This window comes from Grampus griseus, assembly GCF_964374135.1.
Source record: "Grampus griseus genome assembly, chromosome: 5".
Taxonomy (NCBI): domain Eukaryota; kingdom Metazoa; phylum Chordata; class Mammalia; order Artiodactyla; family Delphinidae; genus Grampus; species Grampus griseus.
In genome coordinates, this window is record NC_138998.1 from 102,920,269 (window position 1) to 103,064,447 (window position 144,179).

Consider the following 144,179-nt stretch of genomic DNA (forward strand, 5'->3'; position numbering starts at 1 on the left):
AGTGAATGAATCAAGAAATGACTCTAGTTCCAACTTCATGTTTTTGTTTTTTGAAGCACCTCGCATTTTTGATGATTCTAAATAATGCAAAAATAAACAGTGGTTTACATGGCTCTTATTAAAAGTATGCAGGATCAGTTAATATGATGTTAGTAACTATATAATTATGACAAGTGTTTAGAATACTTTGGAACAAAAGCATGAAGAAAGGAAGTCACATACCATGTGATTAAGTGGGGATGATCAGATTTACCTCTAATTTGTGATTTAAGGACATTATATGTCAAAATATACAAGAATTCTAGGAAACATACACTTTAACTCTTTTGCTTCAAAGATGTATAAACTAAGATTATTAGAGGCTAACTTTCTTGCCAAGGATCTTATAGTTTGTTAGTGTGAAAACAAGTCCAGTGTCTTGTTTAGGAAATTTACCAATTCACTGGTTCTTTTTGTGTGTGTTGGGGGGACAGGGAGGGGACGAGGCCGTGGTTGCTGAGGAAGGACTGGAAAAGTAAATGATATTTGACATTGAATTATAACAGAAGACAGATTGATGAGTTTCCTAGAGAAAGTAAGAAGCCAATGAAAGAAGTTTAAAGCTGAGGGTTTTATTTTCCCTCAAGTTTCTATTTGACAAATAATTTATATAGATTGTTCCAGATTAGGAGAAAAAGAAAAAAGAGGAAGATGAGGAAGAAGAGATATAGGAGGAGAGAGAAAAGAAGAAAAAGGGGGAAATAACACTTTATTGCAATAAAATTCAGTAACCTGAAAATTGATTTTGAAGAAAAATCCAGCTGGCACAAAAGCAAAACTTAATCGAGAACGCTAATAAGGGAGAGCGACACAGAGAATCTTGTCCACCAGCCTCTCTCAATTTCCACTCTCATGAAATGCTCCCCTGGTTTCTTTCCTGAACCTCCGTACGCCCAACTTCCCATCTTTACCTTTAGTGATTCATTTCCTTCATCTATAGTAGCTAAAATAAGGCAAAATATTATGTTAAAAGTTAATGAAACAGGGCTTCCCTGGTGGCGCAGTGGTTGGGAGTCTGCCTGCCAATGCAGGAGACACAGGTTCGTGCCCCAGTCTGGGAAGATCCCACATGCTGCAGAGCGGCTGGGCCCATGAGCCATGGCCGCTGAGCCTGTGCGTCTGGAGCCTGTGCTCCACAACGGGAGAGGCCACAACAGTGAGAGGCCCGTGTACCGTAAAAAAAAAAAAAGTTAACGAAACAAATTTTAAAACCATTTATAAGTTTAAATGTAGCACAATTAAGAAAAAATGTTTAACCTCCACTGGTTCATCCTTTCAAGTTTTCTTTAAACTATAAGGTAAAACTGAATACTTGAAGATAAGGTTGAACAACTATTACTACTGCTCATATTGTAAACGGAGGGAGGAATCTATATCAAGTATTTTCTTTATGATGTAGCCTGTCTTTACTTCAGAGACAAATGGAGTCTTAATAATGTCATTAGTGCTAGTGTGTTTGACCAAACCAGAGGATTCACAGGGGTAAGCACAGTGAAAGTGCTGTAAAACCAGCCAACGGCACAGACTTGTCAAAGTATCTGACAAATAAAATGGGTTCCTCAATTATTATGAAGTTTGAGTGGAGTTCCTCAGGTAGAGATAATCTTTTCCAAAAAGGACTTTAACCACAGAAGAGGCAGTAGCCTGTCTGCAAGGGAAGGCTTCAGTCCAATGTGAAAACATGCATACCATGACTGAAGCACATTTATATCCTCCATGAGATAGAGAAAGTTGTATGAAATCTATTTGACAGAATTTGAATGGTCCATTAGGCATTTTAAAATGTCTGGGAGCAATACTAACAGACTTTCCTGGTTTGTATTTCAGACAGTGGGACAGTGAGATAGGCACTTTTTGTGGCCTTATTAATGTTTCCCACCAATATTGATTTATGAAGGCCATCATTTTGTCAGTAAACCAATGGTTTAATGCATGTACAGTGGTGAGAAGTGGGAATTTTAGAGTCTCCAGTAGGACTGGATCATTATTTCGTCCAAACCAGAACTTTCTTTTTTATCAAACCAACAATTGTTGAATTTCCAATCTTGTTTTTCCTTTTCTGAGGCCAATTGTTGGGCTTCTCTAGCCCATTTTTATTAAATTATCATTTGGGGAAATATCCCTTTGTACTATGACAGAGTTTTGGCTGTTGTTGGTTCCTTTAGGGACAACATTCCTTATGGAAATGTCAGCAAGGTGATTTTCCTTAGCTTCCAGAGTCAAGTTTAGAATGCCCCAGAATCTTAATAATAGCTAACACAGCAAGTAAAAGTATTGCATCCAGTAACTCCTGGACATAGGAGCATTTTTAGTTTTATTTCCACTGGAAGTAAGGAAGCTACGTTGCTTCCACAATATTCTGAGGTCATCAGTTTCTCTGAAAGCATGTCTACTATCAGCATAAATATTGGCATCTTTGCCCTTGGCTAAAGTGCAAGCCTGTGTAAAAGTGTATAATTCAGAGTTTTGGGCAGAAGTAGCCATATGTAAAGATGCTGCCTCAATGACATCAAAAGGAGTTGCAATAGCATATGCAGCACAATATTTGCCATTGTCACCTTTTAAATTAAAGCCATCAGTGAACGATGAGAAGTCAGCGTTGCCCAAAGAAATTTCCTGCAGGTCATCATGAGGAATCAGGAAGTAATCCATCAGCAGTAAGCAGTTGTGAAGGACTTCATTGGTGACAGAGGGGAGAAGATTAGCAGGGTTAAGGTTATTAGAGAGGAAAAGAGTTATGTGAGGAGCAGTTAACAAAAGGACTTCATAGGAGGTAAGGTGGCTGACTGAGAAATGTTGCATGTGGTGAGAATTCAGGAGGGTTTCTACTGCCTGAGGTACAAAAATGGCTAAAGGGGCTCTCACAACCATTCCCAGTGACCTTAACCAAAAAGGCAGTGGCCATAATGGCTCTAAGGCAAGGATGGCATGCTTGTGCCACAAGGCCCAGTTGCTGGTTAGAATACCCCCTGGGTTACTGATGGTCTCATGTTTTTGAGTGAGTCTCCCAAAGGTATTCCCTTCCTTTCCATATATGGAAAGGAAAATGGGAATCTGATCATTGGGATGACCAATGGCGGGTGGGTTAATCAAACTCTCCTTAAGGCCTTGGAAGCTATGTCGTCCAGGTCTTCACATAAAAATTGGGTCAGGGTTGTTATCGTTTAGTGAAATGTACCAAGGTTTGCCCCAAAGAGAGAAATTTGGAATCTAATTTCAGCAATAACCAACTAGTCGAGAAAACCTTGCAGTTGGTACTTAATTTTGGGTTTTGGAAAACTTACGACAGCATGAATTCAATCTGGATCTAGATGTAGTCCTTGTTCTGATATCAGATGCCCTAAATATCAAAACTGGGTTTGATCAGAGTGTAATTTTTCCTTGGTGACTTTATGTCCCTTTAAGGATAAAAGCTTTAGCAAATGGATGCTGTCTTTCTGTGAGGAGACTTGAGAAGAAGAGAGCAAAGAAATAAATCATCCACATATTGCAACCAAGTAGAACCGCTAGGGAAAATTTTAACATCCAGATAAGGCTTCAGGATTTGTGAAAAATAAGAGGACGCTCAGTAAAATACTGAGGCATTACTGTTCAGGTGAATTGTAGATACTGACTAGCTTCACCAACTGAAATACAGTAGTAAAGAGTGTGCTGCATAAATCAATTACAGTATTTACTGCCTGTCAGAATGGATGTTAGTGACATATGAGGCTTAGGAAAAAGACAGTATCAAGGGATAACAATGTTTATTGCTTGAAGGTCCTGGACAAACCTTCACCCTCAGCCCTTGGGTTTTTTTTCCCACCAGCAAAACAGGAGTATTACAGAGACCAGTACAAGGGATAATAAGTCCTTGAACTTGTACTCTACTATGGGCTTTATACTTTGCAGGGATTTTTTTGTGTGTATAGGGTGTTGATTAATTCTGGGGAGAGATTTTGAGGGAGCTATTTGAATCTTGACAGGAGGTGCACTGTGAATTTTGTTAACCTCAGTTGGAGATTTTGCCTATAAGAAAAGTGGTAGCTGATTCAAATAAAGACAAAGCAAATCTGTGAGGTTGAATATAAAAACAGACAATGGCCAGACCACATATAAGACAGAACTCTGGCTTACAACCTGAAAGAAGTAGCTCAGGAAACCAGCCCTTTATCTGCAGTAACTGGCCCAGGAAGCGAGTCTGCTGTCTATGATCACTCTCTCTATTAACAATCCAGGAAACCAAACAATAACCCCTGTGACAGTTGGCCCCAAATGGCCAGGACATGATTAATAACTGATAGTTTCCCTAATTTTTGTCCCCATTTCCAACTTAGGACCAATCAGAGAGAGAAAAATATGTTCTCCTAACCAATCACATATGATGTCCTTCCTCTAGTTAGCTTGCCTACAGCTCCCCCATGCCAACAGCTTCCAATCAAGGCATACCTGAAGCCTTCCCTTTTTTCCTACTATAAAGCTTTTCCACTCCTCTGCCTGCCTGTGAGTTTTTGCCAAATGCAAGTAATGGTGGCTGACTCCTTTGCAATAGCAAGCTCTTAATAGATAGACTTTGCTTGTTTTCATTTGGTTAGTCTTTGTTTATTTCTACGATACTTTTGAACACAGATGTATAATTATAAATCAGATTTAGAAAACTGAATTCAGCAGGGTATGATAATAACACATGATGACCAAGTAACATATATGGAGAGAGCATAAGGATGGGTTAATATCAAGCCAGGCCAAAGAGTGTATGTTTGGAATACACATATAAAAATTTCTACAAATTAATAAAAAATAAAGCACTCAATAGAATGGTGAGCAAAGCTTTTGAAGGCAAGACACAAAAGACGAAAGCTAGGAGGTCAATAAACATGGAAAGATGTTTAAGGTAACTAGCAATAAGAGAGGTAAAAATTTAAAGCATAGTAAAAGGAGATCATTTTATTTGTATGAACCATATTATTAGTGTAAGCCAGAAATCAAAAAGTCTGAAAATTATTTAATGCTGATGGGGCTACAATGCAGTAGGAGCTTCACACATTATTTGTGTGCATGTATATTGGTATAAATACTTTGAGTAGTAATTTGGCAATATCCAACAAATTTTAAAATACTTTCATGATATAATCCTATACTCCTCATTGGGGCTACTGAGTTGTTGAAATGTGGCTAGTCTGAATTGTAATGTGCTCTAAGTGTTAAAGTCAACAGATTTTGAAGAGCAAATATATATATATATATATATATATATATATATATATATATATAACATATATACATATATATAAATATATATATATCACTAATATTTGGTATATTAATTTAAAGTTTCTCAAACTTAACACTATTAGCATTTTAGACTGGATAATTCTTCGTTGGAGGCTATTCTTTGCATTGTATATTTAGCAGCTTCCCTGGCTTCTACCTAATCATGATCTAGAACATCTAAAACATCTTTCCAGTGATGACAATCAAAAATGTCTGCAGGACTTCCCTGAATGTGCAGTGGTTAAGAATCCATCTGTCAGTGTAGGGGACACGGATTTGAACCCTGGTCTGGGAAAATCCCACATGCCGCAGAGCAACTAAGCCCATGCACCGCATGGGCTGAGCCTGCGCTCTAGAGTCTGCAAGCCACAACTACTGAGCCCACGTGCCACAACTACTGAAGGCTGTGTGCCTAGACCCTGTGCTCTGCAACAAGGGAAGTCACCACAATGAGAAGCCCGCGCACTGCAATGAAGAGTAGCCCCCGCTTGCTGCAACCAGAGAAAGCCTGCAAGTAGCAACGAAGACCCAATGCAGCCAAAAAAAAAAAAAAAAATGTCTGCAGACATTGCCACATATCCCCTAGGAGCAAACTCAACCCTGGTTGAGAACAAGTCTTAATTACATTATGAAATGGGAAACTTTTAGATATATGGTATTAAAATATATTATTAAAATAATTTTACCTGTTTCTTTTTGCTTTCTAATATGGCTACAAGAAATTTTTAAATTATTTATGACATGTTATATTCTTATTGGACAGCACTGTTGCAATCATCAATTCTACTCTAGGTTATGTACTCTAACACAAAGTTTCTCAAATGCTTAAAGTGCATAAAACTTACCTAAGGATCTTATAAAGTTCAAATTATGATTCAGTATATTTGAGATGAGGTGATCTTTCTAACAAGATCCTAGGTGATACGGATGCTGCTAACCCATGGATAAAATGTTACACAGCATGACTCTAGAGAACTTCCCACACAGACGCAAAATAGGACATGAAAAAGAATGTGTATGGTGACTATAGTTAACAATACTGTATTTCATATTTGAAAGTTGCTAAGAGACTAGGTCTTAAAAGTTCTCATCACACACTCACACCAAAAATTTGTAACTATGTATGAGGATGGAGTTAACTAGACTTACTGTGGTTATCATTTTGCAGTATAGCTAAATATCAAATCGTTATGTTCTACACCTGAAACTGATATAATGTTGTAGGTCAATTATACCTCAATAAAAAAAAAAGTTTTTAAAGAACGTCAGTGCAACACTGTATGCAATGATAAAAATGTAAATTAACCAAAAACTGTAATAACTCCACACTATGCAGTTATATAATATATATGTATGTATATGTGTGTATGTGTATATAGACAATATACACATATATACATGTGTGTATATATATGTATATAAATGGAAATGAAAATCTGTATCTTATAACAAGGATAAATTTCAGAAACATACTCCAGATCAAAAAACACACATTTTAGGGCTTCCCTGGTGGCGTAGTGGTTGAGAGTCCGCCTGCCAATGAAGGGGACACGGGTTCGTGCCCCGGTCCGGGAAGATCCCACATGCTGCAGAGCGGCTGGGCCCGTGAGCCATGGCCGCTGAGCCTGCACGTCCAGAGCCTGTGCTCCACAGCGGGAGAGGCCACAGCAGTGAGAGGCCCGTGTACCGCAAACAAACAAACAAACAAAACACACATTTTAAAATGTTAAAATACATTATAATAAAATATGTACAAAACTTTAAAACATCCAAAAAGGATTGATTTCTATGGCTCCGTAAATATTTAGTAAATTTCTTAAAAAAAATAGATAAATATGACCTACAGCAAATCCTTGACAGTGTTTACTTCTAGAGAATGCAGGATAGGATCGGGATCCTGGATGATTATATACACAAGTGTTAGCACTTGTATCAATAATGTTTTATTTCTTTAACACATGAAGTAAATGTAACCAAAGAATAAGATTAGATAAAGCTGGGTAGTAGTGAAAAGACTTTCATAAATATATTGACTTTTTTTTTTTTTTTTTTTTTTTTGCGGTACGCGGGCCTCTCACTGTTGTGGCCTCTCCCGTTGCTGAGCACAGGCTCTGGACGCGCAGGCTCAGCGGCCATGGCTCACGGGCCCAGCCGCTCTGCGGCATGTGGGATCTTCCCGGACCGGGGCATGAACCCGTGTCCCCTGCATCGGCAGGCGGACTCAACCACTGCGCCACCAGGGAAGCCCGACTATTGTTCCCTATGGGTTAAAATAATTCATAATAAAAATAAACAAAAGCATGAATAAATAAAAGAATGGTATAAGTCTGGCAATGAATACTGAAGTAGAGAATATGAAATTTTTAAAAAATATTTTAAGACTTTAAAACAATAGAAATGCATTTCTTTTGAAGATATCTCATAGAAATATGTATTTTCTATATGTATTATTAGCAAAGCCACAAATGATACCAATAAGTAGAAAGGATTAGAACAGCAAAATTGTATGCTACATATTTTATCTAAAATAGACGAGATGACATGTTTCAGTTTTTCATTTTCATAACATTTGTTTTAAGTTGATTATAAAAGGAATTCATATTCATTGAAGATTTGGAAAATATAGAAAAGAAAATGAAAAAAATCTACCCATTTCCTAAACACTCCATTATAATTATTGTCCCATAATAACCACATTTATTCAACATTTTGGTGTTTACTTCCAGTCATTCCATCTTTCTCATACATATGAAAGAGATTTTACACAAGTACACACAGATACATATATGCAAAATTTCAATGTTTTTCAAGGTGGAATCATATATAAACTGCATGTGATGTCTTATAATCTGAGTATGTTTTCACTTAAATCATAAATGATAAATTCTCTCTCTTCACTGTCTCTGATCGAACAGTTCCTTTTTGAAACTTAAATGCATTAGTTTATCTATCTCCTCTTTGTTTCACTTTCTTCTTTCAACATGCTCAGGATCACTAGCCATGCTCAAGGGTTCTCAAGATATTTTCCTAAAGAAAGTATTTCTATTCCTAACATAAATGTAGGTGAAATGTTAGAAATAACATTTTTTTTTCACTAGGAAAAGCATCACATGTATGGATCATGGTGTATTTAAACATTTTTCTGTTAATGAACAAGATTTTTTCCAACCCCTCACTATTATAAAGAAACACAATGCCTACTTGTTTATATGATTCTACATAGTCATGACAATTTCTTTAAAATAAATTCCAATGAAGATGATCCTAAGGAAAATGATTATGTATATTATTAAGGTTTTGATATTATTATCAAATTATCATCCAGAGATGTCATACCATTTTATATCAATTGGTTTGATAAAAATGTGACAATTTAGAGAATCTACTTTCTACTTCCCAATTCCTATGTAGCCTGTTTTCATGTCCAGGCCTTTCCATTTAAGGGAAAAGGCACTAATGAGACACAATTAAATCTTTTTTTATTACTTTTCAGTTGATCTCTTTATTTAAATACAGTAAATTTTGAGTCCTTCTGCCCTTCTGAAATCTGCTCTCATCTGTATAAGATCTGACAGAAATTTCTTGACCTTTCTGGCACAACACATATTGTTCCCTATTTTGAAATCTCTTGGTATATCAATAGAAGCTGGAAGAGTGAGTCGGATATTTGCCATTGCTGTGTATTTTTCCCATTAAGTTTCATGGGATTTTATTTCCAAATTTAAAAACTAGGAAATAATGGTTAACGAATTCTTAAAAATTTTTTTCTGAAAGTAGACCTGTTCTAATTAAGAACAAAATAAATAACTGCCAATACAATGGAGAAGTTAAAAATAATTAAATCGTAGTCCAATAAATAAAGAAAAATTTTAAAATGAGGCATAAAGTTTAGAAAATAAGCTAAACAATGGAAAATTAAACATGTAAATTACATCAACAAATAAAAATCAGTTGAACTCCTTGGTTTAATTTTATTCAATAAATATTTATTGAATACTTAGTATGTGCCAGGTATCACTAGGTCCTGAGAAGTTAGTGGTAAACAAGTCAGACACAAGACCTCCCCTTATGAAGTTTAGTCTAGTAGAAAACATATTAAAGAAGTAATTATACAGATGATGTGTGTCATCAACAGAGATATTCAGGGTGAATTAAGCACACGTCAAGGGTTTTCTAAAGAGGTTAGAGAAAGCCTTGAACACATTATGACACACCTAAGTTCTTCTTCATCATCACTGATCAGCTATGCATAAGCCTACATCACATTAAATACTGAAATACTAGAAAGGAACACTTTTAACATAAGATATAAGACAAGGATGACTACTGTCATCAGTAACATTTTTATGCATGTTCTCACCAAGACAAAAAGTACAAAAAGCAATTCAATACTAATATGGGAAAGAAGCAAACAGATGAAGCATTACTTATTTCAGAGAATTTTAAACAGATGAAGAGCTTCAGTAGCATTAATTCAATATCAATACATATTTCAGGAAACATACTCTATTTCAAGGACTAGATAAAAACTAGAAATAAAATGGTGAATAAGAAGTTTTCAGTCTAGTGAGTGAAGACAGACAAGAAATAGTTGCTTTATAATATGGTTAAAAGCAGTATAAAGAGTAAAAACAGAGTTTCATGGTAATAAGAAGGCCAGCTAAACTCTTTCTTTGTAAGTGGATCAGGAAAAGGCTTCCCAGAAGATGTTAAGACAAAATAGAGCCCTGTAGAGCAAAAATGTATAGAAGGATGGATCTTTCTGGACAGCAGAATTGTTGTTTTAGAAGTGTAGGATGATTGCGTCACACTGTAAAGAAATTAATGTGGCTGAAACTGGAGAAGAATAAGAAATCTTTTTTGAAAAGATTTCTGAAAAATTTTTGGAAAATAATTTTGAAAAATTATCATGTTTCAATCATAAAAGGAATTTAGACTTTTCCCAGAAAACAGTGGGCAATGATAAAAGTGTTATAAACAGTGAAATGGCCTTATTAAATTTTGTCTCAGAAATGCATTCAAAAGTTAAAATACATGTTTAGGAGTAATCTAGCTGACAAATGCTGTGACCACAACTAGAATAGTGGCAGTGGGGTTGAAGGAAAAAGCTGGATTCTGAAGACAATAAGGCCATGGAACACATGGGCCTGGAGAGGGGCAGGCAATGAGAAAAACAGTCAAACTCCATGACAGATGGTGGTACATCCACTGAAATAGGGAACACAGAGGGCAAAGGACTATAATGTAAAGATGCAAGTTGTAAATGTAAAGATGATAAATTCTGTTTTGACCATATTGAGTTTGAGGTGCCTGTGCAATGTTCCACTGGAAAAGCCCCATATGCAAGCTGGTGTTCAGAAAGATGTGGAGCGGAGAGGCAGAAGTGTGAGCCATCAGTGCATGCAAGAGAAGCTAATTCTAGCCCTTGGGGTTAGAGATAATCACTTAAGGTAATAGGTAAGACAATTCCCTCCTTTTCCCACTACTAGTGGACCCAGTGAAACAAAAACATTTTTAAACATTTTTATTAACCCGTTTATGTTGTATAGGTAGAAGTGATGAACAAGTGACTTTAGAGCCCATAATTTAAATGTTGGCACAGTCAGCATAAGGTAGGATTGTCTGCATCAGTTAGTTATTCTTTCCTGAGATTTGCTAACTAAGGTTGAGTAAATCATTGCATTTTGGAGTGTGGGATCTTAGCATAGAAGAATTTTCCCTAGGAACACATAACTGAAAAGATTCCTTTCTATATATATTCTTACCTGTTGAACATGATGTGAATTTTCTTTAGAGGTAGGGAAACGGATTAGCATACACTGGTTTAAGGATTCTGTCATTATTATATCTTATGAGGAAGGAGAATAACAATGAGTTAGATACTGTTCAGGGCAAGACAAATGAGGTGTTTCTGGTCTATGGCCAATTATTATTAATTCACTTAACAATTATTTTATAGTGGTTACTGTAAGCCAGGCATTTGGTTAAAAACATAGGATTCAATTTGGCTTCTAGGAGATCATAGTCTATTATTTAAGTAGAAAATAGACTTAAGAGTAATAGTTCCCCTCAACTAGCTGCTTCATCAGCTGAATTATAGAGGCACGCTTAGTTAATACTAAGAATTTTAATAAGCACGATAGGAAATCAATCTCTAATGTCAAAGAACTAAGAGGTCAATTGCCTTCAAAGAAACAAAAAAGTTAATTTAATCAAGATTTCTCTCATTTTGAACCTTTGTCTGGAACATTTTGAACAGTATCTTTGGCCCCTTTCTCCCTTTTACTGTGGTGCTATTCCTCATAGGCCTTGTTTGGGGAGATGGTGATTGGCTTGGACATGGTTTTCCAGGAAGTGGCTGGTGATTTTTACTACATATAAACTCAAGCCAGGAGACCCCTGGAGGCAGCCAGTGGTAACTAAGTACCTTAGTGGACACACAGCCTGAGACGGTAGATGTGGTAGACTCTTTCAGAGGATGAGGAGGTAAAGGGGGTGTAGTGGAAGAGGAAGAGGAAGAAGAGGACGATGAGGAAGAAGATGAGGGGAGTAGGAACTGCGACTGAGGGTTACTACTTTCCTTAACATAGAGCAGCCAGTCTATAGCCTGGGGCTGTTGGCTTATAGCTTGGTTTTCAGGGCCTACTGTCGGCCATGTTTTCTTCACATTAGCCTCCTTGGTGATATCAGGTTCAGATGTAGGGAAAAATTTTGATATCTTCCCAATTCCTCCAAAGTGTTCTTCAGGGACTTCATCAGGCTGATTTTCTTTCACAGGGAATGAAAAAGAAGTCTCTGGTAGGGAGAGGATAAAAACTAGTTTCACCTCTATTTCTCCCTCAGGAGTGGCCTCAGGTGCTGGGCTGACAAATAGTGTTGCAGCACGAGGGTCTTTCCTTCCTGTAAGATGGTTACACTGAGATTTTATGCAGGAGGCACAAGCTAAACAAACCATATAACTTGATGAAAGGCGGGGTCCAGGATGAGGATTTGCCCTTCCCCTCATCCTTCGAAAGAGAATCTGCCTACAGAGATCCCTCTGGATTCTGGTCTTGGAGAGAGAATTGACAATTTTATTTACAACATCATCAGGGACCGTTCCACCTTTGATAATGCAGGGATGAATATAACCTAAAGTCCATTGAATTTCCTTATTTGGTTCTGTCTTTTCATAAAGACCAAAACTGCTTTTACTCTGGAGCCTGGAGCCCAATGTTAAAGCAGCTATGTTCCTGATGCAGTGTTTGGAGCTTAATAATGATGGACCTGAGATATTTGGTTTGGGATGGGGTGAGGGAAGATCTGTGGCCTTGTGTTTGTCACTTAGTGAAGTGGTGTTCTGAAATTTTGAGTGACACACTGGTGAACCCAGGGTCCTGAAGTTACGATCAAGTGTTTTGGGCTGGAACAATGGCAAACTCTTTGACTGATGCATAGAATGTGGTAAAGGTGATTTCCTTTCTTTTGAGTTGGACAACGTTAATCTCAGAACACTGGAGTTAGAGCTCAATACAGGTGTTGTCTGAGGTCTGGAATCAGGTAACGATGAGCTCAGAGTCATCTGACTGGGCTCCAAAGAAGGTGATGTCTGAACCAAGTCGTGTTTGAGGTGTAGAGTTGAATGATGGTGAGGTCAAACATCTTTGATTGCGCTCTAACAAAGAGTGTCAAAGGCTATCCAATGAAGACGCTTTCTGAGGCTTGGACTCGGGTAACGCTGAGCTAAAGGCTCTTTGATTAGGTCCCAAAGATGACAATGTCCATAGGTAGTCTGGGGAAGGAGTTTCTTGATGTTAGAGGGCATATAATGATGAACTTGACACCCTTCGATTAGACTTCGGTGAAGGTGATATCCAGCAAAGGTCTAGGGAAGATGTATTCTGAGGATTGGGAAAGGGTAATTGTGAGCTCCAGGCTGTCTGATTGGGCTCTGGCAATGATGTCTTGGTGAGGTCAAGTGAAGATGTGATCTGAGGTTTGGCGTGGGACAACGGTGAGCTCAAGCCTCTCTTATTAGGCCACAGGGAGTTCTCTGGTGGAGGTGTAGTGAAGGTGTGGCCTGATATTTGGAGTGAGATAATGGTGATTTCAGAACCCTGTTATAGAGGTCCCGTGAAATTGTGTCCTGACACTTGGCAGAGGGCAATATTGAGCATCTCTGTACCTTCTGGTTAGAGTTTAGGGGATGCACTGCAGGGTTATTACTATGGGATTCTACTCTGACCACAGATTGGTTATTGGGTTGCTTTTGTTTTTCATCTGTGTGTTGAGGTGTTAATGAGCTGCTTGTGGCCAGTTGGTAAGAGCGTTCTAATGGCACAAACTGTTGATCATAGTATGCTAGTGGCACCAACTTGTGCTAGTCTAGAGGTCTTTCTGAAAGCAGTTGTCTTGCAGGGATGTTTTAGTAACTGATAGAGTCTTTTAGCTGGATTCCATGGACAACAAATACTTTTAAATAAAAAACTTAGGTAGTTTCTATCATCTATCATGTAATCTTTTTGTTAATTCCTAAATATTATAGAGCGTTTCAAAATTGAGGTGTAAATGAGGTTGAAAAAAGTGTCACCAGTTGAGATTCTTCTCTGTCTTCTCTTTAGAGTTTTTTCCTCTTGAGGAAATAATGCCTGTTAACAAAAGAGTGAAGAAGGTTCAGAAGAGATCCTGATAGGGATATTAATTTTCTCAAACAATTTGTAGTGACTAGAGAACTACCGTGTGTGTAACTTTTGAATTAAACTTTCTAAATTCTCAATTGCCCATCTGTAAAATAGGTAAACATAATGTTTAATTTATTGGGCTAAAGACTAAATAATATATCTAAAATGTGTAACAGTGCCCAAGATATAAGAGATGCTCAATAAAAGGTAATAGCTAGTTTCGGTACTCTTTCAATGATTGCTTTAGTGTAAAAAAAAAAAAAAAGTCTGTGATAAGTTTATTGCATGAAATAAGAGAATCTTAAAGAAAGTGAAATGGAAGTTCTGATATGTTAGTTTTCAATTTAGATTCAATTACCCATCATTACCACCTTTTAGCTTACTTCCAAAAGACCATAATTCTAGTTGAATGTCTATTGCATACTTTCAGTCTTAGTCTTATTTGTCACTATTGCAGCTTTTGAAACTGTTGATCACTACCTTTTCAAACAATGTTCTTCATTCATGTCCATTATTTCTCTCTACTCTGATTCTCTCATTCATTCTCTTATTTCTCTATAGATCTTCACTGAATTCTTTTCTTTTGTTCTCACCTCAGAGTAGTTCTCAGACTTACATCACCAGTTCTGTCCTATTTTCACTTTATTCCTAAGGAATCACATTAGTTACATTTAGGATTTAAAAATGAACTATAGAAAGTTTATAAAAAACAGAACCTTCTATCTGGTCAAAAGCAATACAAGCATTTACTACTCAGGAAACACAGCTATGGTGCTTCTTAAAAAGCAGCACATGGGTTTCCCTGGTGACGCAGTGGTTGAGAGTCCACCTGCCGATGCAGGGGACACGGGTTCGTGCCCCAGTCCGGGAAGATCCCATATGCCGCAGAGCAGCTGGGCCTGTGAGCCATGGCCGCTGAGCCTGTGCGTCCAGAGCCTGTGCTCCGCAACGGGAAAAGCCACAACAGTGAGAGGCCCGCGTACCACAAAAAAAAAAAAAAAAGCAACACATGGTTTAACATGACACTATTTCAGTGCATTTTTCATGGTCAAGGGTCTGTTCTTCAGGTTTTAAGGCTAAAACACACTATATGACAAAAAACCCAAGAGTAATTCCAACTGATGCAGGGATTAGCCAATTAGAACACTGACTTTAAGGCCCTTGAAGAATGAGAGCTATCAGAATTTGGTTTCATGGTTATTTCTATGCTTCAGTAACTTACTAATCCAATTTCTGATGGACAACTTTATTCCTCATATATGCCAACTTATCCACTTATTTACTATCAATTCTACTACTGCTAGAATTTTTTCCCTTATGTTAAGGTGTCTTTCCACATATTTAATCTTATTTACATTTATTTAAAAATATATCTTATTAGTATCTTAATTCACTTGTTTTCAAGTGTTGAGTCATTCTTAGTGGAATTCTCCAAGTATCAACAATATTATTTACACACCAATGACTTCCTAATTTTTTTGTATCTAGTCCTGGTTTTCTCTTTAGCTTTGAAATTCTATTTCCAATTAATCATCAGACTTCTCTATCCAAAATTCCCCAAAACAATTCAGGCACAAAACATAAAAATCAGTAAGTTATTTCTCCTTATAAAGAAATCATCTTTTTGTATATCTTCTCTCTCGGTTCTTAAAACCTAGTCATCTAATTCAAAATCTTTGAAAACACCCTGGACAGCTTCACTTTCTAAAATGATTTAGAAACCAGGACCTGTTGGTTTTATCTCTTTCATACTTTAATTCATCTTTTTTCTATCCAATTCCACTATTTCAGTTTATACCATAGGCATATCTCAGGTAAACTAATGTATTATTATATTAACCTCTACATATCTTTCCCCCATAACCTCACTCACTCTCTTCCCTCTCCTCTGTCACACATCCAAAGCAAACTCTTGCTGGTGAGACATAGTTACTCCTCACCCAAAAATTTTCTTCATTTTGCTTCTGCCGGCATGAATAATAACGACTGAAGTTACTTGCTGGCTTTGTGTGGTGTGTTTTGACATCCAATACTTTAAAAGGAGGGGGAATGGCACATCCTACTATATATGTGTGGCACTCTAACAAACTTCTAGATACTAATAATAGAGTAACTCCATGATCTTGATGTAAGGAAAGATTTCTTAAAAGAACATAAAAAGGCTTCAAGATGGCAGAAGAGTAAGACGTGAAGATCACCTTCCTCCCCAAAAATACATCAGAAATACATCTACATGTGGAACAACTCCTACAGAACACCTACTGAACACTGGCAGAAGACCTCAGACCTCCCAAAAGGCAAGAAAATCCCCACGTACCTGCACAGGGCTAAAGAAAAAGAAAAAACAGAGACAAAAGAATAGGGACGGGACCTGCACCAGTGGGAGGGAGCTGTGAAGGAGGAAAGGTTTCCACACACTAGGAAGCCCTTTCACTGGCGAAGATGGGCGTGGCGGAAGGGGGAAGCTTCGGAGTCGCGGAGGAGAGCACAGCAACAGGGGTGCGGAGGGCAAAGCGGAGAGATTCCCGCACAGAGGATCAGTGCCAACCAGCACTCACCAGCCCGAGAGGCTTGTCTGCTCCCCCACCAGGGCGGGCGGGGGCTGGGAGCTGAGGCTCGGGCTTCAGTTGGAGCGCAGGGAGAGGACTGGCGGCGTGAACACAGCCTGAAGGGGTTAGTGCGCCACGGCTAGCCGGGAGGGAATCCGGGGAAAAGGTCTGCAGCTGCCGAACAGGCAAGAGACTTTTTCTTCCCTCTTTGTTTCCTGGTGCGCGAGGAGAAGGGTTTAAGAGCGCTGCTTAAAGGAGCTCCAGAGACGGGCGCGAGCCGCGGCTATCAGTGCAGACCCCAGAGACGGGCATAAGATGCTAAGTCTGCTGCTGCTGCCACCAAGAAGCCTGTGTGTGAACACAAGTCACTCTCCACACCTCCCCTCCCAGGAGCCTGTGCAGCCCGCCACTGCCAGGGACCCGTGATCCAGGGACAACTTCCCCGGGAGAACGCATGGCACGCCTCAGGCTGGTGCAACGTCAAGCTGGCCTCTGCTGCCGCAGGCGCAGGCTCGCCCCACATCCGTACCCCTCCCTCCCCCGGCCTGAGTGAGCCAGAGCCCCCGAATCAGCTGCTCTTTTAACCCCCTCCTGTCTGAGCGAAGAAGAACCGCCCTCAGGTAACCTACACGCAGAAGCGGGGCCAAATCCAAAGCTGAACCCCGGGAGCTGTGTAAACAAAGAAGAGAAAGGGAAATCCCTCCCAGCAGCCTCAGGAGCAGCAGATTAAATCTCCACAATCAACTTGATGTACCCTGCATCTGTGGAATATCTGAATAGACAACGAATCATCCCAAATTGAGGAGGTGGACTTTGGGAGCAACAATACATATATTTTTTTCCCTTTTTCTTTTTTTGTGAGTGTGTATGTGTATGCTTCTGTGTGTAATTTTGTCTGTACAGCTTTGCTTTTACCATTTGTCCTAGGGTTCTGTCTGTCCGGTTTTTTGTTTTGTTTTGTTTTTTTAGTATAGTTTTTAGCGTTTGTTATCATTGGTGGATTTGTTCTTTGGTTTGGTTGTTCTCTTCTTTCTTTCTTTTTATTACTTAAAAAAAAATTTTAATATTTATTTTAATTATTTTATTTTATTTTATCAATTTCTTTCTTTCTTTCTTTCTTTCTTTCTTTCTTTCTTTCTTTCTTTCTTTCTTTCGTTCTTTCGTTCTTTCTTTCGTTCTTTCTCCCTTTTATTCTGAGCCATGTGGAGGACAGGCTCTTGGTGCTCCAGCCAGGCGTCAGGGCTGTGCCTCTGAGGTGGGAGAGCCAAGTTCAGGGCATTGTTCCACTAGAGACCTCCCAGCTCCATGTAATATCAAATGGAGAAAATCTCCCAGAGATCTCCATCTCAACACCAGCACCCAGCTCCACTCAACGACCAGCAAGCTCCAGTGCTGGACACCCTATGACAAACAACTAGCAAGACAGGAACACAACCCCACCCATTAGTAGAGAGGCTGCCTAAAATCATAATAAGGCCACAGACACCCCAAAACACACCATCAGACGTGACACCAGAAAGAAGATCCAGCCTCATCCACCAGAACACAGGCACTAGTCCCCTCCACCAGGAAGCCGACAAAACCCACTGAACCAACCTTAGCCACTGAGGGCAGACACCAAAAACGATGGGAATTACGAACCTGCAGCCTGCAAAAACGAGACCCCAAACACAGTAAGTTAAGCAAAATGAGAAGACAGAGAAACACACAGCAGATGAAGGAGCAAGGTAAAAACCCACCAGAATTAATGAAAGAAGAGGAAATAGGCAGTCTACCTGAAAAAGAATTCAGAATAATGATAGTAAAGATGATCCAAAATCTTGGAAATAGAATGGAGAAAATATAAGAAATGTTTAACAAGGACCTACAAGAACTTTTCTTGCCTCTTTGTTTCCTGGTGCATGAGGAGAGGGGATTAAGAGTGCCACTTAAAGGAGCTCCAGAGATGGGCGTGAGCTGCGGCTATCAGTGCAAACCCCAGAGACGGGCATGAGATGCTAAGGCTGCTGCTGAAGCCACCAAGAAGCCTGTGTGCATGAACAGGAATTATCTATCTTGGAAATAGAATGGAGAAAATACAAGAAACGTTTAACAAGGACCTAGAAGAACTAAAGAGCAAACAAACAGTGATGAATAACACAATAAATGAAATCAAAAATTCTCTAGAAGGGGTCAATAGCAGAACAACTGAGGCAGAAGAACGGATAAGTGACCTGGAAGATAAAATAGTGGAAATAACTACCTCAGAGCAGAATAAAGAAAAAAGAATGAAAAGAATTGAGGACAGTCTCAGAGACCTCTGGGACAACATTAAACATACCAACATTCAAATGATAGGGGTCCCAGAAGAAGAAGAGAAAAAGAAAGGGAGTGAGAAAATATTTGAAGAGATTATAGTTGAAAACTTCCCAAATATGGGAAAGGAAATAGTCAAGTCCAGGAAGCACAGAGAGTCCCATACAGGATAAATCCAAGGAGAAACACACCAAGACACATATTAATCAAACTGTCAAAAATTAAATACAGGGCTTCTCTGGTGGTGCAGTTGTTGAGAGACCGCCTGCCGATGCAGGAGACATGGGTTCGTGCCCCAGTCTGGGAAGATCCCACATGCCGCAGAGCAGCTGGGCCTGTGAGCCATGGCCGCTGAGCCTGTGCGTCCAGAGCCTGTGCTCTGCAACGGGGGAGGCCACAACAGTGAGAGGCCCGTGTACAGAAAAAAAAAAAAATTAAATACAAAGAAAAAATATTAAAAGCAACAAGGGAAAAACAACAAATAACATACATGGGAATCCCCATAAGGTTAACAGCTGATCTTTCAGTAGAAACTCTCCAAGCCAGAAGGGAGTGGCAGGACATATTTAAACTGATGAAGGGGAAAAACCTACAACCAAGATTACTTTACCTAGCAAGGATCTCATTCAGATTTGACAGAGAAATTAAAAGCTTTACAGACAAGCAAAAGCTAAGAGAATTCAGCACCACCAAACCAGCTTTACAACAAATGCTAAAGGAACTTCTCTAGGCAGGAAACACAAGAGAAGGAAAAGACCTACAATAACAAACCCAAAACAATTAAGAAAATGGGAATAGGAACATACATATCGATAATTACCTTAAATGTAAATGGATTAAATGCTCCAACCAAAATACATAGACTGGCTGAATGGATACAAAAACAAGACCCGTATATATGCTGTCTACAAGAGACCCACTTCAGACCTAGGGACATATACAGACTGAAAATGAGTGGATGGAAAAAGATATTCCATGCAAATGGAAATCAAAAGAAAACTGGAGTAGCAATTCTCATATCTGACAAAATAGACTTTAAAACAAAGACTATTACAAGAGACAAAGAAGGACACTACATAATGATCAAGGGATCAATCCAAGAAGAAGATATAACAATTTTAACTATTTATGCACCACAAATAGGAGGACCTCAATACATAAGGCAAATGCTAGCATCCATAAAAGGGGAAAATGACAGTAACACGATCATAGTAGGGGATTTTAACACCCCACTTTCACCAATGGACAGATCATCCAAAATAAAAATAAATAAGGAAACACAAGCTTTGAATGATACATTAAAAAAGAAGGACCTTCAATATAATTCTTTTTTTTTTTTTTTTTTTTTTTGCGGTACGCGGGCCTCTCACTGTCGTGGCCTCTCCCGTTGCGTGGCACGGGCTCCGGACGCACAGGCTCAGCAGCCATGGCTCACGGACCCAGCTGCTCCGCGGCATGTGGATCTTCCTGGACCAGGGCACGAACCCATGTCCCCTGCATCGGCAGGCAGAATCTCAACCACTGTGCCACGAGGGAAGCCCAATATAAGTCTCTTTTAAATGTCTGGATTCACCTTGGGGCAAGCGCTGATGTGCAGGTTCGATGTTCAGCAACTCTCCTTAGCACTTTCCCTGGCAACAATGTTCAGAACCGCAGTAAACAGAACTGTCAGTAATGAATCAATTAACTCTAAAGAACTGTGATGTCAGATATCAGGCTGTGTCTTTGTTTCCCAATGTTGGCAGCTTTCCTATCCTGAGAGTAGCATCATCTGACACTCACCTATAAACTCAGGTATAGCCCAGGTCCAGGAACACTCCAGAACTTGGATCTCATGGATTTCTTGAGTTCTAGCTCACTAGCGTCCAACTAGGAATCAATAAAGTTACCTAGAAGCATTAATGAACTATTTTCAATATTTCAAAATACCTAATGCAAAATTATCATTGGTCTATAAAGAATCATTTACATATAGGCTAAGTAGTGTCAAATGTCTTTGCGTTTAATTGGAATTATATCGATTATGTGTACTTCCATATTATCTCAGAGATTACTCTAAAGTAATACTTATTTTGGTTTTGGATGTTTACTTGACTACTTTGTCTCTCTCAAGATCATATAGTGTTGAACCTGGCTCATTCATTTGACAGACAGTTGATAAACAGTATATTCCAGATCTTGTGCTAGGCACTGAGGATAAAGAAATAAGAGACTTCATGTTGCTTTCAGTCTACTCCTAATGTGACTAGAGAGGGAGGTAAGCCAATAATACAATGTGAAGTGATAAGTATATCAACATAGCATTATTAGAACACAGAGAACAGACACGACTCAGAATGAGCAGAGAGAGAGGAATTACCATGTGGCTGTATGCCTCTTTGCTTCCATTGTCATTGCAAGAAAAAGTTTCGTAGCTACTTCTGATCTTAACTTGGTCTTTAACTGCTTGTCTCTTCAACGTTTTTCCCACTCCTTCTACTAGTTTCTTTTGCTATTCATATCCTCCCTCCAGAGGAGCTGACAAGAGTTTCTTCTCTTCTTACGTGACCTTATTTTTGCACCTATTAAAGGGAGTCCTGTTGATGTGATCTCAGCCATTTTCTTTGTCTACTAAGGTGGAATTCTTTCAGGGATTATCTCCAGATCCATATTTATCCTTGAACTTTTGAACTGCTGTGACTTAGGTGTTAATAATCCAAGTACATTTTCAGAGCTTTGGTCTTCTCAAAAGAGGAAAAAATCTTATGCTATGTTCTAATATTTCCATCAAAGAAAGATGCTAACTGCCTTTATAAAGTTAAAGATTGTAGGGCTTCCCCAGTGGCGCAGTGGTTAAGAGTCCACCTGCTAATGCAGGGGACACGGGTTCGTGCCCCGGTCTGGAAAGATACCACATGCTGTGGAGCAGCTGGGCCTGTGAGCCATGGCCGCTGAGCCTGCGTGTCCAGAGCCTGTGCTCCACAACAGGAGAGACCACAACAGTGAGAGGCCTGCGTACAACAACAACAACAACAACAAAAAAATTAAAGATTGTAGCCCTAGAATTCTCACTCCTTTCTGGCTATTCTGGAGGTGAGAAAAATATAAGGAAGACTAGCCACCTCATTTGCATATCCACTGAATCATCCTCTTCTGATAAGTACAGATTTTCCTCTAATGAAATACTGTTTCATCAAACTACCTACGAAATAACTGTACAAACATTCTAATGTACTCTACCCAAGGGTAGAGGCTATTATGTTAAATTTCTTATAAAATAGTTCTTTTGTTATCACAGTTTTTGAATACAGAGAATATATATGTTTGAACAAAACACAATCATTGAAAAGCAAGTATAGCCATTCTCTGACAGGAGAAAAAAATCACTGTGATATTATTTTACCAGAACCAAGATTTTAAAAAATGGGTACAGCAGAAAGTTTAATGATTATATTTGCTTGTTGGATGTTAGTTTCATCACCTAATTGATATTTTATTTAGTATCAGCTCATACTGCAGATAGTTATATGAAAGCTTTAAATAGTTACAAATAAAGAAAAAGAAAGGGGGAAAAAAAAAAAGAAGGACTTAATTGATATTTATAGGACAGTCCATCCAAAAAACTAGAATACACTTTCTTCTTAAGTGCTCATGGAAGATTCTCCAGGATAGGTCATGTCTTGGGTCACAAATCAAGCCTTGGTAAATTTAAGAAAATTGAAATCGTATCAAGTATCTTTTCTGAAAACAACTCTATGAGACTAGATATCAATTACAGGAAAAAATCTGTAAAAATACAAGCACATGGAGGCTAAACAATACACTACTAAATAACCAAGAGATCACTGAAGAAATCAAAGAGGAAATCAAAAAATACCTAGAAACAAATGACAATGAAAACACGATGACCCAAAACCTATGGGATGCAGCAAAAGTAGTCCCAAGAGGGAAGTTTATAAAAATACAATCCTACCTCAAGAAACAAAGAACACCTCAAATAAAAAATCTAACCTTACACCTAAAGCAATAAGAAAAAGAAGAACAAAAAACTACAATGTTTGTAGAAGGAAAGAAATCATAAAATCAGATCAGAAACAAATGAAAAAGAAATGAAGGAAATGATAGCAAAGATCAATAAAACTAAAAGCTGGTTCTTTGAGAAGATAAACAAAATGGATAAACCACTAGCCTGACTCATCAAGAAAAAAAGAGAGAAGACTCAGATCAATAGAATTAGAAATGGAAAAGGAGAAGTAACAACTGACACTGCAGAAATACAAAGAATCATGAGAAATTACTACAAGCAACTATATGCCAATAAAATGGACAACCTGGAAGAAATGGACGAACTGTTAGAAATGCACAACCTTCTAAGACTGAAACAGAAGAAATAGAAAATATGAACAGACCAATAACAAGCACTGAAATTGAAAATGTGATTAAAAATGTTCCAAAAAACAAAAGCCCAGGACCACAGGGCTTCACAGGCTAATTCTATCAAACATTTAGAGAAGAGCTAACACCTATCCTTCTCAAACTCTTCCAAAATATAGCAGAGGGAGGAACACTCCCAAACTCATTCTACGAGGCCACCATCACCTTGATACCAAAACCAGACAAAGATGTCACAAAGAAAGAAAACTACAGGCCAATATCACTGATGAACATAGATGCAAAAATCCTCAGCAAAATACTGGCAAACAAAATCCAACAGCACATTAAAAGGATCATACACCATGGTCAAGTGGGGTTGATCCCAGGAATGCAAGGATTCTTCAATATACACAAATCAATCAATGTGATATACCATATTAACAAACTGAAGGAGAAAAACCATATGATCATCTCAATAGATGCAGAAAAAGCTTTTGACAAAATTCAACCATTTATGATAAAAACCCTCCAAAAAGTAGGCATAGAGGGAACTTACCTCAACATAATAAAGCCCATATATGACAAACCCACAGCCAACATTGTCCTCAATGGTGAAAACCTGAAACCATTTCCACGAAGATCAGGAACAAGACAAGGTTGCCCACTCTCACCACTATTATTCATCATAGTTTTGGAAATTTTAGCCACAGCAATCAGAGAAGAAAAAGAAATAAAAGGAATCCAAAATGGAAAAGCAGAAATAAAGCTGTCACTGTTTGCAGATGACATGATACTATACATAGAGAACCCTAAAGATGCCACCAGAAGACTACTAGAGCTAATCAATGAATTTGGTAAAGTAGCAGGATACAAAATTAATGCACAGAAATCTCTTGCATTCCTATACACTAATGATGAAAAATCTGAAAGTGAAATTAAGAAAACACTCCCATTTACCACTGCAACAAAAAGAATAAAATATCTAGGAATAAACCTACCTAAGGAGACAAAAGACCTGTATGCAGAAAATTATAAGATACTGATGAAAGAAATTAAAGATGATACAAATAGATGGAGACATATACCATGTCCTCGGATTGGAAGAATCAACATTGTGGAAATAACTGTACTACCCAAAGCAATCTACAGGTTCAATGCAATCCCCATTAAACTATGACTGGCATTTTTCACAGAAGTAGAACAAAAAATCTCACAATCTTATGGCAACACAACAGATCCCGAATTGCCAACACAATCTTGAGAAAGACAAATGGAGCTGGAGGAATCTGGCTCACTGACTTCAGACTATACTACAAAGCTACGGTCATCAAGACAGTATGGTACTGGAACAAAAACAGAAATATAGCTCAATGGAACAGGATAGAAAGCCCAGAGATAAACTCCCGCACATATGGTCACCTTTTCTTTGATAAAGGAGGCAAGAATATACAGTGGAGAAAAGACAGCTTCTTCAATAAGTGGTGCTGGAAAAACTGGACAGCTACATGTCAAAGAATGAAATAAGAACACTCTGTAACACCATACACAAAAATAAACTCAAAATGGATTAAAGATCTAAATGTAAGGCCAGACACTTTTAAACTCTTGGAGGAAAACATAGGCAGAACGCTCCATGACATATATCACAGCAAGATCCTTTTTGACCTACCTCCTAGAGAAATGGTAATAAAACAAAAATAAACACATGGGACCTAATGAAACTTAAAAGCTTTTGCACAGCAAAGGAAACCATAAACAACACGAAAACACAACCCTCAGAATGGGAGAAAATATTTACAAATGAAGCAACTGACAAAGGATTAATCTCCAAAATTTACAAGCAGCTCATGCAGTTCAATGTCAAAAAAACAAACAACCCAATCCAAAAATGGGCAGAATACCTAAATAGACAGCTCTCCAAAGAAGATATACAGATTGCCAACAAACACATGAAAGAATACTCAATATCATTAATCATTAGAGAAATGCAAATCAAAACTGCAATGAGATATCATCTCACACCAGTCAGAATGGCCATCATCAAAAAATCTAGAAACAATAAATGCTGGAGAGGGTGTGGAGAAAAGGGAACACTCTTGCACTGTTGGTGGGAATGTAAATTGACACAGCCACTATGGAGAACAGTTTGGAGGTTCCTTAAAAAACTAAAAATAGAACTACCATACGACCCAGCAATCCCCGTATTGGGCATATACCCTGAAAAACCGTAATTCAAAAAGAATCATGTACCAAAATGTTAATCGCAGCTCTATTTACAGTAGCCAGGACATGGAAGCAACCTAAGTGTCCATCAGCAGATGAATGGATAAAGAAGATGTGGTACATATATACTACTCAGCCATAAAAAAACGAAATTGAGTTATTTGTAGTGAGGTGGATGGACCTAGAGTCTGTCATACAGAGTGAAGTATGTCAGAAAGAGAAAAACAAATACCGTATGCTAACACATATATATGGAATCTAAGGGAAAAAGAAATGTCATGAAGAACCTAGGGGCAAGATGGGAATAAAGACGCAGACCTACTAGAGAATGGACTTGAGGATATGGGGAGGGGGAAGGGTAAGCTGGGACAAAGTGAGAGAGTGGCATGGACATATATACACTACCAAATGTAAAATAGCTAGCTAGTGGGAAGCAGCCGCATAGCACAGGGAGATCAGCTCAGTGCTTTGTGACCACCTAGAGGGCTGGGACAGGGCGAGTAGGAGGGAGTGAGACAGATGAGGGAAGAAATATGGGGATATATGTATATGTATAACTGATTCACTCTGTTATAAAGCAGAAACTAACACACCATTGTAAAGCAGTTATACTCCAATAAAGATGTTTTAAAAAAGAACATAGAAAGCTATAACCATTAAAAATTGATAAGTTAAAATCAAGAATTCCCAATCATCAAAAAATACCATATTTAGAAAGAGTTAAAGGCAAATCAAAGAATGGAAATAAATATTTACAATACTTAAAAAAAGACTCATATCCATTACAACTTTTGCAAGTTGCTAAGAAAAGACAGGCAATGCAATTAGAATGATAAGCAATACATGTGAGTAAGCACTTCACAAGGAAGATATCCAAATGCTAATGCACATTTGAAAAAAACACTCAGCCTCCATAGAAATCAGTGAAGTGCATATTTAAACTACAGAGAGATCCTACTGCACATTATTAGAATGTGACTAAAATAATATGAAAACTGACAAAGCCAATAATTTGTGATTATGTAGCTTAATAGTATATTTTATATATACACACACGTGTATATTATATTCCACTCTTAGGTACATTCCAAGAGGCATGCAATGCATAAATATTGTACCAAAATACATATACTAGGATATTCATTGGAACATTATTCCTAATAGCTTCAAACTAGAATTAACTGTCCATCATTAATAGAATATATAAATAAATTGTGATATATTCATTCAATAAAATACCAAACAACAATGAAAATTAACAGAAAATCTAGCTTCATGCAACTACATGGATGAATATCACATACAAAATGTTGAATGAAAAGTATTATATGCACAAAAAATAATTCATAATTTTATGTGTGAAAGTACAAAATGAGTTCATACTAACTATGGTGTTAGTAGTCAAGATAATAATACATTTACGGAAGTGGAGATTCGGAGGGAACACAAAGCTTCTGGGGTGTTGATAATGGTCTGTTTCTTGACCTGGATGCTGATTGTGTGGGTGAATTCACTTTGTGATAATTGAGCTCTAACACAGTTACGCTATGTGTATTTTTCTGTGTTTCTTAATTTCAATAAAAATTTTAAAATTGCATAACTTGATGCTAATTTGAAAAGACACATCTGCCACAAATTTTCACTGAAAATTGAAACATTAAAGGATGAACCAAGTTCTGGCACACAGATGCAATGAAAACTTAGAAAAAAGGGGGACGAGGAGAAGAATGCAGTGTAGAAATCCTGCTATCATATGGAGGGGAATAAACAAATTCAAAACAAATGGAACTAATAAGAATATAAGATAAAGAAAAAAGCAGAGAAAAATAACATTCTTGAATTTTTTTCCACTTTCAGACAAATAACATTCCCATTTCAAAGAATGTTTTGCTACAGCATATAAATGTTAAATACAATGCAAGAAGTGGTGGAGATTTGATTGAAGCTATAACTATTGGAAGAAAATGAGTATGACTTATGAAAGACTTAATTCACAAATAATCTCTGTGCCCGAATTCTTTTTGCAGTTGAGTCCTTTCAAACTTTCAATGAAGATATATTTATAAATGTTATACAAACTTTTTCAGAATATTATGAACATAAAAATATTCTAAATTTGTTCTGTGAAACTGTTGTATATAATTCTGATATTAAAACATAACAAAAGTAGTAGTTCAAAACTAAAATGAAAATAATAAAGTGATAACACATACCACAAGCAAAATTCCTAAATAAAATAAAACAGTTAATTTAACATTACAATAAAATAATAATTGACTGTCACCAACTTGATCTCATTCAAACAATGTAATGATGATTTATTATTAGGAAACATTTAAATTGTCATGTTCATAATTCACAAATAAATCTTAATAGGTATTCAAAAAAGTAATTTTATATAATCCAAACTCCATTTCTCATAAAACTCAGTCAGTAAACTACTAAGAAAAAACGGATTATTTAATGAAAGCAAACATCAATTTGAAAACAAAATCAAATCATTCAGTTGGCATTGAAATATGAGCTAGTCCCATTAGGGATTGGTAATAGACAAGCATATCCACTATCACTACTACAATTTAATGTTGTTTAAGATCTGGCCAATGCAGTAAAGAAGGAAACAGAAAGATACATAACTATTGAAAAGGAAGAAATTAAATAATCTTTCTGCATAGCATATGGTTGAAAACCCAATTTAGAATATAGAAAACCTAACAGAATCAATATATATTAAAATTCAGAAAGTTCAAGGAAGTCACTCTTTACTAAGTCAATATACATGGATCAAGAAATTTCTTAAATATCAACATTTGAAATCAACTTTTGATATTTGTAGCATTAAATGACTCTATAAGAAAAGAAGTTTTCAAATAATGATATTAACTTTCTCCTTAAACAACTAGGAAAAGAAGAGCACATTAAATTAAAATTAAGTAGAAGAAAGAAAATAATAGAGATTGGAAGCTAAATAAGTTAGAAGTAAGAAAAGCAGGATACAAAAAGCTGGTTCTTTGAGATCAATGAAATCGAAAATATTTATCCAGATATATCAAGGGAAATGAAGACATAAATTACAAATATCAGGAATGAGAGAGTTGGCATTACTATGGACTCTACAGATATTTAAGAAGATAATAAGGTAATTCTGTGAATAATATTATGCCAATATATTAGACAACTCAGAGGAAAAGGGCAGATTTCTTGAAAGATAAAAATTGCCAAAACTCATTCAAGAATAAATAGAAAATCTGAAGGTCCCAAATTTACTAAATAAATTGAAGTTTAAAACTTTCCCATAGGGCTTCCCTAGTGGCGCAGTGGTTGAGAGTCCGCCTGCCGATGCAGGGGACGCGGGTTCGTGCCCCGGTCTGGGAAGATCCCACATGCCGCGGAGCTGCTGGGGCCGTAAGCCATGACCGCTAAGCCTGCGTGTCCGGAGCCTGTGCTCCACAACGGGAGAGGCCACAACAGTGAGAGGCCCGCGTACCGCAAGAAAACTTTCCCACAAAGAAAACACAAGACCCTGATTGCTTCCCTGGTGCATTCCACAAAACATTTAAGAAAGAAAGAATACCAGTTCTGCAAATGTTCTTCCAGAAAATTAAAATGGAACAATTTCTTCCTAACTCATTCTATGAATCAATCATTACCCTGATACCAAATTCAAACAAAAACATTATTAGATTATAAAAAAACTATAGACCAATATTCTTCATATAGATGCAAAAATTCCAAACAAAATTTTAGCAAGTCAAATCTCAAAATATATAAAAAAGATAATACACTTCTTCAAAATCCATGAACCCAATCTTATCATAAGATACCAGCCAAGCCCAAACCGAGGAAAATTCTACAAAATATTTCACCAGTAGTCTTCAAATGTGCCAAAGTCATGAAAAACAAGGAAAGACAGAGAAACTGTCACACACTGGAGAAATGTAAACATAATGACTAAAGGCAACATGGTATCCTGGACTGGATCCTGGGTCAGCAAGAAGATATTAAAGAAAAATCTGGTGAAATTCTATTAAAATCTGTAGTTCCGTTAATAGTATTGTGCCAATGTTAATTTCTTTGTTTTGATAAATATGCCATGGTTATGTAAGATATTAACATTATGAAAACCTGGGTAAAGGGTCTAAATGCAAAGGAGCTAAAACACACAAAAAACTGAAAAAGAAGAAAGTTGGAAGACCAACATTACCTGATTTCAAGACATTAAAAAGCAACAATAGTCAAAACTGTCTGGTATTGGCATAAAGGTAGACAAATTGATCAATAGAACAGAATAAGAAGTTCAGAAATAGAGCCACACATATGTAGATAGCTGATTTTTGAAAACAGTGTGAAGGTAATTCAGTGGAGAATAATCCTTTCAAATGACATTGTAATAATTAGATATATACAGCTGCAAAAAGTAAACTTTGATACATACCACACATTACACACAAAAACCAATTCATAATGGGATCATACATCTAACATAAAACTATAGAAAACATAGGAGAAAAGCTTCGTGATTTTGCATTTTGGCATAGATTTTTAAATGTGACACGAAAAGCACAATCAATAAAAGAACATGAATAAATTGAATTTCACCAAAATTAAAAACTTCTGCTATTCATAAGACACTGTTAAGAAAGTGAAAAGAAAAAGCCATAAACGTAGGGAAAATATTTGCAAAGCATATATCTGATAAAGGACTTGTTATTAACAGTTTATAGACAGAACTTAAGAAAGCAAACAATCCAATAAAAAATGAGCAAAATATTTGGACAGCTTTCCAAAGATGATATGTGAATGGGAAATAAGTACAGGAAAAGATTTCATCAAGGCAGAAATAGAGACACAGATGTAGAGAACAAATATATGGACACCAAGGGGGAAAAATGGAGTGTGGGGTGTGTGTGTGTGTGTGTGTGATGAATTGGGAGATTGGGCTTGACATATATACACTAATACGTATAAAATAGATAACTAATAAGAACCTGCTGTATATAAAAAAAAAGAAACACAGAAAGAAAAGATTTCAACATCATTATTCATTAGGAAATGCAAATTGAAACCACATGAGAGACAACTAAATACCTATTAGAACAGTTAACATTTTAAAAGTTGGCCATACTAAGCATTGACAAGGATGTAGAGAAAATGGAACTCTCATACACTGCTGGTTGAAATATATAATAATACAAGAAGTTTGGAAACAGTTGACCATTTTTTCAAAAGCGAAGTATGCATGTATCATATAATCCAGTCTACTCCTAGTATTTACCTGAGAGAAAAGGAATCATACCCTATATAAGAAGGCTTATAGAAATATGCTCACTGAAGCATTAGTTTAATAGTCCAAACTGGAAATAACCCAATGGTCATCGGCAAGTGAATGGATTAACAAATTGCAGTAAATCCATTTATCAGTATACTACTACTACCAGTCTCAGGAATCTTATCTGCAGATGAGTGTTTGGGAACAAGACGTTCACAAAATGATAGAAAAAAGAACTGATATAAAACAAAAATAGACCCACAAGCCAACCTCTTTCAAATGTAAGCCCTTCTAAAACAAAAAGAGTACAATGAGACAAATGCTTTGTGTTCTCAATAAACCATCAAAAGAGAAATAAACGCATGCACCAGGAAACCCATGCAATAAAAACATAAATAATGCATCAATGCCTTAAAAACTGGTGAAGATTGGTTTAGGATTTAAAATATTCAGTATTCTTGTTGTATGTATAGATTAATTTTCTAACAATTTCTACTTGAGTTAATACTCAGAACACGTAATATATAAATCTGTTTTTATTTTGGGCTGAAGTAACCTAGCATTGTGTTTTAATCTGCTCAATTGTTTGATTTGTTTAAGCCAAATTGACTCCTGCCTGCCAAACTCTCAGGCCTATATTAAGATTTTTACAATTCAAGAGATTTGAATTTAGAGAATTTCTTGGAAATCTTAATGCACCAAACTCAGAGTGAGGACTGATCACTCAAAGAGGATAATCCTCTTTTGGGAACCAACTGCGTAAGCGGCTCTGGCTTAGATGTACAGAAGACTTCAGAAGAAACCTCTGTAATCCGAGGTTTATCTCTAGCCTGACATAAGTACCTGACATTTCTACCTTGTTGAACTCAGACATTTCAGCTTTCATTTTCTTCCATATACACACCCAAGAGAGTATCTCTCAGATTTATACTTCAAGGCTACCTTCTCTGAACTCTTTTTATCATTCATGCTCACTAATCTACATATTTTTGATTGTAAAATTGCCTCTTACTAAGAGAAGTTTCATGAAAACTAAAAATCTGGCTGTTTCAATGATTCTTAGAAACAGAGCTACTCTCACGCCAGGCAATCTTGTAGACTATATGCTGCTTTCATTCCCTGTGAAGAAAAGCAATCCAGAGAAGACTATGTTCTAATGCACAGAAAAAGAAATATACCTAAATATAATGGCTACTGTTTCTACAGTTCTCTATTCCATAAAAACTGTGAGCAAATTCTGCCATTTTTCACCTTCAATCAAGTTGTCACCCAAACATAGGGACCTGTTAGTGGAGTCTACCCATGAGCTCTGCAGGAATCCATCCAGAAGCCAAATATCACTGCCACGCAGCTGGACTCGACACTGTCTATCCTCTCTGTCTTCATCTCTCAGACAAATTCAAGAACCATGGGTTTGGTGAGTAAAGAGCTAAGTCAGTCTAGTTTGGCCACACTAGATACACTGGATATGTTCAACAAGGCCACAGAATAATATGCTCTGTAAAAATCCATTAATTTTCAGGCTTCTGTATTTTTATTTTTGGTTTTAATTTCAGAAAAATTTCCTCAGAAACAATGTTAAAACATCCACTTTCCATATCTTAACAGAATAATAATGTCATACCTACCCTCTTCCCCCATGACAAGTGCGTAGGGTGCAACGAATCTAAACCAAATCCAAAAATGAGAGAGACTAAGGAGTAGCGGCAAAGAGTGGTGGCTCCTTGGCACGGTGTGAATCAAGACAGTTTGCTAGGATTCATCCCTTCCCACCCACAGTGTTCATGTTTTCATCCACTTTTAGAAAATATCCCTGTTGAGTCCATTCAGAAAGGCACTTTGGGGACACACACAAAACATAGTTTTCCTGAAATATTAAAAGCGCAGAAGAAAGAAAAGGGAATTTAATTCCATGAAACACTTTAAAGCCAATTATGATAGGTGTAAAAATATAGAGATTATTAGGGCATATGCAGTCTAAACTTAAAGAAGAGGGAGTAAGCCAGGTATGGATTTAAAACAAATCAGACAACACACAGCAAAACGAAGAAAATGTTCTGGAAATTGAAGAATAAAGATGATGTTAGGAATTGAAACAGAAAGTGGCAAAAAAGAAGAAAAAGGAAAGATGGCAGAGCTTAATATATAAGGACCTCTGAGGGACTTACATTTGGAAGGAAGAGGGAGGAAGCTGAGGAAGAGGAGAAGAAGTGGAGGACCCACAAAGGATACCATACAGGAGTGATGAGAGAAATAAATGTGAAGGGAAATTTTTTAAAAGTCCAAGAAATAATTTTTGCCACTTAAATAAATGGCATTAAATAGAATCAAATTATAAAAGGATTTCAAGAGTGGTGACTGAAAACAAATCCTTGAGTTCACGAATCACTTGTTTGAGAGCACATTTCCAAAGAGTAATGTGTGTGAAGTGGAGCCATTACAGTCAGGCTGACTTTAAGGAACTCGACTGTGAAGAGTTAAGTACAGTTGGAAAAGGTTATCTTTAAGGGAAGTCTGGTTGATGTTGTTAAAATAGAGAAACATTGGTTTTGAGAAACCAATTGGTATAGAGAAATATTGGTAGATAGGAGAAAAAGAAGAACCACAGGGGAAAAGTGATGGCACGTCATATACCAGAGATAGGAGGATTAGCTGGGCAGTGGAAAACTTTCAATGTCCATTTTTTGAAGGAGAATAATAATTCAGGTTAAGAAAAAGAAGTTCTCAAAAAAAAAAAGAAGAAAATACTTCCTTTTTATCTGATCTATTACATATACTAAAAATGATGAAGGAAGGAAGGAAGAGGTTAAGTCCAAAAGAAAATTCTTTTGTGGGGGGACTTTTAGGAAACATATTGTTTTGTCAATGTCTGAACACTTCCCGCCAGTCAAAGGAGCAGAGAAGCCACTGTTAAAGAAACATGCATAAACAAAATTACATATACTTTTGTCAAAATCATAAACAAATCACTTATAGTCATACATCCAGCTCAATTCCCCCTGACCTATAAAGTAATGAGTGGTACTTCATACATCAGAAAATATTTCACATCTTTCGATTTGCCAGGCAAAATCCCAAGTCTGCTGAAAACTTCTAAATTTATGTATACACTGCATGTTCCCTGTGCATAGAAGAACACCTCAGATTGGCAAAAGCTGGAGTTTAATGTATCTTTGTATGATGGGAGTCTGGGGAATAGAGAACCTTAATAATGTTACACAAAAACAGTAGGCCATCCTGCAAATCTGTGCTATAGCAGTACACATCTTGGCCTAATGTCATAAACAGAAGGGATCCTCTGTATACTTTGGGAGAAACCACGAGATTTGTCTTCCAGTTTTGACTCTTAATAGGGCAGCAAAAGGTCAACTAGGATCTATGGATTACCTACAATAAACATTAATTGGCTTAGATATAGGCAAAGATGTAAAGATATAGATAACCTGTTGTAAGAGTATCTTCAAACAAAACCTCTTTGTTCTGTTTTGTGTAGGAATCCAGGGTTTCTTGAGGTATATGCATGACCCAGGATCTCAAGATTACAAATATGAAAAAATGTCCAAGTTCTGTGATGCTTAAGAAGACAATGCTGGGCTTCTTTGGTGGTGCAGTAGTTAACAATCCACCTGCCAAGGCAGAGGACATGGGTTCGAGCCCTGGTCTGGGAAGATCCCACATGCCACGGAGCAACTAAGCCGATGCGCCACAACTACTGAGCCTGCGCTCTAGAGCCCGCGAGCCATGACTACGGAGCCCGCAAGCCACAACTACTAAAGCCCGCGTGCTTACAGCCCATTCTCCGCAACAAAAGAAGCAACTGCAATGAGAAGCCCACACACCACAATGAAGAGTATCCCCCACTTGCTGCAACTAGAGAAAGCCCGCGCACAGCAACGAAGACCCAATGCAGCCAAAAATAAATAAATAAATAAATAAATAAATAAATAAATAAGCAATGTTATGACAGAACTGCTCTACATTTAAAAAATACAAAACAAAGAAGACAGTGCTATCCTACCCAACTAATAACCTTCCTATCCAATCCCAACAATCTCCCAATCTCCTTCACCACGTACTTTCCAGAGACACTAGCAAATACTGAAAATGCAGAAAATATGTAAATTGACCCCAGACAATATTTCAGGTATGGAGATTATTTCAAATATCATTTTTCTTCTGTATGTTTGAAATTTAATTTTTAGAAAGCAAATGAATTACGTAATATTTTGGGTCATTTAAGTCAAGAAAATAACTTCTAATATATCTCTATGGTAATGTAACTCCTCAAAATAAAATTTTGTTTGTTTTTGTCCTAGCAAAGACAGGACTAACTAAAACACCTGGATGATTAATCATTTAAACATTCTGATGATAAATGTAATATATATTTGTTGTAGAAAACTTAGAAAAAAATAAAAAACTATGATCAAGAAAATAAAAACCACCCATAATCCCATCTGAGTTACTGTGTATGGTTATCTTTCTAGTGTTTCTATGTATCTGCATTTTTATACAAATATAAGATACTCATAATTCTCTTTTTTGTTTCATGTAGTAACATGGATATTTTCATGTTACAACATATTCTTTTCAAATAAAATTTTAATCGGTGTCTGTAGTCCATCATTCTTTTTCCAAATACCATTATTTAAAAGTAAGGTTTTGAAGATCTTTATCTTAGCCAATATTTTTGTACATCTCTGCTTCTTTTAGATTACTTTCTAGAATTAGAATCATAGGATAAATTTTATATTTTAAGATTTTTTTAAATAGATTGCTAATTTTTCCTCCAGCAAATTCATTTAAAAAAAAATTACATTCCCATCAGTAAGAGACAAGTGACATTTAGCTACCTTGCAAACTCTGGCTATAGAATATTTTAAATATTTATCTTTTTGCTGGTCTCCACCTCATGACTACTTGTTTTAATATTCATATCTTGAATATCAACTGAATTTTGGCTACCTATATTTCTCTATGTGTTAAGTCCTTAATCATTTTATTTATCCATGCTTCAGTAAGTGTGTTCATATTTGTTATTGAGTATAAGAGCTTCAAAGAGGAAGTGACATATGAACTGGGTTTTTGAAGGATCATTTTACCATTGAAGAATCAGGGGAATGTCATCCTATTGAAAGGCACAAAAGTATGAAAGAACCTAAAACATTGACAGACAGTGAGAAATTCACTGTAGCAGTAACACTGGACACTGAAAGAGGAGGTGTCCAATGTTGCAGGTAATGGACCCTTGCAAAAATGAAGCTGTCAGCAGATAAAGACAACACAAACAGATGGAAAGATATACCACATTCTTGGACTGGAAGAATCAATATTGTTAAAATGACTATACTACCCAAGGCAATCTACAAATTCAATGAAATCCCTATCAAATTAACAATAGCATTTTTCAGTGAACTGGAACAAAAAATTTTTTAATTTGTATGGAAACACAAAAGACCACAAATAGCAAAAGCAATCTTGAGAAAGAAGAACGGAGCTGGAAGAATCATGCTCCCTGACTTAAGACAATACTAGAAAGCTACAGTAATCAAAACAGTATGGTACTGGCACAAAAGCAGACATATAGATCAATGGAACAGGATAGAAAGCCCAGAAATAAACCCACACACTTATGGTCAATTAATCTATGACAAAGGTGGCAAAAATATACAATGGAGAAAAGACAGTCTCTTCAATAAGTGATGCTAGGAAAACTGGATGGCTACATGTAAAAGAATTAAATTAGAACATTCTTTAACACCATATACAAAAATGAACTCAAAACAGAGTTACCACATGATCTTGCCATTCCACTCCTGGGCATATATCCAGAGAAAAGATACATGCAGCCCAGTGTCCATAGCAGCACTATTTACAATAGCCAAGACATGGAAGCAACCTAAGTGTCCATCAACAGATGAATGGATAAAGAAGGTGTGGTATATACAAACAATGGATTATTACTCATCCATAAAAAAAGAATGAAATAATGCCATTTGCAGCAACATGGGTGGACCTAGAGATTATCATATTAAGTGAAATAAGTCAGACGGAGAAAAACAAATACATATGATATCACTTATATGTGGAATCTAAAAACATTATATAAATGAATTATTTACAACTCACAGACATAGAAAATGAATTTATGGTTACCAAAGGGGATAGCCAGGGGCTGGGGGGAGATAAATTAGGAGTTTGGGATTAACATATACACTCTGCTATATATGAAATAGGTAAACAAGGACCTGCTCTACAGCATAGGGAACTATATTCAATATCTTGTAATTATCTATAACGGAAAAGAATCTGAAAAAGAATATATATATATATATAACTGAATCACTTTGCTGTACACCTGAAACTGACACCACATTGTAAATTAGCCATGCTTCAATTTTAAAAAAAGAAGTGTATGTGCTCAAAACTCAATAATGTAATTCAGCATCAAGTTCACATCACTATTGGCCTATCTATCAGTTTTATTTTAGAGCCAAATATTATTTCAAGATTGAGCTATATTTCTTCAAAGCCAATAAATCAATCTATAAATCAATTGCCCAATAACATAATATTTCTAATGACTGAATGCAATACATTTTGGAATATGCTATACTATATTCTCCAGCTTAAATTTTCATAAATATTTCTCCTTTTTAATGAAATCACAGTTTAACAATATATTGAACAATCCAAACATCTTGACTGCACAAAAATTGAGGTTTTCAATGGTTATGAAACAGTGGATTAAGTTTTCATAAGATCAAGCATATGTGCAAGCAACTTTCTTCCTGGAAATGGTCACTAGGTTTAAAACAGCATTGACAATAATGTAAGGGAAATGTGATATACAGGTCTCTAGAAAGCAGCTGTGCAAACAAAGGGAAGAACCTTATGGAAAACCATGACACATTAAGAGATCTGTTGATTATATTTCATGTCTATTTCAAGAAATTTTGCTTATACGAAATCAAGAATATAGCCTCAAATGGATAATTTGGTAGGTTACACATTGCCTTCATACTGCTTGATTCATGTTTTTCACTTGACCGAACACCACTTGCAGTCTGAATATAAAATGATTAGATTTCAGTAATGCAGATTTTGTTCCAAATGCATTAAAATAGTTAACACATATACATAACATTTCTATATCTTTGTGTATTTGAAAATTGCATAATGTTTACCATTTTAAGATAAGAATGAAATAGGATATTTTAAAATATCATATTTGGCAAGTAGCTAGCAATATTAGTTTTCTTTTCCAAATGCAAATTAATTTTCTCACCATGATAACAAACTAAAATATTGTCATAATGACAGGTAACATTTTAGTACCCTGTAATTTACTACATTTAAGTACTGCATAACCTTTTGCTCATTTGGAAAATAAACTTACAGGCCTTCTTGAAATAAACTACTATTAATGTCTTCACCTAAATTTTTTCACTAGTTTATATCATTTTTTAAAAGGTTTTCCATTTAAAAGATAAATCTAAATCTTCTATGCCCTTGATTTTATAATTAAAAGATATTTATCTGCCCTCCAGTGTTTTTCCTGAAATTCCTTCAAATAATCTTGAGAAAAACAAATTATAAACAAAGATAAATCAATTTTTGGTTATCTTATTTACCTAGTTAATATTGTCATTTTAAATGTATAAACTTAAAAATCTTCCTATAAGAAACAATTCTTCAATATTTTCTCTTGAAAACATTATCTGATACTACAATAGGAATTTTGTTATATTTTTTTCCTAAAACATTACACTGAAAGTATAAACAAAAAATGAAAACTCTATTTAGACCTTTGATATCACAAATCAGGATGATTCCATTACCCCTTTACTTTTTTCCTATGCCTCTACTTCCCAAATATTTCTAGTCATAGAAAACTGGGGAATGGCAAATGAAGTAATATTGAAATAATTATAATTATAATAATAATTGACAGCATTTACATCCTTAGTCTTTGCTTATGTATTAATTTTTTAAATGCTCTACAACAACCCTTTTCAGTAGATATTCATATTAACTCCATTTTTGCAAGAACAATGATCCAGCCCTGTGGTATGGACATGATGGGTTTGACTTCATGATTTTTCTCTTCAAAGGTGGATAATAAATATTCTTCTCAGTCTTTCCCTTTGGATACAGAAGGCCATTTCTGGTTTTCTATCTTTAAAGGATAAATAACTTTCAGAATCATCATCTCCTCTTGGCTGACCGCTGCCAGCATCTGTTTTCAGTCATCCCCTACATACCTTCCAAGACTTTTCTCTTCATCTTTCTGACCTTTTCTCTCTGACCCAAATCTATGCACCTCTTTTCTCAACTTGCACTCATTTTTCCTAACTCCTATTCCTAAACCCTTCTGCTAGTTTATATCAAGCTCATTGTTTTTATATGCACCTCACTTACAAAACTATCAAAGATTGCTATGTCAACAATTTTAAGTATTTGAGGTAAAATCCAGATGTTTGTATTGAACAGCAGTGCCAAACACCAGACATTTAATATAAACAATATGTTTACAAACCCTCATGTACTGGGTAGAATATTTTTTAACTCATATAACTAGACAGAGTATTGAACATGTGTAAGAAATAAAAAGCATTAAAATCATTAAGTTTGAAAAATCATTTTTCTATATTATTTTCACAACTTCAGCTGGATATACCTGAGTGTGGAATTTGTACTTTAGTTTTATAGTTAAGAAGCAAACATATATTATTTCTATTTTTTAAACCAATTGAAAGGTCAGTTATGAAAGCAATTAAACTAGAATATAGTTTATTTATATTGTGAAAAATTACACTGAAAATATCTCTATTTTCTAATTAATTAATCATAATATATGATCATTGATTGTACCCAGGTTTCTTTGTATTAAGAAACATAATAGGACTCTAAAAGAACTCATTACGATCAGGAAGAAAATTATGCAAGAGGGTTAAAATTTTTTATACTTTTAATACGGTATGTTAAAAAAATTTAGTTTAGGTAAACCAATAGTACAGCCCCAACTCTTCTGTTTTCTAGCCCTATGATCTTAGACAAATTATTTAAATTCTGTAAACCTGTTTCTTCGTCTGTAAAATAAAGACAATAGCAGTGCATATCTCATATCTTTGCTATGAAGAATAAATGTGAAATGTAGTTAAAGTACTTGGTATGATGCCTAATAAAGCATATATAATCAATAAATTGTTATTTTTATTATTATAAAATAATTACCCATTATACAGTAGAAACTCAAATTATGTAAATACCTCTCATAACTCTTTACAGTCAATTTGTATTTGGATGTTCATGTCTATGGGAACCTATAATGGTTTCCCTTAGTTATGTAATTATAAGGAATGAAATATTGAGATATATATGTGAATACTCAGTAAAGATTTCAGAGACCAAATAGAAATTAACAGGACCTAATTGATGTGTATGTGTGTGTGTGTGTGTGTGTGTGTGCACGCACATATATGTATCCTATATATAGGAGACACGTATATCCTAACCTAGCATGGCATGTATACAAGAGATATGTGGATCTTGGCCTTCCCAATCTGTTGTTGACTTTACTGCCTAGCTATTTAATTTTCAGATTTTCCCAAGAATTATGTAATTATTTAAAAATCTCACAAATTACTCTTTTTTTTAACTTGCCTAAGCCATGTTTCTGTTTTAAGACAGTCTTTTTGTTTGTTTGTTTTGTTTTACTGAGATTTCTACTAAATTTTATAAAGATGATAACAAGAAGCTAAACTTTGGATGTAGAAAACTCCTGTAAAAACATAGCCACACACTGGTATTTCATTCTGATTGTTGTACTTGAAGCATGCATTTGGATAAAAATATAAAGTCCACGTATGGAGAATCAGTTCACAATGAATGAAAAAGGAGGACCTTACATTGAAATCAGAACTATTGTATCTAGATGCAGCAAGATAATTTCACAATAAGTTTAAGGAAATCCTATTTAACTAAAGAGAAAAATTGTGTTCTCCATGTAAAAGATTATATTCCAATACATGTCAGATATTTTAAGTGTATAGGAATGTTCAGCAAAATATCAGGCTATTGAAACTGAAGAGTCTGATAAAAAAAAAAAAAAAAAACTCTACTGGTTATATCCCAGCATATAATCGATCATGGAAATGCACTTCTTTATTGCTTTATTGTTCATACAACAGCTGAAGGAAGAAATAACCTCAAAATCAGTTAATGTAGGAAACCAAGAAACATATTCCATTTAATCCCTATGTTTATTTTTCTTCCCACAGTAATAAAATATCCTCTCTGCAGAAGCTGAATTATTTGAGTAGAAATGTGGAGTAGGCAAGTTTCAGACACACTTATGTCTTCCAAACCTAGACCATGAATAACAACAAACTGTAATCATTTTCTTGGCAAGAGATAAAAAATTAAGCATGATGTCTTAAAAAAGAAAAACAGGTTTATACCTTTCTGATGTTGTGTGATTAGCTAATAGAAGTTCTTTTTGCTGTATAATGTACTGTTCCTTCCCTGAAGGACTCATAAACTTGTCTAGGCAACACCTAGTTAAATCAGGCATTTTTTAAATTTCACTATCCTTTTAATTCACCTTTGAACTCTTGGAACAGGTTATTAAATGAGACAGCCAAAGTTCCCTTTTGCACCTGCAAATAACAATTGAATCTACAATTAAGGATCATTTCCTCTTTTTTGAAATTCAAATAATGGCATTAAAACAGAGTGTAATATTTTTATCTGCATCTGGTCAGGCTATTTCCTGGCATTTGGGATGAGGTAACAGGATGACTGCATAAAAATGCTACATGAAGATGCTGAGGTAATCTCTAGGTGACTTCGGAAACGTAGGCAGCTACTAGACATTAAAGTATACAGTATGAAAACAGACCACACACCTCTAAAGCCACTTTAAGCGGCAGGGCATGAGAGGCAGGGGAAGGGGGAGGAAACGACAAACTTGTGTTTCTACATGAAAACAAAATAAAAATTAAGTTAACACTAATATTTAATTTGGATGAAACATATTTAAAAATATATATTTTTACCAGCCTTAGAACTCATTATCCAGAAAGATCTAAAACATTTAATACAATTTACCCTTCCCCAAACAGTCATATAAACTTTTCTCATACCCACTTGCATAAGCATATTCTCTGGAGCAGTTTTCATTTCTTATCTACCAGAATTGTTCTAGACATTTCCAAAGCTTCTCCCACACAACTCCTTTTTAAAACCTGAAGATTATATTCAATATCTGTATTACATTCACTATCTGTATTCATCTCTAATAGGCTATTGTGTGTTACCAACTAGTCAATTTTAATTGCTACTGAACTCTTTCCCAGTTAGTCTAAAAAGTTAATCCTTAACTCCAACTAAGAGTTTTCTAAGTTTATCATTTTTTGAAAGAGTTCTTTGCTACTACCATTTCCTGCATTCACATATCCCTGAATTCAGAATCCAAAATGAAAAATACAAAGTATTACCAAGGAACTATAACAAATTTGCAATACCATTGTAATTTCAGAAATTTTAGAGCCACAAGAAATCTCAAACATTTAATTCAAAGTTATCATCTATGGATGAGGAAACTGAGTCCCAAAGAGATTAAACAACTTGCCTACGAAGAGGGTAGAGATATGGGAACATATGTATATGTATAACTGATTTACTTTGTTATAAAGCAGAAACTAACACACCATTGTAAAGCAATTATACTCTGATAAAGATGTAAAAAAAAACAAAAAACAAAAAAAACGTGCCTACGATCATCCAGCTAGTTAATGGAACCAGAATTTCCCAAGACTGTCCTGGTTGAATTATACCCTGTTACCTCTTAAAGCTGTCCCAGTTTAAAAAATAAATCATAAGGTCCCCTTAGTTAATGTAACTACTCAAGTGTAAACTAGAAGCTGGGCATCTCCCTCAAAACAAATTTTTTAAAGCACTGAATCCTAGTCCCTAGGCAAACTGGTAGTGCCAACTTTTCCCTGATTTTTCAAAGTAACTAAACTAAAATCAAACAAACCTACAAAAAATGTAATAACTATCACAGAGGAATGTGTCTTATCAAATTATCTTTTTTCATTCTATTAGACTCTGCATTTCTTTATAAATACAGACCTCAAAGTAAGTTCTATAAGAAAGAAATTAGCCTAGAAACTGCCAAATAAAAATTGTCACTTGCCATCTGTCTCTACAAGGATTGAGTCACTAGTTACTGCAATTGCTGACCTACAACACCTGAAAGTAGTTCAGGGTGGAGATCAGGAATGAGACACTCTGTGCTCTGGGAAAACCTGGCAGAACAGGCCTTCAGATAGTTAGATATTTTCAGGGGAAGGTTTTATGAGCCCAATTTCTTGCATCTTCTCATATCTAGGAAAGCACTAAAATCATTAATGGAGACATCTGTTCCTATGACTAGCAGCAACCTCCTCGTTACTGGCAGCAAGCCTCTGCCAACATGTGTGCTTGACTGCACATCTCCCCCTTCACCAAAATCACAGTATACTGACTCCTCTCCTCCTACCCCCAGCTCTTCAGAGCAGTTCCTCAGAGCTATCTGAGATGCTACCTCCCAGGCTATAGTCCTCATTTTGCCCCAAGTAAAACTTAACCTACAACTCTCACGTTGTGCTTTTTTCTTTTTCCAGTCAACAAAACATAGGGGCACAGTTCTGACGTGTCTGTATTCAATGTATGGGCAAGACGTCACATTATTCGAATAACACATATGCGGTAATACTGCTATCAACAAGGCAGTGAATGGCAAAGAAACGTGGGACATGTAAGGTTTCAGAAATTGGGGGAGGTTGAAAGATAGAGGGTAGAAAGATGTTAGAAAAGATTTCATGGGAAAGATGCCATATTTGGGAAAGGCCTTTAACACACCCGATTTCAAAAGTCAGAATGCTGGAGAGAGAATAAGAGAAGAGAGAAAATCATGACCATGTTCAGGGAATTTGAAGTAGTTGAGGCAGGTTGAAGAAGAGATGAGGCTGTGGGAGTGGTGAGATGGGAGTGTGGGGACAATAGAGAGAGGAATGTGAATGTACAGACGATCATTTTATGTAATCCAGTAGCCAGTGGGGATCTGGTAAAAAATTCCAGAGAAGCTGACAACAAACACACTTTTGGGATAATCTGATAGCAGTTTGTAGATTTTCAGTAGAATTTATTTTAGAAAGTTGTTGCAAACATCTAGCTGTGAAGTAGAGAGTAAAATACTAAGCCAGAATCAATAAGAACATGGATTAGGAAATTAGTCACATCTGGGTTTGAAATAGTCCCTGCCATTTATTGAGTGTTTTGAACAGTTTTCTTAGCCTTTGTAAATTTTTTTCCAGATATTACCTTTGTAATCTAGGAAGGGTTAATAGGAAACTCAGTTTTGTTTGGAGGATAAGTGAAATGGAAAAACATATTTATCTCAGGACATAGAAAATACTAAGGATACAATTTTGTTCCTTTTTATGGCTAATATTCCATTGTATATATGTACCCATTTGTAGAGACATGGATGGACCTAGAGACTGTCATACAGAGTGAAATAAGTCAGAAAGAGAAAAACAAATATGGTATATTAACACGTATATGTGGAAACTGAAAAATAGGTATAGAAGATATTATTTACAAAGCAGAAATAGAAACACAGACGTAGTGAACAAACTTATGGATACCAAGGGGGAGGGGGGATGGGATGAACTAGGAGACTGGAATTGACATATATACACTATTGATACTATGTATAAAATAGATAACTAATGGGAACCTACTGTATAGCACAGGGAACTATACTCAATGCTCTGTGGTGACCTAAATGAGAAGGAAATCCAAAAAAAAGAGGGGATATATGTATATGTATAGCTGATTCATTTTGCTGTACAGTATAAACTAACACAATATTGTAAAGCAGCTATACTCCAATAAAAAATAAATAAAATTAAAAAAAAGGAAATAGTAAGGATTCAGTGTTAAACGTTAGTGAAATTGATGTTGTTAAAGAATAGTGAGTGGTAGCCCATTTTTAAGACTAATCTGAGATAGATGTATAATAAAGCAGTCCTTGATAACAGTAATTGAACTTGATTTTATTTTTATGCCAGGATTCTTAAAACATTTTAGTATTTCTGATGTTGGGAAATTATTTTGCCTTACCAAAAATTGTTAACTTGGGGGACCTTCAAGATGGCAGACGTGGGTATCACCTTCCTCCCCACAAGTACTTCAAAAATACATCTACCTGTGGAACAACTCCTACAGAACACCTACTGAACGCTGGCAGAAGACCTCAGACCTCCCAGAAGGCAAGAAACTCCCCACGTACCTGGGTAGGGCAAAAGAAAAAAGAAAAAAACAGAGACAAAGAATAGGAATGGGACCTGCACCAGTGGGAAGGAGCTGTGAAGGAGGAAAGGTTTCCACATACTAGAAGCCCCTTCGCGGGCGGAGACTGCGGGTGACGGAGGGGGGAAGCTTCGGAGCCACGGAGAGCGCAGCAACAGGGTTGCGGAGGGCAAAGCGGAGAGATTCCCGCACAAAGGATCGGTGCAGAGCAGCACTCACCAGCCCGAGAGGCTTGTCTGCTCACCCGCTGGGACGGGCGGGGGCTGGAAGCTGAGGCTTGGGCTTGCGTGGGATCCCAGGGAGAGGACTGGGGTTGGCGGCGTGAACACAGCCTGAAGGGGGCTAGTGTGCCACAGCTAGCCGGGAGGGAGTCCGGGAAAATGTCTGGACCTGCCAAAGAGGCAAGAGACTTTTTCTTCCCTCTTTGTTTCCTGGTGGAGAGGAGAGAGGATTAAAAGCACTGCTTAAAGGAGCTCCAGAGACTGGCGCGAGCCGAGGCTATCAGCTAGGATACCAGAGACGGGCATGAAATGCTAATGCTGCTGTTGCAGCCACCAAGAAGCCTGTGTGCAAGCACAGGTCACTATCCACACCCCCTTGGAAGCCTGTGCAGCTGCCACTGCCAGGGTTCCGTGATCCAGGGACAAGTTCCCCAGGAGAACACACGGTGTGCCCCAGGCTGTTGCAACATCACATAGGCCTCTGACTCAGCAGGCTTGCCCAGCATTCCAATTATAACAACCATACCCCCCCCCCCCCCCAGTGAGCCAGAGCCCCCTAATTAGCTGCTGCTTTAACCCTGTCCTGTCTGGGTAGGAACAGATGCCTGAGGGCAACCTACAAGCAGAGGCGGGGCCAAAACCAAAGCTGAACCGCAGGAGCTGTGTGAACAAAGAAGAGAAAGGGAAATTTCTCCCAGCAGCCTCAGGAGCAGCAGATTAAATCTCCACAATCAACTTGATGTACTCTGCATCTGTGGAATACCTGAATAGACAACGAATCATCTCAAAATTGAGGTGGTAGACTTTGGGAGCAACTGTAGACTTGGGGTTTGCTGCCTGTGACTGATTTGTTTCTAATTTTTATGTTTAATTTAGTTTTTAGTGCTTGTTATCATTGGTGGATTTGTTTATTGGTTTGGTTGCTCTCTGCTTCTTTTTAATTATTATTATTTTAATATATTTTTTTCTTTTTTTCTTCCTTTTCTTCTGAGCCGTGTGGCTGACAGGGTCTTTGTGCTCCAGCCTCGTGTCAGGCCTGAGCCTCTGAGGTGGGAGAGCCGAGTTCAGGACATTGAACCACCAGAGACCTCCCGGGCACATATAATATCAATCGGCGAGAGCTCTCCCAGAGATCTCTGTCTCAACCCTAAGACCCAGCTCCACCCAACAGCCAGCAAGCTTCAGTGCTAGACGCCCCATGCCAATCAACTAGCAAGACAACTAGCAAGACAACACATGGAAGGATGCTCAACATCACTAATCATTAGAGAAATGCAAATCAAAACTACAATGAGGTATCACCTCAGACCACTCAGGATGGCCATCATCAAAAAATCTACAAACAATAAATGCTAGAGAGGGTGTGGAGAAAAGGGAACCCTCTTGCACTGTTGGTGGGAATGAAAATTGATACAGCTACTATGGAGAAAAGTATGGAGGTTCCTTAAAAAACTACAAATAAAACTACCATATGACCCAGCAATCCCACTACTGGGCGTATACCCTGAGAAAACCATAATTCAAAAAGAGGCATATACCAGTGTTCATTGCAGCACTATTTACATTAACCAGAACATGGAAACAACCTAGGTGTCCATCAACAGATGAATGGATAAAGAAGATGTGGCACATATATACAATGGAATATTACTCAGCCATAAAAAGAAATGAAATTGAGTTATTTGTAGTGAGGTGGATGGACCTGGAGTCTGTCATACAGAGTGAAGTAAGTTAGAAAGAGAAAAACAAATACCGTATGCTAGCACATATATATGGAATCTAAAAAAAAAAATGGTTCTGATGAAACTAGGGGCAGGACAGGAATAAAGATGCAGATGTAGAGTACGGACTTGAGGACACGGGGAGGGCAAATAGTAAGTTGGGATGAAGAGAGAGAGTATCGATATATATACACTACCAAATGTAAAAAGATAGCTAGTGGGAAGCAGCTGCATAGCACAGGGAGATCAGCTCCATGCTTCGTGACCACCTAGAGGGGTGGGATAGGGAGGGTGTGAGGGAGATGCAAGAGGGGGGGATATGGGTATATATGTATACATATAGCTGATTCACTTTGTTATATAGTAGAAACTAACACAACATTGTAATGCAATTATACTCCAATAAATATGTTTAAAAAAATTGTTAACTTATAATTTTTTCTAATGTAATATATACATGTATACAATAGGAGATCAGATTGAAGGTGTTTAAGAATAGTTTTGTAATAATATTATGATTTTATAATTAAAGAGTCCCTTTTTGGCCCATAATCATGAAGGCATTGCACAATTTTCTAGCTCCTGCTAAAGTCCAGTCAGACTTGAAATATACTAGCTTCCATTTAACTGGGGGCAGTGTGCCATGAATTCTGAAACATATGCCACTAATTGAGCAGGACCTTTAATGAGATTTGAATTTGTTCTCTGTTAATGGCCCTCCAACAAGATAAATTCTTAGTTTTCCTCAAAGTAGGCTGTGATCTTGGAAGAGTTAGATAGCATTAGCATTATATTACTTAGACACCAAATGGAAAAATGGAAAATTAAATGAGTGTGAAAAAACTAAACTTGGCATTTACTTAAAATTTTGAAAGAGAAGAGTTATGGCCTGATAATGAAAAGGCACTGATCATTTTTTGCTCTAATTAATAGTACATTTATTGAATTAAGAAATAGATTTCAAATAAATAAAGACCAGTTCAAATTTTACTTTCAAGCATATGGGACTTCATTCCAACCCAAGGTAAATTTTTCCTGATCATGAACACTAAGAATTTTGACTGGAAGACAGTGTTACTCACACTTTTCTGTTAAAAATGCTGTACACACACACACACATAAACACACATACAAACAGATTTGTCCCAAAATTTTAAGTACTGACCATTTTATGAAATTAAAGTTTTGCAGTATAACAATAGTATACCATGAATTCTAGTTGCTTTTCTTTTTCTTGTTGTAATGCAATTGGTAACTATCCAGAAAGCTAACTGACCCAATAAAATTCCATGTGCTATCAGGACCATATGAGGATTTTCATTCTTCCTGAATAATCAGATAGCATTTTCAGGAGAACTAGCTCATCAGCTTCAAACACCCAATGTTGTTTTAATTAGTTTAATTATGAACTTATGTAGTATTTCTTTTCTTTTAAAAGTTTGTACACTTTTGTATTTTATAATTAAATTTAGATTTTGTTTAAATTTCATGAAAGGATTATGTTTAATGAGAAAGCCATCCTGTTAGCATGATATAACTCAACCATCAGTTTGACTATGAACTGTGGCCAGACATGCCTTTTAGGATCAAAGATGTTTTTTAAGAAAAAAGGCTCATTTATACCCTTTTTCAATTCATATCAGCTTCACTAAATCCTAAAATTATCTGGGTAGTATATCACTAGACTTCTCTATTTGGGAATCTCCCTTAATGGTCTTGACGTTTTAAATTTAATCCAGTGTTTCAGTGCAGAAAACCTGGTTACCCTTTAATTCTTTCAAATGTTACCACTTAAGCAGCAGGGTGGTGGTGGTGGTGTGCTGAATTGGGCAATTGGGATTGACATGTATACACTGATGTGGCTAAAATTGATGACTAATAAGAACCTGCTGTATAAAAAAATAAATTAAATAAAATTCAAAAAAAAAGAAAACAACAACAAATGTTACTGCTTAAAATTCACAAACTATCTGGCATCTGGTAATGCATATTAAATAAAGTGTTTACAAGGTTTAAATATAATATGTTCTACCTTGCTAATTTGGATAAAGTAATTAAGATTTTAAGGAATATTTTGCAGTAAATATGACTGCCTTCTTTTCTTTTGTATTTCCTTCCTTTCTCTTGTCTTATATTCACTTCTCCATTTATTTTTTCTCTCTTTCACACTTTCCCTGATATATACATAATTGCACACTAAGTATATAAGTTATGTATATAAGTTTCAAGATGTTCTGCTGATTTAGACCTACAATGTATAAGAACCAGGTTTTCTCATTTAGCCATTTGGTGAAGAGAATATCCACATTAAGTTACTACAAATCCCTACCATGTGATGATGAAATTTCGACTGTCTATATAATACTGTATGTGCCTTGAGAATGTTCAGTTAGGATATTTTTAAGGATTGCAAGTAATGGAAAACCCTACTTGCCTGGTTAACAATGAGGAAATATTTCGTATAGCATTAAATACAGAGGGTAGTGGATTCCAAGTGAAGGTGTAACCTCTGAATCCACTTCTACGTAAACCTCTGATTTGGCTTTGCCTTCCTCCCAGTATTGGTTTACCCTCAGTTTGGTAGTCAGATGATTTTATGTTATATATTTTTAGCATCTCATCCAGACACACTTGGAAACATTCAGAGACAGTTAAGAGACTATTTTCCTCTTGTGTCTCTTTCTTAAAAATCATTAAATTCTTCCCAGACGCCCACCAATGAATTTACTCACATCCTACTGGCCAGAGTTAGATTGCTTGCCCACTCCTACATATAAATTTTTGTCCGGAGAGCTGGGATTACCAAAACAGGATTATCTATTTAACTGCCAGCCCCTGATGCTGAGGATAAAATCAATTGCAGCACTCGGCTGGACAGAGGAGGGATGGATATTTCAATGATATTGGGAATATTCAACAGTATTCATTTAGGAAGTGGGAAGTAGGATGGAATGGATACTGTAGGCAAAAAGTAGAACGTGCTTGGAATTCTGATTTCTCATGTGAAACCCCCTACTCATTAACTTCCATGGGCCCTGATGCCTCTAAGACTACATCTGAGATGGGACACAAGAATTCCAAGAGCGCTTTTCCTTGTAAGTGGAGTTGGTGACAGAATTTGCCTTAGGGATTGAACTTCTGAGGCTATCATCCGTCGGACTTGAGATTTCTTTGGCAACACAGAAAACCTTAGCAGGGTTTTAGTCTTCCAATAATTTCAGGAATTGCCATTATAATTTTTGGGAGCATTGTCTCGTTATATGAGAGACAAATACATATATATGAGTATATACATATATATGGCAGCTTTTCCTTGCTCTGTAGATATAATATCTTCTCAAACTCCTCATGGGAATAGTTAATACTAGTTAGAAGGTGCAGCGCTGAGCAGTTAGGAGTCCCTCTATCCTTCACTGAAAAATGAAGCATAGGAATGACTTTGTGATCTTGTCCCAACACAGATTCTGATTCGGTAAGTCTGGAGCAGGACCACAGCATCTGCGTGTTTTTCTAGCTCTCAGTTGCTGTTGATGCTGTTGGTCCCTGGATCACATGTTAAGTAGGAAAGCTATAGAGTATTCAGTCTTCCTAGGATCAATGCTTAGACACTTGATATAGACACTTAAAAAGTTCTTTTAACTCTGGCCACTAGGGTAACTTTTACTACATTTATAATGTCTAACAAATATACAGTGATCTTAATTCAAAACAGCATAAGAAAGTTTTCAAATATTCCTGGTTTTCAAAGTTTTGCATAAATTTCAAGAAACAACATTTTAGAAATTCCTTTGTGTTGTTTTCTTTTATTCTTTTTTCTTGAGGAAAAGACAATTTTCACTTAAAAGTAGGTGTCTGTTATGCGAAAATATTTAGAACATTTATTACAAAACTTTGGCTCATATATTCTTGGTTCCTTTACAACAACTAGCAAATTTCCCACATAGCGTGTGTACAGAATAAATGAATGCTCAGTGAATGCATTGCTTAACTTCACAAGATTTCAGCTTCTTCATTGGGTAAAATCAAGGTTCTTAAATCTTGCTACCACCCTATAACAACATGTAGCATAACAAAAGGAATGCAAATCTGGAGGACAGGAGCTTAGCTTGGAGTTCTACCAATTAATCTTGGTGGAAAAGCAAATTCTGTCTCCAAACAGGCATCTGTAAAATACAGATAATAATGTTTTGAATATTAAATTAGATAAGGAATATGTCAATATGTTGTAAAACTAAAAGTGTTATACAAATGTTCATTACATTACTACTACCACTACTCCCACTAGTAGTACCACTACTGGTACTAGTATTAGTGACATTTCGTAGCAATAAAACGACTTTAATTATGTTTGGTCACTTAGAACAGCAGTCCCCAACCTTTTTGGCACCAGGGACCGGTTTCGTGGAAGACAGTTTTTCCACGGATGGGGGCGGGGGGATGGTTCAGGCAGTAATGCGAGCGATGGGGAAGATGAAGCTTCGCCGGTTTGCTCACCGCTCACCTCCTGCTGTGCGGCCCAGTTCCTAACAGGGGGTCAGTGGTCTAAGTCAGGGGTCCCCGGGGGTTAGGGACCCCTGACTTAGACCACTTAACACAGGTAACATTATTGTAGAGAAAAGATATTTTCTACAGTCAAGTTTGTATATTATTATAGAATGAATAAGAAAACAGTTGACTGGATAAAATTAATCTCAATTTATATTTAGGATATAATATGGGTGATATAAATATCTAAAATTAGAATTTAAAGAATTAAAGTATAACGTTTTAACTACAACTATTTATTTCTATTACTTATTTCAGTTTGGCAGTCTTAACATTTGGAAGGAAAGAAGATGGTATCTTACTTTGCCTTTAGTCTATCTTGATGCAAAAAAGAGAAAGACTGGATTATTCGGAATACTAAATGTCATGGAGAGCTAATTACATCTGATTTAAACAGCATTTATAAGTATTCTCAAATGTAAATCAACTCTATCATGTATGTTTTAATCTCCAGAAAATGTGAATTTTCTGAATATGATTGTATGGTATATAATTTTCTTAATTAATTACATAATATGTAAAACTATTTAGGAGAATCATTTTGGAACTAACTAGAGTAGCTTCTCTGAAATGAAACATTAGTGATGTGCCTCTGTGTATATAAATTTTCATAAGAAGTTTCTTTTTGTATCTTTGGATTTATTCTAAGAGAAAATTAAAAATACAACACAAATTTGACACTCCCAAATCTGCGTTGTCTACCTCTTTAGGGTCATTCCTTAAGCTGGAAACATTTTTCAATTTCTTATATAATCTTTTCTTTAAAATATTACATCACTATTCTTCCCTAAGTTTATGTTACAGGATTTTCACATGCAGAAAAATGTTTTGTTAAAGGTTGTGGTTGGAAGTAAATAATTCATTAAAGGCATAACTAATAAACACTAAATATTACTTTTTCATACATTAAATCAGAGAAGCTATGTTCCAATAATTATATGTTCCTGAATTTACCTTCTTTCATTGATAAGCATTAAAATATAGATATCAACACTTAATATCTGTAGTGATCTGTCCACGAAGAAGCCAATGACAGAACTTTGCATACTTTTGGAAAATGACATTAAGGAAATGATGGAAGTTCTCCCACTGATGTTGTGATGCACTGTTATATTTTTATTCTCTAAAGCACGTGTCACCAGTTAACATTATAATTTTTAGCACTTTTTAAAAACTGCCTCCCTCAAGTATAACTTCCCTTTTGAGTTGCCCTCAGATCCCTTGAGGAGAAGTAAAATATTAATTTAGTACAATTCTTATTATACTAGACAGTGAAGTCACCTCCATTTTACAACAGATGTGACTCAGGCTCATCAACAGTGTACAAAAAGCTCATCAGGGTTATTTCTATGGTATGCGCCACATGAACATGTAGTCCAATTAATGCGATGACAATTTAACACAGAGAAAAATATTCCAGAGCATAATCTTTTTCAAGGATTATGAACTCAGCAAACAGACATTCATTCAATTAAACAATGTTAAGTTCATTCAATAGGAAAAGTTAGGCCTGGAACTAAGTTTGGAAGTAAGGACAAGTAAGGGCTGAAATTCTCTGCATAACAGGAGTAAGACTTTGAAGGAAGAGTTAGACGAATATAGCAGAGTTGAAATGGGGAGAGAAGGGCCATCAAGATGGTAAGAGTAGCCAGGCCTGTATATATTAATAAAGCCAGTGAGAAGTCACCTATATCAAGGAGCCAAAATGATGTTAACAACAAAGATTCTAGCATGTAATTTTAAGTTTGTTTGTTTTTTGCTGGAGAACTATGTGTATAATCCCTTTCCCTGAAAAGAAATACAAGTTCTATATAATGCATAAAGTTCTAGTACATGCCAAGATTCATTTTTGTAGTGATTTGGTCAAAGGAACAGTGGATAGGTAGAATATAAGCCATAAAGTAAAATTTCCAAGATAATAGTGAAGAACAAGCATTTATTGGAGGTGGGAAATAAAAGCCAGAGGTGACTATGACAAAGAGAACCCTTCAAAAGTTCACGGGATGTTCCACAGGGAAATGAGAATTTATGGTATGTATATATGGATCGTAAGTGGTGTGATTACCCAACTGAATTTTGAGTCCGAACCCAACCTCAAATTTTGAGAATATGAAATACCTTCCAGAATTAATTTGATTCTTTATTGTGACAGAGAAATAAGAATAGACAAAAATAAATCTTCAACATTATCTGGAGGCTCAAGCCAACGTTGTAAATGAACGAAGAAATCCAGATTGCAAGGGAAGAAGGAAAACAGTCTCTGTTCACCAGGCACATGATTCTTTATACAGAAAATCCCAAGAAATCCACAATAAACTATTAGAACTAATAGACAAGTTTAGAAAGAACATAGGATGCAAGATCATTATAAAATCAATTCTATTTCTATATTCCAGCAATGAACAATCAGAAAATGAAAATAAGAAACAATTTCATTAGCAATAGTATCAAAAAGAATAAAATGTGTAGAAATCAACTTGACAGGAAATGGGTAAGAATTGTACACTGAGAAGTACAAAACATTAATAGGAAAGTTAAAGATCAAAATAAATAGAGACACATTTCATGTTCACAAATTGAAAGACTCAATATTTATTTTCATGATGACAATTCCCTCCAATTGATCTACAAGTCCAATGCAGTTCCTGTTACCTCTTCTTTATTTCCTATTGAAAAACTAAAGCCAAAATTTGTAAAAAGAGCTTTTTGCCTCCATGTTTTTTTCTTCTCAGTTCTGGTGAGAGGGCTCTCTCACTGCCTGGTAACTTCCTGGCTCCTCTTTCAGCAGCTACAGCTGACACAGCTGTGCCGTCACCTCAAAGATGGATTATTCTAACGAAAATTTTTCTCATTTGACACGTCCAGAGTATATGGGGTCAGATGGACATGTAAAATTATTTTAGTCCTAGCTTCAAGAATGCAAAACTGAGACAACATAAATACTCTAGAATAATAATACATTTTTACTATACCAGCTCATACATCCCTTACACACTATGATTTCCCAAGACAAGACAGTATTTCCAGTACTGGTTATCCATCAAAATCCACAAGTATAGCACCATGACCAGTCAGACAATAATAAGAGCAGTTTAAAGTTTTCCAGGAGAAAGAGCAAGGGACAGGAATAAGGAGGGGGGGGAAAAAGGACAGAAAAATTAAAAACAATCTCGATTACAGCTTCACCAAAATGCTGGTAAGGTTAAAACTCACTTGAGAGAAATATCCCAGTGAGAAGTTAAATGTGACAGTATCCTTCTACATTCTGGGGGGAAAAAAATGTAAACATTTTCCTCTTTCAAAGGGTGGCATGAAAAGCATACCATATTTGGGGGAGAGAAAACAAAGAGTGCCAGGCACAAAAAAAAGTACATGGAGACCTGGTCAGATTTTCTTCATATCATAGGTGCCTCAGGTTCTTATCTATAAAACGGGATTCTCCTCTGCTATAAGAAACTGTTCTGCTGCTGGCGTCCTTTTCATCTCCTCCTTGCTGCTGAACACAGTCCCCTGATCTGCCACATAGCCTCCCAAGTCTGTGCAGTGAGGCAAAGGAAACTTCTGATGTCTTGTAATGTTACTACAACTTGTAAGAAAGAGGCCAAAACAACAGGGAGGAGACAAAAGGGTACCCATCAATCTCTGTTCCTCTTGATCCTCAATGTAGAGAAATGCTTTCTATATTTTGCCTGTAAAAACATAAATCATGTTTATGCTTTCTGTGAATATTACAATATCTACTACCTAGGGACAAAGAATGAAAAAAATACATGAATAAAGGTGTTCATCTATCAACCGATATATCAACAGTTTTCTTAGGATTGCTCAGCTTGGGACAGGAATCCAGAAATCTAGACATACACAACAAGAAAACCCTAAAAACTGGAGCACTGTGAGTTGTACACCTCATGTATCCAATGCTAGAGAATATCACAGATACTCATCAAACCTCTTCACATGTTGGAAGGATGAGAAGTTAAGTGGATTACCTCAAATTAAATATTCTCTCATTTAATATTCTTTTTTTTTTCAGAAAAGTAAAACAATAAACATTAGTGTGAAATCTCATTCTTATTTCTAGTGTAAAAGAAATCAAGAGAGAAAATATGATCATAAAATGAAAACACTATAAGAAGAAAGTAAATGTTTTTAAAAGCAATAGAATTTGTCTCTGTAAAAGAGAAACATATGGAGGTGAGCTAAAGAACCATTGCTCACCAGGGTATCTTGAAATTTGTTAAAGCACTTTGTTTTCCTGTTAGGAGAATGAAAATAAATATATTTGAGAAGTTTTCAAATTAACGATGAGACTATTCTGTGAGAAAAGGTGAGGTTATGGATAGTTACATGTGCCTCCTCTTATCCATTATCATTTTTGTAATAAAATATATAAGGTCCCCAAATAGAAAACTAAATACTACCCACAATTATTTTGAACCACAAGTATTAGACTTGAGGTAATTACTCCATTTCAAGATTCTTCTATGGTTGATATCTTGAAGATCAACGAGAAAATTGCTTTTCAAATGTTTGAATTTGTTCAACAAATAATTATTAATCACCTGCTCAATTGAGTTCAAGACAATAAGTGCTACATATCAGAAAATAAGCAGTAAACCAGGCAGACACAATCCCCTGCTCTCCTGGTGTTTACTGCCTAAACAATCATCCACTTATACTATTTAAAACTAAACCCCAAAATTTGCATTTCTGTCCTAGAGGTTCAAAGATAAATGGAACTTCAGTTGTATTGGTTTTTTATTTATTGTTTTTTTTTAAATTTACTTTCAAATGGATACAAGTCATTATAAATGTTATTTGTGGAAAATATGCCTAATAAAAGTTGTTTGTCAAAGCCTGTACTTTGAAAGGAACATAGGTCGGAAATGTTAACTTTTCAGACGTGTGACCTGGAAGACTCTCCAAGGGCTGTTAGCCTATAGGGTAACTTTCGTGCCTCCATTCATTCAGTAACAGAAGATGAAAATAAGGGAGGAACAATGGACCAAATATTCGTTGTTTCTTAGATATATAAATAAAAATTTAATCTAAAATTCACCTACATCAGATTAACAATTGCTTTTTCTGGAAAGATATATACTTTGTTCTTTCTGACATAGCAGTTAAGCTAATATTTTTAAATGTTAATTCCAAGGCTATATTTGTGTTTTTGTTTTGGTTTGTTTGGTTTTGTTTTTGTAGGACTGTTTCTAGGTCACAGATGTGAGAGAATCTTTATTTTCTCTCTGTCGGTGAGAAAAATCTCACTAAAGCCACAAAAGAAAAGGGTCACTAAATTGACATTGTCTTGTAGGAGAGGAGTAGAAAAATGGCTGGTATTTGTTGCTTGTTTGTTTGTTTTTAAGAGAAAGATAACTAACCAAAATATCCTTCCTTGCTCAGGTTTAAGAACAGAAATTAAAATATTTTTCAATTAGACAAAAAAAGATACACAGGAAGAAAGAAAAATGATAATGAAAAAAGGGGAATGAAAGAATGTCAAATAGACGAATATATAGAAAGATAAAGAGAGAAATGAGTGCTCTGCCCATTGCAGGACCCAGAAGGCCAAAGATACAGATACAAATAGATGGACATAAAGATCCTTATAAATATTTCAAAAATTAACCCATAGAGAACCATGCAGAGAAAAGAAACATATATACAAAGACATGTGCTCAAATACAGAAAGAAATATTCCCAAGAGCATAGCATATAACTTAAATATAACTGAATATAACTTAAATATTGCTCTTGCTTTTCCACAATTCTGCATTTCACTCTCCCTCTAAATTATCTTATGTAACCCGCATAAGTGGGTCCTGATTAAACATTTTTGCTGTACAATTTTATGAGTGTGTATTCCCATTCATTTTATAATAAATAATGAAAAAAAACTAGCTTATTATTATATATATACTGTAGTCAGTGAACACATAACTTATATAAATCTCATTTCAGATGTCTGAGGAAATGCCCAGAGCTTTAACTTTTGTGCAGATTATAAAGATTACATATCACATGAAAACTCTGACCCTTTAGTCATGGCTGCCTTAAATGCTGCATTTGGAAAGATCATGATGCTTTATTTAGGCTAATTGATAGGGGATTATTAGAATTGCCTGCCTTGGGTGTGGGAAGGGCAGAATGGCAGTTGAGGCAAGGCAGATTAGCCACTTAGTCTTATTGATAAGTGGTAACCAGGCATAAGATAAATGGCTATAGTATTAAGTTAACCATTTATTAACCAACAACTATATTTTTGGAACTGAATAAAGCATCACAACTCGTTAAAGACAGTGAGATGTATCTCCATGATGTGCCTACAACAAGTGGGGAGTCTGCCAAGAAAAAGTTTTACGTCTGTGATCGTCTAAAGTAGACTAGTTGTTCCAGTCCCTGGCTACAAGGTTAGCATCACCTAAGAAGATATTAAAAAATACCAATGCACAAGTCCCATCTCGGACTAATAACATCAGAGCTTCTTTGGGCATGATCAGTATTTTAAAAATATCTTCCAGGTGATTCTGATGCAGATGGAATGGGAATGAGAATGTCTTGGTTTTTCCCTCTGCCTTGATTGTGCGTAACCACTGTAGAGGCTTCTGGACCTCAGAACGGCCTTCCAACCCCTCTAAAAGGAATCTCAAACAAGACTTTAAAGGGTCTGAATTGACACTTAAAGCAAGAGATTTTTTGTTGGTGTTTATTTTATTACAGGGATTTATAAAAGTTATCTTTGTTGTTTTCTCCATATTCAAGAGAAAAAGATTTAAAGCACAAAGAAACAATAATAATGAACTAAATGCCTAATTTCAAATAACATTAATCTTAGAATTTTACTTCCTTTTCCCCTCACCTGCCCTCATTGACTAAGGCTATTCTTAACTAGTGAAATCTGATTTTATGCCAGACTAAATGCTGCTGAGGAATAGAGGATAAATGTACCCAAATGGATGTACACACACACACACACACACACACACACACACACACACACACACTGATCTTTAGTTCCCTACAGACATTAGAAAGTTGTCAGCAGTAGCATAATGATAGTCTTAATTATTAAAATTACTCTTGTGTGGAGAGAACTTTTAGAGTAAGATACCAATGGGCATGCAATATGTTAACTGCACTATGGTCTTTTTCTTTTCTTTTAAAATTAAATTCTTAGGAAATATTCCACTGGCTTTCATCAAAACACCTCTCATCACCCCAGTGCCATGCACCCTCTCACACAGTCCAAAGGAATTATCAATAAATTCTGATTTCATAAGAAGTACAATGCCCTGAAGATATATTTTATTATTCATTTAGGTCAAGCGATTTCTTTATAACTACAACTACAAAATCTATTAGTCTCAATTTCTCATATTTCTTTAATATGTAATCACATATTCATTAATTCCCAAATTTTTATGGTGACACAAAGATGCTGTGATTTAATATTATTAATTTGAAAATAGTTTACATGTTTTCTTTTAGGTCTCAAGAAGGGCTAGTCTTTGATCTTTAAGAAATAATTTTACATATTCTAATATAGATGTATAAATACTGATACATAATTATTTCAGGGAAAACACTTCAAAATATTGCATAGTCTAACATGGGCCTCCATGGATCATAGAAAATGTCAAATAGACCAGAGCTATGGCATAGAAAAGAAAAAGCGTTCTTTTATTTTGCTTCAGGAAGAAGAATCAGGACCAATGGGTGGCAGTTACATGGAAGCAAATTTGAGATCAATATAAATAAAATGAACAATCAGATCTGACTTAAAAAGGGGGCCACCTTGTTTAGCATGCCTATTACTTGTAGTTGGTTCTCAGTATGTCCAATTTGGGAATTCACCAACCTGGAAAATATTAGAGCTACAAATAGGCAGTAATATAAAGCTGATACGCTCTCAGCCTACCCCCATCCCATGGAAGGAGTGCCAAACATTCATTCTCAGACACAACCAAGAACCAGCCCAAGCAGAAGCACTCTTGTTTCTCTAAAGGACATTCTCTGCCTTCTTAACCAGGCCAGCAGACATAATTAAATACTTGGGTTTTTAAATGTCTACCCTTCCAGCTCCCAGGCAACATTCTGTTGGGACCAGATAACCAAGAAGAAAGTGCACGCTCAAATCTTTATCTCAGGGCACAGAGGCAGTTAAAACAACAAACGTTAAATACCAACAAATGTGGCTATTTATTGTGTAAATAGACTAAATTGCCTCCCCATTTTTCTGTCATTACAATTTCCCCTGTGTTTCAAACAGTGAAATATATAAATTAAAGGCACGTTTTTTCTTAGTTGGAAAAGAAGAAAAGATACTATATAATCTGTGTCTAGTAATCCTAAGTAATGCCACTTAGTTTTGATCCTTTTTGCAGGAAAAAATATATGTTTGATATAAAGGACATTGAATAATTTATGTAATGTTTAATAATGCAGTAAACTGGGAAGAATTCAGAACAACACTCATGGTGATCTAAGTTATTTTCATGCCGTACTATTGCATATGTGCCCATACACTTAAATCTATTAGCATGGGCAATTAAAAAGGAGAAATACTACAATTTGGAAATTAAGCAAACAAGAAAAGCTGCTTTTATTTTGACTGATAAAATAGCAGCTTTTTAATCACGTAATTTGAATTGCAAGAACTTATCTTGAGAAAAAGTAAATTAATGGATTAGGATTTATAGTTATGCTGTCGTAAACTGAGCACCGTTTTCCCTATGCCCAGAGCTGCTGACAAGGAGTAAATGTATTAAGGGTGACAGATGTCTATGATTCAGTGATACGGTATAGCAAGTGTCTCAGAAGCAAAGACGCTGTAGAAGTATAATAATTTCCACCCAATCTCAAAGCTATAACAATGTATCACTGATCTCTCTGTCTCTTAATTTTAATGCTATCTTGATCTGCTTATCTGAGGTTTGAAAATGCTACTGGGTCTCCTTATCTCCGCTATGTGCTGCACTCAGGCCTGTGCCTCTTTAGGGAGCAATTTGATTCACCAGGAAGATGTGGAAGCTATAAACACAGTGCAAATGCAAATGCCATTTTCTTGAATCCCTCTGACTTCCATTCCTCTGCGGCTGGCTGAAGCCTCTATCACCCTATTTCATCTAAGCCTTCTAGAGGGTGAGGCTAACCTTGGCTTCTGTGTTTCTGAATTCTGGCATAGATTCATGGGAGAACATCTCAATGGAACTTAAAGTCTAATGGGAAAATGTTACATCCTCAGCTTGTCACACCTGCTGAGGCGCTTCACTTCATGCTGTAGGGACAAAGGAAATATACCTCCCGGGTCGGCCTTTAGGACTTGTAAAGCAGGCTCTGGACATTAACGTGGCTCTTGAAGTCAGGTGAACTTTGCAACTCCACTAAGAGGCAGGCGTTTTAAATGTTTTCTATTCTGAATGTGAGGAAACAGAAGCCAGAATCCGTAATACTCTGCCTTTAAAAAAAATCTCCTTTTAAAAAAAACTTCATAAGTACATTTTTGCTGATATTTCTGATTCTCTTAGGATATGTTATGCAATACAAATTTACAAATAGTTTTCTCAAGATATTATACTTTTACCAGCAGTTTGAGAGGATCTTTTTCCTTGGACTGTCATATTGTTTTTAGTTTTAAAATGTTTTATTAAATGAGAGGCAAAGGCTTCCCTGGTGGCGCAGTGGTTGAGAGTCCGCCTACCGATGCAGGGGACACGGGTTCATGCCCCGGTCCGGGAAGATCCCACATGCCGCGGACCGGCTGGGCCCGTGAGCCATGGCCGCTGAGCCTGTCGTCCGGAGCCTGTGCTCCGCAACGGGAGAAGCCACAACAGTGAGAGGCCCGCGTACCACACACACACACACACACACACAAAATGAGAGGCAAATTTTCTACCTTGGTACTTGTGAGATAATAGAAAATACATGTACAGGTCTCTGTCCCTTGTTCCTGACACAGCATTCCTAAAGCCTTTGTAATTGCCTAAATGATGAAAACACTAGGAGCATCTTTTGTTCTTTTTTTTTTTTTAATTTTTCTCAGTCTTTTATCTCCTTGAACATAGTAAGCATGTTTTTTGTTTTTTGGGGTTTTTTTGCGGTACGCGGGCCTCTCACTGTTGTGGCCTCTCCCGTTGCGGAGCACAGGCTCCGGATGCGCAGGCTCAGCGGCCATGGCTTACGGGCCCAGCCGCTCCACGGCATGTGGGATCTTCCCAGACCGGGGAACGAACCCGCGTCTCCTGCATCGGCAGGCAGACTCTCAACCACTGCACCATCAGGGAAGCCCAGCATGGTTATTTTTTAATCTGTGTCTGATGATTCCAATATCTGAATCACTGGGGGTGTTTCTTTTTTCTTTTCTCTCTTTTTTTTATAACCATGCCTGACTGGCTAGTTTTATTGGAGAAGAAGATGTGGAGTTAACAACATGAATACAGTTGGTACTGATCTCGGAGAGACAGCAATGAGCAGCCCTGAACAGAGATCTTAGTTCCCTGCCTAGGAATTGAACCTGGGTAGCCTGGATGAAAACCAGGAATCCTAGCCACTAGCGCACCCGGGGCTAGATCTTTTGTTCTATTGAGGTGACTCTGAGTGGCCTTCTGGATGGCTCCTGGATGGCGGCTGGTCACCAGAAAGACCAAGCCATGATTAAAAGCTTGGAATTTTCACCCCTACCCCTCATCCTTCAGACAGAGAAGAGGGATTGGAAATGGAGTTAATAATTGGTCATGCCTACATGATGAAGCCTCAGTAAAATCCCAAGAGTAGAGGGTTCAGAAAACTTCCAGGTTGGGAACACGTCCATGTGCTGAGAGGATGATGCACCCCAACTCCACAGGGACAGAAGGCTCCTGCAATCAGGATCCTCTCAACTCTCGCACTATGGATCTCTTCATCTGGTTGTTTGTTTGTATCCTTTATCATATCTTTTAATAAACTGGCAAACATTAGTCAGTGTTTCCCTGAGTTCTGTGAGCCACTCTAGCAAATTAGTCGAAAATGAGGAGGGGTTCATGGGAACCTCTGATTTGTAGCCAAATCAGACAGAAGTTGTGGGTAATCTGGGGACCTACTTCCTGCAATTGGCATGTGAAATAAGGTGAGAGCTGTCTTGTGGGAAAAAGCCCTTAGCCTGTGGAATCTGACACTATCTTCACTGTTAGAATTGAGTTCAATTGTAGGACATCCAGATCGTGTCACAGAGAATTGCTTGGTGTGGGAAAGTCTCCAACATTGGGTGACAAAAGTGAACTGCTCTGCGTGAGAATAAGAGAGAAACACAGGTGGAAAACTGAGTTTTTACAACTCAGTATTGTATCTAAGTTCCTGCCTTTGATTATCAATGATAAACATTTTGGTATGTCTATTGGCCATTTGTCTTTATTCCTCTGTTCATAACCTATTCATGTTATTTGACCAATTTTCTTTTTCTTATTGATCTTAAAATTTTCTTCCATACTAGTTTTATTAATCATTCATTATATATGCTCATATATTTCTCACTTCTATGTTGGGGTTATGGAATTATTAATTATTATTTATTAATCACATTTCTTATTCCCTATGCCACATATAAAAAAATGCCTATGTACACATCTTTATTTTGAAAATTGTTAAATCCACTGAAAGTTTGAAAAAGTAGCACAGAGAAACCATCATGATTCATCAACTGTTAACATTCTTCCACACCTGTTATCTATCCATACCTGCTATCTATCCATACACACACACACACACACACACACACACACACACACACACGCCTTTTGTCACACCTTCCAAAGTAGGCTGCAGATATAGCATTTCACCCCTAACTACTTCAGCCTGCATCTCCCAAGAAGTGGAACATTATTTCCTATGAAACCTCAACATCATTACCACACCTAAGAAAATCAACAACAGTATTATCCAATATCCTTACACAAATTTTCTCAATTACCCTCAAAATATCTTTTCAGGATCCATGGTTTATATCATTTGAATATTATATGTCTTTAGTTCTCTCAATCTAGACAAGCTATACCTCCCTTTCTTGGTCATTCATGATACTGACTCCTCAAAGGATCCAGGTCAATCAACCAGTAGACCATCTCACTTTCTAGATGTATCTGACTGTTTTCTCATCATTAGATTTACGTCAAACATAGCTGACAAGAGTCTACATAGAATATTAGACATACTTCCCAATGCCTTACATCATGAGTTAGTGCTCGTTAAATTAAAGTAAATTAGAGTCACACAAGGCAAATTGGAGTTAAAACACTATCAACTTCATTAACCAAAACATTCCCCAGGAATACTAAAGAATATATACTTGAAAGTTGCTAAGAGACTAGATCTTAAATGTTCTCATCACAAAAAAGAACCGATAATTATGTGATGTGATGGAGGTGTTATCTAACAGTATGATTATAATCATACTGCAATATATAAGTACATCAAATCAACATATTGTACACTTTAAACTTATACAATGTTATGTGTTAATTATACCTTAATTAGTTAATTTTTAAAAAAGAATATAACTTGGCCCAAAAGCCAAAACAGGGACACCTACTTCTACCCATTGAAATGTAACAATTTAATCCATCCATCCTGCCATCAGTGGCTGAAAAATTGACAAACCATATACCCCCATACCCACTCGCATCCATATAGATTTACAATAGAAATTTACAATTTCATAAATTTACAGTTGAAAGAGCAGATCTGTGTGCACAAGTTGTTCCAAGCATACTTAAATATTTTCTAAGAACTGAAACTTTTCACAAAACAGAAATGAAGAAAGACAATGTGTTCTTCTGAGGAAAGAAAAAGGCCAATTCATAAGAAGAACAATGATCTTTAAAACAGTTATAAGAATGAGGTGATTCACTCCTTCTCTAGGGGAAGGGTCCAAAAGGATGATCCAGTGCTATCCACTTCTGGGGAATGAGCAGGAGACCTTCCCCCACTGTAGAAGATAGGAAGAACTGCCTCCACAAGATAGTAAACTGTTGCTTTTTAGTTTTCTTCATGATGGATTCTTAAAATACACACACACAGAAACACACAGGTCATTAATTTTATATAGTCAAAGCAATCAATATATTATTTATGATTTCTTCCTTTTTCTTTATTCTGATAAAACCATTACTCAGACAAAAATAAAAGGAATATCATCCAGTTGTTTATGACTTATTTTCACATCACTCTTTAATTCATTTGAAATTTATTTTTATATACAGAGCATTTAATAGTAGCCTTTCTCTTAGGGTATTCTTCTAGCAGTGCTGTCTGATAAAAGTATATGCAAACCAAGTATGTAAGTTCAACTTTTCTAGTCACCACATTAAATAAATTAAAGAAAAACATGTGAAACTGATTTTTTTTTTTTTTTTTTTTTTTTTTTGCGGTACGCGGGCCCCTCACTGTTGTGGCCTCTCCCGTTGTAGAGCACAGGCTCCGGACGCGCAGGCTCAGCGGCCATGGCTCACGGGCCCAGCCGCTCCGTGGCATGTGGGATCTTCCCCGACTGGGGCACGAACCCATGTCCCCTGCATCGGCAGGCAGACTCTCAACCACTGCGCCACCAGGGAAGCCCTGATTTTAATAATATATTTTACTTAATGTAATCTTTCCAAATATTGTCATTCCAACATTTACCCAATATTAGATAAATTATTAATGAAATATTTTCCATTTGTTTTTCATACTGTTAAAGTGTCCAGACTAGGATCAACGTGGAGTCCCTCATGCTTAGCCTCACCTCAGCAAACCAGAACTTAACTGTTTCTATGCTCAGCTCTCCCAGAAAAAGAAGGTCTAGGTCAACCAACCAGCACTTGTCTGCTCAGCACAAGTTACAAGACCAGCTCCAAGTCTTCCTTTCGCTCCATACAAGGAAAGTAACCCTTCTTTAACCAATCAGCAAATTCCTGTAACTTCCTGGTTCCTGCTCACCTTGGTCTATAAAACCCTCTCACTTTGTGCAACGTTTTGAAGCTCCTCTCTGGGATGATTCCCGATTCATAAATTGCTGAATAAAAGCCAACTAGATCTGAAATTTTCTTTTAACAGCTCTAAGCCTTTGAAATCTGGAGTGTATGTTACATTTACAAAACATCTCATTTCAGACACTAAATACTCATCAGCAATACTTAGTATGTATTGAGATTTATTAAGTCTATAATTGGAAAAATACATTCACATACCCAAGTTTTCCAAACTTAAAAACTTTCCAATGAAGTATCAGTTTTAAAATTAAGTTAATTAAAATTAAATAAAATTTAAAATTCAGTTTTTCAGTCACACAAGCCACATTTCAAGTTCTCAATCGTTACATAGGATTAGTTGCTACAATATCAGACAGGGCAGTCTAGAGAATCCGTATCTGCGTAACGGCTAATCAGAGATTCAATTTAGGGAATCTCATTATATAGTACTTTAGTATATACTTAATGAAACTTGTAGTCCAGTCTTTTTAAGAACCTAATCATTTACAGAAGACAAGGCAGAAATGATGATGATAGATGATAGGTAGATAGATAGATAGATAGATAGATAGAGACTAAAATGTGTGGTAAATTTCATGTCACTTGTAGACCTTATAGAATATCTGAAATTTAAAAACAAGCAACATGGCTTAAGTTTGCTTCCAAACTAGGAGAAAATTGAGATTTGTCTGAGCCCCACAAAAATCTATACCTTTAAAACGCATTTTTAAATTTTATTTATTTGGCCGTGCCGGGTCTCAGTTGCGGCACGTGGTATCTTTAATTGCAGCACGCGAATTCTTAGCTGCAGGATGTGGGATCTAGTTCCCTGACCAGGGATCAAACCCAGGCCCTCTGCATTGGGAGCACAGAATTTTAGCCACTGGACCACCAGGGAAGCCCCTAAAACACATTTTTAATCGTACCTCATCCTTTGATGTTTTCCTCATTAGTGTTTGTAAAGAGAAAACTTTCATCTTAATTATAATAAAAAGTTATCTTTCTCATTTATTTAAAAATGAGTAATAAATATAAGATTAAATTGTCTGTGTAAGGAAATTTACAGTAAATAATTTAAGGTAATAAAAACTTATTTTCCAATACTATACCACAAACATTTGCAATTTTAAACATTAAATATATCTTGCCCAATCACCAGTTAAAATGGGAAATAGATTTATTTTTGAAGACAACATGAGCATTTTATTCTCTTGCTATTTGTTTTGCTCCATCTCTGTGAGCATAACAAAAGTATTTTATAGATGAGTAATTGTGGGCACTGAAGTCAAGTATTTATCACCAAAATTCATACAATAAGTCATCACTATGTTAAGAACTCATTGTGAAGTTGACTTCTTGTCCTTAGAGCCAGGAAGTGATCAAATGGCAGCATTTTACAATAATTAAATTCATATTTAGATTTAACATCTGACAATAATGGGTATGGGGAACTAGAAATAAGAATATAATGACTAAACTTGGAAATAATTTATATTTGACTTGAAAATTAAGTTTTAGAGGTAATAACCAATGTCTGTAATCCCATGAACAACTCATTTTGAAAATTTATTGAACAGTTGTCAATCAGATAGTCACAAAAGAGAAGTCCCTGTAAAGGACTTTAGTGGCAAGAGAGCTTCCAGAATGGACCAGTGGTTCACACTGCAACAAATCAAGGAAAGCATGAGCTTCTGTAACTAGAGATCTTTGTAAATGTCGGACTCCAAATGATCTCAAGTATGGGTCTGATTTTCACCTGCCTCCATTGATTTCTGCATGTGCTACAAAGGAACAGATCCTTTCCATTTATAGTTATACGAATAAATCTCTATTTAAAAGAAAACCCTCTCAATTTTGGAAATACGTAGGGGTGGGTCATCTTCAGGATATTCTAAACTTTGGAATTTGATTAAAGTTACTGCCCCAGTGCAGTTTTCATGATTTTATTTATATCAGGGAACCACATTGCCTGCAAAATAAAATGAATGCCCAAATGTTTTTAGTCATTTTGTGACAAAATTTGGAGTCTTTCTATTGAAGACTTTGGAGTTTGATTTATTGACTTAGCCCAGATAGTATTTCTCAATTACTGTTGGATAAAAGGCCTCTTGTGACACACAAGTGTCCTAATTCAGGTTCAGACAATGGCCCTAGGGCAGCTAAAAATACTTTGCCCTGATGTATTTGTTACGGAAGTTGGATATTATCATTGCTTTTATAACTGCTCCTGTAGTAAAGGATGATTTGAGTTTTTATTGTTTCATCTTATAAGTGACCAATAAAATGAATAATATACTTCCTCATATACAGTTAAAGACACGATTGCCAACTTTACTAGGAAATGAAACAAAAATAGAAATATGATAAAAGAATCTGAAGAAAAAAAACCAAATTGATCTTGTCATTAACTAACTTGCTCCCTAATTACTTACATTCAACTTGTTTATAATATTATTCATGCGTGCTACAATTTGTTTTAAAATAATTTTTGTCACTTCACAGTCTGCTAAATAAGCTAATTTTTTTTTCTCTTTGCCTCACTGTAGTGTAAGTGCCTGGCAATTAGCCTTTTTGATTGTAATGTAAGTGCCTGACATTAAGCTTTTGATTGTCAATGCATCTACCTCAAAGAACTCCACCTCAGACATATTCCCAGCTACACAAGGAGATAAAGGGCCAGGCGGCCCCACCCATGAAGTTCCCCTTTTACAAAACCTCAGGTGACCCAGATAACTGACCACTTGAGGACCTTGCTTTTCTCTTCCAGCACTTTAATTCCTTCTGTTTTAAATTCATCAAAGAAGAGTGAACCGAAGAAATCTCAGGAACCCTACCCTTGGCTCCAATAAAGGCAGAGCCCCAGATCTGCAAGCTCTGTCTCTGGGTGGCCATGTACCCACCAGGACACGTGTGTGAATTAATAAGCTTGTTTTTTCAAAGTTCCTCGATGGTTGTTGCTGAGGCATGTCTGACAATCATAATAAGAATTACAAGGTCCAGTCCAGCCACAGCACTGGCTTTGGACAGAGAACTGTCTATGGGGGAACTCACCACAAAGAGTGCAAGCCCTGGTGAGCGCCCCAGGCATTCCTAGGCGATAGCAGCACCATCGATAGGCTAGATGAACATAAAACACTCGCTTTCCATAATTTGGTACTGAGAGAATTTTAAAATACATTCCAATGATTAGAGCAAAATTTTCATTTGGACCTGGCCACTGAGGCATTTCTCCCCCAGCCCCACTTGTTCAGTCTCAGAAGTGATAAAAAGAAATCATTTTCATGTGTATCAGAGGCAGCTCTTTACCAGGGAACATCATCTTGCCTTAGCCAATCTTGATTCTGGACAGCTAATTGGAATAGCTAGTTAATTGCTGCAAGCAGCCTCTTCCATTTTCTCAGAAAATGAAGGGAAGCCTAGACTGGAAGCAAAGGAGGAACAGAGGAGGGAAAGACAGGCAAATATGGAAATAGAGTGGATGACTGCTGAGGCATGGCTAATCAGAAAGGACACTCCATGCATATTATGGACCCATTGTGATAATAAAACTGGAATAAAATTGCCTACCCAAACCACTTGAGACACTCTGCATCTTTAATTTTTAAAGTTATGAAGACACTTGACACAGAAGGGGATCGATTATCATGAGTTTGAGTGCAAATACTTACTTAAGCAAGGCAGTGGGTCAGAGTCAGTAGGAAAATTGCAGGCTTGCAGCCACGTAATGGCAACTAATTACACTATTCCAGGGCCCCCTTCCAATGGTCTCAGTTGGCAGTAATGGTCATGGCTGATTGATTTTGCATCACTTTCAGGGGTCTGAAGTTATGATAAATTTATATGTTTGCTAAAGAAAACTGGTTCTGATAATGAATCCACCAAAACATTAAAACAAAAGGGAGTCCCTCCAGTTAACTTGTTAGGTGCTCTGATCTTTGAGATAAATAGTTTGGCACAGTTTCAAAATGGAATACAGATATCTGGTGTAGGAGAGAAGCAGCTCTCAGATCACAGTAACCCCTCTTACAATGGCCAGCCTTGAACATATACATTTTGGAAGATGAGAATTTTAATGGTCTCCCCTGTGAATGCTTTATTCCATGTAAAATAAAGTAACAGGGTGTTTTTCTCTATGTTAATAACACTTTTGAGGGCTTGGTTCTAAATTATCAGGATAAATTTAAATTTTATTTGCTATACTATTCCCCTAAGATTATTCAGCTGATTTAGTGAGAAAGTGTTTACTCTTCTTTTTTGTTCCATCCTCACAAAGTCATGAGGGATTTGTATTTCCATAAGGTCAAGTCTGATCTGACAGACAAGAAAACTGAACTTCATTATTGAGTTCAAGAAAACAAACCATTAGAAGCTAAATGAACGTTGTCAGACTTGTGGTGAACAATAGAAATAAGCAAACCTCCACTTATTGTCTACATTTCCTTAAGGAAAAACTCATACCTCTCTCATACTATTGCCCATGTGAAAACTATAAAAGAAGGCATGACGTCTGAAGACTGAGTGTTCCCTTTCTTTTTTCTATTTATCTGTTAGCGATTTGCCCATTGAGGAGTGAATTTAGTACTGGGAATGACGTGCTTTCTCTTTCTGCTCTACTGAATGTACTGCTTTAATGTATATGTGAAAGTTAATCCATTACATATAAAAATAAATCCATTCCATGGTATTTCCCTGAATCTCTCCCAAAGGATATCACCTTTACAGTAAATAAAGCTTTGCTTATGAAAGTAGCCCTAAGCCTAAAGTGTAAGTTCTCAGCCTGCATGGCCACCTGTGTCACCACCTGCACTATGGGTGGACGTGACACACTGACCTCTATCAGATGCAGTGACTAGGATAACAAAAATAGAAAGAGATTATTGTCAACACTATATATGCTACCAAGCAGCTGATCAGATTTCAACATCAGCTCCTTGTATTGCTGGCTTGAATCTAGAAGCAAAATCTTGTTTGGTATCAATCCTTAAAAATGTAAAATGTGTGTATTCACACATTTAGCATAATAAACGTTACAAGAAATGTGTAAATATGCATTCAGAATCTCCCCTTCTTTTTCTACCTTTTCTGACGTTTTCACTTTCTTTCTGAAACTTATATAATCTATTTGAATTAGAAAAAGAATGTTGGCACAGTGCTGGGTAATACCTGGCTCAACATTGAGTAAATGATTCCATGCTGGCGTCCTCAAGCCCATACAGAGTCTGAGGCGGTAGGATTGGAAAGCTACTGCTCTCTATTTATACATGGCCCAATAGGGTTAGTAGAAGTGGTAGTTTTTCTTCCTTCCATCAGCTCTGTGGTCTATTTGGAGGTAGAAGGCTGTTAGCAGTGGGATAGGAGCTAACAGCATTACATGCTACAAAGAGCAATTGCTTGAGCAATTTTCCTAAGTCAGAGCCAAAGCAAAGCAAATGCAATACTCTCCCTCGCCTCTCTGTCAGCCACTTGAGAGTGGAGCTGCTTGGTGATCTCCACGGGGAGAATTCCGTGACAGAACTGAATTCTGTGGCCAGTTGCCTGGCAGCATGGGTCTGCCTCAAGTACAGAATTTAAATATTAAATGCTACGTATATTTTTTTCTTTTCAGGGGCTCTCAAAAATAAAGAATTTTAATAGCACAGGTGTATCTGCTTGACTTCTTTGAAAGAAAACAACTTCCAGCTAAAGAAAAATGCACAATGTTATTTGGAATATTAGTATCACATTATGGTTTGGTATTTTAATATCAAGTCCAATGAAACAATGGCCAAAAAAGCCCATCTTAAAATTATTCAATCTTATATCCTTCAGCTAAAATAGAGACAGAATATTCCCTGAGATTTGACCATTCAATGTAGAGTGTCTCTTTCCCCCCATTTAGAACATTATATATTTCAAAAAATTACCTCCTCACTTCTAAAGTGATAAGAGGAAAATGAAATGGAAAAGTTCAACTGACAGCTAAACCTTTTATAGATAACATTTAAAGCAACTGCTCTTTCCATATCCCATGACTAAAAATATAAATAAATTGTATTCATTGAATCTAAATGTTCAAAGTACATACAAGCAATGTGCATTAAATAACTACATGCACTTAACTTTCTTCTTCTGCTTCTAGTTTTGAATAGAATTTTACTGTTTAGTTTTCAAATTCAAAGCTACTTAATCATGATAGCCATTTATTTTGTGTTTTCATATGTATATTAGCATTTTTGTATCTTAAACTCATTCAGGTTTATTTTCTTATATTTAAAATTTTTACATATAAAAGGTACTGATTTTTTCATAAAGAAATAGTCCTCATACAAAGTCAGAATAAAGCAGAGACTAATTCTGAGCAATCACTGAGATTAAAATACTATATACTTTATAAATATTATATATTGCTTATTTCATGAAATTGCAGAATCTTGAAGCCAGAAGATAATCTTAGAAATCATCTAATATAACCCTCCTCATTTTCTAGATGAAAAAGAAAAACTGAGGTTCAGAGGAAATAAATGATCTGCTTATGATCACATGAAATATAGATTAAAACAGGGTTAATAAATACAAGATAGATAAAGGAGTGCCTAGGATCAACTAAATCAGGATAGTGTAAAATAAAGAAAAATCCCAACAAGGAACAGATGACACACTCAAATTCAGATGATTGGAAGAGGGTCTAATTAATGAATCGTTTACCAAGGTGTGGGCAGAGAATAAAGAAATCACAGGAGATATCACCAGAGTCCAAGGCTAGAAAAAGCTTGAGCTATTAATATTCCTAAGGCTAACCTGAGAAAGAGTATGTGGCTCCTGGAAGAAAAGAGAGGATCCTGGAAGAAGAGCTACTTCGACAGGAGCTCTAAACTGTGGTCAAGAGGCAGAGCCAACAGGAGGTGATCGCTAGAGGGAAAGGGGACCTCTTGATATATTGTCCACATAGGTCAGTCTCACAAGACAGGGAGCAGAGCGGGAAGGGCAAAGTGCAGATGGAAAAGAGTAGATGAAAGCATGCAGGTGAAGTGTGAACAAAGGAAAAACAGGGAAAGAGCTAAACGAGGAAAAGACATCAATTTTAAAATTAGGAGCATAAAAGTACTAACTCAGTACAAGGGGCAGACCAGGTAGAATGAGGAATTTGTGTTGGATTATAGATTGCAAAGTCAAATTTCTGGAAAGAGAGAAAAAGAAGAAGAAATGGAAAGGAGGGAAAGTTGTGACAAAGAAAGAGAAAGTTGAGAGTGCAATGGGTATAAACAGATCAAAGTTTACAGGAAAAAAAATCCCTTTTTCATGTAAACCTGTTCCAACTGAGCCTGTGTAGAGATAAAATTCTACTGGGCCACACTGCTCTAATACTTCTGCAACATTAAACGATGAATATTGTTTAAGTCAATTACCTAACTTTCCTAGGATTCCGCTGTACGCCTGTGCTGCTTACATCTACTACCAACCCCACCTGCTTCCTGAACAGCCATCTAAGTGCATCTTCCTCAAGACTACCCCTTACGGAGGTCATTCACTTCCTAAACCTCTCCCTGGTTCACCATTTGCCTTCTGTTATTGCTCGGTCTTGCTTCTGGTTATTTAGAATTTGGTTTCTTCCACAGGAACCCTCAAGCTACATAGAAAACAAAGAAGAGAAATAAATCATATCTGTGGGGCTTCTCTCCCAATATTATCAGGAAAGAAATAGCACCTGCTTCTTTTTGCTGGAAGTCTCCATGTGTTTCTCTGCCTCTCCCACATATCCTTTTTCTGCTACCAGCAAAGCATTTCCAACTTCTTTCCAGATTTTTTTTTTTGGCCGATCAAAATATAGACTTCCTTTGCTAAGACATTTACCAAACTCAGAATGAAATATTTTTGTTTACAATTTAATTTAGGACTGTGCTGTCATTTGCCTAGAGTTTTTGTTTTCTTTGAGATTTCATTGGCCCCTCTAAGCCTCAGTTCCTGCAACTATAAAAGGTAAATAATAATAGCTTCTTCCTCACAGGTTGTTAAAATGATGTGAGATAATCCATGTAAAGTGCTGATCACAGCACTGCAAATAATAAAAGCTTTTTAAATGTTAACTACTATTATTATTGCTCTCTAAATGGCTGTCCAGGATGGGCTGATGATTTACTGCGAAAGACGGTAACGAAGCAACTAAGGGTCAAGGCTGTTCTCCAAAGGATGAAGATGAAAGAACAATGACACCTCCATTATTATCCCTTGGTATCAATGAGCAAGATATTGCTAATGACAAGCTAGTCTTTTTCTCAGAAATAACACATATTTATCTCCATCAATCAGATTAGCCAGTGCAGAGTAAAGTTACCTTTTTTAATGGTGACCTTATTTTTCCAGAGGTTGTGCTTAATAAAACATATTTGGGGCATTCAACTGAATCTTAAAAAAAAAAAAAAAAAAAAACCTAATAGAAATATTGCAGAGTACAGCTCCATAGATATTCTGAATATCTTCAAGAAATAACTTTGCAAATGGATCATCAAATAACTTTGCAAATGGATCATCAAATGCATGATAGTATTGGAAGAAACCTCTGTGCTATAAACACACAATCTAGGGAGGAATATAGGCCAGCTAACTGAAGTGAAAACTATGGTCTGAGGCTGCAACAGGATTAACAGAACCACACAAAACAACCCAAATTAAAACCATACCAGATTATGTATGAGATAATTAGTACATATGATAAAATAATTAAATGTGGTCTTTTTTTAATTGGGTTATATTTGAAAATACAGAAAAGTACAAAACAGTAATCTAGCAAACACATGGTACCCACCTCTCAGACTTAATAAAACATATTATCACATTTTCTTTGGATACTTGTGAAAAGACATAAAATAGTAAAATTTTGATCAAAGTCCTTTTTGTGCAGCCTAATTTATTCTCTTCCATGCCATCCATCCCCCTTGCATCCTGGAAATAATCACCATTCTGAAATTGAAATGTATCCTTTCCATCCATGTTTTCATATTTTTACATACAAATATATAATATATACGTGTATGTCTACATATAACATATATTATTTTTAAGTTTCAAATTTTTAAATAACACATATAATGTTGTAGGAATTCTTAAGTGTTTGCTGCTTTTTTTTTGCGGTACGTGGGCCTCTCACTGCTGTGGCCTCTCCCATTGCGGAGCACAGGCTCCGGACGCGCAGGCTCAGTGGCCATGGCTCACGGGCCTAGCCGCTCCGCAGCATGTGGGATCTTCCCGGACTGGGGCACAAACCCGTGTCCCCTGCATCGGCAGGCGGACTCTCAACCACTGCGCCACCAGGGAAGCCCAAGAGTTTGCTTTTTCTTTCAACATTTTTCTATTATTTTTATTATTCATTGTGCGTGCTGTATATAATTTTATTCCCTTATAATAATGGATATTTAGGTTGTTTTTAGTGTTTATTTTCTATAAACAGCAATGTCACATTGAATACCCTTGTGCATATTTTCTTGTGCACATATGCAAGAGTTTTTCTGAAGTAAATACAGCACTTAGGAGTGGAATGTTGGATCCTGATCAACCTAACGATATTGCCAAATTGTTCTCAAAACTTGCTGCATCAATTTATGCAACCACTACCAACATATAAGAGTTCCCTTTATTCCATATCCTAACCTGCACATGATAGTATCAGAATACTTTTAATGTTTATTTTTCTGGTGAATATGAGATTGAATAACATTGTTAGATTTTTTTTAAGTGAAATTAAAACAAATTTTCAAATGCATGTCTTTTAAGCAGTAAATTACTGGATTTGGACTTGAAGCAGTTTACTAAATTTCCATTTAACCCATTTTGTACCAATTTGTAATGTTACTCTGTGTGATATTACAGTGAGTTGCCCAAAGAATGATGAGTGAAACATAGCAGATTCCCTTTCTTTCCAAAACAGAGGCAGACAGCTGCTCTCAACCATTTTTCTCAAGCCCAAAATTAGCTCGATCCTTAGCAAGAGATCACTTACCTATGAATCAGAACTTTTTTAGCTAATTTATACTTTTGTAAATATTAGCATCCTTAGAAACCCTCTGTTTTCTTCCCATTCCTCTCTTCCCTGTCCCCCAGTGCCTCCTTTTCCTTTTCCCCCCTTTGACTTATTTTTTTTTCATAATAAAACCCATTTAAATATACTACTCAGTTGTGAAGTTGGACTGGTTAGCCCCTTCTTGAAAGTGACAGAGACTACAACTTTCCACAGAGACTTTGCATTTGAGTCTTTTCACTAATACAGCAGCAGGATTTAAGCATTTCATTAACTCTTCATTTAGAGTTTGACAATCCTAAGAAACCCATCTTTCTCCTAAAAGGCTGACTTTATCCAGTCATTTGTATTTCCATTATAGCAATGTCAAAACCTGTTCTGAATAAAATGTTCTGCAAAAAGTATCGTTGTTTCTCAAGTTAGTCCCTAAAAGATATTTTTTTAAATTAAATGAAAACATCTATAAGTTGCCATACTTATAAACTAAGTCCTATAAACTAAGGACTATTAACTAATGGGTTTCTGTTTCATTGTATTGTTGAAATTCAAGGTATCATGTAGGTTATGTATGCATACAGTCATATTTATTTAAATAACTAGAACTGGCGGGCTTCCCTGGTGGCACAGTGGTTGAGAGTCTGCCTGCTGATGCAGGGGACACGGGTTCGTGCCCCGGTCCGGGAAGATCCCACGTGCCGCGGACCGGCTGGACCCATGAGCCATGGCCGCTGAGCCTGCGCGTCGGAGCCTGTGCTCCGCAACAGGAGAGGCCACAGCAGTGAGAGGCCTGCGTACCGCAAAAAAAATAAAAAATAAAAAAATAATGACAGTTTGCTAGTGTCAATCATATTTTAAAAACTATAAAGAGGATTTAAGCTCTTGTGAAACAATCAGAATATAGTTCTTTAAATATGCATACTATATTACTAGTTTTATGACTTTATATTTGACTTTTATGATTTATGTTTTATTGATTTCTTGAAAAGCAAAGAGCAATAGTATTAACTACTTTGGCTTTCTTCTCCTGAATCAACTCATATACTGCTCAACAACTTTTGATAACATTATTTTTCATCATACAAAAAATAATAAAATAAGTAAAACTTTTTTGCCTAAATTTCAAGGCCCTCAGTAACCTAAACCGAGCCATGTGTACTGAGTCATCTATTATGTCTCTACACGTACTCTACACTTCAGCCAAATTTCTTACCAATTTCTTACCTCTGTTCATTAACAACACTTCATATTTTTCTCCGTCTGCAACACGGACCTACTGTAACCTTTACATGAACACTTTTACATTAGTTTCCTATTTCTGATACAACAAATTATCACAAATGTAGTGGCTTAGAAAACACAAATCTCTCAGCTTACAGTTCTGTAGTCTCACTGGGCTAAAATCAAGGTGTCATCAGGGCTGCGTTCCTCTTGCCGCTTCTACAGGTCCCCATATTCCTTGGTTTGTGGCCTTCTACCATCTCCAAAGCCAACCATGTTGCAATTTTCTAATTATTCTTCTATAGTCATATCTCCCTCTCTCTTACAACATTAAGGTAGCTTCTTCTATTTTAAGGACCGTGTAATCAGATTGCGTTCACTTGAATAATCCAGCTCATCTCCTCATGACAAGGTCCTTAACTTAAACACATCTGCAAAATCCATTTTGCCACATATGATAATATATTCTCAGGTTCCAGAGATTAGCACGTGGACCTCTTGGGGGACACATTATTCTGCCCACCACAGCTTTCTTCTATTCCTGCCACCTAACAAAGTTTACCTCTTTACTCATAGAATTGGAGCATGTAGTGAGTGGTTCAGATGCACAAATGTCATTCAATTCAACCTCCCATCTACAAGTGAGTCCAAGAGTCTCATTGCTGCCAGATAGTAGACTTTTAGTAAATATTTGTTAAATCCTGAATGAAATAACTTGTTTTTCTAGGCCCAGCTCAGATGATAACATTTCCTTGAGCCCTCAATTATTCTAGTTTAAGTAGATTTCTCACCCAAAATTTCTCTAACGTTTATCATCTGACCACTAAATTATAATCTATCACTTATTTTATATGAGGACAAATATTACTTTTCTACTCTCAGATATTATATTTATTATATGTTTCATTTTATGATGTGTCTAGTGCATAATAGTTTATACTTTTCCCTTTATTTCACTTTTCAATCATTCATTTCATTGTACATTCTCCATATTTTATGTGCTATACTACAGCGGTCCCCAACTTTTTGGCACCAGGGACCAGTTTCATGGAAGACAGTTTTTCCACGGACAGGTGGTTGGTGGGGGGGGATGTTTCAGGAGGTAATGCAAGCAATGGGGAGAGAAGGGGAGTGGCAGATGAAGCTTCACTCGCTCACCTGCCACTCACCTCCTGCTGTGCGGCCAGCTTCCTAACAGGCCGGTAGCGGTCCATGGCCCGGGAGAAGGGGACCCCTGTTATATTTTATTAGTCTGGGTTGGTTCTAAGCCTAAAGGCAAGACCTGCTCTCCAGTTCATTTTTCTTTCTGAGCTCACCTTTGTAAATTCCCCTCACCAAAAAGCACATTGGAGCAGGAGACCTTGCACAGAGCAGATTTTTCCATTCTGTCTTCTTTTCCAGCATTTCTGACTGCAGTTAGGGTGGCAACGCAGGTTGAATCAGTACCCTGGGCCCAGCTGTCTTTAAGTTAGGAAGTAGAAAGTCCCACTTCAGTCTCAGGCCTATGCTCCTGTCATATTATTCTCTCTACCAGGAAGAATCAGTTTTTTTTAATCACAGCCAAGCTCAATGTTCAGTGCATTGCCTGCACATAGTAGGCACTTTAAATAAACATTTGTCAAATGAATGAATGAAAGGATAAATGAAATATTGACATAAAAATTAGACTCCTATTGGTCCATGTTAGTGTGTCCAAGCTTTGGATGCAGGAGCAGAGTGGGTAGGTCTACTTTACTTTTCTCAACCCACCCTGGATACTCATTCCTGAAAGTCCCTTGCATTCGTGATAATATATTTTTTTGGATGTAAATGTGATTGTTTTCAAGTGTTGAAAGTCAATAAATTGTCTTCTAAAAACATTAATGAAAAAGCCCAAGACAGCTATTTTGACCCAAGAGTGAAGCAAAATCTTCTGTAACAGAATTCATAGTAACAAAATTATTCTAAAAGTATTTCAAAATATTTTCAGTCTTACACTATTTTTGGATCCCTCTTATGCAGCACCCTAAAATGACTTTATTCAAAAATACTACATATGTCAACATTAATGTCCTATCAAGTTAGTATTTTATTATACTTTTTTGTACATCCTTCTTTGACAGATCTTAAACTCCTTGGTGTGTATTTGTATCCTTAGAACCTAGGACAGTTTCTATTTCTTTTTAAAAATATTAATTAAATGAGTAAGTGCATATCTCACTTGGTATCATGCCTTCCTCAGATATTTATTGAGCATTAACATGTACAAGGGACTGTGAGAGCCGCACACATAACCTGCCATCATGGAATAAGAATGAAAAACTATTCCAAATAAAGAAATTTTCTGTCTCCATATACAAGGCTCCCAGTTATAGATAAATCAAGATGTCCTCTCTAGTATCTCAAGACTTCATGGCCAGATTAGCTTTCAACTTGTAATCATTAAATAAAGGTTCCTGGTGTCTGGATCTGATGTCTATGATTTCTCTTCACATTCAAAATGCTGTTCTCCTCTAAAAGACAACCTGGGTGGAAAATGTTGCATTGGGAAAGATGGAACATATATTTTGGTATATATATAGCATTTTAAAATATTTAAGTCCTATATACTCCTAATTTATTTTAGGATTAAGTTATCTAAGTGGTGCTTGGATTTAAATAATTTTTAAGTAATGAAGTTTTTGCATTTATATTAGTAGGATACTCTAGCATTATACATTTTACAACTTTAAGAGTTCAAGGACAGAGAAAGTATATTTTTCTTCCTAGTTCACTGATGATGAAATAGGAGCATAAAATTTTTAAGTATCTTATTCTAAGTCATATAATGAGTCCTGATTAAAATCACTGTTGGAAATCAAAGCTTTTTGTTCAATGGCTTCAACAATGGGCTATTCATCTTCCTTGGACACTTTGCATAAGTAATAGCTGCTCACATCTAAGAACAATTCCAGTGGCTATAATATCTATATTCATTTTGCATTAGAGGATTTATTTTTCTGTTTATGAATTCTGTATATTTCTCTGAACTGGATGTAGTTCGGTGTTTTATTATAGGAAATCATATTTTTTTCTATAGGTTATCAGGAAACAGTTACCCAATTTTACTAAATTATAACAATGGTTCTTATCCAAAAGCTGTTATAAGTCATGAAAATGAAATCAATTTACTGGCTCAGTTCCCAGATTAAGAATTGCTTTATGAATAAGTAAAATAATAGATGGTATCTAAAAGGGGAATGGACAATTTATATATTTTCAGTCTACTTCTTACATTTCACATTTAGTAGTAAAATAGTTACTATTTGGAATTGAGATGCCTCATATTATGCTGGCATTTTGCAAGAAAGAAATAGGCAAAAAAATAACTAGATATTCCAATAATAATAATAATAATAAAGCAGATTTTCCACAATACTCATATTCACTGATAATTTTAATATTTTATGAATATAGATACTATAACACATCTCTTCTACTTCATTCTCAATTTTTCTTCCTCAGCCTATTCACATTTTATCTTTCTAGTGATCACCTACAAAGTAAATATGCCCACCCAAAGGTTTGCTCAGCAAACCCTCATTATTTGTCAGTTTTGTAGTGTCACAGGAGGAATTTATGTTTTGACAAGTTATCCTTTGTCATTTGTCTTATTATTCTATAGAATTTGATAAAACTAACAAAAGATTAATAACAGTACAAGTGTAACATCATAAGTAAACCATCACAAATATAAGACAAAAGATAAGAAATCAAAGGAGAAAAACTGACAACTTGGAAATTTCAAGGGAAAAAAGAACAAGATAATAGGATAATCTTGACACACATAGCTAAAATGTATTTGAATTAGAGAGAGGGAGAACAGAAATTGAATGTGGACCTCTTCTCTTTTCATTCTATAATCCTTACCTAGGTAAATTTATCTTCACCTAAGACTTCAATTGACAGCTATAATCCTTTGGGCAATAAATCTCTATTACTCCCTAGACATCTTTTCTGAGCTCTGAATACACTTATCAGCCTCATCTCCTCTAGTTTGTCTTAAATATGTTACTGCCATATATCTGGTACATTGATACCACCCTTGACCCTCCCCTCTTCCTTACCTGCCATATTCAATACAATACACCATTAACTCATATTGGTTGTTTTCTCTGAATTATCTCCTGAACGTATTTACTTCTCTCCATTTCCAATTCACCACCCTATTCCAAGTTACCATCTTGGACTATTGTAATATCCACCTAACTATTCTAATTCTACTATTGCTTTCCTCCGAACCATCACCCACATGGCTGTAACACTGACCTTTTTAAAATGTAACCACAATAATGTTATACTCCTGCCTACAACCTTTCAGGATAAAGACAACCGTGGCTTCGAGAACATGATCTGGTCACTTAAGACATCTCTCGAGCCAAATCTAACTTCTCCTTGCCCTCTCCTAACTACCATGATCATCTCTCAGTGCCACCTCCTCACTGTGCTTCATCCCACCCCAGGGTCTTTGTTCATGTTCTTTCTTTCAAGTAAACAGTTCTCCTCTCCCTCCTTTGCCTAGTCAATTCTTATTCATCCTTTAGACTTCAACTCCCTAGTGCTTTCACAGGAAAGACCCTCTTGGCAAAGTCAAATTGCCTGATTCTATACTACAGAACAAGGTCCTCCTCTTTTATTGCACTTATTGTGTGACCTGTTTATCAATGTCTGTCTCCTCCAATAGACTATAAACTCTAAAAAAGCAGAGAGGGCTTATGACTTTACTCATCATGTAACTCCATGATAGAGCAAGTGAGTACATATGGTAGACGCTCAAAAATTTTAGTTTAATATGAACACCAGTTAAAAGTAATTAACTGCAATAAACAATTATGAAATAAATATTTTAAATAATGCAATTTAAATTACATAAGAATATGAAACACTTAAAGCAAAATCAGTAAAAGACTTCTACACTTAAAACTAGAAAAAAATTTCTGAGACAGAGTAGAAAAGAAACCAAAAGGATAAACCATAAATAATTGATAAAGTGGAATTCACAAAATGTAAAATTTCTATTCTTCAGAAGACACGATTAAGAAAATGAAAAGACAACTTGAAGATTTTATGTGTGTGTGTATGTGTATGTATGTGTGTGAATATATGTGTGTATATAACAAAGGACTTGTATCTAGAATATATGAAGGACAATTACAACTCAATAAGAAAACACCTTTATTCATAATAGTTTCAAACCAAACACCACCAAAATTTGCATCAATGGGTGAATAGGTAAACAAATTTTGGTATATCCATACTACTCATCCATAAAAAGGAATGAGCTAAGACATGAAAACACAAGGATAAATTTCAAAAATGTTATACAGAGCAAAAGAATCCAGATACAGAGCACATATTCTAGGATTCCATTTATATGAAAAGGCAAAAGTTATCTATAGTAACAAAACCAGATTAGTAGTTGATTAGGACTAGGGAAGTGAGTGGTCACATTGATGGCATATGGACACAGGGAAATTTTCTGGGTGATGGACAAGTTCAATAACTTAATTGTAGTGGTGGTTTCATGGATGGACACATTTGTCAAACTCATCAAACTATACATAAAAGTGGGTGAATTTTATTGCATGTAAATTATACTTCAACAAAATTAAGTAAATGAAAAAACTAATTTAATTTTTAAATACTATGGGTTGAAAAATAAGTGAAGACTACAAGACAATAAAAACCCTCAGCCAACACAACTGAGACCACACCTTATTTCAAAGTGAGGGGATAATAGACACACCTTACTCAAGGAACTGAGAGAATTTGCAGTAATCATTTTATGTTCCTATTTTCTTTGGGAAATGCCAAAAATTAAGCCCCCATGGTGTTCCATTATCTCTCTTTCCTTGTTGCACCTGTATACTTCTTCCCCACCTAAAACTATTTTGACCACTACCCCATTCAAAACTTCAAGAGTAGTTCAGCTCATATATTTCTTAACAATCTCCTGTACACTGTTAAAAGTTTTCACTGAGCACTCCCTACATCTACTGACCTGATACGTTATTCTCTTGAGAAACTTGTTATTCTCTGAGAACACCATATCCCTGGTTTTCTTCTCTACTTCAGGGCCATATATTGCGCCACACACCATGTAAAATGATAGAGTTGTCTCAGTGTTTTCCTTGTTCCCTAATACTACTTTCAGACAATTACCCTTGCTCATTTGTGGCTTATGTCATTTCATTTCTCTAACCCTCCATACCATCTACCAATCTCTTGGTCATTTTTCCTTATTCATTAGTAACCTTGGCACCCAGCTCACATTGCTCTTCTCTGGCCAAACTGTACTATTATTTTTAAATTCTACATTGTATATATTGCATCTCAAATTCTGCATCTTCAATGGTATTTTTCTCCATTCCATTTTAACCACACATTTTTATAACCACAGAATAAATCAGACAATCACATTAAACTACTTCAGAAATCTCACTGTCTGACCACAATCTCCTAAAATTCTGGACATATCATCTGCTACTGCAATTATGCTTTTTAAAAATATTGCTGAGTCCATCAAACCATTTCCTTTTCTATCATTGTATCTATCTCTCCTGTCTATATCCATTTGTCTATCAATATCTCTACTTGTATCCCTCCCATCTCTTTTGATTATGATCCATGTTATGCACTACATTCTTTCCATTTCTAAAAGTCCTTTGTCCACATATAAATGCCAAATCCCTAATGCCAGGTGAATCTACTATGTACATTCTCCATGCTTATAATCCAGGTGGAGGAATATCTTTTACAAATTAATATAAAAAATTAATATTCTTCAACTGGGCCTTGAAATTTTTCTCTAACTTATTAAGTTTACCTAAGCTGCTTTCTTCTCCATTTCCCATAACTACTTTGAACCTTCTCCAGTCTGCTTGAAACTAAAACCCTCCATCTTCCCTCATATCTTCTGCAGATATGTGAGAGTTTTCTTCCAACTCTTACCACCAAAGACATAATCCAATGTACAGCTAAATTCATTTCTCCTTTTCTCTAATACAAAGGAAAGAATGCCCTTTATCCTTTCCAAGGCTAGTCCTCTCATTACTCTGTAGACTGCAGTCTTTTTCTCATCTCTGACCTTGTACTGTTAATTATCTACCTCTCAATGGTATCTCAACTGTGTTTTTAACCTCAATCTTATCTGCTTTTAAGAATGCTTATAAGGACTTGCCTGGTGATCCAGGGGTTGAGATTCCGCACTTCCACTGCTGGAGGCATGCAGATTCAATCCCTGGAAGGGGAACTAAAATCCCACATGCCCTGAGGCACGGCAAAAAAAAAAAAAAAGAATGCTTATAGTGCCCTATCTTTAAAAAATAAATAAAACTAAAACAAAAGCATATTTCTTTGACCCACTAATCCAGCTAGTATTTTATCTCTTATCTCTCCATCCAAACAGATGCAATTTTTTGACAGCACTTTTCTCCATTTCTTCACACCATTTTCGGTTTCCAGCCCATCCCAATCTCGTTTCAATTTCCACAGATCCACTAATACTACTTTTAGAAAACTCATAATATCTTACCTTCTCCAAAATTCAACTGATATGTGTTTGTTCTAACCTTGCCTAACTTTGGAAGAATTTGAACTGCTGGTTGCTTCCTCCGTTGTAGAACTCTCTTTTTCCTAACATTTCATGTCCCCACGTTCTGCTATTTTTTTCACTATTTCTCTGACTATTCCTCCTTATTTTTGTTTCTTCTTTCTTTTCTTCCAATGAATTCCTCAAGATCTATCCTAAGCCTCCTTCTCTTTCCCAGTCTAGCCCTGGAGATATCTCATTCCTCCCACTGGGCTTTAGTTACTATTTTGAAGTATAACAAAAACAGCTATCTTCAGTCTCAAATTTTCTCCTGAATTCGTAACCACTTATCCAACTACCTACTTGGCATTAATACATTCACAATTCACAGTTTGAAGCAGTAAGTATTATCTTCTATTGCTCTGGCCTGCCCTGCTCCCCCCAACCATTTCTATATTTCCTGTTTCTATAAATGGCACCCCAATCTTTTCAGGTGATCCACCCAGCAATCTGGGGGTTGTTCTTGGCTATTCTCTCTCTGTTACTCTTTCTAATATCCAAATAATTACAATATTTTTTGGTTTTATATCCTAAAATATTTTTTTCTTCCATCCATTTTCCTCATTCAAACTATCATCAAGCCACCATCACTCTTGAATGAATGGCTTCAAGTCTCCTCACTGTTCCCAATGCAACCACTCTCAGTTGCTTCCGTTAGTCTCATTATCTAATTTCAGAGTAATTTTTTTTAAAATGCATATATGATCATATTACTCTTGCCATTAATCATATAAAATGACTTCCCACAGCTCCTAGGGTGAAGCTGTAGCTCTCTAGCATGGCTTACCAGACTTTACACAATCTCATTCTTTTTTACTACAACCTCATGAATAGAATTCTCCCTTTACTTCCAGTGATGATGGATTTATTAGTTTCTTGAACAAATCTTGGCTCTGGTTCTTGGCCCCTGCTATTCCCTCAGCCTAGAATACTCTTTCCTTATTCTTCACCTGGATATTTCCACAAAACTACACAATCTTATCTTTCTTTTTCTTTCAGTTTTATTGAGATATAATTGATGTACAACACTGTTTAAGTTTAAGATATACAGCATAATGATTTGACTCACCAATGTCATGAAATAATTGCCACGATGAGTTTAGTGAAAATTTATCATCCACATAGATACAAAATTAAAGAAATAGAAAAAGAAATTTTTTTCCTGTGATGAGAATTCTTAAGATTTATTGTCTTGACAACTTTCATATATAACATACTGCAATGTTAATTATACTTATGATGTTGTACATTACATCCCTAGTACTTATTCATCTTATAAGTGGAAGTTTGTACTTTTTGACTGTCTTCATCTAATTTCCCCTCCCGCCAACCCCTGACTCTGGTAACCACAAATCTGATCTCTTTTTCTATGATTTTCTTTGCTTGTTTTTTTTTTTTTTTAAGTATAATTGATCTACAACACTATGTTAGTTCCTTTTACACAACATAGTGACTTGATATTTCTATATATTTCAAAATGATCACCATGATAAGTCTAGTTACAATCTGTTACCATACAAGGATATTACATAATTACTATATTCCCCACACTGTACAGTTTGTACCTTTGACTCACTTATTTTGCAACTGGAAGTTTGCACCTTTTAATATCCTCACCTATTTCTCTCCTCCCCCCACCACATTCCTCCCCTCTGGCAACCACCTGTTTGTTCTCTGCTATGACTCTGCTCCTGTTTTGTTATGTTTGTTCATTTGTCTTGTTTTTTAGATTCCACATATAAGTGAAATCATACATTACTTGTCTTTTTCTACCTGCTTACTTCATAAGTAAGTAAGTAAGTAAAATTTCCCTTACTTAGCATAATACCCTATAGGTCCATCCATGTGGTCACAAAATGGCAAGATTTCATTCTTTTTTTATGACTGAGACATATTCCATTGTGTGTGTGTGTGTATATATATATATATATAAAACATCTTCTTTATCCATTCATTTATTGATGGGCACTTAGGTTACTTCAATATCTTGGCTATTGTAAATAATGCTGCAATGAATAAAGGGTTGCATACATCTTTTTGAATTAGTGCTTTCTTTGGATAAATACCCAGGAGTAGAATTGCTGGATTGTATGATAGTTCTATTTTTAATTGTTTGAGGAATCTCCATACTATTTTCCATAGCGGCTGCACTAATTTACATTCCTGCCAACAGTGCACAAGTGTTCCCTTTTCTCCACTCCCTTGCCAACGCTTCTTATTTGTTTTCGTTGTTGTTTTTGTTTTGGGTTTTTTTTTTATGATAACCATTCTGACATGTGTGAGGTGACATTTCTGTGGTTTTGGTTTGCATTTCCCTGATTATTAGTAATGTTGAGCATCTTTTCATGTGTCTGTGGGTCATCTGTATGTCTTCTTTGAAAAAATGCCTATTCAGATCCTCTGCCCATTTTTTTAAATTAATTTATTTATTTATTTATTTTTGGCAGTGTTGGGTCTTCGTTTCTGTGTGAGGGCTTTCTCTAGTTGCGGCAGGCAGGGGTCACTCTTCATGGCGGTGTATGGGCCTCTCACTATCGTGACCTCTCTTGTTGCGGAGCACAGGCTCCAGACGCACAGGCTCAGTAGCTGTGGCTCATGGGCCTAGTTGCTCCATGGCATGTGGGATCTTCCCAGACCAGGGCTCAAACCCATGTCCCCTGCATTAGCAGGCAGATTGTCAACCACTGCGTCACCAGGGAAGCCCCCTCTGTCCATTTTTAAATCAGGCTGTTTGTTTTTTTTGATGCTGAGTTGTATGACTTCTTTGTATATTTGGGATATCAACCCCTTATTGGATACATAGTTTGTAAATATCTTCTCCCATTCAGTAGACAGCCTTTTTGTTTTGTTGATGGCTTCCTTCACTGTGCAAAAGCTTTTTAGTTTGATGTAGTCCCATTTGTTTATTTTTGCTTTTGTTTCTCTTGCCTGAAGAGACATATCCCCCTAAAAATATTACTAAGACTGATGTCAAAGAGTGTACTGTTTGTTTTCTTCTAGAACTTTTATGGTTTCAGGTCTTACATTTAAGGCTTTAATCTGTTTTGAATTTATTTTCATGTATGGTGTGAGAAAGTAGTTCAGTTTTATTCTTTTACATGTAGCTGTCCAGTTTTTCCAACACCACTTATTGAAGAGGCTGTCTTTTCCCCATTGCATATTCTTGCCTTGATTGTTGTAGATTAATTGCTCATGTAAGTGTGGGTTCATTCCCGGGCTGTCTATTCTATTCCAGTGATCTATGTGTCTGTTTTTGTGCCAGTACCATACTGTTTTGATTACATTAGCTTTGTATTATAGTTTGAAACCAGGGAGTGTGATATCTCCAGCTTTCTCCTTTTTTCTCAAGGTTGCTTTGGCTATTCAGGGTCTTTTGTGTTTCTATATAAATTTTAGAATTATTTGTTCTAGTTCTGTGAAAAATAACATGGGTATTTTGATAAGGAGTGCATTGAATCTATGGATTGCCTTATCTTTTTTATCTTAAATATAATTTTAAGAACAAAAAAATTATTCTAGCTTAGATTTGACCTGTTATTTGAACGTTTAAAACCTGTTTATTTTACTTTTCAAGTTTGCATTTGCTTTTTCAGTATTTTAAATATGTTATGCCCTGTACACTTTACGGGAGGAATTTTTTTCCTCTACCTTTCTAGGTTCTTTTGGCTGGCCTAATAATTTAATTGACATAAGACAGATTAACAGTAGAAAAATTTAATTTCATACATACAGGAGCCTTACATATACGTGAAACACTTCAAGTGAGTCAGAACATTGAGGCTTAAATGCCACCCTGAGCTGAGAAGAAGGGGTAGAGCTCTGTGGCTTCAAAGGGAAAGAAGACAATTCGCAGGAAGATGGGAAGAACAAATGTTTGCTAAGCAAATGTTTGTCATGCCATGCAGAGACAATGGGACACAGAGAGTAATTTGAATAAACAAACCCTGCTGAGCTCCCCACAGCTTACCACACCTAGCCTACACTCTTTGTAGTTATCTCTGGTGATAGCTCTCTTCCTCAACCAGACCCTTTTTCTAAATTCTTTATGGCAGTTAAGGGGGAAGTAAAAAATTTCTTCCTGGGTTTTCTGGACCTTGATTGTCTTCAGCTCCAAATAATTCACATGCCAAAGTGGCACATTTCGGTGTGGCCTATTCTGCTCCCCTACAACTGTAACATCTATGAGTGTAAGTATTATATCCTTTTGGATCACAGATATATCCCCAGTGCCTAGCACATTGTATGACACATAGTAGGTTCTCAATATTTGTTGTATACATAAGTGAGTGAACAGTATAATTCAACAGTGCTAAAATCTAAAAATCATAATTGGAAAAATTATTCCCAAGATAATAATAACTAAGTTTTTTAGTTCTTATTATGCAGTAGGCACTAATATTAGGATAGTTATATATTTTTACCTTAACTCTATATCTATAGATAGATCTAGATACATAGATAGAAATATAGATTGGTCCTTACAGATGCCTACTGAGTACTATTATCCTCATTTTGCTTATGAGACAACTAGGCATACAAAGTTTAAATAATATGGCCCAATCACAAAGCTGGAAAATGATAGCTGGAAATGAACACAGAGCAGTCTGATTCCAGAACCCAAATTCTTAATCATCATGCAAGACTTTCTCTTAAATAAGCACTGATGAAGTTTTCTTTAAGTCTTACATTTTAGGAAGAGGCTATAAAATAACAAAATAATGTTATTAATGCTGTTGTTAGAGCATTAATAGATTTTCTCAGTATACTATCTTATGTAAATCTATTAAAATACAGATGCAGAAACCTAGATTTTCCTAGACCTTAAAATAATCCGTGGTTTAAAAAAAAGACACATATATTGCTGTACTAATTATTTTAGGTTTTTCAAGAACTCCTTAATTAATACTTCATGAAATAAGCAGTACTTCCACATCTTAATAGAATTAATGTACCTTTAAAATATGCAACTTTTAACCAGAGAAGTGAAGTGACATTAAGAAATGTCTGCTTAATTTAGTTGTTTATTCTTTAGTTATATTTTTATTTCAACAAATATTCGTAGATGGTATGTCCCTCTGAGAAGACCACTCAATGGGTGTGACACTTGGTCCACAGCCTAATGAAGTGTTGCAGTGCTTCATGACCAGCTCTTTTATTCCTTATTCAGGGGGGAGGGGGTAATCATTTTCTTCCAGTACATGCCACAGTGCCAGGTTAGTGCTACTGCACCATGGAATGTTCTAGCACTACTCACTTCCTGGGCTTGGGTAAAACTTTTACCTTCAAAATCTCATGTCCTGATGTTTACTCCTCATCACTGGTCCAAATATGCTACATGTAAAAGTAAGCTTGCTCTAAGAGAGACTTTTTTTCCTCATTCCTGTTTGCCAGCCTCATTTGGCTTCAGCCAAATACATCAGATGTGCTGTAATAATTTTGAACTTATACTTATCCAAATGTACAACTCCATCCTCCACATGCACATAAATTTCCTCCCTCCCAAATTTAAGCTATTTATTCTTCTTATATTCATGCAGGAGAGGGAAAGACTTTAAAATCCCATCTATATTCAGAGATGAGCCTGTTCTCTGATTCAGACAGATTGTTTTTACTCTTTCTCCAGAACACTGAGGGGGTACTTATTTTATATTTGCATATTGACACAAGCTATTCTGGTGATTTTCTCAGAAGAAAGGAATTATACAAGCATAGATTCTTTCCAATGGAGAGAAACCCGTTAGCACTGTTATAGAACACTTCCCCAGTTTAGAAAAACCAGCGCTTCTTCAGCTTAATAAAGGAAAAAATACAGGTTTTTCTGTCTCCTTTCACTGTCATGCACCCCAGTGCATACTTTTGTAGTAGGTTTCTACTGTTGGTTTTGTCTTTTTTTTTTTTTTTGACCTCACAGCGTGCAGGATCTTAGCTCCCAGAACATGGATTGAACCCGTGCCCCCTGCAGTGGAAGCTCAGAGTCTTAACCACTGGACCACCAGGGAAGTCCCCATTCTGTCTTTAAAGTGCATCTAAAATGCAACTACTCCTCACCATCTTTGCCCCCAGCAACCTGTTATAAACCACTATAATCTCCCACCTAGATTATTTCAATATATGGTAACTATTCTACCTGCTTTTACCCATGCTCTCCGTACTGTCTATTCTCAACACAGAGTGACTGTTTTAAAACTTATGTCAGATGATTTCATTTCTCTGCTCACTAATTTCCAATCTCAATCAGAGGAAAAGTCAAAGTTCTTACACTGCTTTGGGAGGCCCTCCATGATCTAACATTTCCTTCCACTCTCATCCTCCCCTACACCCCTCCAGCCACACTGGCTTTTGAGCTGTTCCACAGCCAGATGAGTTCCAACTCAAGACCTTTGCACTTGCTATTCCCACTTCCTGGAACAATCTTCCTCCCGATATACACAGTCCTCATTTTCTCATGTCCATGTATTAATAGTTTTTAATCAAATGTTCTTTTCTCAGTGAGGCCTTCCTGAGCACCCTATTTTAAATTTTACCTTACCCTAATATTCCCAATCCTATTTGGTGTTTTCTTTCTGTGGAACACTAATTGCCATCTAATATACCCATATAACTTATTTATTTTATTATCTATCTCCCCCAACTAGAATGTAAGCTGATGAGCGCAGGGTTTTTTACTTTGTTTCTGTTTATTTGGTTCACTGATATCTGCTCATTTCCTAGAACAGTGCAAAAGAGACTATACATTTGTTACACGGATGAAACAACAAACGTTACTATTTGGTCTTAAACTGAGCAGAGGGGAGAAATAATCCTATAAAGAGAGTATGTGTGTGTGTGTGTGTGTATATATATATATATATATCTCCTCCATGGAAGACTCCTTCCATAGCTAAACATGATAGTAAATTCAGCAGATTTTTTTTTTTTTTCGGTACACGGGCCCCTCACTGTCCATGAGAGGGAACTTACCTCAACATAATAAAGGGCGTATATGACAAACTCACAGCTAACATTGTTCTCAATGGTGAAAAACTGAAACCATTTCCAGTAAGATCAGCAACAAGACAAGGTTGTCCACTCTCATCACTATTATTCAACATAGTTTTGGAAGTTTTAGACACAACAATCAGAGAAGAAAAAGAAATAAAAAGAATCCAAATTGGAAAAGAAGAAGTAAAGCTGTCACTGTTTGCAGATGAAATGATACTGTATATAGAGTATCCTAAAGATGCTACCAGAAAACTACTAGAGCTAATCAATGAATGTGGTGAAGTAGCAGGATACAAAATTAATGCACAGAAATCTCTGGCATTCCTATACACTAATGATGAAAAATCTGAAAGAGAAATTAAGGAAGCACTCCCATTTACCATTGCAACAAAAAGAATAAAATACGCATTATATTTTAAATTATTTTTTCATGGGAGTGCATTGTAATTTTGTGTGTAGGCTGTCACTTAGTCTATAGGATGATATTGGTATGTGAATTTTATTTCTTTTTATTTTCTCCCACTTGTAGTACTGCCTTGAGATAAGCCTTATCATAATCCTCCTTTCCCATAGTGTTCTTCCAAGTTTGGCTTCTTAATTAACTCTTTCCTACTTATTTTAGCATAGTACTTATCCTTTTTTTTTTTTTCTGAAAGCAGTTATATTATTAGACTTCCTCTTTTACCAATCCTATTTTAGGCAGCGACAATTCCCATTTACTTCTTTACTGATTAGTTTTTCCCATATAAATTCCTGATTGAATCACATACACAGAAAAATATATAAACTATTAGTGACAGATGAAAGAGTGGTCTGTTTAATACCTATGTGTTTTAAAATGTAACTCTTCTCATCATTTTTGGTGCTAGGCCAGTTATGTTAATAACAGTATACTGAGCAAAGTACGTATTTCCAGTCTCTGCACATATATTATTCAATTTGATGAAGGTTCGATATATAAAAGCTTTTTGCAAAATGTAATGTCAAAATGTTACAGGCTTTGGTCAGAATCTTGGCAGATTAAGTCAAACACGTCAAGATAATGGTCCCTTATTTTACAGGAACTGTAAATGTATAGAATTTATTATCTAATTAAATGCAAGTCTGTAATTGAGTATTAGGATACAGAATATAAAGGCGCCCAAATCAGGAAGTGGAAAAAGTTGTTTTTTTAATAGTAATCAGATATAAGACTGGCTGTCCAGTTCATTGGCATCTTATTTATTTTCCTTTGTTGTTCTGGAAAACCTTCTTGTTCCTGCATACACATAAACATTTTCTCATTAGCCAAGTTATCTTCATCACTAATTTTTGGTTGGTTAAAAATCTGCTGAAAATGAGGGTTTTTATCATAAATGGGTGTTGAATTTTGTTGAAAGCTTTTTCTGTATCTATTGAAATGATCAGATGGTTTTTCTCCTTCAGTTTGTTAATATGGTTTATCACATTAATTGATTTGCATATATTGAAGAATCCTTGCATTCCTGGCATAAACCTCACTGATACCTACCTAAGGAGACAAAAGACCTGTATGTAGAAAACTATAAGACACTGATGAAAAAATTAAAGATGATGCAAACAGATGGAGAGGTATACCATGTTCTTGGATTAGAAGAATCAACACTGTGAAAATGACTATACTACCCAAAGCAATCTACTGATTCAGTGCAATCCCTATCAATCTACCAATGGCATTTTTCACAGAACTAGAACAAAAAATTTCACAATTTGTGTGGAAACACAAAACACCCCGAATAGCCAAAGCAATTTTGAGAAAGAAAAACGAGGTGGAGGAATCAGGCTCCCTGACTTCAGACTATACTACAAAGCTACAATAATCAAGACAGTATGGTACTGGCACAAAAACAGAAAGATAGATCAATGGAAAAGGATAGAAAGCCCAGAGATAAACCCACACACATATGGTCACCGTATTTTTGTTTTTGTTTTTGCGGTACGTGGGCCTCTCACTGCTGTGGCCTCTCCCGTTGTGGAGCACAGGCTCCGGACGCGCAGGCCCAGCGGCCATGGCTCACGGGCCCAGCCACTCCGCGGCATGTGGAATCTTCCTGGACTGGGGCACGAACCCGTGTCCCCTGCATCGGCAGGAGGACTCTCAAACACTGCGCCACCAGGGAAGCCCTGGTCACCTTATTTTTGATAAAGGAGGCAAGGATATACAATGGAGAAAAGACAGCCTCTTCAATAAATGGTGCTGGGAAAACTGGACAGCTACATGTAAAAGAATGAAATTAGAACACTTCCCAACACCATACACAAAAATAAACTCAAAATGGATTAAAGACCTAAATGTAAGGCCAGATACTATAAAACTCTTAGAGGAAAACAGGCAGAACACTCTATGACATAAATCACAGCAAGATCCTTTTTGACCCTCCTAGAGAAGTGGAAATAAAAACAAAAATATAAATCACAGCAAGATCCTTTTTGACCCACCTCCTAGAGAAATGGAAATAAAAACAAAAATAAACAAATGGGACCTAATGAAACTTAAAAGCTTTTGCACAGCAAAGGAAACCATAAACAAGACAAAAAGACAATCCTCAGAATGGGAGAAAATATTTGCAATGGAAGCAACTGACAAAGGATTCTCCAAAATTTACAAGCAGCTCATGCAGCTCAATATCTAAAAAAGAAACAACCCAATCCAAAATGGTCAGAAGACTTAGACATTTCTCCAAAGAAGATATTCAGATTACCATCAAACACATGAAAGGATACTCAACATCACTAATCATTAGATAAGTGCAAACCAAAACTACAATGAGGTATCACCTCACACCAGTCAGAATGACCATCATCACAAAATGTACCAACAATAAATGCTGGTGAGGGTGTGGAGAAAAGGGAACCCTCTTGTGCTGTTTCTGGGAATGTAAATTGATACAGCCACTATGGAGAACTGTGTGGAGGTTCCTTAAAAAACTAAGAAAGAGCTATCATTCGACCCAGCAATCCCACTACTGGGCATATACCGTGAGAAAACCATAATTCAAAAAGAGGCATGTACCACAATGTTCACTGCAGCTCTATTTACAGTAGGCAGGACATGGAAGCAACCCAAGTGTCCATCGACAGATGAGTGGATAAAGAAGATGTGGCACATATAAACAATGGAGTATTACTCAGCCATGAAAAGAAATGAAATTGAGTTAGTTGTAGTGAGGTGGTTGGACCTAGAGTCTGTCATACAGACTGAAGTAATTCAGAAAGAGAAAAACAAATACTGTATGCTAACACATATATATGGAATCTAAAGAAAAAAATAGTGTTATGAAGAGTCTAGTGGCAGGACAGGAATAACGATGCAGACATACAGAATGGACTTGAGGACATGGGTAGGGGGAAGGGTAAGCTGGGACGAAGTGAGAGAGTGGCATGGACATATATACACTATCAAATGTAAAATAGATAGCTAGTGGGAAGCAGCTGCATAGCACAGGGAGATCAGCTTGGTGCTTTTTGACCACCTAGAGGGGTAGGATATGGAGTGTGGGAGGGAGAGGCAAGAGGGAGGGGATATGAGGATATATGTATATGTATAGCTGACTCACTTTGCTACAAAGCAGAAACTAACATACCAATGTAAAGCAATTATATTCCAATAAAGATGTTAATATATATATATATGTATATAATGGGAATTATGGTGGCTATATCTAGTCTCTACAGTCGGATACATAAATATAATGGTATAGTTTAGTAAAAGCCTGTGTTTGCAGCCAATTATATTTCAAGGATTTTGGCTATTGTAATGTTGAAATCAAAAACAGAATTATAAAATGACTAGATAGAGAATAGGGTTTCTTGCTCACTTTTATCTCCAGGTACCTTCTAACCTTCTATTTACTGGTTGAAGATTTTAGCTTTTGTTTCATTGCATTTCCATCCCACATCTTCCTTCAGTCTCACCTGGTTTTATCCTGAGTGACGTCATTATATATGTGAATGACCCACCTAACAACTCTAGTCTCAGTTCCTTGACTTCCTCATCTTTAACTATCATTTTCTTTTCCCCAACCTCAGCCACCCACTCATATTGTCACACTCTGGACTTTTCAACATCAGTAACTACTCTACATTAGAAATCTCCATTTTAGCATTCCATTTGCTAACCACCATATGCTTTTCTTCCATTTCACTTACAACTTTACCCACACTATATGATTAATAACCCCACCAATTTTTCTTGATTCTGGTATTCTATTCTCCCCCACTTTACATCTTACACCTTCTTAATCCAGTTTAGAATACATGTTTGGTCATTATAATCACTCCCTGAAAATAGCCTCAAATCTTTTTTCCTCTCTCTGTCATCCATGCCTTGCCAAACCTCAGACCAGGTTTAATCAAATTATTTGCTTTCTCTCTACTTTCCGTATAAGAAATTGAATATTGCTATAAAACTATTTCACACATGGACAGCATATTTTATTTTCCATTCATAAATTTCAACTTGAATTGAATTCTCCATATTACTCTCAGTCTTACTACATTTCCCAAGTAAATCCACCTTCCTATGCTCCAGCTCATATTCCACATCTTTTCCAATGTCCTCGAACAAACCCATACCTACCCCTCTTACATTTTTTGTAAATGATTGCATACTTTATTGAGAAAATAGAAGCCATGAAAGATAACTCCTTCATTCTCCCACCTTCAAATCTACAAAAATCACCTCCTTACATGACCATCTTCTGTATCTTTTATTCTTCCTGTTAGAATGGAATAGGTGGCATGACCTCATCTGTCAGCTTGTGCTACAGATTCCAACTGCTCTCATCTTCTCAAGGGGTTTCCCTTTGCCTGCTGTACCAATTTCTCTCTTTCTTTTTAATTATTCCTAATTAGCCTAAAAATATGTTCCAGTAGCACTCATATTTAAAAAGCAAACTTTCTTGGTGGTGTGCTGAATTGGCGATTGGGATTGACATGTATACACTGTTGTGTATAAAATTGATGACTAATAAGAACCTGCAGTATAAACAAACAAACAAAACAACTAATACTAAACTTTCTTTGGGTTATTTGTATGGAAATATGTTAATATAAATGTTTCAGACATCACATGAAATTTCTAAAAATCTTATATTTTCTGGTATAATGTTATGTCATAATTCTAGTTATTACTTTAAAATGTATATCTCAGAAATAACTAAATTTCCTTGTCAATTGCATTATTATGAATTTTCATCAAATCTTTAACCGTGGTCATTTTTAAGTCTTTTGTCATTTACAGACAGCTCTGGGTGTACTCTGATGCTTTCGCAAAAATGTTCCTATAAAAGGGTTTCATCTTCAAGGAATTCATGGAAAAGACTGACAAGTACAGGTTTCTGGTAATTGACTATACTGCTCAACTGAATGAATAAGCATTTTCAGAACTCTAATGGAAAACTGATGAATTCATAAAAGTGCTAACAAAAGATCAAGATAAAAAAAATTAAATACATGGGACTGAGTGAACTGATGAGGATGATTATAATTTTTGTGACTTTCTGTTTGAATAAAAAAAAAATATCCCACAAAGACTCAGAGGCAAAAAATACACAAATCAATTTTCACTGCAAAGTAAAGGAGCTGTTACAGTGGAGGATTACTGGACTGAATGTCAATATTATGACATAGTATGAGTGTGTTTCATGTTTGGTAATTGTAATCATTGTTGCTTTTGTTGTGGTCATCTATTTACAATGCTTGGTGTCAGTTTATTTATCTCTTGTAAAAATAAAAAAAAGTAAATTAATTAATTAATTAAAAAAAAAAAAGCAAACTTTCTTGACCCCACATTCTCTTCCAGGTACCATCTATTTTTCAGCTCATTTAAATAAATAGTAAGTAAAATTTTTTTAACTTATTTAATGAGTTGTTTACAGCTGCCATCTCCAGATCCTCATATTCCAATTCCAATTCAACTTCCTTCACTGTGGTTTCTAGCTACCCAAAATGATGGGGATTTTGCCTTGCAAGGTCACCAGAGAGCTATACATTCCCAAAATTCACTTGAATCTCTCCATTCTATTCTTACATAATGGCTCAGTGGCATTAAAGATCTCACCCCTCCTTCTTGAATACCTCTCTTCTCTTGGCTTCTATATCACTACACACTCCAAGGTTTCCTCCTGCCTCACCAGTCCTGCTTTTTCAGTCTTTTTGGCTGGCTCTTCTTCCTGTGACCACATGAAATTATTGGCTGGCATCAGGAAACTATCTGGAATCATCTTTTATCTTATACTTTCTGCCAACATGACCTTAAAGTATGAAATATCTTTATGATGATTAGTTCTAAATCTGCATCTTCATCTAATACCTTTTCCCAGTTCCAAATTCCTATTCCCAACTGCCTAAATTCTAAATTCCTATAACAAACTACCCATTTTAGATCTCCAACTTAGATGGTTTAAGCTAAGTTCCTCCAATATATCTCATCTCAAAAAGAAATTTTGCTCCCTCTTCCCCCAATACTGTTCTCCTTCAATCTTTAACATCTCAGACTGACATACCACCTTTTTATTTACTTATAAGCCTGGCTTTATTATTCCAGTGTCCTCACTCTTTTAATCCAATTTATCACCATATCATTTCAATTTTACCTCCTAATTATATCTCAATCTTTTCATTTCTACTTTTCTCCATCCTAGTTAAGCCATCAGCATCTCCTACCTGGACAACTGCAACTCGCTCTGGTCTCCCTGATTCCATTTTTATCTCACTATTGGCCACTTTCCATAGATACAAAAAATGGTTCTCTTTTAAAACATAAGTTGAATCATGTCATTTTTGTATGATATGGTTCCAGGAGTTCCTATTGTTCTTTGGAGGAAAAAAATGGCTCCTGTCAAATTATTTTTATCTCATAATATATCATTCTATCCCTCTGTCACATCTCACCATGCAACAGCTGCACTGGCTTCCTTTACTCTCCTCATTCCTGCCAAGTTCTTTCCAGCTTCAGAGCTTTTCACTTGCTATTCCCATGTCTAGCATTTCTCTTCCCCTGGCTCTTAACATGGCTAGCTTAAAAAAAAAAAAAAAAAAAAAAAAAAAAAAAAAACTTTGTCTCAGTGAATGAAAGGAAGAAAGGAAGGAAGGAAAGAGAAAGAAAGAAGAAAGAAGGAAAGAAAGAGAAAGAAAAAGAGAGAGAGGGAGGGAGGAAGGAAGGAAGGAAGAAAATTTCCTGACCACCCAATCAAAACTCGACCCTTTCTCCTTCCAGTTACTTTAATTGAATATACTATTTCCTTCTTATCATTTTTCACAGTCTGTAATTACTTGTTTTATGTATTTGCTTCCTGGTTTGTTGTCCATCCCAGGCTACTAGAATGCAATTTTCATAAGGGCAGGGACTTTACCTTAGTCACCAAGGTAACCTGACACAAAATAACCACTCTGATAAATATTTCTGAGCAGAATGAAGTAATAAATGAATATGAACTATCACATAAAGGTTAATTTGGGAAAAGTTATTATTTTCTATTTCTGCACAAATATCTGCAGTGTCAAAGCAAAGCTACAGCATGAGAAGAAACAGACTTCCATGAGCTGTTCAAAATGATGAATAACTCCCAGGATCTAGCCTATGACTAACCAAGCACAAGAAATACCACTTAAGCCATATGCTGATGAGTAAACAGTAAAATGACTCCCTGAGTGTCCATCTGGAAAGGGAGCTAAAAATAATGGAGAATTGACTGTGCACCAAACATTGTGCTGGGTATTTTATCTAAATTATCTCCTTTAGTACAAGACTCTGAAGTATGCATTGTCATCATCACTTTACACATAAAAATTCTGACCTCAGGATGATAAGAACTTGCCTAAGATTTCATAAATAGTGAATGATGGATCTTACATTAGAGATAATATCTGCCCAGCTCCAAAGTATATATTCTTTCTACAATATTACATATCCTCTCATCTTTTGTTTTCTATTTCAGTAAGTTTAAGTTAGTACGCTTTGAATCTGAGAATTAAAGTGTAGACCCAGGAGAGACCTATAGGAGCCCTAATTTGCATCTTCTAAGGGACCTCCCAAAAAGAAGGAAGAGAAGGAGGAAACACTTAAGACTAATTTTAGGTCTGCAAAGGTAAGCTGTCTTGCAATGTCACTGGGTTAGAGTAGAAAATGGCTTCTAAACTAAGTTAGTTTAGTTCTAAATTAGAACTAAACTAATCCACTCATCCAAATAACTCGCTAAAGTAAACTAGAAACATGTAGCTAATTAATAATGTAAAAATGAAAGGTTAGGTTTGCATGGGCACAAGTGAACTATTAGTGAGCCATTAGTGAACCAACAATTCTGTTCACTAACAGAATCCATTAGTTTTTTAAAAAATAAGATTGATATCAGGCCTCTAGGATATGAATTTTCAAAGGCCAGAGCTACTTTAACCACAAGGACAAAGTTATTCAGAGAGTTGATGAGTCCATGATTTGCTTCTTCTGAATTTTCCATCTTCACATCTCCACAGCTGGGCCCAGTACCCCTTCCTACCCAACTACAGGCTCAGATTTGTCCAGAAGTATTTTGTCAATGAACAGAGAAGCTGCCAAGGGTTCCTGCAAGGTAGAATTCACAGAGGCAGAAACAGCAGCAGCAAGAACTTGGGGGGAAAAATGCTTGGTGGAGAAAATCAGAACTGTTTTGGACTTCTGTATATGTATTGTACAGATTAATACATTTTGATTACACATCCAGAAGTATCATAATATTCTCAGTGCTCAGGTCTCTAGAAGTCTCAATAAAGCCCCATCAGTTGGCAGCTTCTGCCCAGGCTGGTAGGGCTATCATGTCATCACCCTTCTGATCACAAAATTATGGGGACCAATTTACCCTTCAATTTCTCAATACTGACACCCTGAGTACAGAGGATCGTACCAAGGATCAGTTCCTCTCTCAAAGGCAGCCATCTTTTGTGTAAGAAGCTATCTCTGAGATGGCTTAGCCCAAGAACCATTTTCAATAGAAAAGTTCTATACTGAATAGTGACTGATTGAACAAGTTAGATCCTTTCTCATGAGGAGTTTGAATGAGAGGAATACAGAGAAAGTCCTCGTTTGGTAGAAAAACTGGGTGAAGGAGCAGGTGAGGAGAGAAATAAAGAGGAGGACCAGAGTAAAAGAACTGCCTGTGACCACTCTTCTCAGAATGGGTGAAGCCAGCATTCACAGCTGATCCTTGGCCAGTACAGACTATCTTTTAAGCTGAATTTATTGAATAATAGTTACTTCTATCATTAGATCTGAACTGCTGTGAAGTACCATGTATAATTATATCTTTTTACTTTTCTAACTCATTATTTGAGCCCCTGCATGCCTTATCAGAAGGAAGCCTGTTTCTTCCAACTACGACCCACTTTTTCCTCAATTGCTCCCAAAAGACGCTAAAGGCTTAACCCTCTTCTGAAATCAGGCTTTGGAAGGAATGGAATGGAAGTTAACCCTCTTCTGAAATCAGGCTTTTAAGGATCTCATAGTTGGTCCTTCCATTATTGCCATTGTTTCTCACTTTTAAAATTGTGTTACTGCTGAAGTTTACTTTTACCCAATCTTGTAGATGTTTATTTTATCTGCCAAGATAGCCTTAGTGGGTCTCCATGCTGGAGTCCGAAGATATACAGTACCTCTTTTAAAAACCTCTCACTTATTGACTGTTCCCCATGTGACAGCCACAAAGCTATGTGTGTGAGGGTCTTCATGCCCCAGCCCCATGCCATATCGTAACCACCAAGACCTCACCCCCCCACAACAACAATAAAAAGTTGGTCCCTTGTGTACCACCTAAAGAACTACCCCATACTACTCCTTTCATAAAGGAAATTTTATTTCATTGCCTCTGTCTGCCACTAGTTCTTCACCTGGGCCATTCAGAGTCATTCTACTTGGTCTCCTGTACTAGGAGTTCCCAGGAGGTATATTTAGGCTCTTGACCTCTTCCCTTCAAGAAAGCCCCAGATTTTCATTTACAGATACATTTTCTCTCAAGGAACACATCTCCTGACCAGTGACATTTAAGAGTGGTAACTGTAATAAACAAAGCTTCTGCCACACTCTCATCTCAGGACAATGGCTGGATCCTACCCTATCTTAGCACATGTGCAAGGCCATTGAATTGTCTTTTCCTTTTTTTAGGGGCTTTTTGTCTCCATCTGAGACAAGCAAGAGACTGGCATTTTAAGTAACTTCTTCCATGAGGAACTTATTTAATCGCTACTTTGACTGATATCCTGTTTTCACATGTATAAAGAAGATAGCTTAAGCTCAAACTTTCTACTATCTAAGCTCCTTGGCAGGAATAAATTAAACACAGTCAGGAAGTCATTAATTCTTTATAGCTCAACATGTGCAGGGAATAAAAATAAATCTATGAATCCTTTGCCTCCCAAAAACTTAAATAGTGAATCTATCCCATTCATTTTCTTTTCCTGGTACAATGCTCTTATTTATTTTTCTTCTATTTCTAATAGTTATTATGTTATTTTCTTGCCTTAATTCTGAATATACTTTAGAAGTATTAACCTACTCTACTCCCTTTTACATGGGCATTGCCAGTCAACAGAAATATAACTTGATAGCCTTATTTTTTAAGTAGTGCTATTTAGAAATAATAGTTTTCTAAAATAGTTTTATTGGTTTTAATAGTGCTATTTAAATAGTTTTCTAAATAGTGTTATTGTCTTTAATGAACTTAATAAGTGATATAAAAGTCAAATGTAATACTTAAGAAAGAGTTAACATTCAGTTTGAAGCCCTTGCTACCAGATTCCTTTTGTAAGCCACTAGTATTTATTCACATAATCTAATATTCTTTTTGGCTAATTCTTTTGTGTCTTACATTGCAAACATTTTTTTTTTTAACATTACTACTTTAGTTTCCTTCACCTACTCCCTGTGTTCAAAGTTTAGCCTAAAAAGAATGGTTTACTTTTCTAAGTTGAAAATTATTTTTGCTTTCCTTTTTAAATACATTTTCTAATCTTCCATTTATTTGTATTAACTCTCTCAATAAATATTAACATCACCTATCATAGTTATAACAATGAAGTACTTCATTAACAGTTTCAAAAGCATTTATGTTTTCATAATCCCTTTCACAAATGCAAAAATGTACTTATATATTTTGAGGTTTTTTAATGTTCTACAGGCTGAAATGAAATACTGCAAACACAATACAATGTTTAATATAGTAGCTATAATGAATGAATACCTAACATTAAATTGCATAATGAGCCTCAAGACTGAAGACATTATTAGATATCTACATGAGATAACCCTGGCATGATTAAAAAAAAACTTTTAAATAAAACAAATGTAGAAAATTTTTTAAAATGATAGTATGCACTTCTATCAGCAACAACAAACACAACTAAATCCTAAGGAAATTTTAATATGCACAAAAAAACTTTCAAATGTTATTTCTGTCAGCCTAACAATGCCAGGGACTGCCCTTACAAACTGAGGGACAATAATGAAGGTATTCTCAACTACTTCCCTCTTTCCCTATTTTCTTTGAACTAAGTGGGTTTGCACACTAGTTTTTGTATTTTTCAACTACTATTAATTTACAGGATTGAACTGGGGAAGAACTAGAGGGTGAATTAAGACTCGAATAATTCAAACCCTACAAAAAGAAAAGTTCATCTGTAAGTTTGAAGGAAGAACTTTAAAGATGTGTGATATGAAGCAGAATTATCACTACTATTAATTGCACAGGCATATTAAAAGGACCCCAGAAAGTGAACTCCTCTAAAACAGAGAAAGTTTTAGAAGAGGTCAGAAATATTTTTAGGAATTCTTTTCTCTACTCTCTTTCCAATGGCAACCTCATTTGGTGTCATACTTTTAATAATTAACAGTGAGCTGATGATCTCAGTCCTGTAGCTTGACTTTTTTTTTTTTTTGCAGAGCTCTTAGAGGAGCTCAGGAGGAGGTCAGGAAAAAAATATTTCTTAATCTTCTATTCTTAGATAAATGTCAAGTATATCTATCACCTCAATTAACCATAGGAAAAAGCTGTCAAAATCTAATTCTTTTGTTGACAAAACGTTTATTCTGAAACAAGCAGAGGGAGAAGCAGGCAGTTGCATTAGAAAGAAATGAGTGTCACAGGGGTCTGAGCCACATGGGGAGCTTCCCATGTGCAAAATGCTGATTAGAACCATGATGAATCTAGGTCAACATGTTCCAGGTTTGTTGACTTAGTTATTGTAAATCTGGGGCTTTGCAGTTTGGTTGACCTTGGAATTGAGATAGTTAACAAAATAGATGTTTTCATTTCTAGCAATGCCACGCAAACAAAGATGAACTGACAAAAGCACTTTACTTTAAAGAATCACATAGGCAATTGCAAAGATGAAGGCAAGTTGTTTATTATAAGCATTTATTTTACCTTTGTTATCTTGAAAAAATTAAATTATAGAGCAGCTTTTTATATACCTAATACTGAAGTTAACAGATGGTCATCCATTTAGTCACATAATAAATATTTACTGTGTACTTTTGCACACAAAGAAATGTGCTAGGTGCGTTAAAATACACACAAAACTTATAAAATGCAAATCCTTCCTTTAAGAACACTATAAACAATAAGACAATATAGTTGTATGCTGCTAGAATATAAATTTTTTAAATACATTGGTCAATCAGCAATATTAATGTAATGAATTGAGTTTAGAGCTGTACTGTCCAGTACAGGAGCCATTAGCCATATGCAGCTATTTAAATTTAAATTAATTAAAATTAAATAAAACTAAAAATCTAATTCCTCAGTCTCACTACCCAGATCTCAAGTGCTCACTACTGGTTAATGTTTACTGTGTTGGACAGTGGTGCATTTCCATCACTGTGAAGAGGCTTATTGGAAAACACTGGCTTAGAAAATAGAAATATCCTATCAAGTTGCAGGAATTTATTAAACCCACTTAGCTGAGTCTTCATGAGTGGAAAAAATGGATAAAATTTTGACATATTCAAAAGTTCATTTAATAGAGTATTAAATATAAGGAAACAGCATGAACAAAAGTCAAGAAACCAAAAGGAAACTAGCATACAGGGTATATACAAGGAGGAGCGGCCACACTTATTAATTAATTTATTTTTACTGATGGAAGAATAAAGGATAGAAGTGGGAAATAAAATTACATATTTAAGATGGACTTGGATCATTAATAAATCTGAATGGCAAAAAAAATTTGCATTACACCATAACGACTTTAAGTTTGTTTTGCAGACATGTGCTGAAGTACGGTGTGCAGTATGATTTTCAGTGGTACTTTGATGGCATTTTTAATTTTAACAGCTTTATATGTATTTTATGGATATGTAAAAAAATATATTAGCACGCAAAATCTTTAATTTCACTGATATCATTGTTAGAGACAAGACTAAATTTTTTTCCATTAAAATAGTCAATTGAATCAAATTAACAGATGATCACTGTGTAGATAAGTCCCAAGGTTTTATAGCTAAGGCAGTACACAGTGTGTTGGCTAAAATCATCAAATACCAGCTTTAACACTTTCCAACTACGTGATCATGGGCATATTACCTTTTTCTGTGCTTCAGTTTCCTCTTCTGGAGAGAGATCTTAAGAGTACAGATATTAAGAGTACCTATGTTACAGTGTTTGTGTAAGGGCTAATGTTAAAGCGCTGAAAGGAGTGCGTAGCGTGTAATAAGCCCTTAAGTTTTGCTATTATTACTATTAATATTGAAATCTGCAACATTATTAGAGATGTGCTTTAGAAAAGTTAATTCAGCAGCAGAATGTAACATGGATGAGAGAAGGAGATGATGCAATCTGGAAAAAGCAGGTGGAATACAGATTCAATCATTCAAAGTCAAAGGTAGTACCTGTGTCTGAAAAGAGTAATAAGCAATAGGAATGTTGAGAAGGGGACAAATATATAGATATAATACAGGTAGAATAAACAGGACTTGATAAATAATATAATAGAAAGATGAAAGAAAGAGAGAAGTCAAAGGAAATACCAAGGTTCCCAAGTCTAGGTAGAGGGGCACCAAGTAAAAGAAAATACCAAAGTTTCCAAGTTTACGTAGAGAAGCAGATGTTTGGGAAGAATGATGATGGGTTTCATGTTAGAAATATTGACTTTGAGGTTTTGGTAAGAACTTCAGGTTGAGGTATCCAAAAAAAACAGTGGATATAAGGATCTGGAGTTCTGCAAAAAAAAAGTCAAACTACAGGATTGAGATCATCAGCACATTGTTAATTATTAAAAGTATGACACCAAATGAGGTTGACATTGGAAGGAGAGTAGAAGAAAGAATTCCTAAAGAATATCTTCTCTTTTAGGTAACCTGAGACAACAACTGAGATTGAGATAGAGAATTCAGAGATGTGGATGAAAACCAAAGTACAAAAGAGTTACAAAAAAGAAAAGATAAGCAGTGGTATTAAGTGCTACAGAGTGGTTGAGGAGGATGGGAATTGAGAGAAGTCATTGGTTTAGCAACTAGGAATTATTGGTAACTTTAGAATAAAAAGCTTGGGATAGGCCAAAACCAGTTCAAGCTTGGCTTGAAGGTCAGATGTTGTAGTCTTTCTATAAATTTAGCCACAAAAGGAAAGAGGGAAAGTATGTTTGCTTGAGGAAATGACAGGAGTAAGGGAAAGTTTTTACTTTTTTTGCTTTGAATATATCTGTAGGCTGAAAAACTAGTGAACATAAAGGGTGTCTGAAAACTGAAACAGAGATTATAATTCAAAGAGCTAGATCCTGAAGCTAGTGAAATAAGAGCGAATCTAGAAAACACCAAGAGAGTTCAATCTTGGACAGGGAGGAGAATTTTCTCTTTGGGAAGAAAAGATGAAGGAGATAGGTGAAGATCTACAGAAAGTTAGACTGAAATTTGTCATTTTCAGTAACTAAGGTCAAAAGTCCTCAATATTCATTCACTTATTCAAAAAATATTTGCTGAGCATCCACAATGTGCAAGAGAGATTCTGTTCTATAAACTGGTGACACAGAAATGAACAAGACAGGGAAAAACCTGAACTTACCCAGTTAATATATTCTAGAGTGAGGAGGAATATAGCTGCAAGTAAACAAAAGCTGCAGTAGATGGTGGAGAACACCAATATTTAGAAATAGGGTAAAAGAGAAAAGAAAGAGGAAATGGCAAATAATAATCAAAATAATTATAAATCATGACATGGTTTTGGAGAAAATTAAATAAGACAGTTAGATAGAGACTGAGTGGATAGCTCTTGGTCAGCAAGGGAAAGCAGAGAGGCCTCTCTGAGTTTGGCTAATATAAGCTGAAATCTGAATGTGGTCAAGTCTACTATGGGGAGACCAGTAGGAGGAATGTTCCAGAAAAAGGAGATAGCAAGTTTAAAAATCCAAAATGGGAATGATTTTAGCCTGGAGGGATAGAAAAAGGAAAGAGTGGCCATTGCATAGTCAAAATGAAGGAGAAGATCTGGTGTCTTGAGTAAATATTGGTGTCAGAAGTGAGTTTTGAGTGCTTGTGAAATAGAATTTTGGAATAGACATAGAGAAATGAAAAGTATTGAATAGATATAGTCACATAATTTTCTGTCTTCTATTGCTCACATATGCTTCTAAAAGTCTAGTGGATCTCAGCAATCTGTCCATAACATCTTTACTCCATCATCTACACTCACAGCCTAAGATGATTTTATCCAGTTCCTTAGTAACACTTTTCTATATGCCAGTAACTCCCAAATCCATGTCTTCATCCAGGACCTCTCTGCTGAACACAGTACCATTCCATCAGTTGCCCACTTGGCAACTCTGCTTGGATATCTCAGAAGCATCTAACTTAGCACATACAAACTAGAATTCTTCACTACTCCCTCACCCTCAAATACATTGCTCTTGTCCCTTATTTTGTAGCTAATAGCTCTCATCCACTTAATTGCTTAGGGCAAAGACTAAGCAGGCATATTAATTGTTCTTCTTTCATGTCCCACACCTGTCAAAACTCAGTAAGTCCTGTCATCTTTACCTACAAAATACATCTCCAAATAAACCACTCTCATCAAGTCCACTGTTACAACTCTATTTTTTCAGTTTAATTTGCATTGTTCTAGTAAACTCCTAACCAGTCCCCCTGTTTCAACTCTTGTTCTTCTACAATCCATTCTCCATAAAGCAGCCTAATTAATCCTTTCCTAAAAGAATCCACATAGAATTGGTATTATTTCTTAAATATTTGATAGAATTTGCCAGAGAAGCCATATGGGTCTAGACTTCCTTGGTGGAAAAATTTTAAGTTACAGATTTCAGTCATCTATTTTTATTGCTATAGGGCTATTCAGGTTTTCTATTTTATCTTGAGTCGTTTTTGTAATTTTTGTCTTCAAAAAATTTATTCATTCATTAAATTTGTGACATTTATTGGCACAAAGTTGTTTATAATTGTATCCTTTTTAAATACAGTATCTGTACTGAAGTCTCATCTTTCATTCTTGAGATGGGTAATCTGTGTTTTCTAATTTTTGCTTCATTAGTTGAGCTAGATATTTATCTCTTTTTTTCTTTTCAAAGAATTAACTTTTGGTTTCATTGAGTTTCTCTGCTTTGTTCACTTTTTTCTATTTTTATTTCAATAATTTCCCTCATATTCATTATTTTACTTACATTAGATTTAATATGCTCTTCTTTTTTGAGCCTCTTAAAGTGGAAACTTAGATAATTGACTCATCCTTTCCTTTCTGTGAGAATTTACTGTAACATTTTCCTCTAATACCACTGTAACTGTATCCCACAAGTTTGTGTTTCAAATTTAAATTTGTTGTGTTGTGTTTTAAATTTATTCAGTTCAAAATATTTTCTCATTTCCTTTTATTTCTTCTTTAACTCGAGTTATTTAAAAGAGCATTATTTAATTTTCAAATATATGGGGATTTTCCCAATATCTTTGATGTTGATTTCTAATTTAGTGCATTATGGTCAGAGGACATACTTTCTATGACTTTTAAATGTTCTTTTATACATCTTTTTGAATGATACTGTGTCTTATTGCCCAGAATATTGTCTACATTGCTAAAAGTTTGATATACTATTGAAAATAAATGTATTCTTCTGTGGTTGGGTAGAGTATTTTATAAATAACAATTAGGTCAAATCAGCTAAGAGTATTGTTTCATTCTTCTATATCTTTACTGAATTTCTGTCAACTTGTTCTACCAATTATTGAGTAGTAATAACTATAATTGTTAAAGTGTCTATTATTCCTTTCAGTTCTATAAAGTTTTTCTTGAAGTATTTTGGAGTTCTGTTACTAGATGCATTCACATTATAAATGTTATATCTTCATGTTATATTGATACTTTTATCATTATGAAATCTCTACATTGGTGTCTAGTAATAGTCCTTGTGTCAAGTTTATTTAATCTTATATTAATATAGCCACTTCAGTTTTCATATGCTTACTGTCTATATATTATACTTTTTCTATTATTCTACTTTCAAGATATTTATATTTAAAATCCATCTCTTATGGTCAAAATATGTGAGAGTCTTGCTTTTTTTCTATTGTGGCAATATACTGATTCAAGTCTGTTTAAATTTAATATAATTATCAATATAGTTGGACCTATTTCTGACATTTTGCTATTCATCTTTTGTTTGCCTCACCTGCATTTTATTCCTCTGTTCCTCCTTCCCACCTTCCTTTTTGTTAAACAAATAATTTTTATTACACAATTTATTTTCTCCTTTATCTCTTAAACAATTCAGTTTCTGATGAGAATTCTTTTTCTGGCTTGCAGACCACTGTCTTCTCACTGTGTCCTCACATGATCTTTCCTCAGTGTGTGTGCAGAGAGAGAAAGAATGCTCCGGTGTTTCTTTTTATAAGGACACAAATTCTATTGGACCATGGCATCACCCTTATGTCTTCATTTAAACTTAATTACTTCCTCAAAGGCCTCATTTCCAAATACAGCTACATTGGGGATAGGGCTTCAACACATGAATTGAAAAAAATCAGTCTATAAGAAGATAGTATGTTATAGTTACTCTGAAACCTCTTTTCTTCTTCTTAAGATTATTGGGTTTTGGTGCCATGAATTTGCCTGAACTCAAACTAAAATTTGTTTGTCCCATAGTGTGGAAAAGATGATACCTCTGCCAAGTTCTCTTGGCTTCTAGTTGCTTTTTTGGCCTAGCTCCCATGTTGGTCTCTTCTGTACCTGTTTAGTTTAGATGTCTGCCAAGGAATTTAGCTGAGTTGATACTCAGATTTTTAGGCTCATCCTTTTGGTGGTTTCCTGCCTCCAGGGCCCCTGTAGTAAATTTCCAGTTGCTTTTCTATCCCAGAATTCTTTCTTTTGACAAATCAATCTAATAAGCCTACTGTTTTCTGCCACTCAAGCTCTCTGTGTACTAGGGAATGCACTCAATCAAAGGAATAACAAACTCCAGTATTTCAACAGAATTAATTCTGTCTTTCAAGAGACCCATTTCTACTTTCTCCCTGCTTTTGAATCAGAATGCCTGGGGTCATCCATACGCATGCATACTCTACCGGTCATCCAAGCATTTGGACAAGGTTTATACTCATATTTTTGGATTTCAACTCTTTTGTGGTACTCCTGCTTCTAAAGTTTTTTCCTAAATATCCAGTGATTTTTCCTGCTTTGAAATTGAGTATTTAGGCTGAGTTTTTTTTTTTTTTTAAAGCCACAAAATTGTACTTTCTACATGACATAGTGGCAATCATTCAGTAGTAAACTCTTCTCAAGTCTCTGCCTGCCTTTGGTCATTTTCCAGTATCTTCAAATGATTGTTTTTGCTTTTCTTCCAGTTTCTGTAATTGTCTTTTTCAGGAAGAACTGCCTGAACTTGTCACACCACCTATTATCAGTGATCAGTTTTACACACAAATCAGATCATGTCACATACAAACACACACATACACAGTGGCTTAAAAATCCAAAAATCGCTTTTCCCTTCAAGTAGAGTAAGGTGCAAACTCAATATCCTACAGGACTCTCCATAATCTATCCACTGTCTAAATATCTGGCCTCATTTCTTTCCATTTTCCTCCTTATTCACTATACTATAGCCATAATAGCTATATCAGGTGATCAATAGTTTGCTTAATCAACAGTTTGCCCCCACCCTATTCCTCTAAAAAGAATGATAATTTTTTTCATGTTCTTGTTTTTTTATACAAGCTACATATCTCAGGAATGTGGGAAGTATAGGTTTCCTGCTTCCACAGACATATTTAGAGGTGGACCTGATATACCTAAGAATAATTGTACTACCTTCACCACTGATTAGTTCAGGATTGGTTGTTTGAAAGATTTGGGTAGCAGGTGAAAAGAGGTTGACAGAGCTTCTAAGAAAGTTCCTTATTCTTCTAAGAGATTTGGGAATTAATTTTCTTGTCCCCTGAACCTGAATGAGTAATGTCTGATGGATACCAGCCTCCATCCTATAGCCACAAAGTGAACTGACCTTCAGTACAAATCAAAGGTTAATGCGAATATACTGGGGAAGAAAATGAAAAGAAGGGAAAAAAATATGGTTTCTTGATGATGGGATCTGTTGGGAAAGGCAGTCTTCTGCTTGCAGCCTTTCCACCTCATCTTAGCTGCTTAAGAATAGGCCTTGGGCCTGGAACACATCCTTGTCAAGACATCAAGACTCCTCATGGCCATAAGCGTGCTGGGCTTATCTCTTTGCATGGGAATATCTTTCCCTGTTTCTGATTCAGTGTGTTCTCCACTGTTCTGCTTAAGCATGTGCAATATATGGCACCTGGTCAACCCTGCTGCAATAGCTGCTCCTGCAAGGAGAGACTCCTTCTGCTACAGCACACGAGACATGCATGTAAGCCAGTTGCCCTACATCGGCTGTCAGAGGGAACTGCTGGCCCTGGGGAACCAACGCCCACTCCAGAACTGATCTTGCTCTGTCCCTTCCCTATATCCAATCCAGTGCTTGCCTGCGTCATGCTTTCCTTGATGACTCCAACCAAGATGCAGTGGGCAAAACTGTCTTTGAACTTCTACTTCTGATAAAATAGTCAACAGATGCCACTGGCTCAACAGGATCAAACAACCCTGGAAACTACTTGACCTTTGCACTTCTGGTTATGTGAGCCGAAATGTGTCCTAATCGTTTTAAACTATTGGAAATTTTTTTCTCTTTCCTATGAAAGAAAGCATACTGGCCTTCTTTCTATTTCACAAAAATACCAAGCTTGTTCCTGCCTTCAGGCCTTTTCAATTATTATTACTTATTTTTAAGACCTCTTTCTCCAGATCTTAATTTGCCTACCTCCTTTTCATCATTCAAATTCCAATTCAAGTACAGTCTCTTCTGAAGTAATTTATTGTCCCTAATTTATTTTCTTTTTCTACTTACTACTATTTGATATATTGTTCATATTTTTCTTTTAATTATCTATCTATCTTTCCCAGTAAGAATTTCAACTCTTTGAAGGCAAACACTGTCTTATTCACTATTGTATTCTCAATGCCTAGAAGAGGATTTGTAGCTAATAGACCCTCGACAATCAGTTATCAACTTAAAAAATAGCATAAATGTGTCAATTTGGCTAGAAAAAGTTTTAATGGTGAAACTTATTCTTCATTAGAATAAAACTCTTCCAAATTTATATTATAAAACTAGTTTACTTATAGGAGAAAAATGTCCATAATACCATCTGAAGTCCATATTGTTTAGTTCATAGCTGTTTGTTCCCCATTAATTCCTTGGAGATTTTTACTCTCCAAAATATTTGTATATGAATTTTCACAACAGAACAGTCTCTTCAACTTAAAAGATAGGTTTAAAGGTCATTTTTCCATCACTCAAATTCCTGGAAACAAATCTGTTTACTTGGGAGAAAAACCAAATACTATCATCTTACCATTAGTCAAAAGACTTGCATTTTTATTAAATGCTATCCAAATGAGGGTTTTTCAGCCAGACTTTGTAAATTAGCTAGCTCATATGCCCAGAGAACAAAACAAATAATTTAGATAACACAGAAATTCTTCATTACTTCAATATTCAACAGCATCAGAAGAACTATTCCTGAGTGATGAAAGGAAAATGTGCATTTTTGTTGGTGTGAAGGGCTTGCGTTGACCTTTTCAGACTTAGGAATCTGTTTTCCAAAGCACTGTCTGCAACAAAGTGAAAGACCAGTTTCGAAAACACAGATTTCTAAATGTTAAGGAAACGTAAGTATAAAATGTGGAGTCCCCTTAAAACTTCTTGCTTTTGTTTTTTATCTCTAATAGCTTTGGAACTCTTTTTTTTTTTTATCTTCGTTACAAATACTACAGGGTAATAATGCATGAAAAATAAAACTCAGCATGTACTAAGCAACTGTGTTCAAGCACTATCTTCAACACAGCCTTTCTCCATTCCCTGCCGCTGTCCCTATATGACACTTTGCCCATCTCAGCCTTAAACATCTAGTGCCCCATCCTTAATTAAGACTCACTCTGAGCACGACTTTCACATATGAAGCCTCAAAGTACCCAGCAACTATCTGACTCTTCTTTTTCACCTTAATTTCTTCTTCTATTCCCTCCTGTGAATTAGAAAGCTTCCCTTGAGAGTAATAAAGGGGCAGATTGAGGCACAAATTAACTTTCTAAAAAAAAAACCAAAAAACATTTTAACTTACAGTATTAATTATGCTATTTATAATATGTTCCCTTGTTTCTTGCATCGGCTCCAATTACATATTTCACCCTTAATTTGCCCCTCATTCTCCTCCTTCAATATAACCACCACCTTTTTTTTTTAAATCCTAGAAGATAGTGATCACTCTAACACACCACTTAAACTTACCCCGTATGTACTCATTCTCTATTAAAATATAAACGTGGTGGGGCACACAGAATTATGGCTTGAGGAAATAAAATTATTTTGTTTTCAACTCCAAGACTCATTTACAAACCAAATTTTAAGACTTACTGACATGAAAACTTCAATTCTCTTTTAGAAAAACAAATTTCTCTTTCTTAATTTGCCTTATAGGTTGATTTTATGCCTTCCCTACCTCATTTGGTTTTTGGTCGACTCACTCTAGAACATGATGACAATATGATACCCACATACAACTGTGGCTTAACCATTACACAAACTGACTGCCCTGGAATGTCAACTCTGCCTTGTCACAGACGTGCTTTGAAGCTTTTTAATCATAGAACTGGCCACAGATGGAAACCCAGGACCTGGCATAGGTCTGTGAGTCTGTTGGACTTCAAAAGTGCTAGAGTTTAAAATCCTCTGCTGAGAATCACATGCTACAGGGCAGGAAACCCACACTAAACAAAATCAGAGGAAAGAGAATATTGCCAAAGTACAGTTACTTTAGAACTGATTTTCACCTTATAACCCCATCGGGTACAGTATAGAATCCATGATAATCTCCTTTCATAGGGTGAAATCGGCACCACCTTTTTCTGTAATCCCCATCAAAGAATTTATATAAATAACAAGCCTTTTAAAGGAATTTGTTATTAAAATAATAATGATATGTTACATTAATATAATGTAATACTGTGAGTTAAGATGACATTAGAGAGCTGATACTCTGTGAGATTACCTGAGAAATATTAAACCAACAACCAAGAAACTCAAGGGTTCCACAAGTTTGGCCTTTCGATATATATTTATCCTGGTGAATTCCCTTATTACAGCAGGAAACTTCAGATGACCCCTCTCCTAGGTGTTGCAGTTCCTCTCTGGCACTGATGAAACACCTGACTGAAGGGGCCAAAAGGACTCTGCATAGATAGTAAATCTCAAACAATGACATCAAGACCTCTCCTTGGGGAAGGGATACATGATTGAGACCCAGATTACTTCAGGAGTGATAAGTAGTGGACACCAGTAGAGTAAGTATATCCATTTACTAGATTGTCTCCTGACAGTTTGGGAACCTGGGAACATTTCCTGACGGATTAAATAAGGTATCCAATGTTAGGGTTCCTCAACTTCTTGAGTTTTTCTAAAGGCTTAGAGAAAACCATCCAATAGGACAAATAGAAAAATAAAACTTCATTAGTCTTACCCTCCATCTCAAATTCAGCCAGAATCATGGGTGATTTTAATATCCATGAACACAAATTAAGCAAAACCCTGCCTAAAGTTTCTTAAATTGCCTTAACTTAATTATATTAACTTCAGCTCTATTTCAGCCACCCACCTGAGATCCAACGTCACCCAAAGCAGCTCTGTCTCTGACACTTTTAACATTAATATCTTGCTTTCTGACCACAACCCTCAATTCTTCCAGCTCCCTTGTGTATTTTAATCCATTTCCATTTTAACCTCATTGGCAACAGAGTCAGTGGTTAAGTGTGTGGGCTCTTAAATCAGTCTGCTTGGATCCACATCCTGGATCAGTTGCTTCCTAGCTGTGTCAACTTAAACAAGGCCTAATTTCCTCCTATAAAGAAAATGGAATTATGTCTATTCTAGCAGATACTCATGTCCATCTAATACAGTTGTTATGATGATAAAATGAGGCAACATGGAACATTTAGCATAGTGTAGGGTGTGGAACATAATAGGTGCTAAATAAATGTTAGTTATTTTGTACCCATTTATTTATTCTTAAATTTGTTCATTTTCTCCTAATTTCTTCCATATCCAGCCTAAAATCTGTGCTCCATTATTTTCTTTTCCCCACATAAGACATAGACAAACTTAACAAACTAGCTGCTCCGCTTCACACCAACACTGCTAAAAACCAACGGGAAAATACATAACTGGGTATTAACTATCAAAAGTATAAGACCTTCCAAAGCAATTGTGCTATTGCTATGGTTCAGTAAACCTTTTACATGTCAACAAACAACAATATCTCTAAATATTGACAGCATATATTATAAGCCATATTCCTCAAATATCTTTTATTTTCTCCTTTCTGTAAAAATTTTAAGAATAATGATTCCTTCCCTTTGAGATTGTGTTATTACATCAATTATCTCTCTTTTTTTTTCATATATTTTCATACTACTGACTTTTTCCTAGATCCGCCACAACATTTGCTAAGTCCAGGGGAAAAGTACAAATGGAGGCCTGTGTACAATTTTTTAAATATTTAAAAATTATAAAGCAAACTAACAGAACCATCTGGTTCTACCCAGGATGGAGTAACAGCAACCAGATTTACTATCCCACCTGAAACAAACCCATGCTTCAAAAACACAGACCAAACATATAAAACAATGTTTTTTAAGAATTTGGACAACAGTTAACAGATGACAGTGATCCCTGAGAAATGGGGAACAAATGAGGTGAGCCCTACAATTTCTTTAATTTACTGTCTTGAGAGAGTTCTCAGGCCACAACAGAGGAGGAAGAATCCGGGAGGACCCCAGTGGACTCTTTGAATAGAGGAGACAGAGCTGAGAGTACAGGGAGAATAAGGCTGCTAGAGTTCAAAGGACAGAGTACCCAAGAGGAGAGACTTGCACAGAAACAGAACCCTGGATGTCTGCAGAGGATCAGCTCAATAATTTGGCAGAAAAATTATAGTGCGTGCATGTGAGAAAACTACCCCAAGCCAGGGCAAAATCGACAGGAACTATGCCTGGCACTACCAAGGGGTTAGGAAGGGTGCCTTTTCCCATCACCCAGACTAAGAAAACTTATCATTCACAGGTAATTAGGTGGACTACTCACAAAGGTCTTGCCTCAGGGTGAGGAAAAAATTAACCCAGGATGAGCACAAAACTAGGCCCAATGAACAAGTCATAATGGAAAAACCAAAAAGGATCAAGCTATTTCTAAATAACTATATCCTGGAATAAAGTTCAAGAATATTTATAGGAATACAAAAGATCCAGTGCTCAAAAAGGTAAAATTCACAATGTACAGCATCTAGTCAAAGATTACCAAACTTGCAAAAAGAACAGGAAAACGACCCATAGTGAGGAGAATAATGAATAAAATGAAACTGACCCAGAACTAACACAAATGTTAGTAAAGAAGGACAACAAAATGCTTATAATAACAGTATTCAGTGTTACAAAATTAAGTAGAGACATGAAAAATATAAAAAAGACCCAGATCTAACTTCTAGAGATAAAAACTTCAGTGACTAAGATAAAAAATACACTGAATAGAATTAGAGGTAGATTAGGCATTGCAAAAGATTGGTAAACTTGAGAGCATAATAGAAATTATTAAAAATGAAACAGAGAGAAAGAAATAATATTTGAAAAATTAAGGAGCATCAGTCAGCTGTGGAATAACTTCAAGAAACTTAATACACAAATTTAAGGAATATTTATGAAACACTCCACCCAACATCAGAATACACATTCTTTTCAAGAGTAAACAGACTATTTGCCAAGACAGACCACAGTTTAGGCCATAAAACAAGTCTCAATAAGTTCAAAAGTATTCAAGTCATAAAAGTGTTCTCTGACCACAATGGAATTAAATTAGAAATCAATAACAGAATATCTGAAAGTCATCAAATATTTTAGAAATAATAATACACTTCCAAATAACCCAGGGATCAAGGAAGAAATAAGAATGGAAATTAGAAAATAGTTTAAGCTGAATAAAACTTAAATGTCAGAAAGCAGTATTAATGGGGAAATTATAGTACTAAATGCCTATATTAGAAGAGGTCAAATTAACTGCCTCAGTTTCCACCTTAAGAAACTAGAAAAAGAAAAGCAAATAAATCCCCCAAAATCAAAACATGAATAGAGTTGCAAAAATTATAAACACATTTTTAGTAAATAGAATTCAACTCTCTCAATCTCTCTCATTCTTAATCTCTCTCTATAGACAGATAGATAGATGGTAGATAGATAGATACATAGATAGATAGATTGATAGATAGATAATATAGATAGATATCTCTATAAATATATATAAAGTAATATATCATGACCAAATAGTAATTAATTCTAAAAAAGCAAGGTTGGTTTAATATTTGAAAATCAATGTAATTCACATATTCGCAAAATAAAAGGAAAAAAATGTATTATCTCAATAGTGGTAGTAAAAACTTTTGGCAAAATCTTATATCCATTCCTTATTTTTAAGAAAACCTATTCTTACTATGTCTATTCAACTTTATACTGGGAGTTCAGACTACTGTAGTTATCCATATGAAAAACGTATCCATATAACAAAGAAAGAAACGTGTCTATTTGTAGTTTATGTTATTGCCTATAGAGAGTCTGATGAAATCTACCCAAAAAGCTGCTAATGATAATAAATTGGCTTATCAAAATTTCCAGAAAGATCAATATATAAAAATCAATTGTATTTCTAAATACTAGCAATGAACAATAAAAAACTAAAAAAAAAAAATGTTTTTAAACCATCTGCAATAGCATCAGATGGAATTCTTAGAAATAAACCTGATGAATGATGTGAAATGTACAATAACACAACAAAATGATGTTGAGCAAATTATTAAAAGATCTGAAGAAATGGAGAGATATAATTTGTTCTTGATTCATCAGAATCAATATTGTTATGATATCAATTCTTCCCAAATTTATCTATAGATCCAATGCAATCACAATCAAATTTTCAGCAGATATTTTAGTAGAAATTGATAAGCCCATTCTAAAATTTATATGGAAATACAACTCAACTAGAATAGCCAAAACAACTTTGAAAAGGAAAATAAATTTGGAGGGCATCCTGACTTCAAGATATGTAAAGCTGTAGTACCCGGGATAGTGTGATACTGGCTTCAAGATAGCCACACAGATCATTGAAAGAGAATAGATTCCTACAAATATAAAAAACTGATTTTTTGACAAAGATGCAACAGTAATTCAATGGAAAAAGATTGTCTTTTCAACAAATGGTAATGAAAATTTGATCAATTTCTTGCACCATAAAAAAAACCTCAAAGTGGATCATAAATCTAAATGTCAAACATAAAATTATAAAAGTTTTAAGAGAAAACCTATTTGTGACCTTAAGTTAGGCCAACATCTCTTAGATATGACATCAAAAGCATCATTTCTCAAAGGAAAAAATAAGTTGGACTTCATCAAAACAAAAAACTTCTGCTCTTCAAATAATACTCCTAAGGAAGTGGAAAGACAAGCCACAGACTGGGAGAGGATATTTGTCTAACTTATATCTAATGAAAGACTTCTATCCACAATATATAAAGAACTCTCAAAATTCAATAAGAAAACATACAACCCAATTAAAATATGGGCTAAAGATTTGAATAGACAATTTACCAAAGAAGATCAGTTCATTAAAAATGCCCACATCATTAGTCATTAGGAAAATGCAAATTAAAATTATAGTGAGATACCACTACACACCTATTATAATGCCTAAAATTAATGACACCGATCATACCAAATGTTGTTAAACATGTGGAGAAACTGGAGTTCTCACACACTGCTGGCCAGAAAGTCGAATGATACAACCACTTTGGAAAACACTTTGGCAGTTTCTTAAAAAGTTAAACACACATTTACCATATAATTCAGCCCTTTCCTTGCTAGTATTTACCTAAGAGAATATATCTATTCTATCTTACACATCCATATAAAAACTTGTATAAGAATGCTCATAGCTGTTTTATCTCTTACAGGCAAAAACTGGAAACAAATACCCACCTACAGGTTAATGGCTAAACAAGTTGTAGTATATCCATATAATGGAATAAGCAGAAATTAAAAGGAATGAACTATTGGAAATACAATAACATTAATAAATTTAAAAATAATTGTTGTGAGTGAAAGTAGCCAGACCAAAAGTAAACAAACAGAAAAAGAATACATGGTATATGATTCCATTTATATAAAGCTCTAGAAAATGCAAACGAATTCAGAGTGATGGGAAGCAGGTAAGTGGTTACCAGGGAGCATGGCAAGCAGGAGAGCATGGAGGATGTCATTACAAGGGGCACAGGGAAACTTCTGCAGATGATGGATAGATATGTTCACTATCTGGATTGTGGTAATGTATTATAAGTCTATACAGACGTCAAAACATCAAAATGTACAATTTGAATATGTGCAGATTATCATACATTAACTATAACTTGAAGCTTTTAAAAGATAAATCGATCCACCTAACAGACCACAAGAATATATTTTATCACCTTGCCTTGACAACTACTGCCCTATGATGACGTGGAAGGCCAGATTTGAATTTAGATTTCCTAGACTCCTTGGATTTCCCACCCACCCACCTCTCCACCTTCATGACAGCTATTCCATGGCCACCACCTAAGCTTAGAGGTGAACATCCTAGCAGCCCATAACCTCAGGAGGGCAGATTCAGGGAAGAAGTCTATGTAGGTTCTGGAAGTGTGATCAGAGACATTTGGGTCCAGAAGTCTCTTCAGTGGTGCGTGTCCTTTTGGGCTTGAGATTCCTTGCCTTGGGGACAGATGTGGTCAACAGGACAGAGGTGTCCTTTTAAAGTATAGACCCAGGGTAAGAGAAACATTTGCTTGCATCGAAGAGGGACACTCCAAAGCATACATATGTTAAAGTCACTTCCATTTCAAAGAAAAGAACTTTCCTTACTCTATGTCCCCACTTTTCCCCTATTATTTACAGCCAAACTTCTTGAAAGTACTCTTACCCAGTCTACTTCCACACTCCACCACCCTCCCTCATGCATTTTTGGCAGTCTGTCTTTAACCTCTGGCAATCTACCAAAATTCTTCCACACAAATCCACCATGACCTCCTAATTCTTACATGACATAAAAGAGTCTTAAGACAGTATCTTACTTTGCATTTCAGCCATATTTCACAGCGTTGATTATCCCCTGCTCACATTCTCCCCTACTTTGGCATCCATGATAGCCAAGGTTCCTGGCTCCTATCTGTCTTCTCCTCCCTGTCCTTTTTCTCCCCAAGAACACTTTGCTTCATGCAACCCTTGGAATGTTAGCAATACCAATTCCAAGCCCTGACATCAAGAGATCCCTCTTTATGAAGTCATGTGCATCCATGGTTTCAAATATTATCAGTATACTTACTCTCTTCTCCCTGGAAGACTTCAGTAACACCTTTACAGATCTGTTTCCAATCTCATGTTTTCTTCCAATCCCTCTTCCATTCCACTACTTTAATGATCTTTCTAAAATGTTGATTTCATCTTAAAATTTTGATGCTTTTCACTTCCATCAGTGTCACCATTTCTTCCTAGTCATGGTAGGTAGGTCTTTCTCCTTCAGGTCTCGGCTACCTTCCAGCTTAACCTCTCACCATTCACCTGTATTCTATGCATAACATCTCCTCACCCAAAATATTTGCCCAAGCCTCTACCAGATATGGCTCTTTCACAGTTCAACTCCCCAACTCCTCAACTGTTCAGCATTACTTATATGAAACTTTGCCAATCCAACATTACCCATTTATACCAAATACAGATTTAGAAAATAACAATATTAAAAATAATAGTAGTAACTACTTTTTATTGAATGCTTATTATGTAGCTCACCTAATTATTACAAACACCCTATGAGATAAATAGTACTAATGCCCATATTCTATAACATGGAAAGTGAGATTTAGAAAGTTTAATAACTTAAATACAACTAAAAGAGTTAAGATTTCAACTCAGGGCTATCTGACTCCTAAGTCTGATTTCTTTCCTTGGTCCTTCCATTATATAGAAATATGTTTTAATAATAAATCTGATAAGAGTGTAGTTGAAATGCTTCATTATCACCTCTACTCCACTAAATTAAGAGGATCTTGAAAGCAAGGGCTTTCTATCCATCAGGATAGGCTAAGTTAAGCTGTGGTAACAAGCTCTAAACTCTCAGTAGTTTAATACCTTCATCTTATTTGTCCAACATTGGCCAGGAGAACAGCTCTGTTTGTGGTGGTCACTCAGGGACCCAGACTGACAGAGGTTCCCTCTTAACATATGCTTCCATGGTGGGGAAATGAGATCCAGCAGAGTCAAGCATAGATAACTAAATAAAGTAATAAAGTTATATCTAATGGCAAGGAGATGAAGAAATGCAATTTAATCATACCATATACCTAGAAATAGAAAAATTGGAATGTTGAGAATAGCCCTAGTGACTATCACAAATTTTATCTTTTTCATTTGTTTCAGTGCAAAATAACAGATTACTCAATAGGTGTAAGTTTGTTGAACAAATAAATAAATGAATGCCAGAGATAATGTGGGGCTGAAAAACTAGGAAAAAAGTTTAAGCTTAGTTCATCTAAGTAATATTCCCTAAATAAGGAACTGTAAGAGAGGAAGCAGCATCCATACAGATAATAAAGGGCAGTATTTCTCAGGAGAAAAAGTAGAGAAGTTTATCTTCATTTTCTTAAACAAGTAATGCAGGATTTCTTACGAGATAATTAAGGGGAAATTATCCTGAAATAGAGTGTACTAGGCGGGGAAGTTGGTCAAGATGGCGGAGTAGAAAGACCCTGAATGCACCTCCTCTCACAGTTACACCAAAATTACAACTATTTACAGAACACCTATTGATGAAAAAGGTCGGGACCTACCAGGATAAATCTTCTAAAACTAAAGATATAAAGAAGGAACCATAGCATAGGAGGGACAGAGCTGAAATATAGTCAGGACCCATATCCCCAGTGGGTGACCCACAAATGGGAGAATAATTACAATTGCAGAGGTTCTCCTCAAGGAGTGAGAGGACCCAGCCCCACATCAGGCTCCCCAGCCTGGAAGACGAACCCCTAGAACATTTGACTTTGAAGGCCATGGGGCTTACTTTGGGGCGAGACAGAGGGCTGTGGGAAATAGGGACTCCAACACAAAATTTCACAGGCTTCAGGAGCCAGGGCAGAAGTAATAACTTGAAAGGAGCCAGGGTCAGACCTACCTGCTTGATCTTGGAGAGTCTCCCAAAGAGGCAGGAGGCAATTGGAATTCACTCTTGGGGACATAGACACTGGCAGCAAGTATATTTGGGTGCTCGTTCTACCTCTAGCTTATTTCCCTCAGGACCCAGCCCTGCCCACGTCCGCCAGACTAAAGGCACCAGTACTGGGATGCCTCAGATCAAAAAACTAACTGGGCATGGACACAGACACACCCACTAGCAGACAGACACACCCTAGGATTCAGCTGTGTCCACAGCCACTCTTGGACATGACCCTGCCCATCAGAGGACCCAGGACCAGGTTCCAAACACCAGTGTGCAAGCACTAGACCAGGGACCCCCAAGGCCCTGAAGCCAGAGACGCCAGGACCCAGCTCCACCCAACAGTGGTCAGGCACCAGCCCTAGAATCCCTGGCCCCACCCATCAGCAAGCTTGCTCTAGCCTCAGGACTACCCTCACCCACCAGTGAGATAACACCAATCCCAGGACGACCACAGCCCCACAGCCTGTGGGCCCAGCCCATCCACCAGCAAGACAGCACTAGCCATGGGACCCCCTGGGCCCTGGTCCCACCCACCAGCAGGCCAACACAAGCTTTGAGACACCCTGGGCCTCCCAGACCCAGCCGCTGTGTCAGTAACTGGCCCCACCCACCAAAGGTCCAACACTAGCTCTGGGACCCATGGGCCCTGCAGTCAGACCCCAGGACCTGGATCTGCCTGCCAGTAGGCCAGCACTAGCCCCAGGACCTGGCTTCACCCACCAATGGGCAGGCACCAGCCCCAGGATCTTCTGGACCCCAACTTTGACCACAAGTAGGCCAGCACTAGCCCCCCGCTACCCCCCCCAAGATTCTGCAACCAGCCACCTTGAGTCATGGTGGACCCACCATGCAGCATCCGGCAGCCTCTGCACAAGGCAGAGCCTGGCAACCAACCGGACCAGGGGCTGGCCAAACCTACCAGACACCCACAATAGTCAGCCCACCACAACAGGAGGACACAAGCAGCCCACATAGGGGACACCCCTAGAGCATATAGCTCTACTGATCAGAGAGGAGTGCGCTGCTGGGACTTATAAGACGTCTCCTACAAAAGGTCACTTCTCCAAGGTCAGGAAACATAACCAACCTACCTGATACAAAGAAATAAAAACAGCAAAATGAGGGGACAGAGGAACACATTCCAAATGAAAGAACAAATAAAACCCCAGGAGAACAACTAAGTGAAGTGGAGATAGGCAATCTGCTGAAGAAATCTAAAAAATCACTTTCAGATTCACTGTTCTTTAGAAAAAGTTCTGATTGCCTAATTGTGGAGTATAAAAGCCTTTATTAAGTGTTAAACAAAAAAAACTCAAATACATATTTCACATAATCCTATCATCCTTTCTCCTATAACCTACATACTCAAATATAAGGTAACTTTCTTTTTCACAAAATGAGCCCTCAAAAAAGCTTAAATCAATCTTTTCAAAGGGTACTTTCTCAATTCCTTTGTCTTGAATAGCATTACGAGGATTGGGAGAAGACGTTAGCCTCAAATTTCCTTCATCAATGTTAGTTTTATGTGTGTGTATATTTAGATAGAAGATAGCTAGATAAATGATAAATAAATAGATAATATGACTGAAACTGTAAAAACTGGAATTGGAGAAAATTAACACATATTTAATAGTTTTTCCTGGAGTCTGGCCACATAATTCCAAGTGATGATATTGTGGTAAACAAGATCCCTTTTAAAAGCAAGATGATAAAAGGTCATATTGTGGCAATTAACAATAATACTAAAAGTCTTAATGTTATATAAATGAATATTTATATCTTGGGATAAGGTTTCCAGTAACAGCATCATAAACAGATACACAAGGATAGATGATAAACCCTAAAAAAAAGCAGTGACTCAAAAGAATATCTCCAATGATGAAAAATTAATGACATCTCATGGAATGTGAGATTTTTTAAATTAACATTTTAAAATAAATTTAGTATTTGCAAAAATATGATTTTAAATAAGTTTTTGTAACTAAATAAATTGGCCTACTAATAAGGCAAATAAGAGCTAGCCTACATTTAGTGTTGTTTCTATTAGGCATAAAAGTTTTAGCATATTATATTATTTGATGTGGGAAATGACTATATATTGTTAAGTGAAAAGTTTTTAATAACTAGCATATAATGTGATATTTTTGTAATAGGAAAATGTTTGTGCAAAACTACCTCTTGGTAAGATGTTGACCAACATATTGACTGTGGTTATCACTAGATGGTAGAATGAGATTAAGGGTAATTTTTTGCTTCATATTTTTCTCTCCGTCCAAATTTTCTACAATAAACATAATAATTTTGATATTAGAAAAATAAAAGACAAGAAATCAACATCTTCTCTGAAGCTATGTCCACTTTGCACTCATTATTTGATCTACAATAACAGATCTATTTATCTAATAAGGTATCATTCATTTGTAGCATCATACTCTGATTATATTACTTTTCATTTCCATCCCTATACTTTTTAATGTAGATGAGATTTATGTTACTTTAAATTGGTTATTAAAGAATAAGAAAAATCCTATATCGTTGTATATGTACAAATCATAAAACTACACTTAGTGAACCAAGCTAACCCAATGATCAACATTTCTTCATTTTTTAATATTAGATAAGTAACTCAATTATAGTTCTTATTTTTGATTCATCGGAATTAAAGGTATTCTTAGTCCTTAGATGAGAATTCAGAGTTCTGTGTTGAGGATTAGCAGGAGAAAGTATCTAACTACATCGCTATCCTGCTGCCCTGATGGAACCAGAAAATCGAGCTTTGTTCCCTTCTTTGGATACTGAAATTGTGATTGTGTTTGTCTGTTGGGGGAAAAGAAAGGAAGGCAAAATAACAGAGAGCAGCAGATTCTTGTGAAAGCAGAAGGACTCAGAGCAGCAACCCTAGATAGTGAAGGGACACACTGATAATGGCTCCCTGGGTGTGTCTTCTGTTTTGAAATCTATAGCTCTGCATTGTCACTTAATGTCCTCTATGATTTCTTAATGTTTATTTTGATTCACTGTTGTAATTCATCTCCTAGAGAGGAAAGCTGAAGAAGGCTTGTCTGGTAAGATTCTCTTTCAACATCTGGTGTTTACTAAAGCTCTGTGAAGTTTACTTTTTTTTTTTTCTCATCTTTGAACTTGGTGTATTTGTTCCCTTAAGACCAACAATTTTATGGACATTGCAATAAAATAAAATATTTGTTCTGCAAATTTTCTCTTTTACCCATCTCATGTTTCTGCCCCTTGCCCATCCCAATAACCATGAAGACAGCCTCAGCAATTAATCCCTCAGGAAGGCATGTCAATTGAGCAACCAATCTATACTTTTGCTTCAGTCACTCTAATTCCTTATTTAGTCACTCTGAATAAGACCTGAGGAGATGAAGATCTTTATGAGGATTCAAAACCAGTTCAGAAAACGATTAGGGTATGAATCAAAACTGAATTGATATCTCAGAGACAGGGAAAAGGGAAAAAAGCATCACAGAGAATCTGGCCTTTAAAGAAAAGGGATGTGTTTAATGAGAAAGCTACCAGGTCATCCTAGGTTGGAGAAAGAGCATGGAGGTGAAGATAAAGGCATGTATGTTGGGATGCAATGAACAATCCTCCTGGAGGAAGCTGTTTTTCGTACTGAAAGTAAAGGTACTTTATGAAAGAAGATCTTATCCCTAGCTTTATTAAGGAGTAGTGAGAAGAATGTGCTTACGGATTATGGATGGTCCTCAAGGTCAGACTGAAAAGTATGGCTTATTTGGAGAATCTAAAAAAAAAAAAAAAAAGGATAAAAATGAACTTATTTACGAAACAGAAACAGACTCACAGACTTAGAGAATGAACTTATGGTTACCAGGGGGGAAGGATGGGGGGGAGGGATAGTTAGGGAGTTTGGGATTGACATGTACACACTGCTATATTTAAAATGGATAACCAACAAGGACCTACTGTATAGCACAGGGAACTCTGCTCAATATTCTGTAACAACATAATTGGGAAAAGAATATAAAAAAGAATAGATACATGTAAAAAAACGTATGGCTTCATATAATGGACAATTAATACAAGCACACCTTGTTTTCTTGTGCTTTGCCTTATTGTGCTTCACAGATACTGAGTTTTTTACAAATTGAAAGTTTGTGGCAACCCTGCATGAGCCAGTCTATCAGCACCATTTTTCCATCAGCCTTTGCTCACCTCATGTCTCTATGTTATATCTTGATAATTCTCCAATATTGCAAACTTTTTCATTCTTATTATATTTGTTATGGTTATCAGTGATCTTTAACGTTACTAGTGCTAAAAGATTGTGACTCACTGAAGGCTCAGATGATGGTTAGCACTTCTTAACAAAGTATTTTTTAATTAAGGTTATGTACATTGTTTTCTTAAACATGGTATTGCACCCTTAGTAGTCTACAGTATAGTACAAACATAACTTTTATCTTTTTTGAATTTTATTTTATTTATTTTTTATACAGCAGGTTATTAGTTATCTATTTTATACGTATTAGTCTATATATGTCAGTCCCAATCTCCCAATTCATCCCACCACCACCACCATCCCCCCCGCCACTTTCCCCCCTTGGTGTCCGTACATTTGTTCTTTACATCTGTGTCTCTATTTCTGCCCTGAAAACAGTGCAAACATAACTTTTACATGCACTGAGAGACCAAAAAATCTGTGTGACTCCTTTTATTGTGATATTCACTTTATTGTGGTGGTCTGAAACTGAACCCACAATACCTTTGAGTTTTGCCTGCATCTATCACAATATTTTAAGAAATAATGTGTCATAATAAAATTATTATTTTTACATTGGATTGGTGATGAATTAGAGAATGGGAAGGGGAGACAAAGTTCAAGAAAGCTCATTAGAAAGCTGTTGCAATATCCTGGCTATGGGGTAATGGAGCCTGGATTAGAGTGGTGATGATAATGGCGCAGAGAGTATGTTAAGAAAATAATTCAGAAAATAAAAATAATAATCGATAACAGATAGAGTTACGGAAAGGCAAAATATATGAGGAGTTGAAGACGTTTCAAAGCATGAAAGAATTTTGGTACAAATGACAGAAATGGAAACAGTGGGATGGGACTTAACGTCACAGGATTTGTGCCAATTCATTTTATTCTAGCAAATTTTTGGTTCTCTAGGTAGCTACTAGCTATTCCTAAAAAGGATTTTGTTGTACTGACTTAGAAGAGATGAAAAAAAAAAAAGACTTCCCTGGCCACTCATTTAAAAGAGAGTGTTTGCACAAAGAAATACAAAAGGGTTTTCAGGAAATCCTGAAATGGTATTTCCCTGCAGACAGTTGTATAGTCCCACTATTCATTAGGTAGACCTGTCAAGACAAATATTACATTTTTTGTCTTATTTAGATGACATTACGATTCATCATATATTTCTAACGATTGTTTTCACTTAATTTGGAATAAAAAAACAAATATATATATGTATTTTCCATAGTTTCTTCTGGCTCTACATACATAGCCTCTGAGTTTTAACAGTCCTTTTGAAGTCTAATTGGAATAGGCAATACACTGTGTTCACTGATATCATTTTGAAAGTGTCTGACCCATTATTACATAAAGATGAGCGTTTCACTTAATAAAGACTGAGAGTAACACAATTTGTTACACCATAATTAAAGATGGACACATCTGTTCCATTTTAATTCAAACCCCTTTGAACATAATTACATAAAGCTGCAAGAACAGAAATTCTCAGTCTTAGAAATTTATTATCAAAAAAAATCATTCTGTCTATAGAAACTACATGGTCAAAGACAATTTGTAAAATGAAGTCAAATAGATGTCTCTCACTCTATATCAAAGCATGATATAAAGCTAAGACCCCAGATTAAAGTACTGTCCCCATATGAAAGCTGTAATTAGTTAAGGAAACCCAGGTGAAGGACAATTTTTATGTAAAGTACTAACATTCCATCCCTGTGGAGAGGTACTATCTTTATATATTCTCTCAGCCCACAGACACATAAAAAAAGGAGGGAACAAATATTAAGGATAATTGAAAGAAAAACAAATACAGAAGACATTCAACATTTATGTGTTACCTTTAAACTTCCTACTAATTCTAAATTTTCAGTCATAATAATTTCACAGACCTTGCTTAAAAATAGTATATCCTCTTGGTAAGGTCCAAGCTATTATACCCAAAATAGTTTTTAGGTTAACAGTAATCAGATGTGTAAATAAATAAAGAGAGGTAAGGGAAACCTATGACTTCAGAATGAATTCTGAGAATTTAATAACATAAGTTAAACGGCAAACCATGCACACAAATATTCCTGAAATGTAGGCTGTTAGTCTGTTTTATTTATGTTTCCATATCCTGAACATGGCTTAATGAGGAGATGCAATCAGGATTAGCTAAGCAGTGAGAACTTGGAGAGAACAGGGTGGCAGTAAGATTTATATAAATATTTGCAGAGGCTGGGAAGAGCAGATGCTCCTATAATCCAGACAATGTGTGTGCGCTTCATTTTAAAATAAAACAGTTGAAAGCCAAAATATAATTAATCAGAGGAAATGCTTTAATCAACATCTTCCAAATCCTTAAGCACTGCTGAAAAGATTAAAGAAACATAAAAAAAATTAAAACATGATACTCAAAAGGAAACAAGAATTGGTCTATTCCTGACGTTCTCCTTTTATTTCAGATGTGTGATTGAGCGTGTAATTAATACGCATTGCCAGTTGCTGCCAACTAGTGAAATTTCCTAGGAGTTTAAGGTACTAAATAAATCACCTAAGACTTACTGTATAATTACAATGTAGTAATGATAGCTCTCTCTTTTCATGAATAATTTAATATGAGAAATGTGTACGCTTACCCTTATTTCCTGTAGTTATAAACAGAGATCTTTCCAATGGAATAGGAGATAGCAAGTTTAAACGAGTGTCAATTTTATATTCATAGGTTACCCACAAAGATGAAAAAGAAGTTGCACGTCAAGAAAAAAGTAAGTATATAAAATCCATGTAGATATCCAGTGTGGATCATATAGACCCAAAATAAGTGTGATTAACTTTAAACCCAGCTTTGGTCTCTGTTTTTCTAAATTCAGGATCTCTCTTATATTATTTCTGTTGTTTTCTGCCCAAGATTTGATGAACTACTCAATATGAACCTATAATTATTACTGAAGCTCAGAGAAGAACAATTTAAACAGAGGATTTTAAAACAACATCTCAAGAAAATAAAAAGCACATGCATTCATGGCAAGTTCAAAATATATCAATATTTAAAACTCAGAGCATTCGCCTTTTCCACAAACAAAATTTTGTTGGTGACAGGAATTATTTCATATATTCATAGACAACACCAGAATATTATAAACAGTTTCTAAACATAAGATTAGCTCCTATAAATAGCTAACAGCTTAGTACTATTAATTGCAAGGATACATTTTAAATAGAACTTGAGTCTGAGTGTAATTTCTAGCAGAAATATTATTAATATCTACTAAAATTCTACCACAAAGTCTATAGCACTCGGAATTAGAAGTTGTGAAATCTTAAAAATTTAATCGTGCAAAAACATTGCCGAAATTATTATTACTGAAGTGCCATGGATCAGAAGTTCTTATTATGTGCCCTCCTATCAATAAATCCTAATAATAGAAAGACTGACCTGAGAGATCCACTGTGAAAGCTAGACTGGGAAAATGAAAGAAGCTATGTGGCAATTTCCTCTGTGTTCTATCATGGTTATGGTAACTTTGAAGGGCACATACATTGTACTTATTTGCTTCTTACATACTACCTGTTTGATATTCTGTTTTAACAAAAGAACAAAATATCAAACAGCTAGTATATAACTGAAAAGAAGATACAAAGATTCTTGTCTCAGTCTCCAGATGGCTTTTGGCATTTGTTCAGTAATTTATGTGCAATGGTCCTTTGATTCCCAAATCGCCTACCCTGTGTAGTTCAGTGTAAGGTGAGTTTACTATTATTAAAATAGTCCACATTTTATTATCAGAAAATAATTCTGAGAAGTTACCCTATTGGATTTACATATCAATGTTATTCTTTATCAAATAGGGTTGTGTTACTCAGATTAATGATTTCACAGAGCAAACTCAGATAATGATTTGTAACCAAGCCCAATGATAATGCTTATTAAGAATATGTCTGGGCTTCCCTGGTGGCGCAGTGGTTGAGAGTCCGCCTGCTGATGCAGGGGACACAGGTTCGGGTCCTGGTCCGGGAAGATTCCTCATGCCGCGGGGCAGCTGGGCCCGTGAAACATGGCCGCTGAGCCTGCGCGTCCGGAGCCTGTGCTCCACAACGGGAGAGGCCACAACAGTGAGAGGCCCGCGTACCGAAAAAAAAAAAAAAAAAAAAGAATATGTCCACTTCTGTCAACAGACTCACTGGAGAGATAAGAAGCAGAGAGTAGTCACAAAAATGTTCTTCTTATTCTGCCTCCTTTTTCTCCTTTCTTAGCACACCACAGAAAGGGACATAGAGTTTAATTATTGTGGGTTTTGTATATCATTATCACCATATACCAAGTTTATCACTTGTCATAAGGAAATCAGAAATTAAGTTCTGGTGTGGATGTTGAGACTGAGACCCAATATCTGGAGAGCTGAGTCACATCTCTGCCATTATGTTGCATGGTAATCACCTGCATGGGCTGTGTCTATAAGATGAGTTTGGTATAAGGACATGTCACCCCAGGGCACTTGTACCCTGGGCATTGTCTGCAGCAAGCCACGACATAAATGTAACTATATATGAAAATCACACATAAATCTGGAACTGCGCTGTCTGATAAGGCATGCCCTAGCCACATATGGCTATTAAAATATAAAGAAACCAATAGTAAATAAAATTTAAGAAGATGGCAGAGAGGGAAGACGTGGAGTTCATGTCTACCCAGGACTAGGGTGCCTGCCGGATGCTGGTGGGGGACCTCGATGCCCAAGGAGATGGGAGGAACCCCCCCAAGCAAACCGGTAGGAAATGGGGGCACTGAGGGGGGAGGAGAAGTGGGGGCTGGACAGGGCTGGTGCCCCTGAAGGGTGGCTGAGGCAGGGAGGGTTTCCCATGGCTGGAGGGACCCTCAGGGGCTCGGATCGGGGGGCAGCGAGCCTAACGTTTCCCCTGCCCAATCGGCCCGGGAAGTCTGCCCAGCTCTCGGGGAAACTCCTACACCCTCAGAGGCCCCCTCCAGGACACGTTAGTCCTGAGGGCATAGGAGGGAGGCTGGAGGAGAACAGGAGAGGCAGGCAGGAGGGCTCTCCAGGACCAGAGGAGCAGGAGAGGAGCAAAGGGCATTTGCCCGGCTCTCTAGAGCCCCAGAAACCCGCTGAGCTCCCAGTCCGGATTCCCTGACGTCCAAGGCCCTCTCCAGGCCACATTGGTCCAGGGGGCATATAAGGAAGGCCAGGAGAGAACAGGAAAGGCAGGCGGGAGGGGCCCTCCAGGACTGGAGGAGCGGGAGAGGAGCAGAGGGCATTTGCCCGGCCCACTTGGGCCCAGGAAACCTGCTGGGCTCCCAGGCTGGAATCCCCCCTGCTGAGACCAGAGGCACATAGGGGCCCCTTCTGTTCTGCTGAATCTAAACCCCACCCCCCACACTCCTCAGGGCCTTTTCCAGCCCTGTGGGTCCTAAGCATAGACCCCACCCACTGCCCAAACCCCGCCCCTGCCTAGGCCCTGCCCTCCACAGCCAAGACCTTTTCCACCTTTTTTTTTTTTTCTTCTCCTCTTTTTTACTATTGTGGTTCTGTTTTATCTTTTGGTTGTTGTTTCATCTATATTTTTATTTTTATATTCTTTCTAACATATCTGTTAGTTTCCTGGTCTAATTTTATTTTTTACTCTTTGTTATTTAGTTATTTATTTATTTTTTTGCCACCCTGTTCAGCTTGCGGGATCTTGGTTCACAAGCCAGGGGTCAAGCCAAAGCTCCTGTGGTAGAAGCTCTGAATCCAAACCGCTGGAACCTCAGAAACCAGGGAACATTCATTGGAGTGAAGCCTCCAGGTGGTCCTCATCTTGTCACCAAGACCCAACTCTACCCAAGAGCCTACTAACTCCATTGTTGGAAGCCTCAGACCAAACAACCAGTAAGACAGGAACACAATCCTACCCATCAAAAAAAAAAAAAAAAAAAAAATGAGACAGCAGAAAAATATGTCACAGATGAAGGAGCAAGGTAAAGACATACAAGACCAAATAAATGAAGAGGAAATAAGCATTCTACTCAAAAAAAATCTCAGAGTAATGATAGTAAACATGATCCAGAATCTCGGAAATAGAATGGAGGCATGGACAGAGAAAATACAAGAAATATTTAACAAAGATTTAGAAGAACTAAAGAAAAAACAAACAGAGATGAACAACACAATAACTGAAATGAAAAATACACTAGAAGGAAACAATAACAGAATAACTGAGGCAGAAGAATGAATAAGTGAGCTGGAAGACAAAATGGTGGAAATAACTGTCGAGGAGCAGAATACAGAAAAAAGAATGAAAAGAATTGAAGACAATCTCAAAGACCTCTGGGACAACACTAAACACACCAACATTCAAATTATAGGGGTCCCAGAAAAAGAAGAGAAAAAGGCAGGGTCTGAGATGATATTTGAAGAGATTATAGGGGAAAACTTCCCTAACATGGGAAAGGAATTAGTCACCCAAGTCCAGGAAACTCAGAGAGTGCCATACAGAAAAAACCCTAGGAGAAACACACCAAGACACATATTAATCAAACTAACAAAAATTAAATTCAAAGAAAAGATATTAAAAGCAGCAAGGGAAAAACAAAAAATAACATACAAAGGAATCCCCATAAGGTTATCAGCTGATTTTTCAGCAGAAACTCTGCAGGCCAGAGAGAGTAGCAGGATATACTTAAAGTGTTGAAAGAGAAAAGCCTACAACCAAGATTACTCTATGCAGCAAGGATCTCATTCAGATTCAACAGAGAAATCAAAAGCTTTCCAGACAAGCAAAAGCTAAGAAAATTTGGCAACTCCAAACCAGCTTTACAACAAATGCTAAAGAAACTTCTCTAGGCGGGAAACACAAGAGAAGAAAAAGACCCACAATAACAAACCCAAAACAATTAAGAAAATGGTAATAGGAACATACATATCGATAATAACCTTGAATGTAAATGGATTAAATGCCCCAACCAAAAGACATAGACTGGCTGAATCGATACAAAAACAAAACCCATATATATGCTGTATACAGAGATGCACTTCAGACCTAGGGACACATACAGAGGGAAAGTGAAGGGATAGAAAAAGTTATTCCATGCAAATGGAAGTCAAAAGAAAGCTGGAGTAACAATGCTCATATCAGATAAAATAGACTTTAATTTAAAGACTGTTACAAGAGATAAGGAAGGACACTACATAATGATCAATGGATCAATCCAAGAAGAAGATATAACAATTATAAACATTTATGCAACCAAAATATGAGCACCTCAATACAGAAGGCAAATGCTAACAACCATAAAAGGGGAAACTGACAGTAACTCAATAATAGTAGGGGACTTTAACACCCCACTTACACCAGTGGACAGATCATCCAAACAGGAAATAAATAAGGAAACAAAAGCTTTAAATGACATGATAGACCAGATAGACTTAATTGATATTTATAGAACATTCCACCCACAAGTGGCAGAATCAACTTTCTTCTCAAGTGCACATGGAACATTCTCCAGGATAGATCACATCTTGGGTCACAAATCAAGTCTTGGAAAATTTAAGAAAATTGAAGTCATATCAAGCGTCTTTTCTAACCACAAAACTATGAGATTGGAAATCAATTAAAGGAAAAAACTGTAAAAAAAACACGAATACATGGAGGCTAAACAGTGCACTACTAAATAACCAAGAGATCACTGAAGAAATCAAATAAGAAATAAAAAAATACATAGAAAAAAATGACAGTGAAAACACGACTACCCAAAACCTGTGGGATGCAGCAAAAACATTTCTAAGAGGGAAGTTTAGAGCAATTCAATCTCACCTCAAGAAACAAGAAAAATCTCAAATAAACAATCTAACCCTACACCTAAAGCAACTAGAAAAAGAAGAACAAAGAAAACCAAAATTCAGTAGGAGGAAAGAAATCATACAGATCAGACCAGAAATAAATGAAATGGAAAAGAAGAAAACAATAGCAAAGATCAAAAAAACTAAAAGCTGGTTCTTTGAGAAGATACACAAAATTGATAAACCCTTAGCCAGACTCATCAAGGAAAAAAGGGAGAGGACGCAAATCAATAAAATGATAAAGGAGAAATCACAACTAACACCGCAGAAATACAAAGGATTACAAGAAACTACTACAAACAACTATATACCAATAAAATGGACAACCACAAAGATATGGACAAATTCTCACAAAGGTACAATTTTCCAAGACTGAATCAGGAAGAATTAGAAAATATAAACAGACCTAACACAAGTAATGAAATTTAAACTGTAATTTAAAATCTTCCAACAAACAAAAGTCCAGGACCTGATGGCTTCACAGGTGAATTCTATCAAACATTTAGAGAAGAGCTAACATCTATCCTTCTGAAACTTTTCCAAAAAATTGCAGAGGGAGGAACACTCCCAAATTCATTCTATGAAGCCACCATCACCCTGATACCAAAACTAGAAAAAGATATTACAAAAAAAGAAAATTATAGACCAATATCACTGATGAACATAGATGCAAAATCCTTAACAAAATACTAGCAAACAGAATCCAACAACATATTAAAAGGATCATATACCATGATCAAGTGGGATTTATCCCAGGGATACAAGGATTCTTCAGTATATGCAAATCGATCAGTGTGATAAACCATATGAACATATTACGGAATAAAAACCATATGATCATCTCAATAGATGCAAAAAAGCTTTTGACAAAATTCAACACCCATTTATGATAAAAACTCTCCAGAAAATGGGCATAGAGGGAACCTACCTCAACATAATAAAGGCCATATATGACAAACTCACAGCAAACATCATACTCAATGGTGAAAAACTGAAAGCATTTCCACTAAGATCAGGAATGAGACAAGGATGTCCACTCTCGCCACTCTTATTCAACATAGTTTTGGAAGTCCTAGCTACGGCAATCATAGAAGAAAAAGAAATTTAAAAATCCAAATTGGAAAAGAAGAATTAAAACTGCCACTGTTTGCAGATGACATGATACTGTACATAGACAATCCTAAAGATGCCACCAGAAAACTACTAGAACTAATCAATGAATTTGGTAAGGTTGCAGGATACAAAATTAATGCACAGAAATCTCTGGCATTCCTATGCACTAACAATGAAAAATCACACAGAGAAATTAGGGAAACAATCCCATTTACTACTGCAACAAAAAGAATAAAATACCTAGGAATAAACCTACCTAAGGAGGTGAAAGACTTGTATTCAGAAAACTATAAAACACTGAGGAAAGAAATCAAAGATGACATAAACAGATGGAGAGTTATACCATGTCCTTGGATTGGAAGAATCAATATTGTGAAAATGACGATACCACCCAAGGCAATCTACAGATTCAGTGCAATCCCTATCAAACTACCAGTGGCATTCTTCACAGAATAAGGACAAAAAATTTTACAATTCATATGGAAACACAAAAGACCACGAAGAGCCAAAGCAATCTTGAGAAAGAAAAATGGAGCTGGAGGAATCAGGCTCCCCGACTTTAAACTATACTACAAAGCTACAGTAATCAGGACAGTATGGTACTGGCACAGAAACAGAAACATAGATCAATGGAACAAGATAGAAAGCCCAGAGATAAACCTGAGCACATATAATCACCTGATTTATGACAAAGGAGGCAAGAACATACAATGGAGGAAAGGCAGCCTCTTCAATAAATGGTGCTGGGAAAACTGGACAGTTACATGTAAAAGAATGAAGTTAGAACACTGCCTAATACCATACACAAAAATAAACTCCAAATGGATTAAAGAGCAAAATGTAAGTCCAGACACTATAAAACTCTTAGAGGAAAACATAGGAAAAACACTCTTTGACATAAACCACAGCAAGATCTTTTTTGATCCACCTCCTAGAGTAATGAAAATAAAAACAAAAATAAACAAATGGGACCTAATTAAACTTAAAAGCTTTTGCACAGCAAAGGAAACCATAAACAAGATGAAAAGACAACCCTCCGAATGGGAGAAAATATTTGCAAATGAAACAACGGACAAAGGATTAATCTCCAAAATACACAAACAGCTCATGGAGCTCACTATCAAAAAAACAGAAAACCCAATTAAAAAATGGGCAGAAGACCTAAATGGACATTTCACCAAAGAAGACATACAGATGGCCAAGAGGCACATGAAAAGATTCTCAACATCACTAATTATTAGAGAAATGCAAATCAAAACTACAATGAGATATCACCTCACACCAGTCAGAAAGGCCATTATCAAAAAATCGAGAAACAATAAATGCTGGAAAGTGTGTGGTGAAAAGGAAACCCTCCTGCACTGTTGGTGGGAATGAAAATTGATACAACCAATATGGAGAACAGTATGGAGGTTCCTTAAAAATCTAGAAATAGAACTACCATATGACCCAGCAATCCCTCTACTGGGCATATGCCTTGAGAAAACCATAATTCAAAAAGAGACATGTACCACAATGTTCATTGCAGCACTATTTACAACAGCTAGGACATGGAAGCAACCTAAATGTCCATTGACAGATGAGTGGATAAAGAAGATGTGGCACATATATACAATGGAATATTACTCAGCCATAAAAAGAAATGAAATTGAGTTATTTGTAGTGAGGTGGATGGACATAGAGTCTGTCATACAGAGTGAGGTAAGTCAGAAAGAGAAAAACAAATACCCTATGCTAATGCATATATATGGAATCTAAAAAAAATAAAAGAAAATCATAATGATGAACCTAGTGGCAGGGCAGGAATAAAGACATAGACATAGAGAATGGACTTGAGGACACCAGGCAGAGGGGGAAGCTGGAGCAAAGTGAGAGTAGCATCAACATATATACACTACCAAATTTAAAATAGATAGCTAGTGGCAAGCAGCAGCATAGCACAGGGAGATCAGCTCGGTGCTTTGCGATGACCTAGAGGGGTGGGATAGGGAAGGTGAAAGGGAGGCTCAAGAGGGAGGGGATATGGGGATACATGTATCATATGGCTGATTCACTTTGTTGTACAACAAAAACTAACACAGCCTTGTAAAGCAATTATACTCCAATAAAGATGTATTTTAAAATTTTTTAATTCCAGTTCTCAGTCATAGAAGCCAAATTTCAAGTGTTCATAGCCCCATGTGGCTAGTGGCTACCCTTAAGAAAGAAAATTCTTCATAAATGATTATGCTGTATCCATTAGGTTTTGGAACTTGGCACAATACACACCAAAATGACCAATATGCAAAATTATCGACCTGTTTCCAATAACAAATGGAGGTAGCAGAGTCATTTATATAATTTTTGTTCTTTTTAACCATGGTTCTAACCCTCTCGTTTTCCCTGTGGAGCAAGACATATGCAAATAACTTTCCTTCCTTTTTAATAAAAAAAGTTCTGAGTATATACATGCTCCTCAATACTAAGGCATGTCCTACTGGTCATGCAGAACCCACAAATCATATACCCATATAATATTATAGCAAAGATTTATTTCAAAGATTGTTTACTATGGCATATTAGTTGCTGATAAAAAAAAAAGACACGCATATACACAAACACACCACAAACCTCTTTTCAAATAAAAACTATGAAACAAAAACTAACACCAAAAATAACATATTCATACTAGTATATAGGCAAGCAATCTGAGAATGATCTAAAGCCTAGTGGCTTAGATTTAATAATACCTACTTAATGACATATGATTTTATATAATCCTCTATTTATTAAGAAAGAGAATACAATGAATTCAAATGTTAATATATGAGTAATTATAGAACATCAGCATTGTTTTCAAACATTCTAAAATGTATACATTCACAAATGTTACTCAACCAGTTACTTTTCAGAAAAATGAATTGCCTTTAAAGTCTCTGAAATATTCTTATGGATAACATTAGTGGTGTCTGATCTTAATTGAGTACATTTTTGTTTTCAAAAATAATTTAATGTCATCTAAAGCCAAACCTGGGTCATAATTTCTGACTATAATCAAAATGAAACTGAAAAATAATACTGTGAGAATAATACTAATGAGGTAGCATTTATTGGATGGCCATGAAATATCAAGAGGTGTTGAGTATTTAACATAATTATTCTAGTCTTGATAATTATTGCACCATCTTACAGATGAGGAAACAGTTGTTCATAGAAGCTTCATATCTTGCTTATTGTAACATGGCAGGCACATTGCAGAGCAAGGATTCAGACTCAGACATATCTAGCTAGTGCAAATCTGGGAGGCTAAGGTTAATTCTCAATGAGAAATTCCAAAAATTGTTTTTTTAAATTTATAATTGTTATTACTCCCACAACTTCAGTTATAACAACTTATATCATAATCCAGATCAATATCTAATATACATTTTATGATGTCATTTTTTAAAGGAAAGTAAGCTACGAACAAATTTAATCCTCCAAATACATATTGATTATTTTTAATGTAGAAAATTAATAAATCCCTTCAGTAAAAGCCTTCAAATATTTATTTACTTATTTTAATTATTTGTTGTAAATAAATATTAAATCATTTGGTATAGTTTCCTTAAATTAACATGGATACTTTCATTTTAATTGAAAAGTAAATATGTGTCCACATAAATGTGTAATGTGAAAAAAATAGGAAAAATCATGTGACTGTATAAATTTTAGTATGTTTACAAAAGACTAACAAAATTTGATACAAAGTGTTAAATTTATAAACATTGATTCCAATATTTTAGTTTATGAAGTTAGTATATAGCTTTCAAATATAACTTAGAATGATTATCCTATATACAGTTCAATAAGACAAAGGCTCATATAAATATCATGTACCATTGAACACTATCAATTAAGTACATAAACCTAAGATAAAGCTGTTCAGATGGCATACTAGACAAAGTGGAATTATTACAGAGAGTTTGTATCAATTAAGAAAGTTCAAGCAGTTATTTAAATACTTGAGGCTATCCATTAGCTTCCAAAGCTGAAAAAAATCACCAAAATGTAATTATTTCCAGCTTGGTGATTGACACTTAGGTTTATAAGAGGTTAAGAAAGCCCCATAGGTCATGACTGAACAAATAGCTCCTGATCACAGAACCACTGATATCTTAGGAGAACAAGATTATAGAGAAGAGATCTTGGTATTTAAGAATGTCTCTGCAGTTTTTAAAAAGTAAGAAGATTTGAAATAGCAACTATTAATTGAGAAACAATGCCAATGAATCAGCATAAAGTATATTATTTGGGAACAAGTCAGTTAGTTAACAACAATGTGTGCATTAAACCACATGCAACTTTTTAAAAAAATGGTGGTTGCTATAAACCTTAAATTCAGTCTCAGAAGCAATGTTAACAAGTACATTCCCTCTTACTTAGAGGTTTTCTTTCTATAGATGTCTTAACCCATTTAATCATGCTCCAAAATACTACTGCATGGCAGGCAATTAAGACTCTGTAAGTATTCAGAATGTACATCTGTGTACCCATTTCTTTTGAGACAAGAAAAGAAAATTACTTAGCTGTAATTCTTACCCTCGATGAATTGTAATTACAATGATTCTAAGCCTTTTGAACTCAAGTGCTTCCCTAGTGCATCTTCCCTAGTGCATCCCATCCAGTGAATTTTAAATCATTCAGTGTCCTCACAAATAGGTGAATGCACCCCCAATTCTTAAAGTCCAGCATGTACCTAAAATTACGAGCTTTACATTTCAGAATAGGCAGGATGGAGACAGTTATAACGATGACCTAGAAGATCAAGAGGAAAAGTTTTTTAAAAATTTACTTCCGGGCTTCCCTGGTGGTGCAGTGGTTGAGAGTCCGCCTGCCGATGCAGGGGACATGGGTTCGTGCCCCGGTCCGGGAGGATCCCACATGCCGCGGAGCGGCTGGGCCCGTGAGCCATGGCCTCTGAACCGGCGAGTCTGGAGCCTGTGCTCCGGAACGGGAGAGGCCACAACAGTGAGAGGCCCAAGTACAGCAAAAAAAAAAAAAAAAAAAAATTTACTTCCGTAGATCTAAATAAAGTGTCTCTCCACTCAAAGAAACAACCGTAAGTTCTCACCACCATAATTGGGAGCTGTTCTGGTTAACATCCTTTTACCTCAAAATTATACGGTTCATCAATGTTCAAAGATTTACAAAGAATTTATGCTGAAAATAATTTAACTATGGATGATTCAGAATTTCCTTCAGCATTTTTTCCCTGTCTTGTGCATCATAATTAAACACATAAATCATTATTATTGTGCAGTCTTGTAGGTGCAGAATATATAGGAAATGGGGTTTTCCTATATGTACTTTAAAATATATGTGGGAATAAATCTGCTTTTAGTTTACTTAATGGACATTTATCTGTTGATCATGAAATCAAAAATCTGATGCAAAACATATTCACTGACATTTTTTAGATGTTGGGTTTGCAGATCAACAAGGCTTCAGTGTATACAGAAATAATAGCCCACATGTGCACACATGGGCGTGTGTGCACACAGACACACACAATCTTGTACAGCACAAAAAGACTTTAACATGCCCTTGACGATATAAGCAGCCATGTAGCCAAGAACTCACCAACACACTCTAGCTGCTGAAACTTCCTTCTCATCACTATAGATGTAGTGAATCCTGGGTCTTCATTTAATTTTCACTCGTGAGGAAATAAATGTCCAGGATCTCCATTACCCCATTGCTTGAATCCTTGGTGTCATGAAAACCTTGATGTCCTACCCTTACTACTGGAAGATGAGGGTGGGGATTGTGACTAGAGGCCTGTGTTTCCACTCCCACCTTCAGGCCCACTTCATAATGGGAGATGTGTTCCAGAATCTTGGGTTGGAAATTAGAATTGTTTTCCCATAGAAATAAAAGTCTGAATAATTAAAGCTTCCCAGATAATTAGTATTATAATTCGGCTACTTTATATGATTTTGTGGTCTTGCCAGGATAAACTACTCATATAATGTCAATATTATTAGAAAAATACACTTGGAGTTTTAAAATAACTGAAAATCAATTTTTGAAATATATGCTGTCCATATTTGGGAAATGTCGGTAAATTAAGGAAACAAAGGAAGAAATCAAAGTTAGCACTCTGTAAAATCATAGATTTTACATAATTTTTAGTGGACATACTTTTCAAATATTTTGCATTGACAAACGATCAAATTATAAATAGTAAAATCTAGGGAGTAGAGAGATTTGACCAATATAAAGGAGATATGAGAATTCAAGTCTTATATTCATGTGTTGATTTTTTATTCTAATTCAACTGACTGGATTTTTTTGTTTTTATTTTCTACAGACCTGGTAACACTGGACAAATATCTTTCTTTTTATCTAAAATATCACATTTGTTTTACTTTTTACTAGATTATGCTAAGTAGCATATTTGCAGAACAAAAGAAACTTTCTTTGACCCCACTCTTCACATTAACTACCATTCAATTTCTTTCCTTCCTATACAGCAGAACTCTGTGAAAGAGTTGCCTTTACTTACAACTTCCAATTTCTTTCATCTCATCTCTCTTAAACCTACTCCAATCAAACCTGAAGCTCACCTTTCTTCCAAACCTTTCCTGTCAAGACTATTACTGATGTCCTTGTTCAATCCAATGGTTAGTTTTCTGCCCTTGCTTGACAGGATAGTAGCATTTGACACAGATGAGCATTCCCTCTTTATTGATACGTTTTCCAGGATACCTCCCACTCAGTTTTTGTTTTCTCTCTCTTAACACTTCACCTAATTTCTTGGTTCCTCTTCTCAATCTGCTTCCTTAGGGATCTTATGTAGTTCCAGGATTTTATGTTAGTACTTTGAAGACTTTGTTACATCATCTTGTGATGTCTATAATTTCTGATTAGAAGCTTGTGATTTTATGTATTATCATTCTCCTATAGGTAAGAACTCATTTTTCTCTTGCTACTTTCAAGATATTCTCTTTACCTTTGGTTTTTCAGAAGTTTGACAATGATGTGACCAGACATAGTTTGAGTTATATTTACCTTCATCTGAGTTTGCTTACCTTCTTGAATCTGTAGTATTCTTTCATCAAATTGGAAAATGTTTCAGTCATTTTTTTTCTTCAAATACTTTTTCTGGATTATTCTCTTTCTTCTCTTCTGGACTCCAATTACAGTTATGTTAGACATTTTGGTATTGCCCACAGATTCTAAATACCTGTTCAAAGTTCTGAATCTTTATTTTTTGCTTTTTCAGATTGGATAACTTCTACAGATCTTTCTTCAAGTTCACTGACTCTTTCCCTTGTCATCTCCATTCTGCTTTTAACACCATCCAGGGAATTCTTTAATACAGATACTGTGTTTTTCAGTTCTAGAATTTTCACTGGATTCTTTTTTTATGTTTTCTGTTTTTCTGATGAGAAATATATTTTTATTTATTATAACCATCTTTACCTTATTGGGCACAGTTAAAATAGCAACTTTAAAGTCCTTGTCTGCTAATTTCAACATCTGCATTATCTCAGAGTTGGCCTCCATTGTTATTTCTCTTTAGAATGATCACATTTTCCTGATTCTTCATATGTTGAGCAATTTCAGATTATAGTCAGAGCACTGTAAATGCTATGTTGTAGAGAAGAGTCTCTATTTTATGTATATAAAATATTCTATCTTATTCTTTCAGAGAGTGGAATATTTGTTTAATCAGATAGTCAATTTAATTGGACTCAAACTACAAACTGTCTCACCAGAGGTAGCTTAAATATCAGTTCACTTCTCTTGGCCTTAACTGAAATCTTTCTCAATCATGTATGGTTCAAGTGTCAGCAAGAGTTTGATAGAGTTTATACACAGAGAGTAGGGCCCCCTCTCTCTGGCTCTTTGTTTCCCCATTACTTTGTACTCTCTGTGGTTGCCCCATATTCTATCTACTGATTCTTCAGGACAGAGAAACTTAAGCTTTTCTATTGCAGTTTAAAACACTCCTTGCAGAAACTACTGAAGATGCACTCAAGCTAAAATTTTTAGAAAATGGGGATCTTGCTCAATGCCAATTACTTCTTACAAGTTTCAATTTTCCTTCATAATCTCCCTGTTTGGGTAGCTTCTTAGTACCTTTGAATAGTTCTTTTAGATATTTTATTTAGAATTTATTGTTGTTATTTGCAAGGTGAAGGTCTGTTAGATTACTCAAACATACAAATGGAGAACCAGCCCTCAATTCAGCCTCTTGAACTTAAATACTATCTGTATGCCTAAAACTCCTTAACTTATATCTCCAATCAAGATCTTCCTTATGTATCAAACTGCGTGCTCAACATTCCAACTGGCTGTGAGATAAACATCTCAAACTTAATATATCTAAGATCAATCTCTTGATATTTCCTCTAACTCCAAATGTGTCTATCAGGCAGCCTTCTCCATCTCAACTGCATCCTTCCAGTAACTCAACACAGAAAACTTTGTAGTTCTCTTGACTCCTCCCTTTCTCTCACATCCTTCATCCAATACAGTAGGAAATCCTATTAGCTCCACCTTTAAAATATGTTCGTAATTGAATCACTTGTGCTCACCTTCACAATGGCCACTGTCATCCCTTGCCTGGATTGCAGCAATAACGTTCTAACTGCTCTTGTTGTAACTACCCTTGTCCCTTCGGTCTGTATTTACCACAGTAGGCAGAACAAGCCTTTAAAGAGGCAAATCAGATCACTTTACTCCTCAACACTGAAGTGGAGTCCTGTTTTACTCAAAGTAAAAGCCAAATTCTGTAAAATGAGCTGTAAGTCCCAACGATCTGCTCTCCACTACCTCTCTAACCTCTTCTCTTACTTTTGCCATCACTTTTGCCAAAAGCCTTACACTT

At 36.2% G+C, this 144,179-nt stretch overlaps 1 protein-coding gene across 1 annotated transcript; it reads right to left on the minus strand.

The window, feature by feature from the left end:
* Positions 1-11,435: 11,435 nt before the first annotated feature.
* CSNK2A2IP (casein kinase 2 subunit alpha' interacting protein) lies at positions 11,436-77,894 on the minus strand (the record flags this gene model as incomplete). Its single annotated transcript, XM_082655335.1, is given in 6 exon segments — positions 11,436-12,896; positions 12,898-12,959; positions 12,963-13,085; positions 13,089-13,315; positions 13,318-13,651; positions 77,850-77,894. Coding segments are annotated over 6 exon segments (2,187 nt in total). The 3' UTR covers positions 11,436-11,500.
* Positions 77,895-144,179: the final 66,285 nt, after the last annotated feature.